This window comes from Pistacia vera, unplaced genomic scaffold (assembly GCF_008641045.1).
Source record: "Pistacia vera cultivar Batoury unplaced genomic scaffold, PisVer_v2 Contig908, whole genome shotgun sequence".
Classification (NCBI taxonomy): Eukaryota; Viridiplantae; Streptophyta; class Magnoliopsida; order Sapindales; family Anacardiaceae; genus Pistacia; species Pistacia vera.
In genome coordinates, this window is record NW_022196788.1 from 122,058 (window position 1) to 247,455 (window position 125,398).

Genomic DNA, 125,398 nt, shown 5'->3' on the forward strand with positions numbered 1-125,398 from the left:
TCTAAATCCAACTTCCATACTTGATCTTATATGCGGATCTTACGGTAGGTTGTTTGCTTTCTTGCATCTGATCGATTCGAACCTAATTTTCTGGGTCTGCATGTGATCGATTCTAGCAACTGCTTCTCTTGTGGCTAGGTTGCTTGCAAATAGAGTACTTATTCATCCTCCGGGGAGCCTCACAGGCTGATGGGATACGTTTAACTCTTTTTCTCCCATTTTCTTTCTTCTTGAATGGCGGATGGATGATAATGTCAAGCAACTCTGACAGCACCACCCACTGCTCTTTTGGAGGAACTAGATATACTGTTTCCGAATAAGCTAGCATGTAATGGTTTGCCATAAAGAGATGGGAGCAAAGTTGCATGTAAATTCTTGAACCAAAATCCGGCTTCCGTTGGTATTTCAGTGTTGCTAGTGCATGAGGATAAGGTAAACATTGAATGTTAAGCACTTTACAGCTACAAGTTTTACTCATAAGGTTAACTAGGGTATCCAGACAATATTTGCGCGCGGTGAACTCTTGAGCATTGAGAGGATAGGCAAATGGTGCCTTTGACAGTTCCATATATTCTCACAATAATTTTTCAACTGACAGAACAATGGTTGTGGTAAAATTATTTGACTCCGTACGACGCTCATGGAACCATCATGACAATGTCCTCTAGATTGCATCAAAAAGGGCAACTATTGGAAATTCTCTTCCTATTAACAACTTCGAATTTATGGACTCGAATATATTCATGGTCATAACATCGAACCTTCTTCCAAGAAAGTAAGCTCTACTCCATCGCTTGAAACCAACATCATGCTCAAGATATTTAGCAATTATATCATCTTTGATTTGGATTTGCTCGAAATGCTCCTCGAACTCATCAATTGGATAAGCTTTTGCTGCCATATAGTATGTTTGAAGAAGGCCAACACACTTAAACTTTTATTTTATGTTATCACCAAGGTGCCTCATACAGAATCTGTGATGTGATTGAGGGTAAATAGTGGCAATCCATTTTTTTATAGAGTTATGCCTATCGGATATTATGCATAACTCGTCACTGCCAGGCACTATCGTAAGTAATTACTGAAAAAACCAAGTCCACAACTTGTCATTCTCACAGTCAACCACACACCATGCAATGGGATATATGTGATTCTTGTTGTCCTGTGCAGTGGCCACCAACAATGTACCTCCATACGTTCCCGTCAAAAAGCAACCATCAATAGCCAACACATTTCTCATGTTTACAAAACCCCTTATAGCAGCATCGTAAGCAACCAAAAAATATTTAAACCTCATATTCTTGTCTAACTTCAAAGTCGTCTTGCTACCTTGGTTTGTTAACTCAAGCATATAATGGTACGCTTCTAATACTGCGTACCTGTGCCCCAGTGTGCCCCTCACAAAATCTTATGCATGTTTTCTCCCTTTCCAGCATTTCTAGTAACTAACAGCGCATCCCAACTCTGTGCACACAAGTCTCTGAATGTCCTTAGGAGAAGAATCTTTCCCTTCAACAAACTGACTTTTGACAAATTGTCCAATAACATCAGTGGGTGCTTGTCGATGCTCACCTGAAATATGTCCCAACCCACATGTGTGCTCACGGGTATATGTGCTAACAATAAATTTTTTAGACTCCGCCAACCTTCTACAATAAACCCGCCACTTGCATTTTCGGTCACGACATGCAACCGTCACTACCGATGAATTAGACTTTTTGGTGATGAACTAAAAATTACCTCTCACAGCAACAAGTTTTAGCTTCCTCATCACTTCTTCTTTGTTGTCAAATAAATACCCTACGCGCAAGTCTGATCCATCAGTAAAAACATGAGTTGATTCACTACTACCCACAATTTCCACCTTTGAACCTGCATAAAGGACTATAGTCTTCTCTTCCTCACAAACTACACCTTCTGCATAATCTGTATTTATAGGAATCTCTACATTTGCGGGAACATGTACGAGGTCCTCCTCGTCAATATTTTCATTCTGCCCCACATGACCAACCTTTTCTACAGTGTCTTCGTTACCACCAAAATCATCGCCTACTCTTGATTTTTCAACTAAAAAATCAATGCCCTCGTAGTTAAATTTAAAATCAGCATTCTCTCTACCAACTTCCTTGTTATCCCCTTCCTTTGGACCAACTTCCTACGGCTCATGTACAAAAGAAACCATTAAAATCGACCTCGAACCGTTATCGCCCATATCAACCATATATAACTTCACACCTTCATCCGACTTTAATATAGTAAGAGGTATCTTATAATGTTTAGGAACTTTGCTTAAAACATACTTCACAACTATATCACTATGTGAGCAACTCAAATCACCTCTTTTAATTATTGCATCAATTAACTCATCAAAACTAACCTCTATGCTCACAGTAATTGGTATAACTTCTTTGCTCTTCCCAATCCACTTCCAGCATATTTCTTCCTCCACCCACTCACCAAAATATTCAACACCCAAAACAACTTGTCCCATGTCTAATAATAGCCAAGTACCTATAATGCCAGAAAAACAAATTATTAACTGATGTATTAAGAGTTGACAAATTTTAAAAAGCATCTGCAGAGTTGCTTAAGGGATCTGGTGTATCGCTTACTAGATCTCTTAAGCGATCCATTATATCGCTTAAGTGATCTAGTATAAATAAGTCTGAAATCTTAAGCGATCTTCTGCCATTTACCTGATTGCTTAAGCGATCTTCTACTATATCCCTGATCGTTTAAGCGATCTGTAATCTGCTGTATTATACCAGACATACTAGATCGCTTAAGCAATACACCAGATTGCTTAAGCGATCCATCATATCCAGAACACATTTTCAGTCATCTCCACCAACAATCAGTGCTACCACCCCCTAAACCCAACTACCCACAATGCAAGAAAATATTCAACAAATTTCACTCCTTTCAACTTGCATTACTTCAAGCACAACCCAATAACCTAAACAACTAAATCAAAATCATAACCCAAACCCAATCCATCATTAAATCGAAATATAAAATGCAAAGAGGAGATACACATACCTGGACGAAATGTCAGGAGGAGGAGGTGGTGGATCTGTGGCGAAGAAGATGTTAATGGCAGAGGAAGAAGAAAGTGTTAATGGCAGAGGAAGAAGAAGATGTAGACGAAGAAGAAGATGCAGACGAAGAAGAAGATGTAGACGAAGCTTAGGAGAAACAGCAACCAGGGGAGGGATGCGTTAATGGCAGGAGGAAGAAGAAGAAGGTGTTTGGGTTTGTTTGCAAGAATTTCGGCTCTTTTGGGACATATTATAATTTTTAAAAGATTGCATAATACTTCATTAATCCTAATTAACCACTAATCATGTCTAATCAACCTTAATCAATAATAAGGCTATTTACTTAACACTTTCAAACTACATAGCTTTTTAATTAAATTTGAACTTGATTTGATCTTTTAATAAAATACCCCGATAAATCCCTTTCGTTGTATGATATATTTTATTAATTCACCACTAATAAAATCCATGGTCACGACCAGCCCGTCCAAAATATGAACGTGGTCAATTAAGATGCCATTTTCAATGATTGATTAGTCCTATATCACTAACACTTGGCTTGACAACCCACCAAAGCCAAGCGATCTTTAACTAGTTAATAGAAAATCATATTGAAGAACTAATCCAAATCAGTTTAGCATAATGAAGTTTTATATAAAAAAGTGAAAACAATAGAGTAGGCAAGGATCACGTGTGACAATGATGTATAGTTTGTTTTTAGTCCGAAAACAATTCAAGATATTTTGCTAAACAAACAATTATGTAATGTACAATTATTTGCAAATCATTTGCTTTCGTTAGCCCTTAATAGTAAGGGTGTTCAAAAGAACCGGTTGGAACTGAAACTGGCGGGTACCCTGAGTTTGGTTTTGGTTCCTACCTAGAACCAATCGTCAATGGGTAGGTTCCGGTTCCAAATTTTTGGAACTGTTACTGTGCGATTCCAATTCTGGTTTTGGTTCCTATAGTTAGGAACCGAAACTAGAAATTAGAACCAGGAACCAGGAACCGAGACTAATATAAAATAAAATTAAAAATTAGGGGGGTTAATAAAAGCTTTTGTAGAAAAAATAATGTGAATACATTTATATTTATATTTCATAACATTTAAAGTAAGTTGGTTTGACTTTTGAGAATCTACCTTTACAAAGTAATGGAGTTTGTAATTTTGAATTTTGAATTTTGAATTTTGAATTTTGAATTTTGAATTTTGAATTTTGAATTTTGAATTTATAATTTGTAATTTTATTTTTGTTAACAAGTGCCAGGTTGGGGGGGTATTTGTAAGTTTTTAAGGGTTTTTTTGTCATTTTAAAAACTTTTAAGGGGTCATTGTAATTTTATAGGGTACCCAGAACCGAAACCGGAACCGTTGTTACAGGTTCTGGTTCTGGGTACCTAGGAACCGGAACCGTCGGTTCTGGTTCTGATTCCGGTTCCAAATTTCAAGAAACCGTCGGTTCCGGTTCCGGTTCCTTCAAAAAGTGCAGAGTACCTGAAACCGAACACCCCTACTTAATAGACTCTACCAGTCAACCAGCATTTTATATTACATATAAGTTGATTAATTAATGAAATAAACAAATGAAGGTTGGTAAAGGGTAAGTGTAACACTTCAAAACATTACACATCTCAAGACACATGACCTTATTAGCCATTGCCTATTTGTCAGACATCCTATTATAATCTTTTATTATATTCTATAGAGTAAAGGACATGTTCCCACTCAAAAGATTAACGAAAACCCAAGTTTCTGCCCTCGATTTCATTTATTTCAGATACCCACCTTTAAATTAATATTGTTAATGATTTTTGGGTTCTGACCTAATATTGAGAATGTTATTATCATGCTGCCCTTACCAATAAATTACTTTTTAACCCAAATAGATTTGGATTTTTTGGGTAGTTGTAAGGGAGGGGAAAATCGGGAGAAAAGGCTCAGATCCAACCAAAATAGAGGCGAACGAGTCTAAGGGATGGATGGGTTTTGTCAGGGATGAGTGGGGGAAGCTAGTGGTCATGACGGTGATGTTAAACGGCGTTGGAATCCGGCTAGATCTAGACTTTTCCAGCAATCGTGAGGGAGGGGAAAATCGAGGATAAAAGGCTTCGATTTGGCCAAAATGGAGGCGGAAGAGGTTGGGGGATGGATGGGTTTTGTCAGGGATGACTAGGGGAAGCTAGTGGTGGTGGCAATGATGTCAAATGACGTTGGAATCCAGTTAGATCTTGATTTTTCCAACAGCCGTGAGGGAGGGGAAAATCGTGGAGAAAAGGCTTAGATCCAGCCAAAATGGAGATGAACGAGATTGGGAGATGGATGGGTTTTGTCAAGGATGAGGAGGGGAAGCTAGTGGTGGTGGCGGTGAAGTCAAATGGCGTTGGAATCAGGCCATATTTGGATTTTTCCGACAGTCGCAAGGGAAGGGAGTGATGAGGGGTGCTTGTGAGAGAAATTTGGGATGTAAAGAGTAATTTTGAAATTTTCATTTTTATTTAAGATTTAATACAATTCAAATGACCATTTTACCCTTTCACCGTTACGTTAAATGATTTTTTGTTAATTTAAAGGTGAGAATGTGGAATAAATGAAACCTGGGGTGGGAACTTGAAATTTTGCCAATCTCTGGTGGGAACTCGGAACATGACGTTTACTCTATTCTATATTATATTGACTTAAAAAGATCTAATGATCTATCATGTAGCCAGTAGCCACTGATCTCAATTGAAAGCATGCTTTGTGTTTGAGGGTTTTTTCCAGTACTGAAGATAACATTACATTGAAGAATCACCATATAAGACTATGATTCATCATAAACAATTAGGGGTTTCAATATTTATTGGCACAGTGATCCAGTGACTTATTATCATTTTTTAGCCTTTTTTTTTCTTTATATATATTGTCCAATTACAAGCGCAATTGGTTACTTACATGGCCAAAAAATGATTTCCCATACTCCACTATATTAATTCTCTTCTATATGTCTTAACACATCAACATCGTCATACAGCATCACCTTCAACACCTAGTAAAAGCAGATTGAGGCTTAAAAGCCGACAATGCAGAACTCGACTTAAATACACAGCTTATACATAGAATTCAATATATCCTCAGTACAATATCTACCGACTTGTTATATAAATTGCAAATTTCATGATACTGTGCTCTAAGGGGGCAATACAAACCTGTCAAGTGACACTAGCAAATAATTGAAAACAGTAAGTTCACCGAAAAACAAACACATAAGAAAGAGCATCATGACGTTATCCAAATTCTAAACTCACCTCCGCCCTTCAGCTACCACCCCCTCAACTAGTATGTAGTATGTACAAAAACATCTAGGGACTAATGCTCATTTCACCAGCGAGTTTAACCATCATAAAGTGTAATAGGCTGTTCTTCCATTAGGCTAAAAAGCACCGACTGAGAGCCCCAAATGCAGATGTAATAGATCATAAAGGTACACTTAATGATACTACCGCTATATGACCAAACTCTAGACACCAATTTGCATTATATTAAAGCATGTGATACATAAAACTAAATATTTAATCAGTAACCAAAATTTCGATATAACATAAACTAACAAAGATCAACGAACAATCCAAACAAGTCCACAGGGTTTGATTGCAGAAAAAGAAAAAAAGAAAACACAGGTCCTAGAATGAGTAATCCAGATAGATATTCTGAGAAAATACTGAAATTGATCTTTAGTCTTCCTCCTCTCCCTCATTCTCGGCAATATTGAAGTACCGCAACTCATACACACTTCGGTCCTTGCTTGATGCAATCACCCGAAGCCAATCTCGCACATTGTGCTTCTTCAAGTACTTCTTAGTCAAGTACTTCAAATACCTGGAAACAGTAAAAAAAGTGGTGCAAAATTGTCAAGCACAAGATAATTAAAATGATATGTTAGGTATACATATGCAATATTAATAAGGCACCACAAGTAATATGTAACTTTTGAAGGATTGGCATGTTGACAATTTCTATAATAGCTTTCTAATAGATTAAGAGCTTAAAGTCACAAGTTCTTCAGAAATTTAAGTTGTTTGGTTGCATCACAAAAGTGATTATAGGATTATAAATAAGCTATTTTATGCCTACAAGGAAAAGCTCAAAATTTGAAAATTATTGTTGAAATTTAAAAAATATACCCCAACTATATAATGAATTCAAGTATTCTTATTTATGTATATCAATTTACGCCAACAAAGCTCTTTTACACTTTTCTAATTAAAGAACTAACAAATTTTCATAAAAGCTTCATTTTGTAAGCTCAACTTCAAAAAGCCATATCAAATGGACCTTAATAGCCTTCTCCTACCTTGAAATATCAAAACTATCATCACAATATCTGCAATGAAAATAATATAGTACAAGCTACTAAGCAAAATCATCTCACTGCTAGCCGGATATCCTTACCACAAAAATTAAGAAAAAATTTCACATGCAGAAGCAAATATCCATATGCAATCAAACAACACCAATAACCACTACATGAACACAAGTGCCCCCAGTAGTATCCATCAAAATCTTGTTTTCTAGGTTCCTACAATACAAAAGTGGTTCATTCTGAATGTGACCTTAATGGAAAGTAAAAGCAATTGCATAACTTAATGTAAAAGGATATGCTTAGCCGCCATATCAAATGCTAATCTAATGAAACGACCACTTAAAAATCTGCTTGCGAGTTTGTTTCAATAAAAGATATGGCTTGCGATTTGATAAATCCCCAACGTGCAACTTTCAAATTTCACTAAAAAGGAGCAAATTGTTCAACAACTATTAAAATCAAAACTAAAAATAAAATCGCTACCAATTAGCAGATCCATTTCTCTAATCAAATCACTAAACAAGACACAAGTAATTAGAAAATGGTAGTGACGCTTCAACATCTTTAAGAAGCATAGTAGATTTAAATAACAAACAACTAAGTACGAAAATACCTTTTAGAGAAGTTGCTGTCGGATATGACAGTGATCTTTGTCTTCTCACGTGTAACGGTCACGGAGTCACCAAGAGCACCAGCCTTGCCACCGACCTTGATCCGCTCCTGGAGGAACTTTTCGAGAGAGGCGATATCCATGATTTTATCCTCCACAGGCTTAGCGCAATCTATCACGAACGTCGCTCCCTTCTTCTTTCCCTTGGCTCCTGCTGCTGCTCCGCGACTCATTTTCGCTTCTCTTCTCGCAACTCTAAATCAACTAACCAACAAGTGCTCTATTGGGCAACTGTGGCTGTGTTAAGAATGAATGAAGATATAAGGCGGGCTACGAAAGAATTGGCTGACTCTCTAGGGTTTCGGGTTTTATATCGACCAAGCGACGTCGTTTAACTTTTTTTTTTTTTTTTTTTTAATCCACTCTAATCTTTTGGCTTTTTTGCTGCGGTTATGAGAAGGGTTAAAATGACGCCGTTTAGACTTTAGAGGTACTTTCCGAAAGCACGTCACCTGGCGGAAGCGTAGAATACTAGAGTATGGTACTTCCCGAATAACACCAGTCTATTACAATCTTACCGAAATTACCCCCACTTGCTTCTTATGTTGTAGCTAGTAAAGTGACTGGAAATGAGATATGGAAGAAGATCTCAGCGACGCCGTTCCATGCTCTTCCCTTACCGTTGATTCCATCCTTCGTGTCGGAACGGTAACGAAAATCAATAGATTATTTCATGATTCTAGTTCAACCTTAGAAGCACCAAACCCTTGCTACTCAAAAATTATTTTGATTCCTTTTTCAGGCTGGTGCAATTTGGGGACTGTGTACAGGTCCACAAGAAGCTCGTAAAAGAAGTAAAATGCGTACAAAATTTTAAGATAAATCAACTAGACTTCTTTTCTTTCTTTAAATTAATACTAATTTCCCGCCATTGCTATAATTTACAGGTCTGACTGGCATTCGAAGAGTTTCCTTTGTGGTATTATTGTTTTTTCTTTTTCTTTTTTTATTCCTTTGAAATTCTAATACATCATTTCTTCTTTGCTCAGTTCCTCATGTAACGTTTGACCTTCAAGATATTGATACATTTTTTTAATCTGATTTGCAGACAAAATCAATTGGTAAAATTGGCTTTCAATGTGGTAAGTAGTCCGGGTTAATCTTAGTTTGCTTGCCATGTTCAATTGTTAATTGCATAATTAGGCATAGTGTTGCCATCGAACTTTACAAGGTAGTGAAAGGAGTGGGATATATGTTATGAAAAAAAAGCAAGCTTCGGTGGTCAATTTTATGCCACATTTTTCATGAAAATACTTTCTGAGCTTTTTAACTCGGGAAAATGGGGAATAATGGTACATAAGCTTTGTGCAATGCTTCAAAATAATGATCGTAAACCATATGGCATGCTTGCCAATGTTTTCTGTTGCCCTCACCATCTTTCACCACTTCTCTTTTTTGATTATTCTATTTTTATTTTAGTTCATCAAGCCTGTTGTCTTATGGTGTTTCTTGAATCACCTTTTTGTTTTTTCTTGATGTAAGAACTTGATCTTATTTGACTTGCTTAGTGACTCAGTAAATTACTCAATTTTTTTATATTTTTATAGGACTTGTTGCTGGTGTCTTTACTAGTACCCGCTGTGGAATTCAGAGATACCGAAGACAGAATGATTGGGTAAGTTGTACATACGATCCATTTAATTTTATGCTTTTAGTAATTTTTTTTCTTTGTTGACACAAATGTAAGCTTGTCAATCCAATACTATGAGGCTATCAGCATCCACAGTTATTTGCCTCAATCCATTTGTTTAATATTGCAAACTTTGGTATAAATTTGTACGGATCGTTAAGTATTTATTGTATTGTATTGAGCACAAAGCCCTGTTGGAGCGTCATGATTTGATTCACATAGTGTTAGGATCCCACATTAGAGGGAGAATGGATGGGCATGTGGTTTATAAGGAGTTGAGCACCCTCCTTTGGCAAGCCGGTTTTCTAAAGAGAGTTCTACCCAAGTCCATAAAAGGACCACTACTCAGCCCAATTCCTATCAAAGGCCCATTGTCTAGCCCAATTCCTATCAATTTGGGAGTGGGATCCTATCACATAACAATATTTTCGCCCTGCTAGTACCAACTTCTGTAGACTGAAAAGAGTTATAGTAACAACTTCTCCATCTCAATCTCAATCTATGGAAGTTTCATGATTGCAGGAAATTGACCTTAAAGTAGTGTCCCCAAAGATGAGTTGGCTATTTTTTTTTAGTGCAGTTTAGATGATAAACCGTATTGCTAATGAGTCTAGATAGCATGATGCATATGCAAGTGAAAGCATCTTCATAACTAGCAAATATTGGGTGCTTGATACACAAACATCTGTGTAGGAAGCCATACCAGAAATCCCATGGAGGGAGGATTATATGATGCAAATTCAAAGAATTTACCTTGTAATTAAAGATGTGCTGGGATGTTTGTTTATCTCCTGGTTTGAGGTATCATTTCATTTTTTTCAAGTGAAGCTTTTGTGCTTGGCAGCCAGCTCTAATGGATTCTTTGAGTTTCATTGGATGACAATTCAAGTACGTAAAATATCTGCATATATGTAATAGTTTGTTGGCTCATCTACCCTTACAATATTGGATAGGACAAGATTGATTTTGGGCTGTTCACTTCTTGTTAAAAGGAGTACATTTTTTATATCAGGAGCAATATGAAGATTCAAAGAACTTGAGCTTTCTGATGCTTGTTCATAACTTTGATTTGTAGATATGAACATGGTGTGATGGCCTACTAATGGACTTTTTCAAGTTTTTGTCTCCTTACAGATAAGTTTTTGTCTCCTTACAGATAAATGCTTTTATTGCGGGTGGTGTGGCCGGAGCATTAGCTGCTGCTGGGACACGGAGCTTGACGCAGGTCATTGGCATGGCTGGCCTGGTCTCTGCCTTCAGCGCTGCTGCTGACTACTCTAGAACAAACTGAATATCTCCTTGCAAAAGTCGGCAGAGGAGTATTGAGGTGATTCTCACCCAGTTGCTTCTTTTTGGATTTATCATTAATCTTCATGCCTCTCTGTTTGGCTCTCTTTTTTCCTGCCGCTGCTTATATTGAAGTTTTCACCTGAGATACTTGATGTTGCCCTTAGCTTTATGGATACAAAACTAGATATATTATCCTGCTAGAAGTTGTGACCAGTATAGACATTTTTTCAATTTTTAATGTAAGAATTGAATTCACATGGTAAATAAAGCTAATGCAAGTTTTACTTTGTCATTTCTGTTGCTGTCCACAAGGAGATACAAGAGTTGAATGTAAATTTCTAAAAATCAGTATAAAGCTGATGGGTAATCTTTGATACGCCTGAGAATTACTCTCTTGTGCTAGATTATGAGCTCGTATTGTCGATCAAGATAAAAGCTTCAGCATTTAGTCATTTTACATATATAACTCACAGTCCGACTTCATGCAAATCTCTTTTCTGGGCTTTCCCTTTGTGGGCTGCCCTTTCAATTGGGACTATTTGTAGCTTTCTCTGGCTTCTATTTTGAGTTACCTTCTAGTCATACTATTTCATACTTCTTAGCACAAAGCCATTCATTAGATCTATGTTACCTATCTCATTGATTTGACAACTTAAGACCATAGACACTGTCATTTTCTGAAAGCCTAAGTGAAATTTCCATTCAGCTTGTGTTCCCTTTTAGCACATAACTGGAATGGTAGACAGATTGCTCTTTAGTTTTTTTCTCTATCTATGCACATAGGTATCATCTTACAAATTAAATTGAAATGATTATTAACCTTAAGTTTCATTTGTGCCTGGACCAGGAGTTAAATTTCGATGCTTCCTTGTTTCTGTCAGCTTGTAAACCAGCTATGAAATGTATGCTATGTGTGTTCTTTTGTAGCTTGGTAAATCAACAATATCATAGTACTTGCTGAATCAATCACACAGGTCAACAATGCATCCACGGAACTAGTAGATTACCAAACACCTTAGATCTCAAGTGATCCATGAAAGCACTGACAAATAAGATTAAAATTGGGGGTTGCAGGGGATGTGGCAGTTGTTGGGACTTCAATCTACTCGGGTATCCGATGTCAGGAGGAAACAAATTTGATATTGTCAAATTAAGAATCAGATTGAAACTTTCTTGTTGAATGAGAATGGCTTTCTGATGTGCCACATCCCTTGTGGATAGGACAAAACACGTTAATAAGTTCTGTTTGTCAAATAACAACTTCCCCGAAAACTTGATATGTAGTTACATGACTTGTAGATGCAAGTTCAGTAATGAAAAACTAATTTAATTTTTATGCAACAGACTATTAAAACAAGTAAACAACCCTTTCCTAGTTCTGACATGTCCTCATCTAGCAGAGTATTTTGACAGACTTGAATTGACCCTTTTAATGCAACTGCATTGTTTTATGTCATTGAAACAGTATTTATTGACCTCTATAGCGTCCACATTGATGGGCATGTTTGGTCGATTATCTACTTTTTTTTTTTTTTTTTTAAATTATAAGCATTTGAAAGAGATTGAAAATGAGACGTTTGTGAGTGCATAATGTTTAATAATTTGGTTTTGAATTATTCACCAATGTCTAGGATGGCAGATGGCTGCCATTTCAGTATCTGTGTGCCCCGTAAACATTTATTGGTCAAAGTTAAGATTTCATTAATAATGATTAAAATTCTTTGTATTTAATATACATTATTATAAGGGTAATTCGATCTAATGTCAATTGAATATCTTCCTGGGAACTATCTCCATTACATTTGAACCCATCACTGAGATTAGATCAGCCTATTGTAACTTCAAGTGTTTCCAACTTTCCATCACCCAGATTCTCCCTCCCTAATCACTCCCGATATCTGAAATTATCGTGGTCGAAAAATTAGTTTGGTTCTGTTGGTCACTTATTGAAACTTTACTTGGAAATGCTAATGTTGTCACCCTCATATGGATCACAATTTCACTTAAGGTAATCAAAGTTTAAAAAATAATAAATGGGTCTGGTAATTGCTAACTTGTCGACTTTCTTTGTTCATGGAAACACGAAGTTGAAAGGATTGCTTAATTATTGATAAAAAAAAAAAAAAATAGATTAGTTTAAAATTAAAATGTTCAAGGTCATTTTTTTCCCTGCTGTGTTTATGAAAATATTTGAAGTGATGCTTAGGCACGAATACGATACGATTAAATGAAGAACCGGACCGGTAGCAGAGTTGACTGCAATGTCCCATCTATCCCATGATATAATTAATGGGCTTGGTTGTTGAAGTTGATGTGGTTTGAATTGCTGTGCTAGTGCAACAACATTGGTTGGCATTTACTCTCCTGCTTCCTCCTACCTCAGTTTTATCAATCACTCCTATATTAGAATCCAATTTCGGAAGCCTGTAGACAAAAAATGATCCTGTTCCTTATATGATGTTGCTGTGTTACTGAGAGCGATGTGGTTGATCATTAAACCATATTCATTGCTCAATACTCATGATGTGACATTTTCCGTGGGATGAATTTCACCACCTACCGTTATCAACAGGGTGACAACATGGGTTTTGGTGAAACGACACTTTCCCATCTGATAAGTTTTAAAACGACACTTTTTCACCCTCTGTTATGTTTCCCTTCTAAAGAAGGGTAGGATAGTCAATTTTTGTCAAGTCTCATAAATCAAAATTTAAAAATTGAAATATGCTTTTTCCTTTCCTTTCCTTCTCTTTTTTTTTTTCCTTATCTTTCCTTCGCCATTAGCTCTTCCTTCTACGTTGGAGGCTAAGACGTCGGCGTAACCTGCAACCGCCAGCAAGGTTGATAGCATCACAACCTTTAGCCACAAGCTGGGTTGGTTGCGATGCTACCAACTCAGCTCGCAGCCAATCAAATCACGGTCGAAGGCAACGTCATAGACACCCAACTTGACCATGACATTGACACCGACACCTCAGCCCTCTTTCTTTTCTTGCTCACAATTTTTCTTTTGAATCTTATGGTCTGTGCGTTTGTGATTTTGGGGTTTATTTTTTGTGGATTTTTAGTGGTTGGAGGATTTGAAGATTCTTTTCTTGAAATTGGTGTTTTGCGTTTGTTGGATGTTGAATTTTGTGTTGTGTGGGTCTGTGAAAAGAGTTTGTATATGAATTTTAATTGTTAAATTTCAGTAGAGATAAAAAAAACTTCAATGGGTTTGCTGGATGTTATGTTATGTTGTTTGGGTTCCTGAAAAAAACCTGTATATGAATTTCAATTGAATAATATCAGTAGAGATTGGAAATTTTAATGGGTTTGATGGAGGAAAGAGAAGAAGAAGATGATATGGGCAGAATACATTTGGTGAAGGAAGGAGAAGAAGATGATGATTTGGGCATAATACATTTGGTGGAGGAAGGAGAAGAAGAAGATGATGAACAGCAGGAAATTAAGGTTGTAGAATGAAAGAAAGATGTTAGAGAAGCCATGTGCGTTTGAGATTTTTGGGTAGTGGGTACTATGGTCCATGCGAATACTAGAAAAATAAAAATTTGATCCTACAAAATGTTGTTGTTGTTCCAGAGAGTGCGTATGGTGTGGGTAGTAAAGAAGTGAAAGGAGAGACAGAAACCAGTCAAAAGAAAAAAAAAAAAAAAATTGATCTGATTTTGTCATGTTTCTGCTTTTTCTCTCTCTGTAGAATTTTCTAAATGTTTATTTTGATACCCGCCCAGCAAACTTTTATTATTGCTCAATTACAAGGTATTGTCATTATTAATGGGAATGTAAATTTACAATTTGTCTCTATAACTTTTTATTAAAAATAATGTTTTACTGGAATTTAAGTAAATTTTATATACAACTTTCAAATTTAAAGAGAGGGTATATTGATAATTGACTTTGTTGCATGACATAAAATAATAATAAAATTATTAAATAGTAAAGGGTATTTTTTGTCTTTATAATCAAATAATAACAGATTTTACTAATGAAGTATGACAGTAGATAGAAAGGTGTGATTTTGAAACTTGACGGATGAGAAAGTCTCCATTCACCAGACGTGGGAAATAGTCAGTTCTCCCTATCAACATGGGCTTTCGCATTAAAAAATGGTGCACGTACCTCGGTGAACACCAACAACATTATATCATTATTTTAGCCATACTGAGGCTTCCGCATTAAAAAATGGTGCACGTACCTCGGTGAACACCAACAACATTATATCATTATTTTAGCCATACTAATTACATTTTGTTATGCATGGGAAAATAGGGTTAATGTGGTGCTCAGTTAAGTACGAAAGGTCAGATCTCAGGAAGAGTTTACTGGTATTCTGACGTAGCTGCATCGTGTTATCATGGTTACACCCACAGCTTACTTCCGTAAGAATAATGGGTGCATGTCAGGCCAGCCAGGAGTTGTGGTGATCCCACGTGTCCAATCCCTATAGTAAATCACGTGAATTACTCTAAAAGAAGGATTTGCACGGATCATCCCATCATCTTACAGATTCAGTGATCATTACCTCAAGGCATCCCATTATAAGTTGAGAGCTCCTCTCTCATTAAGGGGATTCACATATTTACTCTTGACCAATCTCTCTCTCTCTCTAGAATAGACAGCCTTTGATACCTTGTATCGTTAGTGTAAAGTCAGTCGTCTAAAACAACATGACCCTTATCATTAATAAAATCATCAGTGGACGTAGGATTTGTTTCCATAGCATCCGAACCACTTTAAAACTCCTTTCTTACTGCATTTACTGTCATTTTCCTTTCCATTCACATGTGTCTTTTGGGCCAACTCAACATTTCACACGTGAGTTTCGTTGGTGTCAAAATCACGCATCAACAGTTTGGTGCTAGAAGAAGGGCTGATTTAGTGTTCATCATTCATCAGGAGAATCTCCAACCTACCGGTCCTACAGCAACAAATGGCCCGCCAACCAGAACCTGAGCAAACCAACTAGGGCGCTGAGGGGCTCCCCCAAGTTCAGGGAGACACTTCTTCCAAAAAACCTTCAGCCCCGTAAAATGCTGCAGGAGATATCCCGTCTAGTTTACAGCTTGACCCTGTTATTAGAAGCTACCTGGAGAGGTTTGACAATACTCTCTAGACGATCAACCGAAGGCTGGACCGTTTGGACCAAGGCGTGCCATCCAAGTTAGTTGCGGCGGTGCAACCGCCAAAAATGCCTACAGGTCGCCCGAAAGCGCGGCAAAGGGAAATAGCCCGTGCCGCGAGCACTGCAGCGCGTAGATGAAAGGGTAAGCAAGTGGCAAAAAACAAGCCCACGGGCTCCAAAGGGCCAGCAAACTCCGACCGCGTCCCAAGCAGAATACCAGTCTTATTGAGACTCAGTGAAAGGATGCAGCCCAAGCTGTCCCATGCCACGTCGCAAGTGCACACCCATAAAAGTGCTGGATGGGGCGATTCCTATCACCGCCAGCAAAACGATCCTGATCGTCACCGTACGAGAGGGTCTCACACTTCGCGGGGTGGTTCTTACCACCGCGAAGGTCATGAAAATACCCCGCACCTTTCATCGCCATCACACGCCTCTAGCTAGTGTGTGTCAAGAGTGGCCGGAACTGCCGACCGAGGCGAAGAGGAACTCGACCTCCAGACTTTCCTCAATTGTAATCGCGAGGGTCGAACTCGCATGGGTGAAAGCAATCCCCAAGCGGCTCCATTGCCGCAAATTGAGGAGCTGCAGCGAGCTCTAGACAGATTACGAGCTTAGCAAAACGAGCAGGGGCAGGTCGCATCTGCGTCCCCCTTCTCTACCGAAGTGTTAACCGCTCCACTCCCACCAGGATTCAGGATACCCGACATTCGGGCGTTTGATGAGAACTCCGATTCGCAGGATCATTTGTATGAATTTAACGACCTGATGGAGCTTCACCAAGTCTCAGATCTAGCAAAATGTCGTTGTTTGGCAGTGACTTTGACCTCTCATGCCAAACGGTGGTTCAGGTCGCTCCCAGCGAGATCGATCAGTTCGTGGCCTCAGATGAGCGCGACGTTCCTAAGGCTTTTTCAAGCAAATCGGAGGTTCTCGATGCCTTTGAGCTACCTTAGCAATATAAGGCAAGAAAGGGATGAATCCCTCCAGTCCTACATTGACCGTTTCCACAGAGAACTCAACAAGGTGGCTTATACCCCCGAAGAGTCTGTTCGGACTCTCATCATAGCCGGAGTCCGTCCACAGACTGACCTGTGGAAAAAATTACAGGATGAGGACGATGTTTCCCTCACTGGATTCTATAATATTTAGGAGAAGTACCTTCGGATAGAAAATTCATTGGCGGCACTCCGCCGTCGCGACCACGGCACTTCGGGCAGTACACCTGGTCGGAGGGATAGTAAAAGAGCTGATCGCAGAGGGGACGCAGACGATCAGCGAAGAGGGAAGAAACCTCGTTACGAGCCCAAAAAGTCCTATGCTCCCATCCCTCATCGCGATCGTGACAGAAATCAATATACTCCACTGAACGCATCTGTATCAGCTATTCTTGATAAATCCGAGGAGGCCAGCCTGCTCAGAGAGCCCGAGCCCATGAAAACTCCCGCGATAGCCAGAAATAATAAAAAATATTGTCGCTATCATCGAGACAATGGGTACCATACCGATGAATGTCGAGCTCTCAAGCAGGCGATCAAAAACCTTATCAAGCAAGGACATTTGAAGGAGTATATTGATGACTCTGCTCCCTCACAAGAGAAAAATTAGGGGGACCCAAGTAAGAAGCGCCGCGGTCAGAAAGGAGTGTGCACCCTCAACTTAATTTTCGGGGGACCACACTTTGTGGGAAACTCGCGAGGTGCCCAAGAAAAGTATGCTCGCGAGGCACATCACGAGCCCATCAGAGTGATGAGCGTGGCACAACAACCACAGAAGGTTCACCAGGAGGAGGAAATTTCCTTCTCCGAAAAAGATGCGACCCGGCTGCATCATCCTCACGATGATGCCCTTGTGATCACGCCCTTCATAGGGCGCCATAATATCCAGAGAATGTTAGTGGATAACGGAAGTGCTGTGAACATCCTGTTCGCTTCAACTTTCGAAAGAATGAATTTGAACGAGGCAGACCTGAAGCCTGCCTCGTTCCCTTTATATGGCTTCACAGGGGACCATATGCTCCCCAAGGGCATGATCTCACTCCCAGTCACACTGGGTGACTTCGACGAGGTGACCAGAGTAATTGAGTTCTTGGTAGTGGATTGCCCATCCGCCTTTAATGGAATCCTGGGGCGACCTCTACTGAGGCACTTCAAGGCGGTCACTTCAATATACCATTTGAAGATGAAGTTCCCAACCCGACGGGGATTGGGGAAGTTAGCGGGTCTCAGTGCGTAGCTCGGGACTGCTATGTGAAAGCCGTACAGATGGCGTGCAAAGGCAAAGGCAAAGGCAAAGGCACCTCACGCGGCGATCACAACCAGGCAATGGCGATTAGCCGGATCGAGCCACAGCCTGGCCCAGCCGAGGATAATATAGATCCTCGTATTCAGGACTGCCCTTCTAGTGGGCCAGTTGAGGACCTGACTGAAGTACTGGTCGACCAGATCAAACCAAGCAGGGTGCTAAGGATCGGTAAAAATCTCAATCCCCGGCTCGCTACCGAACTGACCAGCTTCCTCAGGGAAAACATCGATGTGTTCGCATGGTCGCAAACAAATATGGTCGGGATCAGCCTGAATATTATTTACCATGCATTAAACATCGACGGTGAAGCCAAGCCAATTCGCCAAAAGAGGAGAGCGATGGACCCGAAGCGATATGTTGCCTTGAAGCTTGAGGTGGATAACCTCCTCCGAAATGGGTCCATCCAAGAAGCACTCTATCCGACCTGGGTTGCCAACCTAGTTCTAGTAAAGAAGCCTAACGGCAAATGGCGGACCTGCGTCGACTTCACCGACCTCAATAAGGCATGTCCGAAAGATAGTTTTCCCCTGCCAAGAATCAACCAGCTCTTGGATGCCACCTCGGGGCACGAGCTGCTAAGTTTTATGGACGCGTACTCGGGATATAATCAAATTCTGATGTACGGGCTAGACCAAGAGCATACATCTTTTATTACAGATCGGGGACTGTACTACTATAAAGTTATGCCCTTCAGCCTCAAGAACGCTGGTGCAACTTACCAGTGACTGGTTAACCGGATGTTCTCCGAACAGATAGACAGATCGATGGAGGTCTACGTAGACAACATGCTGGTGAAGTCGCATGTCGCTTCAGATCATGTAGCACGCACATCTCGCTGAGATGTTCGGCATCCTCCGGCAGTAGCGAATGAAGTTGAACCCCCTTAAATGTTCATTCGGAGTATCCTCGGGAAAATTCCTAGGGTACATGATTAACCAGCGGGGAATTGAGATCAACCCTAAAAAAATCCAAGCTCTCCTCAAAATGGAGAGCCTGACCAACAAAAAACAGGTTATGAGCTTGAACGGGCGTATAGCGGTGCTAAGTCGCTTCATATCGAGGCTAACCGATCGTTGCTTACCATTCTTCAATGTACTCAAGGCCAATAAGAAGTTCGAATGGACTCCCGAGTGCAAACAGGCCTTCCAAAGAATAAAAGAACACCTCGGGAAGCCACTGCTTCTGTCCAAACCTCTCCCACAAGAGATCCTCCTTTTGTACCTGTCCGTCTCATAGTTCGCGATCAGTGCAGCTCTAGTTCGGGAAGAGAACGGAACGCAATGGCCAGTATATTACACGAGCAAGCGTCTGTTGGATGCCGAGATGCTGTATCCGAAAATGGAGCGATTAGCCTATGCCCTGCTGATCGCTTCCCGAAAGTTGCGACCTTACTTCCATGCCCACACAGTTCACGTATTGACTAATTACCCGCTCAGACAGGTCCTCCAAAAATCAGAGGCGTCGGGAAAATTGCTTAAATGGGCCATGGAACTCAGCCAGTTCGATCTCCATTACAAACCAAGAGCAACTATTAAAGGGCAGGCTGTTGCTGACTTCATATCAGAGTTCTCGCATCATCCAGCAAACGAGCCGGAACAGCCCAACGAAGTCATCCAGAAAACTGTTCAAAATCTCTCGACCTGGACCCTCTACGTCGATGGATCATCGAATAGAAAGAGGGCTGGAGCGATCCTTCTCTTGTTGAGTTTCGAAGGGGCCCGTATTCATGGCATTCTCTGGTTCGGTTTCAAAGCAACCAATAATGAGACCGAGTATGAAGCTCTGCTCGCTAGACTCAGGTTGGCCAGGGAAATGGGCACAACCGCGATCAGTGTCCACAGTGACTCCATGCTGGTCGTTAACCAGATTTTAGGAGAGTATCAAGCCAAGGAAGCTAACATGATCAATTATCTGAAGAAAGCTAAGGCCGTACTCGAGCCGTTCAAGCACTTCACGGTCACTCAGATCCCTAGAGAAAACAATTTTGTGGCGGACGCCTTGGCAAGGATAGCCTCATCATTAGACTCGGATGCACCGGAGAACATTCATGTTCGATTCATCAAAATCCCCAATATTAGCCCAATCGAATAGGCCGTGAATGTAACGAGTCCAGGCTCATGGATGACCCCATTACTCGGTATCTCAAGGATGGGATCTTGCCTGATGATAAGGTCAAGGCAAGGGTTCTGCGAACAAGATCTGCTCGCTACACCCTCATCAAAGACCAGCTGTACAGGCGAGGGTTTAGTGCCCCTCTCCTCCGATGTGTAACCAGCGAAGAAGTGGATTACATCATGAGGGAGATACATGAAGGGATCTGCGGTAATCACACCGCCGTGCGATCTCTTGTGAACAAGGTCGTTCGTCAAGGGTACTATTGGCCCCGAATCCAAGATGACGCCTACAACTTTGTCAAAAGGTGTGATAAGTGCCAGCGGTTCGCGAATATACCGCAAGCTCCCTCCCACGAACTGATAACCATGACTAGTCCCTGGCCTTTTTCCGTGTGGGGGATCGATCTCATCAGTCTCATGCCAGTCGGTAAAGGGGGAGTCAAATATGTCGTGGTCGTGGTAGATTACTTCACCAAATGGGTGGAAGCCGAACCGCTAGTCGCGATCACGACCAAAAAGCTCAAAGACTTCGTTTTCAAGAATATTTTGTGCCGCTACGGAATTCCTCATACCTTCATCTCGGATAATGGAAAACAGTTCGACAACGAGGAATTCAAACTGTTTTGCGACGAGCTGGGCATCCATAAAAAATTCGCCTCAGTCGCAAGGCCACAAGCAAATGGCCAAGTTGAAGCTGTCAACAAAACCATCAAGCACACTCTGAAGGCTAAACTTGGCGTAGCCAAAGGGAATTGGGCCGATGACCTCCCCAAAGTCCTATGGGTGTGCAGAACTACTCCAAGAACCTCTACCTTAGAAACACTTTTTTCGCTAGTATACGGATGCGAAGCGATGATCCCTGTAGAGGTGGCAACTGGTTCACTTCGAAGGGACTTGTACAATGAGGCCAACAACGAAGCACTTATGAGAGCAAGTCTAGACCTTGTTGAAGAACATCACAGCAAGGCTTCTCTAAGGATATCAGTCTATCAGTAACGCGCGAAAAGGTTCTTCGATCCAAAGGTCAGGCGAAGAGACTTCCAGGTCGGCGACCTTGTGTTAAAAGAAGTTCTTCTCGTTACCAGGGAACCAAGTGCGGGAGTGTTAGGACCAAACTGGGAAGGTTCATACCGCATCGACAAAGTGATAAGACCGGGGACTTATCATCTCAAAAGGCTAAACGGTTCCAAAGTACCCCGAGCTTGGAATGTTAAGCACCTTAGACCATACTATCAGTAATTCCGAACTCAGTTTTCCTTATAAATTAACTTGCGATTTGTGTAAATAATTTCCTTGTAAAGTGTCATTTTGTGCACTTGTAACAATCTTCGCATGGAATCTTGTTCGTGTGAATGTGTTATGTTATCACACTTGTTCCAGTAAATGTAAGCAATCAGGAAATACTCATGTATAATAAAGCGAACAGAAATTGTAAAAGCAGAAATGTATTTCATTAATGTGGAGTACAACAGGCAAAATGGCATGACTATAAGCCCTAATCCGGCTCCTAGAGGGCCGACCTCATCGTCCTAGGGCTGGTTGGCTGAGGGTTTATTCGAGGCGTGTCCCGAACCTCCTGCTCGAGAGGCCGCCGCTTCATCATCCTCCTGCGCCATGGACATAAGAGTATCTTGCCAATCTTCCAAGAGGTCGGACGTGTCAAGTCACGGATTCTTTGGTTGCAAGACATAAATAGACTCGATCGCCCATTCAGCAGCCTTCTCCTCGACCTCCGCTGCCTGATTCTGCATCTCTTGTGTCAAGGAAGCCACTTTTCCTTGACTTGCCTGAAGTTCAACTTCGAGAGCTTGCCTTCACTTCTCGGAGGCGTCCCTCTCTTGTTTTGTTCGCGAGACCTGCAAAGAGGTCGCTTTAAGCTCCTGGTCCTTCTCCCCGGCCTCCTTGGAGAGTCTGGCTATGGTCCTTTGTAGCTCCTTTATTTCCTCTCCATGCTTCTCGAGCTGCGCTTTTTGGAAGTCCACCGTACGAAGAGCCGCGTCTTTTTCGTTCAGGTACCGATTCACCGACTCAGAAGACAGGTCTCTCTCTGTTTCGGTGGCTTCCAGGCTTCGCTTAAGCGTTGCGTTTTCTTCCTTCAAAGCAATGCCTCCCTTTGCGGCTCCTAGTTGAACCTTCTCCAAGGACATTCGCATAGAAAGAAGAGCATGCAAACAAAGAAAGATAGAGTTAGCTAATCAAAAGAAGCTAAGGGTAGTATTCGCCGAGGACAGTTCGTTCACTTTGCTTAAGTGTTGGACCGATGTGGACATTAGGTCCATGTCGCTAGAATCTACGAACTGCTCAAATGATTCCGAGAGTTAGCATTCCAATAAAGCGTAGACCACCAGATGTAGGTACTCGGGTAGGTTCCCCAGCGAGTCCAACACTGGAGTATCCTTCTTTGCAGCTTCAGCAATGGTCATGTCGTCCATCGGTTCCTTACCCGACCTCTTCACGTCTGGCTGTGACCTCTTTGATTGATCGCCCTCAAATTTGGTCTCTGACTCTTCGACCTGAATCTGTCTCCTCTTCTTTCGTTAGGCCGTTGTCTTCAGCCTTGGGTGAGCAGGCAACGATTGGGAGACCTTCGTGGTTCATATTGGTACGTCCTCTAACGGTTATACCTAAGAAGTTCCGGAAGGTCACGCCGGTGGGCCCGATGTTGCGCCTTCAGTCGAGGGAACGGTCAGAGCAGCATCGGTCGCTTTTGCTTTTCTTGTCCAAGGGAAATTAAGCGACCTTCGTCGCAGCTGCTCTGACTCCTTCGGAGGCATGGTCGCTGCATGCAAAGCATCATTAGCAAAGATATCTCATTTCACGACCAGAAAGCGACCAGTTAGTAGGACTTACTCAATGGGGGCTCTAACGACGCATTTACATTGAAGAAACCGTATTTTCGCAAGTTCACGGTCGTCACGAGTTTCTTCGCGTCGCGCTTGTCCTCTGGCAAGGAGCCGAAATGCACGATCCTACTTCTATCAAAGAGCAGCCCTTAGTCGGTCGTCTTGTTAACTGTCAGAAAGCAATCAGGTTGTTAGGAAAAAAAAAAAGGCCTACTCCGATCCTGGAAGCGGCAATGGTCGTCAAAATGAAAGAAGGAAAACTTCGTTTCATAGGCCCTCGCATTGCTCGGGTAACTGTGTGTCCCCTCGGCGATAGTAGGTCGCATGGACAAGTAGTAAGAGTCCTTGTCCTTGCTCTTTTTCAAAAAATACGACCAGCCAACCTCTATCGCGGTCAGCTCGCCCAGCCCGTTCTCGTGGCATGCGATGTACATTGTAACGACAATGACGTACGCGTTCGGAGTCAGCTGCATCAGCGTGATCCTGAGTGGTCCAAAAGTGACTTGATGAAAAGGTGGAAGGGGATTAGTCCCCTACCCTTGATGATCTCCTCGGAGACCGCGGCCAGACCACTTAGCGGGTATCGCGATGAGTGTGCCACGTCGAGGAAAGCGTCCACCTCGATACCGTACTGTTTTATTACCCTCTCAAGCTCATCCCTGGTAAGTACTGAGAAGACCTCAATAGGGATGCTTGGAGCACCCTGTGGGGACGAACTGGTTCCCTGTTCGGATCTGGTTGTTGAGGGGTCCATTTTGCTGGTCTGCAAAAACGACAAGTAGAAAGGTCATTTAGCCGCCGTACGCTATTTCGTACGATGACATGAGAGGAAACAAACTCCCTAAATCCCAAAGGAAACCCTAACGGCATGATTCTAGCCGCCATTCATGGCTCGAACCTGACCTAAGCATCTCGTCTCCGATAGGCTATCGGAAGACAAACGCCATTCAACCATGGAAAATAATGAAACAAAAACAGGGAGAAGCTCTTACCTCTCGGAGTATGAGAATAGCTTCCGCTTCGAATACTGGAAAAATGCTGTTTTGAAAGGCAGAGGTTCCAGGTTTGCGAAAATCTTTTACTCTCTAAGGAAAAGGCTCTGGTGACATTGCCTAAGAAAGACTTGAGGTTTTTATAGCGTATGAATCGGCATTTGGATTTCTTGGAATCGAAACGGCGTTTGGGCGGCAAAGGTTTCTCACCGTTGATCACGGCCACGTGTCGCGCATCAGCAAGGAAGAGTGAGCATCACGACTGAATAAAGTCAAACCTTCATCTTTCCCGTTGAAAAGCTCAAACGACGGCCATCTCTCTTTCTCAGAGCATTAATTGCGTCTCAAATCTACATTTAATGCTCTGATAAGGGGCATCGTTCCAACGTATAACGCATTTAATGTTCTGATAAGGCGTACTGTGTCAGCGTACAACGCATTTAATGTATCTGGTTGGCACTTATCACACACAAGGCACATCTGTCAGCGTAGAGACTGTTTCATTAAATGCGCCCATATCAAAAGCACAACAGGTGACGTCTGACGAAATCAAGTCGCTCTTCCTCTACAAACAATGATCATGCGAGGTTGTGTTCACAAAAAAGTGCCGTTCTGACCTACTTTCAGATAGGTCGGAATCACCAGAATTTCTAGGAATCATCCAATTGCGGCATGACTTGTAGTTTCCAAGGTTCGATTCTCAAACCTTAAAAACTAGGGGACTTCTGTTATGCCTGGGAAAATACGGCTGACGTGGCGCCCAGTTAAGTGCGAAAGGTGAGACCTCAGGAAGAGTTTACTGGCATTCTGACGCAGGTGCATCGTGTGATCATAGTTACACCCACAACTTGCTTCCGTCAGAATAATGGGTGCACGTCAGGCCAGCCAGGAGTTGTAATGATCCCGCGTGTCCAATCCCTGCAGCAAATCACATGAATTACTCTAAAAGAAGGATTTGCACGGATCATCCCACCAACTTACAGATTCAATGATCATTACCTCAAGACATCCCACTATAAGTTGAGAGCTCCTCTCTCATTAAGGGGATTCGCACATTTACTCTTGACCAATCTCTCTCTCTCTCTATAATAGATAGCCTTTGATACCTTGTATCATCAGTATAAAGTCAGTCGTCTAAAACGTCCTGACCCTTATCATTAATAAAACCATCAGTGGACGTAAGATTTGCTTCCTTAGCATCCGAATCACTTTAAAACTCATTTCTCACTGCATTTATTGTCATTTTCCTTTCCATTCATGTGTATCTTTTAGGCTAACTCAATATTTTACACGTGTATTTTGTTTAGACCTGGCAAAACGGGTCTGGACCCGCGGGTCGGCCCATACCCGGGAAAAAAATATAGGATACGGGTCTAATATAGTAAACCCATTTTTTGGTGACCCGTACCCGTACCCGGTCCAATAAATCACGGGTTATACAGGTGAACCCGCGGGCACCCGTATTTGTTGGTCACTATTCACTGAATCCCTAATTTCTTAACTTTTACGAATTCATTTCAGCCATTCACAATCACGCTCATGCCTCCCTCTCACAATCTCACTCTCATCTCAAATCTCAATATCTAATCTCTGATCTCTTAGTCTCAGATCGCGGCCGCATCGTCACTTCGTCATCAGTCTCTCATCAGTCATCAGTCTTCTTCGATTAATCGTCACTTCGTCAGTTCGTCACTTCTTTTATAAACTGAAATTTTTTCTTCTTTGGTATATTATTGCGATTGATGTACTAATCAATTACTTTAATCCTCTGTCTTTTATTTTGTGAATTTAATATGCTTTGTTTATGATTACAGAATGTGCAGAGTTCTTACGAAGACTAAGGCCATTCTTCATGTCCAAGATGGAATTTGTCGTTTGCTGTAGCCTGTAGCCTATAGGTGCTCATGAACTTGAAGATCTAACAGGTTTATTTTTCTTATCCTTCACCTTTCAATTCTATTGAGAAAGATGATTCTGCCAAATGCAAGAAGAATTTATATTCTGGGTATGTTTGCTGGTAAAGAATTTTTAAATTGCTTGTGAGTTGGTTGCTTGCTTTGATCTCAAAATTGGGTTGAAAGAAAATGTGAGAAAGTGAGAGAAAATTGGAATTTAATTGCTTGTGATTTAAACACTTGTATGTTATCTACTGAATCAGATTTCTTTGGAAATAGGGTTCTAGGATTTGTTGTTGCAGAAAATTGCTTTGTCTATGTACGTATGCTGGATTTTATTCGGGTTGAATATGAAATAGATACGGTCCAGTTGCAATTGCTATAAATTTGTTATATTATGAGAGTAGAGTAATTATAAAAAAATAATGATTATAATGTTATTTTCCTGCATACTGAAGATTGAATGTTTCAGAATTTTAATTTTTTGAGTAGATTGCATATTTTAAAAACTTGAAGATGAAGGGTTGCTGTCTTTTATTCGGCTTCCTATGATTCATTTGTAGTGTATTTGTATTATTTAAACTTGGTTTTGATGTTTGCTAGTTTCAGACGTGTTATATCTGTAGGATTAAATGGTACATATTTATAGGAAATTAGTGACACATATTTGTTTGGATTTCTGAGAATTGAACTTCGAGCTCTAGAGATTCTATTGGTTGCTATCTATTGCTCTAATTGTTGTATTACTTTTATTCAAATTTGAAGTAGGCATCCGATTGTAATTTTCTGAAATGGAAATTTATTTAACCTCTAATTTTCCACCTTTATCAGGGCTTTCTAAGTTGAAGGAGTTACAAATTTCAAACTCATTACAGATTTCAGAATTTCTTATTTAAGAGGTATTTTGCAGTTTGCTTTGTTTAATTATTTTTTAGTTTTATTTTCATCTTTGAATATCATAAGCATTAGTGTTTGTAAGGGTATCATGTATGTATAATGTAATAGATGGGTATTTTGCAGTTTGCTTACTTCTCCTTGTAATCTAAATCCTGAGTGAGGGATGTATCATGTATGTATAATGTAATAGATGGGTATTTTGCAGTTTGCTTACTTCTCCTTGTAATCTAAATCTTGAGCGAGGGATGTATCATGTATGTATAATGTAATAGATGGGTATAAAATATAAATGAGGATTGGGAGTATCATGTATGTTACAGTATGTATAATGAGTATCATGTATGTTACAGTATGTATAATGACTATTTTATTCATGTGTTTGTGTTGGGTTCCCCTGGTGTTATGATTTCAATTTAATTGTCATTGCAGGCTGGCATGGTCTCTGCCTTCAGCGCTGCTGCTGACTACTCTAGACAAACTGAATATCTCCTTGCAAAAGTCGGCAGAGGAGTATTGAGGTGATTCTCACCCAGTTGCTTTTTTTGGATTTATCATAATCTTCATGCCTCTCTGTTTGCTTCTTTTTTCCTGCCGCTGCTTATATTGAAGTTTTCACTGAGATCTTGATGTTGCCTTAGCTTTATGGATACAAAACTAGATATATTACCTGCTAGAAGTTGTGACCAGTATAGACATTTTTTCAATTTTAATGTAGAATTGAATTCACATGGTAATAAAGCTAATGCAAGTTTACCTTTGTCATTCTGTTGCGTCCACAAGGAGATACAAGAGTTGAATGTAAATTTCTAAAAATCAGTATAAAGCTGATGGGTAATCTTTGATACGCCTGAGAATTACTCTCTTGTGCTAGATTATGAGCTCGTTTGTGATCAAGATAAAAGCTTCAGCATTTAGTCATTTTACATATATAACTCACAGTCCGACTTCATGCAAATCTCTTTCTGGGCTTCCTTTGTGGGCTGCCCTTAATTGGGACTATTTGTAGCTTTCTCTGGCTCTATTTTGATTACCTTCTAGTCATAATTTCATACTTCTTAGCACAAAGCCATTCATTAGATCTAGTTACCTATCTCATTGATTTGACAACTTAAGACCATAGACACGTCATTTCTGAAAGCCTAAGTGAAATTTCCATTCAGCTTGTGTCCTTTTAGCACATAACTGGAATGGTAGACAGATTGCTCTTTAGTTTTTTCTCTATCTATGCACATAGTATCATCTTACAATTAAATTGAAATGATTTAACCTTAAGTTTCATTTTGCCTGGAGGCCTGGACAGAAGTAAATTTCATGCTTCCTTGTTTCTGTCAGCTTGTAAACCAGCCATGAAATGTGAGCTATGTGTCTCTTTTGTAGCTTGGTAATCAACAATATCATAGTATGCTGAATCAATCACCAGGTCAACAATGCATCCAGGAACTAGTAGTACAAACACCTTAGATCTCAAGTGATCCATAAACGCACTGACAAATAAGATTAAAATTGGGGTTGCAGGGGTGTGGCAGTTGTTGGGACTTCAATCTACTCGGGTATCCGATGTCAGGAGGAAACAAATTGATATTGTCAATTAAGAATCAGATTGAAACTTTCTTGTTGAATGAGGATGCCTTTCTGATGTGCCACATCCCTTGTGGATAGGACAAAACACGTTAATAAGTTCTGTTTGCCAATAACAACCTCCCCGAAAACTTGATATGGAGTTACATGACTTGTAGATGCAAGTTCAGTAATGAAAAACTAACTTAATTTTATGCAACCGACTATTAAAACAAGTAAACAACCCTTTCTAGTTCTGACATGTCCTCATCTAGCAGGATATTTGACAGATTTGACTGACCCTTTTAATGCAACTGCATTGTTTTATGTATTGAAACTATTTGTGACCTATAGCGTCCACATTGATGGGCATGTTTGGTCGATTATCTACTTTTAAAAAAAAAAAAAAAAAAATTTAATCATTATAATGAAATCTTAAATTTGACACTAAAGTGTACGGGGCCACTTATTGGTCAAATTAAGATTTCATTAATAATGATTAAAATTCTTTGTATTTAATATACATTATTATAAGGGTAATTCGATCTAATGTCAATTGAATATCTCCTGGGAACTATCTCCATTACTTTGAACCCATCACTGAGATTAGATCAGCTATTGAACTTCAAGTGTTTCCAACTTTTCATCACCCAGATTTCTCCCCTAATCACTCCCGATATCTGAAATTATGTGGTGTCGAAAATAAATTTGGTTCTGTTGGTCACTTATTGAAACTTTACTTGGAAATGCTAATGTTGTCACTCTCATATGGATCACAATTTCACTAAGGAATCAAAGTTGATAAAATAAAAATGGGTCTGGTAATTGCTAACTTGTCGACTCTTTGGTCATGGCAACACGAGTTGAAAGGATTGCTTAATATTGATAAAAAAAAAAAAAATAGATTAGTTTAAAATTAGGTCATTTTTTTCCCTGCTGTGCTTATGAAAATATTAAGGGGATGCTTAGGCACGATATGATTGATGAAGAACCGGACCGGTAGCAGAGTTGACTGCAATGTCCCATCTATCCCATGATATATTAATGGGGTTGGTTGTTGAAGTTGATGTGGTTTGAATTGCTGGCGTGCTAGTGCACACATTGGTTGGCATTCTCTCCTGCTTCTCCTACCTCAGTTTTATCAATCAATCCTATATTAAATCCAATTTCGGAAGCCTTAGACAAAAAAGATCTGTCTATATGATGTTGCTGTGTTATGAGAGCGATGTGGTTGATTATTAACCATATTCATTGCTCAATACTATGATGTGACATTTTCCGTGGATGAATTTCACCACCACCGTTATCAACAGGGTGACAACATGGGTTTTGGTGAAAACACTTTCCCTCTGATAGTTTTAAAACGACACTTTTTCACCCTCTGTTATGTCCTTCTAAAGAAGGAGGATAGTCAATTTTTGTCAAGTCTCATAAATCAAAATTTAAAAATTGAAATATGCTTTCCTTTCCTTCCTTCTCTTTTTTTTTTCCTTATCTTTCCTTCGCCATTACTCTCCTTTTACGTTGGAGGCTAACGTCGGCGTAACTGCAACCGCCAGCAGGTTGATAGCATCAACCTTTAGCACAAGCTGGGTTGGTTGCGATGCTACCAACTCAGCTGCAGCCAATCAAATCACGGCGAAGGCACGTCATAGACACCCAACTTGACCATGACATGACACCGACACCTCAGCCCTTTCTTTCTTGCTCACAATTTTTCTTTTGATCTTATGGTCTGTGCGTTTGGGATTTTGGGGTTTATTTTTGTGATTTTTAGTGGTTGGAGGATTTGAAGATTCTTTTCTTGAAATTGGTGTTTTGCGTTTGTTGGATGTTGAATTTTGTGTTGTGTGGGTCTGTGAAAAGGTTTGTATATGAATTTTAATTTTAAATTCAGAGAGATAAAAAACTTCAATGGGTTTGCTGGATGTTATGTTGTTGTTTGGGGTTCCTGAAAAAAACCTGTATATGAATTCAATTGAATAATATCGTAGAGATTGGAAATTTTAATGGGTTTGATGGAGGAAAGAGAGAGAAGATGATATGGGCAGAATACATTTGGTGAAGGAAGGAAGAGATGATTTTGGGCATAATACATTTGGTGGAGGAAGGAGAAGAAGAAGATGATGAACAGCAGAAATTAAGGTTGTAGAATGAAAGAAGGATGTTAGAGAAGCCATGTGCGTTTGAGATTTTGGGTGTGGGTACTAGGTCCATGCGAATACTAGAAAAATAAAAATTTGATCCTACAAAATGTTGTTGTTGTTCCAGAGGTGCGTATGGTGTGGGTAGTAAAGAAGTGAAAGGAGAGAAAGAAACCAGTCAAAAGAAAAAAAAAAAAAAAATTGATTGATTTTGTCATGTTTCTGCTTTTTCTCTCTCTGTAGAATTTTCTAATGTTTATTTTGATACCCGCCCCAGCAAAATTTTATTATTGTCAATTACAAGGTATGTCATTATAATGGGAATGGAAATTTACAATTTGTCTCTCTAACTTTTTATTAAAATAATGTTTTACTGGAATTTAAGTAAATTTTATATACAACTTTCAAATTTAAAGAGAGGTAATTTGATAATTGACTTTGTTGCATGACATAAAATAATAATAAAATATAAATAGTAAAGGGATTTTTGTCTTTATAAAATAATAACAGATTTTACAATGAAGTATGACAGTAGTAGAAAGGTGTGATTTTGAAACTTGACGGATGAGAAAGTCTCCATTCACCAGAGTGGGAAATGCAGTTCTCCCTATCAACATGGGCTTTCGCATTAAAAATGGTGCACGTACCTCGGTGAACACCAACAACATTATTCATTATTTTAGCCATACTGAGGCTTCCGCATTAAAAAATGGTGCAGTACCTCGGTGAACACCAAAACATTATATCATTATTTTAGCCATACTAATTACATTTTGTATGCATGGGAAATAGGGTTAAGTGGTGCTCAGTTAAGTACGAAAGGTCAGATCTCAGGAAGAGTTTACTGGTATTCTGACGTAGCTGCATCGTGTATCATGGTTACACCCACAGCTTACTTCCGTAAGAAAATGGTGCATGTCAGGCCAGCCAGGAGTTGTGGTGATCCCACGTGTCCAACCCTATAGTAAATCACGTGAATTACTCTAAAGAAGGATTTGCACGGATCATCCCATCATCTTACAGATTCAGTGATCATTACCTCAAGGCATCCCATTATAAGTTGAGAGCTCCTCTCTCATTAAGGGATTCACATATTTACTCTTGACCAATCTCTCTCTCTCTCTAGAATAGACAGCCTTTGATACCTTGTATCGTTAGTGTAAAGTCAGTCGTCTAAACAATGACCCTTATCTTAATTAAAATCATCAGTGGACGTAGGATTTGTTTCCATAGCATCCGAACCACTTAAAACTCCTTTTTACTGCATTACTGTCATTTTCCTTTCCATTCACATGTGTCTTTTGGGCCAACTCAACATTTCACACGTGAGTTTCGTTGGTGTCAAAATCACGCATCAACAGTTTGGTGTAGAAGAAGGGCTGATTTAGTGTTCATCATTCATCAGGAGAATCTCCCAACCTACGGTCCTACAGCAACAAATGGCCCCCCAACCGAACCTGAGCAAACCAACTAGGGCGCTGAGGGGCTCCCCCAAGTTCAGGGAGACACTTCTTCCAAAAAACCTTCAGCCCCGTAAAATGCTGGAGGAGATATCCCGTCTAGTTTACAGCTTGACCTGTTATTAGAAGCTACCTGGAGAGGTTGACAATACTCTCTAGACGATAACCGAAGGCTGGACCGTTTGGACCAAGGCGTGCCATCCAAGTTAGTTGCGGCGGTGCAACCGCCAAAAATGCCTACAGGTCGCGAAAGCGCGGCAAAGGGAAATAGCCCGTGCCGCGAGCACTGCAGCGCGTAGATGAAAGGGTAAGCAAGTGGCAAAAAACAAGCCACGGGCTCCAAAGGGCCAGCAAACTCCGACCGCGTCCCAAGCAGATATCCAGTCTTATTGAGACTCAGTGAAAGGATGCAGCCCAAGCTGTCCCATGCCACGTCGCAAGTGCACACCCATAAAAGTGCTGGATGGGGCGATTCCTATCACCGCCAGCAAACGATCCTGATCGTCACCGTACGAGAGGGTCTCACACTTCGCGGGGTGGTTTTACCACCGCGAGGTCATGAAAATACCCCGCACCTTTCATCGCCATCACACGCCTCTAGCTAGTGTGTGTCAAGAGTGGCCGGAACTGCCGACCGAGGCGAAGAGGAACTCGACCTCCAGACTTTCCTCAATTGTAATCGCGAGGGTCGAACTCGCATGGGTGAAAGCAATCCCCAAGCGGCTCCATTGCCGCAAATTGAGGAGCTGCAGCGAGCTCTGACAGATTACGAGCTTAGCAAAACGAGCAGGGCAGGTCGCATCTGCGTCCCCTTCTCTACCGAAGTGTTAACCGCTCCACTCCCACCAGATTCAGGATACGACATTCGGGCGTTTGATGAGAACTCCGATTCGCAGGATCATTTGTATGAATTTAACGACCTGATGGAGCTTCACCAAGTCTCAGATCTAGCAAAATGTCGTTGTTTGGCAGTGACTTTGACCTCTCATGCCAAACGGTGGTTCAGGTCGCTCCCAGCGCGAGATCGATCAGTTCTGTGGCCTCAGATGAGCGCGACGTTCCTAAGGCTTTTTCAAAAATCGGAGGTTCTCGATGCCTTTGAGCTACCTTAGAATATAAGGCAAGAAAGGGATGAATCCCTCCAGTCCTACATTGACCGTTTCCACAGAGAACTCAACAAGGTGGCTTATACCCCCGAGAGTCTGTTCGACTCTCATCATAGCCGGAGTCCGTCCACAGACTGACCTGTGGAAAAATTACAGGATGAGGACGATGTTTCCCTCACTGGATTCTATAATATTTAGAGAAGTACCTTCGGATAGAAAATTCATTGGCGGCACTCCGCCGTCGCGACCACGGCACTTCGGGCAGTACACCTGGTCGGAGGGATAGTAAAGAGACTGATCGCAGAGGGGACGCAGACGATCAGCGAAGAGGGAAGAAACCTCGTTACGAGCCCAAAAAGTCCTATGCTCCCATCCCTCATCGCGATCGTGACAGAAATCAATATACTCCACTGAACGCATCTGTATCAGCTATTCTTGATAAATCCGAGGAGGCCAGCCTGCTCAGAGAGCCCGAGCCCATGAAAACTCCCGCGATAGCCAGAAATAATAAAAAATATTGTCGCTATCATCGAGACAATGGGTACCATACCGATGAATGTCGAGCTCTCAAGCAGGCGATCAAAAACCTTATCAAGCAAGGACATTTGAAGGAGTATATTGATGACTCTGCTCCCTCACAAGAGAAAAATTAGGGGGACCAAGTAAGAAGCGCCGCGGTCAGAAAGGAGTGTGCACCCTCAACTTAATTTTCGGGGGACCACACTTTGTGGGAAACTCGCGAGGTGCCCAAGAAAAGTATGCTCGCGAGGCACATCACGAGCCCATCAGAGTGATGAGCGTGGCACAACACCACAGAAGGTTCACCAGGAGGAGGAAATTTCCTTTCCGAAAAAGATGCGACCCGGCTGCATCATCCTCACGATGATGCCCTTGTGATCACGCCCATAGGGCGCCATAATATCCCGAGAATGTTAGTGGATAACGGAAGTGCTGTGAACATCCTGTTCGCTTCAACTTTCGAAAGAATGAATTTGAACGAGGCAGACCTGAAGCCTGCCTCGTTCCTTTATATGGCTTCACAGGGGACCATATGCTCCCAAGGGCATGATCTCACTCCCAGTCACACTGGGTGACTTCGACGAGGTGACCAGAGTAATTGAGTTCTTGGTAGTGGATTGCCCATCCGCCTTTAATGGAATCCTGGGGCGACCTCTACTGAGGCACTCAAGGCGGTCACCTTCAATATACATTTGAAGATGAAGTTCCCAACCGACGGGGATGGGGAAGTTAGCGGGTTCAGTGCGTAGCTGGGACTGCTATGTGAAAGCCGTACAGATGGCGTGCAAAGGCAAAGGCAAAGGCAAAGGCACCTCACGCGGCGATCACAACCAGGCAATGGCGATTAGCCGGATCGAGCCACAGCCTGGCCCAGCCGAGGATAATATAGATCCTCGTATTCAGGACTGCCTTCTAGTGGGCCAGTTGAGGACCTGACTGAAGTACTGGTCGACCAGATCAAACCAAGCAGGGTGCTAGGATCGGTAAAAATCTCAATCCCGGCTCGCTACCGAACTGACCAGCTTCCTCAGGGAAAACATCGATGTGTTCGCATGGCGCAAACAAATATGGTCGGGATCAGCCTGAATATTATTTACCATGCATTAAACATCGACGGTGAGCAAGCCAATTCGCCAAAAGAGGAGAGCGATGGACCCGAAGCGATATGTTGCCTTGAAGCTTGAGGTGGAACCTCCTCCGAAATGGGTCCATCCAAGAAGCACTCTATCCGACCTGGGTTGCCAACCTAGTTCTAGTAAAGAAGCCTAACGGCAAATGCGGACCTGCGTCGACTTCACCGACCTCAATAAGGCATGTCCGAAAGATAGTTTTCCCTGCCAAGAATCAACCAGCTCTTGGATGCCACCTGGGGCACGAGCTGCTAAGTTTTAGGACCGTACTGGGATATAATCAAATTCTGATGTACGGGCTAGACCAAGAGCATACATCTTTTATTACAGATGGGGACTGTACTACTATAAAGTTATGCCCTTCAGCCTCAGAACGCTGGTGCAACTTACCAGTGACTGGTTAACGGAGTTCTCCGAACAGATAGACAGATCGATGGAGGTCTACGTAGACAACATGCTGGTGAAGTCGCATGTCGCTTCAGATCATGTAGCACGCACATCTCGCTGAGATGTTCGGCATCTCGGCCGGAGTAGCGAATGAAGTTGAACCCCCTTAAATGTTCATTCGGAGTATCCTCGGGAAAATTCCTAGGGTACATGATTAACCAGCGGGAATTGAGATCAACCCTAAAAAATCCAAGCTCTCTCAAAATGGAGAGCCTGACAACAAAACAGGTTATGAGCTTGAACGGGCGTATAGCGGTGCTAAGTCGCTTCATATCGAGGCTAACGATCGTTGCTACCATTCTTCAATGTACTCAAGGCCAATAAGAAGTTCGAATGGACCCCGAGTGCAAACAGCCTTCCAAAGAATAAAAGAACACCTCGGGAAGCCACTGCTTCTGTTCAAACCTTCCCACAAGAGATCCTCCTTTTGTACCTGTCCGTCTCATAGTTCGCGATCAGTGCAGCTCTAGTTCGGGAAGAGAACGGAACGCAATGGCCAGTATATTACACGGCAAGCGTCTGTTGGATGCCGAGATGCTGTATCCGAAAATGGAGCGATTAGCCTATGCCCTGCTGATCGCTTCCCGAAAGGTTGCGACCTTATTCCATGCCCACACAGTTCACGTATTGACTATTACCCGCTCAGACAGGTCCTCCAAAAATCAGAGGCGTCGGGAAAATTGCTTAAAGGGCCATGGAACTCAGCCCGTTCGATCTCCATTACAAACCAAGAGCAACTATTAAAGGGCAGGCTGTTGCTGACTTCATATCAGAGTTCTCGCATCATCCAGCAAACGAGCCGGAACAGCCCAACGAAGTCATCCAGAAAACTGTTCAAAATCTCTCGACTGGACCCTCTACGTCGATGGTCATCGAATAGAAAGAGGGCTGGAGCGATCCTTCTCTTGTTGAGTTTCGAAGGGGCCCGTATTCATGGCATCTGGTTCGGTTTTAAAGCAACCATAATGAGACCGAGTATGAAGCTCTGCTCGCTAGACTCAGGTTGGCCAGGGAAATGGGCACAACCCGATCAGTGTCCACAGTGACTCCATGTGGTCGTTAACCAGATTTTAGGAGAGTATCAAGCCAAGGAAGCTAACATGATCAATATCTGAGAAAGCTAAGGCCGTATCGAGCCGTTCAAGCACTTCACGGTCACTCAGATCCCTAGAGAAAACAATTTTGTGGCGGACGCCTTGGCAAGGATAGCCTCATCATTAGACTCGGATGCACCGGAGAAAATTCATGTTCGATTCATCAAAATCCCCAATATTAGCCCAATCGAATAGGCCGTGATGTAACGAGTCCAGGCTCATGGATGACCCCATTACTCGGTATCCAAGGATGGGATCTTGCCTGATGATAAGGTCAAGGCAAGGGTTCTGCGAACAAATCTGCTCGCTACACCCTCATCAAAGACCAGCTGTACAGGCGAGGGTTTAGTGCCCTCTCCTCCGATGTGTAACCAGCGAAGAAGGGATTACATCATGAGGGAGATACATGAAGGGATCTGCGGTAATCACACCGCCGTGCGATCTCTTGTGAACAAGGTCGTTCGTCAAGGGTACTATTGGCCCCGAATCCAAGATGACGCCTACAACTTTGTCAAAAGGTGTGATAAGTGCCAGCGGTTCGCGAATATACCGCAAGCTCCCTCCACGAATGATAACCATGACTAGTCCCTGGCCTTTTTCCGTGTGGGGGATCGATCTCATCAGTCTCATGCCAGTCGGTAAAGGGGGAGTCAAATATGCGTGGTCGTGGTAGATTACTTCACCAAATGGGTGGAAGCGAACCGCTAGTCGCGATCACGACCAAAAAGCTCAAAGACTTCGTTTTCAAGAATATTTTGTGCCGCTACGGAATTCCTCATACCTTCATCTCGGATAATGGAAAACAGTTCGACAACGAGGAATCAAACTGTTTTGCGACGAGCTGGGCATCCATAAAAAATTCGCCTCAGTCGCAAGGCCACAAGCAATGGCCAAGTTGAAGCTGTCAACAAAACCATCAAGCACACTCTGAAGGCTAAACTTGGCGTAGCCAAAGGGAATTGGGCGATGACTCCCCCAAAGTCCTATGGGTGTGCAGAACTACTCCAAGACCTCTACCTGAAAACATTTTTTCGCTAGTATACGGATGCGAGCGATGATCCCTGTAGAGGTGGCAACTGGTTCACTTCGAAGGGATGTACAATGAGGCCAACAACGAAGCACTTATGAGAGCAAGTCTGACCTTGTTGAAGAACATCACAGCAAGGCTTCTCTAAGGATATCAGTCTATCAGTAACGCGCGAAAAGGTTCTTCGATCCAAAGGTCAGGCGAGAGACTTCCAGGTCGGCGACCTTGTGTTAAAAGAAGTTCTTTGTTACCAGGGAACCAAGTGCGGGAGTGTTAGGACCAAACTGGGAAGGTTCATACCGCATCGACAAAGTGATAAGACGGGGACTTATCATCTCAAAGGCTAAACGGTTCAAAGTACCCCGAGCTTGGAATGTTAAGCACTTAGACCATACTATCAGTAATTCCGAACTCAGTTTTCCTTATAAATTAACTTGCGATTTGTGTAAAAATTTCCTTGTAAAGTGTCATTTTGTGCACTTGTAACACATTCGCATGGAATCTTGTTCGTGTGAATGTGTTATGTTATCACACTTGTTCCAGTAAATGTAAGCAATCAGAAATACTCATGTATAATAAAGCGACAGAAATTGTAAAGCAGAAGTATTTCATTAATGTGGAGTACAACAGGCAAAATGGCATGACTATAAGCATATCGGCTCCTAGAGGGCCGACCTCATCGTCCTGGGCTGGTTGGCTGAGGGTTTATTCGGGCGTGTCCCGAACCTCCTGCTCGAGAGGCCGCCGCTTCATCATCCTCCTGCGCCATGGACATAAGAGATCTTGCCAATCTTCCAAGAGGTCGGACGGGTCAAGTCAAGGATTCTTTGGTTGCAAGACATAAAAGACTCTACGCCCATTCAGCAGCCTTCTCCTCGACCTCCGCTGCTGATTCTGCATCCTTGTGTCAAGGAAGCCACTTTTTCCTTGACTTGCCTGAAGTTCAACTTGAGAGTTGCCTTCACTTCTGGAGGCGTCCCTCTCTTGTTTTGTTCGGAGACCTGCAAAGAGGTCGCTTTAAGCTCCGGTCCTTCTCCCCGGCCTCCTTGGAGAGTGGCTATGTGTTGTAGCTCCTTTATTTCCTCTCCATGCTTCTCGAGCTGCGCTTTTGGAAGTCCACCGTACGAAGAGCCGCGTCTTTTTCGTTCAGGTACGATTCACCGACTCAGAAGACAGGTCTCTCTCTGTTTCGGTGGCTTCCAGGCTTCGCTTAAGCGTTGCGTTTTCTTCCTTCAAAGCAATGCCTCCCTTTGCGGCTCCTAGTTGAACCTTCTCCAAGGACATTCGCATAGAAAGAAGAGCATGCAAACAAAGAAAGATAGAGTTAGCTAATCAAAAGAAGCTAAGTGGTAGTATTCGCGAGGACAGTTCGTTCACTTTGCTAAGTGTGGACCGTGTGGACATTAGGTCCATGTCGCTAGAATCTACGAACTGTCAAATGATTCCGAGAGTTAGCATTCCAATAAAGCGTAGACCACCAGATGTAGGTACTCGGTAGGTTCCCCAGCGAGTCAACACTGGAGTATCCTTCTTTGCAGCTTCAGCAATGGTCAGTCGTCCATCGGTTCCTTACCCGACCTCTTCACGTCTGGCTGTGATCTTTGATTGATCGCCCTCAAATTTGGTCTCTGACTCTTCGACCTGAACTGTCTCCTCTTCTTTCGTTAGGCCGTTGTCTTCAGCCTTGGGTGAGCAGGCAACGATTGGGAGACCTTCGTGGTCTATTGGTACGTCCTCTAACGGTATACCTAAGAAGTTCCGGAAGGTCACGCCGGTGGGCCCATGTGCGCCTTCAGTCGAGGGAACGGTCAGAGCAGCATCGGCTTTTGCTCTTGTCCAAGGGAAATTAAGCGACCTTCGTGAGTGCTTGACTCCTTCGGAGGCATGGTCGCTGCATGCAAAGCATCATTAGCAAAGATATCTCATTTCACGACCAGAAAGCGACCAGTTAGTAGGACTACTCAATGGGGGCTCTAACGACGCATTTACATTGAAGAAAACCGTATTTTCGCAAGTTCACGGTCGTCACGAGTTTCTTCCGCGTCGCGCTTGTCCTCTGGCAAGGAGCCGAAATGCACGATCCTACTTCTATCAAAGAGCAGCCCTTAGTCGGTGTCTTGTTAACTGTCGAAAGCAATCAGGTTGTTAGAAAAAAAAAAAAGGCCTATCCGACTGGAAGCGGCAATGGTCGTCAAAATGAAAGAAGGAAAACTTCGTTTCATAGGCCCTCGCATGCTCGGGTAACTGTGTGTCCCCCCGGCGATAGTAGGTCGCATGGACAAGTAGTAAAGAGTCCTTGTCCTTGCTTTTTCAAAAAATAAGACCAGCCAACCTCTATCCGGGTCAGCTCGCCCAGCCCGTTCTCGTGGCATGCGATGTACATTGTAACGACAATGACGTACGCGTTCGGAGTCAGCTGCATCAGGTGATCCTGAGTGGTCCAAAAGGACTTGATGAAAAGGTGGAAGGGTTAGTCCCTACCTGATGATCTCTCGGAGACGCGGCCAGACCACTTAGCGGGTATCGCGATGAGTGTGCCACGTCGAGGAAAGCGTCCACCTCGATACCGTACTGTTTTATTACCCTCTCAAGCTCATCCTGGTAAGTACTGAGAAGACCTAAAGGGATGCTGGAGCACCCTGTGGGGACGAACTGGTTCCCTGTTCGGATGGTGTGTGAGGGGTCCATTTTGTGGTCTGCAAAAAAGACAAGTAGAAAGGTCATTTAGCGCCGTACGCTATTTGTACGAGACATGAGAGGAAACAAACTCCCTAAATCCCAAAGGAAACCCTAACGGCATGATTCTAGCCGCATTCATGGCTCGAACCTGACCTAAGCATCTCGTTCCGATAGGTATCGGAAGACAAACGCCATTCAACCATGGAAATAATGAAACAAAAACAGGGAGAAGCTCTTACCTCTCGGAGTATGAGAATAGCTTCGCCTCGAATACTGGAAAATGTGTTTTGAAAGGCAGAGGTTCCAGGTTTGCGAAAATCTTTTACTCTCTAAGGAAAAGGCTTGGTGACATTGCCTAAGAAAGACTTGAGGTTTTTATAGCGTTGAATCGGCATTTGGATTTCTTGGAATCGAAACGGCGTTTGGGCGGCAAAGGTTTCTCACCGTTGATCACGGCCAACGTGTCGCGCATCAGCAAGGAAGAGTGAGCATCACGACTGAATAAAGTCAAACCTTCATCTTTCCCGTTGAAAGCTCAAACGACGGCCATCTCTCTTTCTCAGAGCATTAATTGTCTCCAAATCTACATTTAATGCTCTGATAAGGGCATCGTTCCAACGTATAACGCATTTAATGTTTGATAAGGCGTACTGTGTCAGGTACAACGCATTTAATGTATCTGGTTGGCACTTATCACACACAAGGCACACTGTCAGCGTAGAGACTGTTTCATTAAATGCGCCCATATCAAAAGCACAACAGGTGACGTCTGACGAAATCAAGTCGCTCTTCCTTACAAACAAGATCATGCGAGGTTGTGTTCACAAAAAGTGCCGTTCTGACCTACTTTCAGATAGGTCGGAATCACCAGAATTTCTAGGAATCATCCAATTGCGGCATGACTTGTAGTTTCAAGGTTCGATTCTCAAACCTTAAAAACTAGGGGACTTCGTTATATCTTTTGGCTTTTTTGCTGCGGTTATGAGAAGGGTTAAAATGACGCCGTTTAGACTTTAGAGGTACTTTCCGAAAGCACGTCACCTGGCGGAAGCGTAGAATACTAGAGTATGGTACTTCCCGAATAACACCAGTCTATTACAATCTTACCGAAATTACCCCCACTTGCTTCTTATGTTGTAGCTAGTAAAGTGACTGGACATGAGATATGGAAGAAGATCTCAGCGACGCCGTTCCATGCTCTTCCCTTACCGTTGATTCCATCCTTCGTGTCGGAACGGTAACGAAAATCAATAGATTATTTCATGATTCTAGTTCAACCTTAGAAGCACCAAACCCTTGCTACTCAAAAATTATTTTGATTCCTTTTTCAGGCTGGTGCAATTTGGGGACTGTGTACAGGTCCACAAGAAGCTCGTAAAAGAAGTAAAATGCGTACAAAATTTTAAGATAAATCAACTAGACTTCTTTTCTTTCTTTAAATTAATACTAATTTCCCGCCATTGCTATAATTTACAGGTCTGACTGGCATTCGAAGAGTTTCCTTTGTGGTATTATTGTTTTTTCTTTTTCTTTTTTTATTCCTTTGAAATTCTAATACATCATTTCTTCTTTGCTCAGTTCCTCATGTAACGTTTGACCTTCAAGATATTGATACATTTTTTTAATCTGATTTGCAGACAAAATCAATTGGTAAAATTGGCTTTCAATGTGGTAAGTAGTCCGGGTTAATCTTAGTTTGCTTGCCATGTTCAATTGTTAATTGCATAATTAGGCATAGTGTTGCCATCGAACTTTACAAGGTAGTGAAAGGAGTGGGATATATGTTATGAAAAAAAAGCAAGCTTCGGTGGTCAATTTTATGCCACATTTTTCATGAAAATACTTTCTGAGCTTTTTAACTCGGGAAAATGGGGAATAATGGTACATAAGCTTTGTGCAATGCTTCAAAATAATGATCGTAAACCATATGGCATGCTTGCCAATGTTTTCTGTTGCCCTCACCATCTTTCACCACTTCTCTTTTTTGATTATTCTATTTTTATTTTAGTTCATCAAGCCTGTTGTCTTATGGTGTTTCTTGAATCACCTTTTTGTTTTTTCTTGATGTAAGAACTTGATCTTATTTGACTTGCTTAGTGACTCAGTAAATTACTCAATTTTTTTATATTTTTATAGGACTTGTTGCTGGTGTCTTTACTAGTACCCGCTGTGGAATTCAGAGATACCGAAGACAGAATGATTGGGTAAGTTGTACATACGATCCATTTAATTTTATGCTTTTAGTAATTTTTTTTCTTTGTTGACACAAATGTAAGCTTGTCAATCCAATACTATGAGGCTATCAGCATCCACAGTTATTTGCCTCAATCCATTTGTTTAATATTGCAAACTTTGGTATAAATTTGTACGGATCGTTAAGTATTTATTGTATTGTATTGAGCACAAAGCCCTGTTGGAGCGTCATGATTTGATTCACATAGTGTTAGGATCCCACATTAGAGGGAGAATGGATGGGCATGTGGTTTATAAGGAGTTGAGCACCCTCCTTTGGCAAGCCGGTTTTCTAAAGAGAGTTCTACCCAAGTCCATAAAAGGACCACTACTCAGCCCAATTCCTATCAAAGGCCCATTGTCTAGCCCAATTCCTATCAATTTGGGAGTGGGATCCTATCACATAACAATATTTTCGCCCTGCTAGTACCAACTTCTGTAGACTGAAAAGAGTTATAGTAACAACTTCTCCATCTCAATCTCAATCTATGGAAGTTTCATGATTGCAGGAAATTGACCTTAAAGTAGTGTCCCCAAAGATGAGTTGGCTATTTTTTTTTAGTGCAGTTTAGATGATAAACCGTATTGCTAATGAGTCTAGATAGCATGATGCATATGCAAGTGAAAGCATCTTCATAACTAGCAAATATTGGGTGCTTGATACACAAACATCTGTGTAGGAAGCCATACCAGAAATCCCATGGAGGGAGGATTATATGATGCAAATTCAAAGAATTTACCTTGTAATTAAAGATGTGCTGGGATGTTTGTTTATCTCCTGGTTTGAGGTATCATTTCATTTTTTTCAAGTGAAGCTTTTGTGCTTGGCAGCCAGCTCTAATGGATTCTTTGAGTTTCATTGGATGACAATTCAAGTACGTAAAATATCTGCATATATGTAATAGTTTGTTGGCTCATCTACCCTTACAATATTGGATAGGACAAGATTGATTTTGGGCTGTTCACTTCTTGTTAAAAGGAGTACATTTTTTATATCAGGAGCAATATGAAGATTCAAAGAACTTGAGCTTTCTGATGCTTGTTCATAACTTTGATTTGTAGATATGAACATGGTGTGATGGCCTACTAATGGACTTTTTCAAGTTTTTGTCTCCTTACAGATAAGTTTTTGTCTCCTTACAGATAAATGCTTTTATTGCGGGTGGTGTGGCCGGAGCATTAGCTGCTGCTGGGACACGGAGCTTGACGCAGGTCATTGGCATGGCTGGCCTGGTCTCTGCCTTCAGCGCTGCTGCTGACTACTCTAGAACAAACTGAATATCTCCTTGCAAAAGTCGGCAGAGGAGTATTGAGGTGATTCTCACCCAGTTGCTTCTTTTTGGATTTATCATTAATCTTCATGCCTCTCTGTTTGGCTCTCTTTTTTCCTGCCGCTGCTTATATTGAAGTTTTCACCTGAGATACTTGATGTTGCCCTTAGCTTTATGGATACAAAACTAGATATATTATCCTGCTAGAAGTTGTGACCAGTATAGACATTTTTTCAATTTTTAATGTAAGAATTGAATTCACATGGTAAATAAAGCTAATGCAAGTTTTACTTTGTCATTTCTGTTGCTGTCCACAAGGAGATACAAGAGTTGAATGTAAATTTCTAAAAATCAGTATAAAGCTGATGGGTAATCTTTGATACGCCTGAGAATTACTCTCTTGTGCTAGATTATGAGCTCGTATTGTCGATCAAGATAAAAGCTTCAGCATTTAGTCATTTTACATATATAACTCACAGTCCGACTTCATGCAAATCTCTTTTCTGGGCTTTCCCTTTGTGGGCTGCCCTTTCAATTGGGACTATTTGTAGCTTTCTCTGGCTTCTATTTTGAGTTACCTTCTAGTCATACTATTTCATACTTCTTAGCACAAAGCCATTCATTAGATCTATGTTACCTATCTCATTGATTTGACAACTTAAGACCATAGACACTGTCATTTTCTGAAAGCCTAAGTGAAATTTCCATTCAGCTTGTGTTCCCTTTTAGCACATAACTGGAATGGTAGACAGATTGCTCTTTAGTTTTTTTCTCTATCTATGCACATAGGTATCATCTTACAAATTAAATTGAAATGATTATTAACCTTAAGTTTCATTTGTGCCTGGACCAGGAGTTAAATTTCGATGCTTCCTTGTTTCTGTCAGCTTGTAAACCAGCTATGAAATGTATGCTATGTGTGTTCTTTTGTAGCTTGGTAAATCAACAATATCATAGTACTTGCTGAATCAATCACACAGGTCAACAATGCATCCACGGAACTAGTAGATTACCAAACACCTTAGATCTCAAGTGATCCATGAAAGCACTGACAAATAAGATTAAAATTGGGGGTTGCAGGGGATGTGGCAGTTGTTGGGACTTCAATCTACTCGGGTATCCGATGTCAGGAGGAAACAAATTTGATATTGTCAAATTAAGAATCAGATTGAAACTTTCTTGTTGAATGAGAATGGCTTTCTGATGTGCCACATCCCTTGTGGATAGGACAAAACACGTTAATAAGTTCTGTTTGTCAAATAACAACTTCCCCGAAAACTTGATATGTAGTTACATGACTTGTAGATGCAAGTTCAGTAATGAAAAACTAATTTAATTTTTATGCAACAGACTATTAAAACAAGTAAACAACCCTTTCCTAGTTCTGACATGTCCTCATCTAGCAGAGTATTTTGACAGACTTGAATTGACCCTTTTAATGCAACTGCATTGTTTTATGTCATTGAAACAGTATTTATTGACCTCTATAGCGTCCACATTGATGGGCATGTTTGGTCGATTATCTACTTTTTTTTTTTTTTTTTTAAATTATAAGCATTTGAAAGAGATTGAAAATGAGACGTTTGTGAGTGCATAATGTTTAATAATTTGGTTTTGAATTATTCACCAATGTCTAGGATGGCAGATGGCTGCCATTTCAGTATCTGTGTGCCCCGTAAACATTTATTGGTCAAAGTTAAGATTTCATTAATAATGATTAAAATTCTTTGTATTTAATATACATTATTATAAGGGTAATTCGATCTAATGTCAATTGAATATCTTCCTGGGAACTATCTCCATTACATTTGAACCCATCACTGAGATTAGATCAGCCTATTGTAACTTCAAGTGTTTCCAACTTTCCATCACCCAGATTCTCCCTCCCTAATCACTCCCGATATCTGAAATTATCGTGGTCGAAAAATTAGTTTGGTTCTGTTGGTCACTTATTGAAACTTTACTTGGAAATGCTAATGTTGTCACCCTCATATGGATCACAATTTCACTTAAGGTAATCAAAGTTTAAAAAATAATAAATGGGTCTGGTAATTGCTAACTTGTCGACTTTCTTTGTTCATGGAAACACGAAGTTGAAAGGATTGCTTAATTATTTATAAAAAAAAAAAAAAATAGATTAGTTTAAAATTAAAATGTTCAAGGTCATTTTTTTCCCTGCTGTGTTTATGAAAATATTTGAAGTGATGCTTAGGCACGAATACGATACGATTAAATGAAGAACCGGACCGGTAGCAGAGTTGACTGCAATGTCCCATCTATCCCATGATATGATTAATGGGGTTGGTTGTTGAAGGTGATGTGGTTTGAATTGCTGTGCTGGTGCAAGAACATTGGTTGGCATTTCGTCTCCTGCTTCCTCCTACCTCAGTTTTATCAATCACTCCTATAATAAAATCCAATTTCGGAAGCCTCTAGACAAAGAATGAATGTTGCTGTGTTATTGAGACCGATGTAGTTGATCATTACACCATATTCATTACTCAATACTCATGATGTGACATTTTCCGTGGGATGAATTTCACCACCAACCGTTATCAACATGGGAGAACGACCTTTTCCCACCTAAGGTTTTGGTGAAACAACACTTTTCCACCCGTTAAGTTTCAAAACGATATTTTTTCACCCCTCTCGTTCTGAAGAAGGGCAGGATAGTTAATTTACGTGATGTCTCATAAATCAAAATTTAAAAATTGAAATATGCTTTTTCCTTCTCTTTTTTTTTTCTTTTTTTTTTTTTCTTGTCTTTTCTTGGCCATTATCTCTTCCTTCTACGCTGGAGGCTGCGAAACTGGCATAACCTGCAACCGCCAGCTCGGTTGGCAGCGTTGCAACCTTTAGCTACGAGCTGGGTTGGCTGCGATGCTACTAACTCAGCTCGCAACCAACCAAATCATGGCCGAAGGCAGCGTCATAAACACACAACTTGACCGTGACACTGACGTCGACACCTCAGCCCCCTTTCTTTTCTGGCTCACAATTTTTCTTTTGGATCTTATGGTTTGTGGGTTTGTGATTTGGGGGTTTATTTTTAGTGGTTGGAGGATTTGAAGATTCTTTTCTTGAAATGGGTGTTTTGTGTTTGTTGGATGTTGAATTTTGCGTTGTGTGGGTTTGTGAAAAGAGTTTGTATATGAATTTTAATTGTTAAATCAGTAGAGATAAAAAAACTTCAATGGGTTTGCTGGATGTTATGTTGTGTTGTTTGGGTGCCTGAAAAAAACATGTATATGAATTTCAGTTAAATAATATCAGTAGAGATTGGAAATTTTGATGGGTTTGATGGAGGAAAGAGAAGAAGAAGATGATGTGGGCAGAATACATTTGGTGAAAGAAGGAAAATAAGATGATGATTTGTGCATAATACATTTGGTGGAGGAAGGAGAAGAAGAAGATGATGAACAACGGGAAATTAAGGTTGGAGAATGAAAGAGAGATGTTAGAGAAGCCATGTGCGTTTGAGGTTTTTGGGTAGTGGGTACTATGGTCTATGCGAATACTAGAAAAGTAAAAATTTGATCTTGCAAAATGTTGTTGTTGTTCCAGAGAGTGTGTATGGTGTGGGCAGTAAAGAAGTGAAAGGAGAGACAAGAACCAGTCAAAAGAAAAAAAAAAAAAAAAAAAAAATTGATTTGATTTTGTCATGTTTCTGCTTCTTCTCTCTCTGTAGAATTTTCTCAATGTTTATTTTGATACCCGCCCAACAAACTTTCATTACTGCTCAATTACAGGGTATTGTCATTGTTAATGGGAATGTAAATTTAAAATTTGTCTCTCTAACTTTTTATTAAAAATAATGTTTTACTGAAATTTAAGTAAAATTTATATACAACTTTCAAATTTAAAGAGAGAGTATATTGGTAATTGACTTTGTTGCATGACATAAAATAATAAAAAAAATTATTAAATCAAATAATAAAAGATACTTTCGTTTTTATAATCAAGTGATAATAGATTTTATTAACGGCATATAACAATGGGTGGGAAAGTGTCATTTTGAAACTTGACGATGGGAAAGTCTTGATTCACCAAACCTCGGGTGGGAAATAGTCGTTCTCCTTGTCAACATCGGCTTTCGCATTAAAAAATGGTGCACGTACCTCGGTGAACACCAACAACATTATATCATTATTTTAGGGCCGACTTACACCTATCCAAGGTTTGTCGTAATGACAAATTGGTACCCAAAAGACAAAAGGTTTGAAAACGATAAACTGGTACTTTTCGTCATGTGTTGTTACTGATTTTCGTTTGCAAAAGGATAATACAGTAATTTCATGTACAATCACCAAACTTTATTTGAGAAATATTAGTCTATTTTTTTAATTATTTTTAGACCCGCTAAGTTTATTAATTTCATAAATACCCCCAGAAAAAAGTTTAAAAATTAACAAAAACACCCCCATCCACCCATATTTGCCAGATTTCGGCAACCACCGTCAGTGGTAGCTGGAATCTGTCACAACGGTCTACATCACCACAGGAAATGACCGATAATTCACCGATCTGGCTGGAAAATGTCAGATCTGGTCATCGCAGACAACGACGACCAAAGATGAAGTTTTGCGGCTGTCGACGGCTAGATCTGGCCAAAAAAGGCTATAGGGACGCCATACCGATCAGATTCGATCGGTATATGTCGTTACGCAATTTTTTGGTCAGATTCTGGCTGTGATGGCCAAAATATGGCACTGCTGGTAGTAGGGATGTTTTTGTTATTTTATAAAATTTCTATATATTGATGTGTTTAGTTAAATTAGCAAAACCTATGAGGTTTTTTAAAATTTTTAAATTTATAAAAAACTAAAATATCAAACTTTTAAGAACATTCTAATTTTTTTACCATTAGCTAATAAAAATCACTAACAGCATATAACAAAAGATACATATTTATTATTTTCATACTTTTTAGATACTAATCTATTATTACGAAAAATCTTGAGTAGGTGTAAGTCGTTTCCTCTTATTTTAGCCATACTGATTACATTTTGTCTTAAAACTCATAAAATTTTAGCTGATTAAATGTTTCTAAAAAAACGGACGTTTGACGATAAGCCGATGGCCAACGTATTTTTCAAAATACAGAATAGAAGTATCTGAAGTGGGGTCAGAAAGTTATACGGGGAATTGGGGAAATGTGATCAGGATTGGGTTGAGACTCTCAAGTCTCAATCAGAATGGAGTACAGTCTGATGCAGCAATAGCATCTATAGAAGTTCCCTGGTTTACGGTATGGGCACGTGTCATCTCATCAATATTCGAACTTATCGACGAGCTTATATAATTGCAACCGTGTCGTTTCCGACTATTCTATTTATTTATCTTTCTACCTCCTCAACTTTCCACCTTTTCTTCGCTATCTTTTGTGTTGTAAAAGCAAAAATTTCTCTCCTTTGACCCTGCACCACCCTTCATCGCATTACTATTTGTCGCAGATCTACCTATCATTCTGAATATCATACATAAATATAGATCCAGAATATAGAGAGGGAATGTTCGAGTTGATTGTAATTGGATAACGAGTGTGTTCTTTGATTTTACAAGAAGATGGAAGTTGAAATTTACCCAAATGACAAGATGGTAGTAAAGTATCAGGAGGTAAGTATGCTTTTAATTATCATTTTTTCTTTTGTTAGGAAATGATTCTATGGATTATTTTGGTTGATGGGATTTTGGTGTTGAATGATATTAGGAGTATATAAGAAATGCAAGAGGAGTTCAGCTTTTTACTTGCAAATGGCTGCCTTTCTCTTCTGCAAAAGCTGTTGTTTTCCTTTGCCATGGTAGCTCCCTCTCTTACCACTCTGAACCTTCTCTCTCTGTCTGTTTGTTGGTTGGTTGTGATAATTTAATTCATTAATGGGATTTGCAGGTTATGGCATGGAATGCAGCGGTTTCATGAGAGGTAATAAATACTATTAAATGACCTTTCGTTTCTTCTGTTTCTGTTTTCCAGTACACATGTGATCATCTTTATTAATAGGTTTTCTTACCCAATTTCAAAAGTAATTATAACTTTCTCCGGATTTTTCTTGCCTACATAAGAAAACTCAACCAAATCCAACGGTTACTCTAAATATTCTTAATTACAAAGTTTCTTCCAACCAGGAGTTAGCTGAAAAATTATAACCACTAAACAACATGGGTTATTCTCTCGATTCTTCTTGAAAATGAAATCCTTCCTGAAGATAAGCCATAACCATAAGGCATCTTTTTCCTCTGTTTGTTCATGTCTTCATTAGTGATAATGATTTCTAAATTTGTATCTCCCATACTCAATTATTAGAAGATGAAGCCATTAGCCATTTGTAGAATATTCCCCTATTCTCAGTCACACCTGTCGTCTCATCCTCATGCGGTGACTTCATCAGATAATATGAGGAGGCCACTAGTGAGCTGTAACCAACCGTACGTTGTTTATCTTTATCACATTATCTTTCTTTCTTTTCATCAATTATGTGCTTTTAAATCTTATGATCCATGACTTTTCGTCGTTTATACTATTTTCTTTTCTTTTTTCTCTTCTCTTAGTGATGATTCATGAGATTCTCCCCATCTATTATTAATACCTATATGTAACTAACACTAATATTTTATTTCCATTTAATTAAAGTCCTTATAAAATACAATAACATTATAACCGAACTTATGTTTGACTGATTATTTAATCACGATATATAAAACTTTTTTACTCCTGAAAATGATGTTTCTGTAGTTACACCACAAATATTTATTTTATTAAATATTATTGCTACAGGACGCCAACTTTCCCTAAATATATAAACAATTTGTATGGATATGTAGGTCAGGTGTTGGATTATGACCTGAAATTGAGTATGTTGGTCAGCTAACCTGGTTTGGTAGGCTAACAATCAATTGTTGGGTTCAACTAGACCCACTGCTTCAACTAAACATAACTAACGTAAGAGAACCAAGGGGTGCTACATTTGTCCCAACTAATTAATTACCATGAATAATATGGGTCCCCATATATAAATCTATGAAATATTGATTGGATTAAGAAGGGACATCCTCTATGTCAATGTCATTGAATCTGTTTACCTAACCTACCTATACCTTTGCCTTAGTGGGAAACGGGTGAAATTAAGATGAACGTGAAGTATTGTTGAATGATTTGATTTTGTTGAACAAAACTTGGTCATGTATAATAGATAAGTGTGAATTAATCAAAGAAAGAAAATTGAAGGCCCAATTTTAATGTGATTTCATGATTTGAATAGAATGTGGAACCAGGCTAGCAAGTGCAGGATATGCTGTATTTGGCATTGACTATGAAGGACATGGGCGATCCATGGGTGCTCGTTGTTACATCAAGAAGTTTGAAAACATCATTAATGACTGTTACGACTTTTTCAAGTCTGTTTGTGGTATGCACTCTGCAACAAATATCTTGTACGACACTCCACTGAAATGTAATGGCAAAGAATATTTCATTTTCTATATGTGGTTTAATTTCCAGCGCAGGAAGAGTTCAGAGACAAGGGAAGGTTCTTGTATGGTGAATCAATGGGAGGAGCTGTGGCTCTTCTACTTCACAAAAAAGACCCTCCTTTCTGGAATGGTGCTGTTCTTGTTGCACCAATGTGCAAGGTACCAATTTTAATTAACGATTGCTATAAAGCTTGAAGTTTAATGAAATATAATTGAGATGGCTATTGCCTTTTGACAATAAATGTATAGATTTCAGAGAAGGTGAAGCCACATCCTGTAGTTATCAACATATTGACTAGAGTGGAAGAGATCATACCTAAATGGAAGATTGTACCCACAAAAGATGTCATTGACTCTGCTTTCAAGGACCCTATTAAGCGAGAAGAGGTGGGGACCTTTAATTTATTTTTGATAAAGTGAACAAGTTAAATTAAAGATTCAAATGTCACTTTCGCAGGTCAGAAGCAATAAGTTGATATACCAAGATAAGCCCAGGCTGAAGACAGCACTGGAAATGCTCAGAACTAGCATGAGCCTCGAAGACAGTTTAAACCAGGTTAATATATGCCCCTTCTTGTTGTGTTATTATAACCTGATTTCTTTATAAATTAATAACGAGTTAGTGTTTGGCAGGTGACACTACCATTCTTTGTATTACACGGGGAAGCAGACACAGTGACAGACCCAGAAGTGAGCAAGGCATTATACGGGCGGGCCACTAGCAAAGACAAGACCATAAAATTGTACCCAGGAATGTGGCATGCTTTAACATCTGGAGAACCGGATGAAAACGTAGATATTGTATTTGGTGATATCATAGCTTGGCTTGATAAGCGCTCAAGTGATGCCATTATAGTCACACCCATTCAACCTCCGTTTGGCAATGGCATTCAGAAACTCACTGATATCGACTCACCTACATCAATACAACAACAACAACGTAGCTATTTATGTGGGTTGAAAGGACGTCGCATGTTCCATCACTCAGCAATGTAGCTCTAGTTCAAATTCCAAATCTCTTGTGTTGTGTGTGTGTAGCCAAACTTCTATTTAGTGGGTTCTTAGCCCTTTCAAATGCAAAGGGTTCACTTTTAATTGGAAATAAAATAAGGTTTGGTATTCATGCTTTATTTTATAGACCACTGCATTCCTGTAATAAAATTTGCTCAATCTTTGTCATGGATAAGTATTCCACCATTAATTTGAGAAAGGGGATGTTAAGTTAAGTAGACTTTTGATTCAAGATGTATATATAGTTTTTAATTATTAATAAATTCGATGATAAATTAACTTTTAATTAAAATTATGTATAAAAATGAATTTTTTATTTAAGTTAACAAATTAAATTATGTTATTTAAATTAAAATCGTATAGAGGGGAAAACTGAATTTTGAATTTTGAAATGGCGAGCCCGGTCCACAGATGATCCTACCTTAACGGCCCGCATAAGAGACCAATGTGGACTGCAACAATCGTCCTGTGAGACATAATAGAATCAAATTTTATGCATAACATCAGTTTTCATTTTCCAGCTCTCAGAGAATCTCTAAGTCGTAGATCAAAAGTATCTTAATCTACTGCAGTGACTTCACTCTTAACATAAACTCTAATTTCTTAGCTTTCTGTTTCATGCTGATTTTGACGGAACAGAAACTATAACTCCTTTTCATTTATATATTTGTTTTGCAGGTTCGGTTTTCTTTGTGAGAATTGCTCAAGTCAACATGAGGGTATCCTCGAGTATTCTGTTTAATTTTCGATTATTTAGAGTCTTTACATGATATAGTAATTAGGACTTCCTTTATCTAGCTTTAGAAATATTTCTTCTCTATTTTTTACATTACATAAATGGTGTACCTATGTATAGACGTGGTCATTTTTGTATGAAATCATGTCCATGACTGTGAGTTCACAAAATTTATGCATACCCCTAATCATTGGATACATAGGAGGTAAATTAACGAGCAGGATTTTCCGAACTTGAAGTTAAACTGGGAAACTGGACTGAAGAGTTAGTTGAGTAAAATAAAATCAAAATTACGATGGTATTTGGCAGTCTATGAGATCTTTGGAACTTTAATCGAGTGGAACTGAAAACTCAAGTACCTGTTTTAAATTTTTAAGTACAGTTGATCTGTTTGCATTGTAGCTATCGTAATATGTTTGTATGGCCCACATATGCCAACTAAGTTCTTATACGAATTTCTGACTGAAATGAGAGAATTAACTTCCATGGAGATTTTTAATTATGCCCATAGATTTTAATTTTGTTACAGTGATCCATCTCTGTTGTGCAGTTTCTATTGGCAATAGTGTGTCATATACACACATGGAAAAGTACATTCAAGGCTCTTATAGTTGTCAATTATTTACAGTTATCAAAAATCTCTTAAAGTGAGAACAGATGAGTACATGGTGATCAAATTATTATGCTGCTTTCTTACTAATGTATAGCCGTCAGTCAAAAGATTTTCTATACTATATTCGTTTGGGTCACTTGGTAAATTTTGTTATGATAAGCATATCTAGAATACGCCAACATTTTTTTTTAATTTTTCTTATTATTATTCTTTTGCAGTAGACCAACGGATGAGGATGTCAATGTAAGTTTTCTTACTCTTTTATTTTATATAGTGCTCGCAACTCCATTAGGCTTGCTTATGATGCTTTCATTTGTGTACTTTCTTCTTTTATTGTCTTGTTTATTATTTATTGATCTTGGAAAGGTTGTCTTATGCCATCATCTTTTCTGTTTTATATTATCTTCAGATATTCATTGTGTTAACTGTATGTTTTTTGGAACATGTGATCAAGTTCAGTTTTCTAATCATCCAACTTCTTTTGTCATTCCAAAATTTGATCTATTTCGTAATTAATATGTTTTAAGTTATTAGCTACAAAATGGTTTAAATGTGCATTATTTCCTGTACTGCAGCTTTTGTATTTTGATTAAACCCTTGTCTTTTACTTTTAATGAGTTTACTTCAGTTGTTTATAGATGGGGCTATACTTTTGCATTAGCATTTTTATCTACCTTCTATTTCTGGATATTGCCTAACAATTATTCTGTTAAACTAAAGCTTGTAGCCCTTATTCATACTTATTGTTGCAGGGTGGCAACAACGAGGGAGAGGAATTTAACACTGGGCCACTTTCTGTTTTGACGACGAGTGTTAAAATAACACACAGGTAAGATACAGTAGTAGTAACCTAGAATAGGAACAAAAAGTTAAGTAAATTTCCTGATGTGGTGAGAAGAAGCGTTTTAAATTTTTAAGAGTGCTCAAAAGAAACAATAGGGCAGTTTGCTGTTGGAAACACCAAACCAGTTATCTGGGATGGTCCAATTGGATTGAATCTTTTAAGGTGAGTTCTAAAGTATAACAGAATTGTTTGATAGGCATGAAGGTGTATCTTCTAATTAAATATTCTGTTGGTTTTCACCAGAACTTGTGGCATTGTACATGTTGGACCAACACATGTTTCAATTTTCAAAACTTCCAAAGAGCCCTTGTGCTTAATCTGCTTTTGGGCCATGGAACTCCTTGTACTGACTTGGGAAATCTGTGAGTGAAATAGTTTTATGGATATGGCTTCCTCTGCTATTAAAAGTTTAGTCTTGCTGTTAATTAACATCTTCATTATGCCTGTCCATTCTGGTGCTAATTAACTGTCGAAACAATAAGAAGCTTCTTGGCCGTGTGAGGGCATTTGATCGACACTGCAACATGGTTTTTGAAAATGTTAGGGAGATGTGGACTGAGGTTGGTTCATTTGCACTGATCTTTTTTTTTTTTCTTTTTTCTCTTTGTAATGCTAATTGTCTAGTGAACAAATGCTTCATTTAAGTAAATGGGCTTACTTGTGGTACAGTTACCAAAAAACAGAAAAGGGTAGAAGCAAGCTCTTCCAGTCAACAAAGATAGATTCATCAGTATGTTGTACCGCCGAGGGGACTCTGGTATCATTGTCCTTAGGAATCTAAAGTGATATAGCTAGTTCCTTGTGATCCTTAATACTTGAACAAGTATTCTTGATATTTCCTTGTGATCCTTAATAGTTAATACTCAAACAAGTACTCTTGATATTTGTGGTTTGCTGCATAAGTCCTCCTTTAATGGTGTATGACTTAGCCATTTGCCTAACTTGTATGCACTCAGAAAGGTTGTTATCATTCACAATCTATAACTATGCTAATGGTTCACGTCAACAGTGGATACCTATGATGTTAACCCTGCTAGCGTTTTGAGTTCTAATTAGAGTTCACTTCAAAAGTCGAACGAAGGTAGGGGTATAGGCTGTCTTCTATCTCATTTTCAACTGCGCCTTGGGCTATAAATCAAAAAAATTGGGTGGCGTTTACAGCCCGTAGACCTGAGTCCTGATTGACTGTTTTTTAACCGATTTTTACCTAATTGTTGAACTCCAGTAGTTCGTGTTTCATAAATGCCACGTCCCACGATGAAAGCTAGGGCACCATACAACTCGTGCTAAAAAAGAGGTAATGAAGTTAAACAAACCCAACACAGAATGAGTGAAACAGGTAATCTATTGCTACTGCCGCTACCAGGCCAAGATGCATGAAAAAAGAATAGGATATAATGTTATTTTTGTAGTTTCAAATCTCGCGGTCTATTAAGTTTAGAAGGGGGAGAAATATAAAAATTACAAAGACGAGTGGAACATACGCCAATCAAGATAACTTCGAACCTATATCAAAGGAAACAAGAGGCCTCATCTGCTACTACTGCTGCTGTTGATGTTGCTAACATATTGTTCAAGAGAATGAAAATAAGGGAATCGTATGGCATCAAACATTTCCCTGTCACTCTTGATGTATACACGCCAACTTAGGATGATGACGTCTTGGTGGAGGTGGTGGCCGTGGTGGCACCACTTTCCTTATGGTCACCAAAGACTCGTTGCCGGAAATCTTTGACCATTAGAGGAAGACCCTTCCTCAGGGATACCTTGGGTTCCCAACCAAGGAGCTCTTTAGCCCTAGAGATATCAGGCTTCCTCTTGTGTGGGTCATCTTCAGTGTTGGCCCTGAACTCTATCTTAGCATTGGGGTCAATTGTCTCCTGGACCACCTGCACCAATGAAATGACTGCTCAGATTTCTGAGGAAACACCAATACAGGTAGAAGACATACAATTAAAACAAGATATGTCAGAAATTCAACAGTAACCATTTGTTAAAACAGGAGTCATTCTAAATCTCAAATTGATGACTTGAGTGCCCCCTCCATGTAACTGGAGGATGGAGACCATACTAATCATAATCATGTATTTCAATAGAGTTTACTGTAACTTCCACAAATAAAGACACCGATTATTTTAGAGATCAGCTTAGAGGAAATTCTAACTTCTGTTAAGTGTTCTGCTATTCCATTTTTTTATTACAGTATCTTTCTGACCAGAACAATGAAAGGAACAAATATGAAAGCAACAATACCAGAAAGCAAATAAACATGACAGATTAATTCAGTGATGGCTTACCTGAGCAAGTTCAAGCATGGTGAATTCACCAGGGTTTCCAAGATTAAAAGGTCCCACATGCTCTCCTTCCATCAAGCGCATTAGACCCTCCACCTATTGTGACAAACATTCAACAAACCATCTTAATCATACTGAACAGCAGTGACCAAGCTGAATTTTCAAAATATTGTAAGGAGGAAAGAGTAAAGTTACCCAAGAAGCCTAACTAAAACAATTAAAATACTCCTACACTGTAGCATTCAATGTAACCTCACTCAGAAATCGCCTACCCCAGCACCACCTACCAAGCTCTGAAGACAAATAATTCATTTCCTTCTCTAAAATGTTTGCCAATACAATTTAAGGAGCATTTACTTTTAAACCTAATATATAATACATAGAAATTGTAATTTAACTGCAGAGAGATTAGAGGGACCAGAGAATCCTGCTATGACACTGTCTTGTCACATATTATGCAATGTAACTTCTTTTAGAGCAAAAATTGACTATGCTAACAAAATCGTGCCCAATATATATGTATGGAGAAATTAAGATAGCTGTCCCACTGGGGACTTGATTGGGCTCTAGTCACATGGTATATGCCTCTTTCAAATTATAAATTCCCACAAAACATTTTAGACCCTCAATTGCCATTTTTGGCACTAGTGAAATCATTTACTATACTGAAACGTCAGAAATAAAATTACCCTCATACCCATCTCATCTCCACAAGCGTACATGGAAGAGAGAGAAAGAGAAAAAAGACTTTTTTTTAACAGTTTTGCAGCAGGTACCACATGCAGAAACCAGTTTCCCTTATACGTGCTAACCCCACATGGAAAAAGTTATCTTAATTTGTATTTTATCACATTTGTGATGCCAAGTGGCTAATATTCTATTACTCCAGCAGAAAACGGCCGCATTTCCAAAATAACATCCGAAAAAAATTACAATCTCTAAATGTCAAACTCGTATACTTTATTAAGAAGCAAATCGGAGTGAACAAGCAATTACTAATCCTAGAGCTACTAGGGAAAAAAAAAAACGATTAAATAAGCAAGAACTCCAATATGGTATCATCAGACACAGAAAATAATAATAATAATAATAGTAAGTAATAGAAAAAAAAAATATCTTACCAAATCAGAAACAAATTGAAAACTTCTTGTCTGCTTTCCATCACCATAGACAGTCAAAGGCTCCTTCCTTAAAGCCTGCATCATTGCAGCTAATTATCATTAATTAATTATAAACATTATCAACCCACTAGCCGTCTAGCCCACCACCATTAACTTTTGAAAATATATAAAAATAACAAGCAAGCACCTGGGCAACAAAATTGCTAACAACACGTCCATCATCAATACACATACGAGGCCCATAAGTGTTGAAAATCCTAGCAATTCTAACCTGAAAAACAAGAAAAAAACAAATACAACGTCCAAAATTTCATCTATAATATATTATAGTATAATATAATAAAAAGTTTATGATTAAATTCTAACTACCTCAACGCCAGCTCCTCGGTGATAGTCCATGGTCAACGTTTCAGCTGTTCGCTTTCCCTCGTCGTAACAACTTCGGACACCTGTCAAACATTCGGAAACTTTCTGTCAGATTTAATTAACTCAAGAAAACAGTATTTGTCAGATCTACCATGCACTAGAATTCATATTAATAGGATGACCAATCTACCCTCAACATTTCCATTGTTTTACTGTTTTACCATTTCTACCCTATGCGATAGCGACAACAAACACCTCAAATATCCAAAATATCAAAAAGAAGGTTCAAATTTTTTAGAGGATTGTGAACCCTGTGACACCGCCAATCACGGCCATCAAAAAATCAGATCTGAAGTCATGAGTGCAAGTGCAACGTGTGTGGTTTCCATGTAAAAGAAGAAGAACAAATGAAACGAGACAGATTTTACTCTGACGGAAGCAAAAACGCGTGCGCCACAAACAGTCAATACCATAATTAAAAAAAAAAAACAACAAACAATATTTAGGGAAAAATACTGACCGATGGGATTGACGTTGCCCCAGTAAGTCTCCTTCTGTGGATGCTGAAGAGGATCACCGTACACCTCACTTGTGCTGGTTAACAGAAACCTCGCTCCCACTCGCTTTGCCAATCCAAGCATATTCAATGTTCCCACCACATTCGTCTTGTAAACTTTACAGTTAAGGAAAAAACCTTTTTATTATTATTATTAGTAAAATCAAATGCTCAAACAGAAAAATTAATTAAAAAACTTTGAAAAAAAGAAAAGGATATGATAGTCTTGACGGGGTTGAACTTGTAATGAACAGGTGATGCGGGACAAGCGAGATGGTAGATCTGGTCAACCTCCAGCAAGAGAGGCTCGACGACGTCGTGTCTGATGAGCTCGAAATTTGGGTTCCCAAAGTGGTGCATCACGTTTTCCTTCCGTCCCGTGAAGAAGTTATCAACCACGATAACACTGTCACCTCTGGCGATCAAACGGTCCACAAGATGCGAACCAACAAACCCGGCCCCACCCGTAACAACAATTCTAAGACCCTTACGCTTTAGCCCCAAGGGCACCTTCCCGCCCGAATTAAACGACCCGAACCCGATGCGCGGGTTGTAAATTCTCTCATGCGTCGCTGGGTAGTAAGACAACGAATCAGAGATCGCGAGGTGGTTGTGAGCGTCAGGGTTACGAGACGACGGGATGACACTGAAAAACAGAGTGGCTAAAGCAATGCCGACCAGTACAAACACCAGACGCTGCTCCCGGAGCATGTACCGAATGGGTCGGGTCACGGCGAACCATGGTTTGATTCGTTTAGGTTGATACGAATCTGTAACAGGCTGACTCTCATGGCCTCTATATATAAGCTCGGAACCCATTTTTGAAAAAGAAAAGTACAATATCGTCTAAAATTGAAAAAGCAGAGCCAAATGTTGAGATCAAGAGATAAAGATCATGTAAAAGAGAGGAGGTAGGGTGAGTTAGAAATGGGTTGACGACGCCGGGAAAATGGGTTTCACCGGCTTGTGCTGTGGAGTTATTGCGTTTTTCGTTTTGAAGGTTGTGTGGGTTTTGGTTTGGTATATAAGGTGTGTGGAGGAAGGAAAGAAGGACTAGGTTTTGAGAAAATAACGGAAGTGCCATTATGGTTTTGTTTTGAAAAGTAAATGCGCTTTGATTAAGTGGAATTGGTGTTTGCTAATTTGGGTTGATTTGCACTTAATTATTCTTTAATTAAGTTGCCATTTGACACCTCTATTCAATCCAAAAATCATTTAAATATAAATCTCAAATTTGGAAGATCAAATGTAAATATCATATTAGATATTTCTCTTGATTTTTTATCGGTAAAGAGACTCGAATTTGATAACCCATATTAAATTATTCTCCACTCTTCTATCATTGGATCACCAAATAGTGATTAAATTATTTGATTCATTATTATTATATATTCAATCCAAAAATCATGTAAAACTTGTTTACCCATGTGTATTCTTATCTTATCATTGCCCACTTCACTCCAACTAAATTTCACCAAATATGTATAATTGAATGTTCTCAACAAATTAAAAAATTAAAGTGGTTGTAATAATCTAAATAAAAGCTAAAAATCAAATTACTTAAATAACTCGATGTTATTTGATTGAACGATTTTATAATTTGTAATATGGATGGGTCAACAATTCGTTACCGACAAATCTCTGATATCAATTAATTGGAGGTTTGAATTTTATTAAATTGAAAAAATAAAAACAATTTTTTTACTTTACATGAGTCATACAATGATTGGGGGAAATATTATAATCTATAAAAATATATAGTTAAACAAAGTGGGAAAATCCATACCATCCCCACATTTATTAAAAGAAGATGATAGAGTTATCGAAAGTTATATAATAAATTCGTATATTGAATGAAGTGATAGAATCATAATCATTACTTAATATTAATTTATAATGAATCAACGGTCAAGATTTTACTATATTATTCGATGCATAAATTTAGCGCACAACTGTAGCATTACTCTTTATTAAATGTGATAGCTTTAAGGAGAAGTTAATTTAGAGAGGAGATTTAATGTGATTTTGTTTTAGAGGTCCATAAAGCCCTAAAATGTTAACTCATTAAAAAGCAATTTGGTGGAAATATTGAGTGATTTAGACGCTCATTTTTTTCCCACTAAATTAACCTAACTTGTCCTAATGCAATCCATGAGCGGTGTCCACTCTCACTCCATAAAATTTAATTATTTGCAACTAAAAATTTATTCTTTTTAAGCTAACATCACTTTACGTAACCAGGAATTGGTCACCACCTTTGGTGAATTATTAATTTAATGGTAGCTTAAAGAGTTAGATAAAAAAAAAAAAAAATTACAAAGATGGTAGCTTAAAGAGTTGGATAAAAAATAAAATAAAATTCCTGAATATTTCTGATTGTTGCACATGGTATGTCAAAGAATTGGCACTTATAAAATTGTGTTAAAATTTGTTATAGATGGTGGGTTAATTTGTGAAACGTATTATAGCACATACAACAAAACAGTGGGGACAGCTTGTAGACTTTGAAAATTCCAAATTCATGATTTTAGATTCAACTTTGTTTGATACCGACATGGCTGCTGTGCTGCCTTTTTTCAAGTCCAACGCCACTTTTGAATACTATATTATACCATATATTTTTCAGGAATAGAAATAAAATCTGAAGATATCACAAATATCATAAAATAGTTAATAATTAACTTATAATAATTTATAAGAAGTTTGACGGTTCACCTAAAACTCTTAAGTGTATTATTCAATTAGTCATAAACTTAAATCTTTATGACTATTAATAAGGGTTACAACTGAAAACTTGTCTAATTATTAATTTTAAGATTCTAAATGATTAATTAAAGTGTGTATAAATTAACTTGAACATCCTTAAATACTAAAATAATAATAGTTATCACATTATTTTTAAGTTGAATAAAAATGATGGTCGACATTGCACATAGCCTTGTATTAATAAGGTAAAAAGTAAAACATCCAAAAATGTCCAACATATAACCAAATTAAGACAAGAAATACGTAAAAGATGTTGATTTAAAAAAATGGGACTTGAAATGCACGTCGAGGGAGGATTCGTTATTCTGAAGCGACGTTGACTCTCCTCCTTACACGTGGGTAGTATGACGATTTGGCACGTTTGTCTGCTTTTGTATTATGTTTCCTTGTTTGTTTAGTTAGCAATAGCATTAGCAGCCACTATTTGTGGCATGATGAGAGTTGAGAGCATATCCCACGAACATCAACCACATTAATATCACTTTTCTTTCAACTCTACTTTTTCCCTTTTAATTAACCATCATTTTACTCTTTTTCTTTTTCAAACCCACCATTTGATTTTGATTGTTTTTATTGCTATGTCACTCTTCTCGCCGCAACATATTTGCCATTTTGTTGACCTCTGATTTTGGATACTAACGATTCATATATGTAAAGCATTAAGAGGGTCTTAAAAATTACATATGATGAATCTATAAGATTTAAATATGGAGTTGAGATTATATATGTTACAGAAAACATAAATAATAGGCTAACAAGAGAGGTTTTTATAGTGGTTCGGATGCTCAAACAAGCGACTCCTACATCCACTGTTATTTTATTGATCTCTGATTATTTCTATAATATTGTTCATAAGACATACAAATATGAAGAAATACAGTGTTTACAGAGAGAAAGAATTGAGCTCAAATCTATGCTTAGCTCTCATATGCCCAACCCACTTTTTCGGGAAGATAAGTGTCAATTTATACACCTTTGTACTCAATGTAATGAGTGTTTTGCAAGTTCCATTGACACATGGAAGGCTCTCGTCCATTCATCTCTTGAAATGAGATAGGGTTGGTATGAATATCTTTGAGGAGATATGGGCTTAGTAACTAGTACAAAAATACATTTATTAGGCTTACATAAGCGTGACTTTTTAGGCATAACAGAAGTCCCCCAGTTTTTGGAGTGCGTAATCGTGCTTCAGAAACTAAGGTATTTGATTTGAATGGTTGTTGCACTATAGGCTGCAGTCTCGAACTGAAAAGTTCGAACTATTCCTGGCGCGATCGAGTGCAGAGAGTTAGGAGCTGATTTCGATCTGATAGGAGCTCGACCTGAGAGCATAACGAGCTCTACCTGAGAGCATAACGAGCCCTACCTCATAGCATAAAGAGCTCAACCTGAGAGCAAGAGATCAGCGATCTGAAGCCGAAGATCAGGACGACCTGAGCATGCGATCTGGCCACATGATTGGAGAATTTTGACGCGTGCGATCTGGCCATGTGATCGAAGAACTCTCACGCGTGCGATCTGCGATATGGCCACGCGATTGGAGAATTCTAACGCTTGTGATCTGTGATCTAGCCACATGATTAGAGAATTCTAGCGCGTGCAATCTGCGATCTAGCCAAGCGATCGGAGAACTCTGACACGTGCCATTTGCAATCTGGCCACGCGATTGGAGAATTCTAACGCGGGTTTGAGATCTGACCACACCATCAGGGAACTTGGACGCAGGTTTGAGACCTGCATGGGCAACCAAACTGTTGACGCATGATTTTGGACGCCAACGACTCGCACGTGCAAAGTGCAAAGTGCTAAGAGGGTCTTAGAAATTACACGTGATGGATCTATAAGATTTGAATATGGAGCTGAGATTATATATGTTGCAGAAAACGTAAATAATAGGCTAACAAGAGAGGTTTTTATAGTGGTTCGGATGCTCAAACAAGCAACTCCTACATCCACTGTTATTTTATTGATCTCTGACTATTTCTATGATATTGCCCGTAAGGCATACAAAGATGAAGAAATACAGTATTTACAGAGAAAAAGAATTGAACTCAAATCTATGTTTAGCTCTCATATGCCCAGTCCCCTTTTTCGGGAAGAAAAGTGTCAATTTATACACCTTTGTCCTCAATATAATTAGTATTTTATAAGTTACTTTGATACATGGAAGGCTCTCGTTTATTCATCTCTTAAAATGAGATAGGATTGATATGAATATTTTTTAGTAAATATGAGCTTAATAGCTAGTACAAAATGACATTTATTTACTAATAACCATAAGTTTTTAGGCATCACACATTTATTTCAATAATAATGAAATCCGTGTTGAATAGGTTTGACACATGACAAGTAAGATATTCAAAATTCTGTATAATTCAACTGCCACAATTAATTTATGAGTCTCTATAAATTCTCAAAAGCTACCAACAGTCCAACAGTTTGCCATTGCCCCAGCTGAGGTTCGGTCCCCACAAACACCGACCGGATTTGTCACGATGCATACGCCCCCTACCTAAATAAAAGACTTCCGCTTCGTACGCATAGGCCAGGCCATCGTCTATTATTATTTCTCCATCGTGATATTTAATTTTTACTAGAATCCGCCACAAGAATTGCCTGGTTTCATAACATGTTCCAATTAAATCACCTTCGCAAATTCATTATCTGATTTGCAGCGGCCAAATTGAGTGACAATTGTCAATCCATTAGCCGATTGTTTCAGTACTACCCTTTTGACTTGTCTCGATTAATATGGATTCCGACTTGTTTGAAAATTAAACTCCGAAAGTGCCAAACTCTTTCCAAATGATACTGACATAAAGGAGGTCTTTATCCCAAAATTTAATCTATTCCCATTTAAAAGCCCTTTGATGGCATAGAGGAATTGGAAGAATCAACATGTGAATGTGATTATTGATGATAATACAAAAAAACTACCGTTTCCAATGAATCCTATTAATCCTATGAATATAAAGATCTTCTCCACCAAACTATTGCTAAGAAGAAATATAAATATATTCTTCCACCAACTGTCTATACATTTAATGTTTTAATAATAAGTTGAATATTACAAGTGAAAAAGACGTGACGGGAAGGCCGGGGATCATTGGAGGCTGCACGGGGTTAACCTGGACCAGTTGATACTTAAGGCTCTTCAATTGATTTAGGTTTGATGGCACGTCAATTGATGGTTCCTTGATTATGTTGAACAAGAATTTATCCAAGTCAACAAAACGGCCTAACTTTACAGTTATTACCCACTCCTTCACACTTTCAAATCACGCCTTGTGGCTAATACCGATAGGCTCAAATGGGCTAGCCATCCGTACTCGTGTCAAGAAATGAAACTTGTTCAGAATGGAAAAAATGGTTCAGCCGTTTAACATAAAATATCATTTGCATTATTTTAAATTTCAACGCAGGGGCTTTACAAAGGGAGATTAAAAATAAAATCAAGCTCATTGAAACAACATATAGGTTTTTATTATTTCATTCCAGACTTAGCATCACGTGATCTGCATAAACCACTTTAAGATAGAAGATATACAGTCACTTCTTCTATATATCTCCTATGGATCGTTTAGGCTTTCGAAACCAGAGGTTGAAAGTTTACCAACAAGATCCAGGGCGTTACTAGTGAAATAAGTCGAATTTAAAACTCGAGTTTTAAGCTGATTAACTTGGCGTCCACTTTGGCCTTGAAAACCGTCCAAACAAGTGTTTTCATCAGTGAGTGCAGCACTCATAAATGTAGTAAGGTCATCCATTTGTCTCACAAAATTTCTTGCACTTAGCTTCCTTAGTATGCCCAGTGATTTGTGGAGCTCATCGATTGTATCTTGAAAGACTTCGATGCAATCTAAAAGGGCCAATCTGTTTCTCCCTTTCATACAATTTAGTTTATTCAGATTGTTCAAGTATTGATTAGCACTCTTGACCTCAACGATTGTCACCGAAACCCCCAATCGTGCCCACTTGATAGGACTTGTCTTAGCAGTGCTGGAAAATGGTGCTAGTGAGCGAATACAAAGGTCACGATATGTGGTGACGCTACATGCATTTCGCACATAATTCTGCCCGTTTACCCATGCTGATGCGCCATAATTTGTGAGCCGAACAAGGAGTATGACCGCCATGATTATGAACATGCTGTGACGAGCCATTCTCTTAATAACGATTACTTGAAAAGGGTGAGAAAGAAATGCACAAAAGAAAAAGAAACACTCTGATACAATGCTACTACCGCACAGATGGTAAGTAGAAAACAGGAGAAGACTAGGGAAGAGTCATTTGTATGATATTTTTGTAGGAAGTAAGTGATTTACAGGTAAGATTTATAAAGGGTTTAGATGGATAGAGTGACTTGGAAAGTGCAGGGGCTTTTGTAGTTGCGATAAAAGCAAGAGGCTGGTGAGTCACAATAAAGAAACGGTGAAATGAGTGGGGTGGTCAGCTGAAACAGAGAAATTATATAACAAAGTGTAGAACATGTGAATTGGCAGGTGAGTTCATGAAGGATAAGACTTTCTTTCCACTCGAATACAGAGATTTGTTTGGTTTATTTACATCTTCACTCAAATTAATACATTATACTATTACTCCAAATCATGTTATGTAATTTGACATTGTGTAAGCACTTTAAACCGAACCTCTCCCATAATGCTGTAATATTTAATTGAGTAACAACTGCTTGCTCACAATCACGATCACATTCAATATCAAATCATACGGTAAAGCTGTACAAATTAATGAACTTTTTGTAGGTTCCTATTATCACGATGACTTTGGTTTGTCAAGAATAGGAGGATGAGACAATAAAGATGATGAAATTAATTTCCTTGTACGATTGTAATTATAAGAACAAGTACTATACTGTTACTTAAGAAGCCTTTATCAAAGTTTACTTGAGGAAGCTGTGGAGTATCTTCATTAGCTCAACTAACCAGATTTCGATCTGTAAAATCAGTGATGCAATTCACATGATGATAATAACAACGCTACACCTAACTTCACAGGGATCCTTTTCTTTTTGTCGTATTATGAACACTCGAGACTAAATTTAAGGTGTTTCTATTCCAACCTAGCACTACCTACAGTAGTTGTACAACATTCACATTCTTTTTTGGAACCATTAATTCATTGGCTTCTTTATAGGACAATTATGATGAACCTTTGAAAGATTTTTCAATTTGATTATCACTCAAAATTCAAGGATCTCCATATATCTATAATGCTTACCCTTGTTAATAAGAACATTTATATTGGATCTCCATATATCATTATATCATATGTTTGCTTGAAATTTTATATTCTTTTTATAAGGAAAATAAAGTAAAATGCTGTTTTTTTATTATGTTATATTATTATTACAGTTGATGAAAGTTTAACATGTGATAATGCTTCTATGCCAAATAATTGGCCTATGAGTTGAGTGTCTGTAGTAACTCATTGTTTTCTTAATTAAAGCAGAAGAAGAAGGGATTTGTGAAGAAGCAGCAACCAAATGTGGATCATATCACCGGTGATAAAGATCCTAAATGTGTTTTGTGATTAATTTGATATTGCTACTCACTACCAGTTATGTCCCGATTATATTTGTCTTCCAAACCGAAAATCACTTCATTATCAACTGACCAGCTATTTGGAATTTATTTTTTCTTAATAAGAATATTGTCTGGTCTAAATAATACATTTCTTTTATTCAATTCAATGCCATGAAATGGCTTGATTATGAGAAATTTACTATAAATGGTGGGTCTTGATCACCTCTAGGTCTGATTCACGTGTATATCTTGCTCATCTATATTAGTTTATTTCAGTGCTTCTCAACGTATATTAGGAGGGAAGCGATATTATATATTTATGAAAAGAATGCTCTAAACAGGTAATGGAGTTTCTGTTCTCTTGCTATATATTTGCCATTTTGAATACAATTCAGGCAGATTGTTCTTTCTGGTTTTGGAGCTGGAGATCATCATTTAAAGCTCACAACTCTTATGTTTTAGAATATCTTTCCGGCAATTGATATTAACACTGTGACTACTTAAACTCTATAATTTAAGCCAAAATCATCTAGACCTTTCTCCTATGGTTATTGTTATTTTATTTGTGGTCAGGTCAAGCTTTCTACTTGCCAGAGAATTGTTTTATCAGACTACAGCATGTAGATGTTTCCGGTAGACTTAAAATTTTTGTTCAGAATCATCAAGTCCCTAATCTCAGGTGTCTCCAAGACATGAGTGATTTTGTTATTACGTATATCTGCTATCCAATAATATGTGCATTGGTGGGCATAAAGGTGAATAATTTGATTACCACCATAAAAATTGATTATGATCTTTTCATATTCTAGTTCCATTATAAATCCACTTGAAATAATATTTCTAGCATCATTTTTCTGGCTGACTTATGCAGTATCTTGTATTTTTTTCGACTTGTATGTTAATTATTCTTTGGCAGTCCTCCTGAAACTGACAGAACAAATAGATGAGAAGGTTTTCTCCACATTATTTGTATACTGAATGACGAAATTCCTTCATTTCTATTGAGCATTTTAATGAGATGTTACTCTTTTCCAGACATCATCGAAGGGCTGGTTTCGGGACAGAAAGTGAAGCTGATGATGCAGCAACAACAGTGACTCTGATGAATGATCTTGGTAGAGTTATAAAAGTGCTGTCAAGCTTCAGGAGATAGGACCTAGAATGACTTTACAACTCATCAAAGGTTTGAGGTAGGATTATGTTCTGGTGGAGTTTTATTCAGTGAATATGGTATGTCTAAATTTCGTACCTATAATTTGTTTTCATTGGTATATCAACATAGAATAAAAGTAACATATTGAGTAGAAATTGCGTATGACCATCCACTCTCTTGTTTCCTTTAAAATTATTCTTCTAATTTCCTCTACTTTTTGCTCTCTCCAGGACCTCTTGGTGACAAGAAAAAGCAGGAGAACGAAGAAGAAGCTCAAGGAAGTGCGGATGTAGAAGACTAATATTGATCTAGATTGGGGTTTAATATTATTTCTGGTAAACGAAGTCACTTCTGATGGTCATCTCGGAATTGGGTGCTTCAGAAGATGAAGGGGGCCCTATGAATAGGCTTACTTATCAGAGGATTTGGCAGCAGTAGCTCATATTATTATTATCCCATATATACATTATTTTATCTTAGGTTTTTAGAATTGTTGTAAAGGATAAACATACTTAATTTGATGAAATAGATTCTGCTTTAAAACTGTATGAATGTTTATTTGCCTACCTTGGCCGCAAGGAAAGATACATATAATTGACGGCAAAGATAGATGTAGTAGTTAAAAAGCACCAAAAAGAAATGCATAATTATTGATATTCATTCATGATCAATTGTTAGAGCCAATAACACGAACTAAACGAAGAGAAAGAAGCAGAAGCTGAAGCACATGACTAACTTTCACCAGTTATCCAGACTTTCGAAGAAGCTCTTCAGAAGGGATCTCAAGCGTTGCTCCAGCATGCTCTTTACCAGGCTTCACTTCTGCATCAACGATGATTGGCATTAAAAATTAAGGGCTAAATTAATTTTTCTTGCAAGGTCAAAATATTAAATGCCCACTTACAGACAATTTAACGAACACATAACAGAGATTAAGGAGAGGAAAAGAATTTCTCTTGCCAGGTCAAAATATTAAATGCCCTCTCACAGACAATTTAACGAACACATAACAGAGATTAAGGAAAGGTAAGGAAAGGAAAAGAATAGGAATAACATACCGAAGCCACCACGCTCATTGAGTTTAGCTTGGACAATCATAGTTGAGATGAAATGAGAGGCTGTACGTGCCTCTTCAAGGAGTTTCTGGATCTCGGTATCAGAGGTAACATGGCGATTCTCATTGAATTTCTTACGTATTTCTTTGGCAGATTCTCTAAGCATCAAGTTGTCTCCGGCGAATGATTTCCTTGTGGCTCTTATCAAATCTCTGTACGCTCTCAATACCTCGCCTCTCACCATCTTCTCTCTACTCTCTTAAAAACCGGACAGTCAACAACTCTGCTCGATTCATCACAAAAAAACCATCACACTCAAACATGAAACACCGAATTGTTACGACGCCGTTTCCGCTTTCTTTTTAATACCGTATATACATTTACTTGAATTAGTGGGGATCGACTTCTTAAAATAAACATTTTTTTTATACAAGACACAAACTGACATGGGAGCCGAGTTTATGCATTCAAATTGATATAGATAACTATCAATATTTAATATTTTAATAAAAGAAATTTCGTCCAAAGAAAAAAGAAAGTGATAAATTAATAATATAAATAAAAAGTTATTAGTTTAGTCTTTTATAATTGTCTGAGAAAGTGAGAATTGGTTGTCAATTATTCTGTTTATTATAAAAAAATATTCGGTACACAGGAGATATATTTTGAATAATTAAAAAATTACCATAAGCAGCTAATTGTCGGTCAAGAACTCAACTAGAAAATTACAGCTCTTCAGTCATTAACATAACATAGGAAAATACAGTTTTCTATTCAAACATTTTACAATTCATGATGGCTTCAGGATAGAACTGCTAATCTTACAAAATGTAGAAAAGAATAAGACAACACAGGGTCGCAAAGATGATTTATATTGTGAATATTTGCTGAAAAGATTGATTACTTCAGCAAATCAACCATTCTACAGTCATGTTTCTTACGGCGACATCTGAGATGCGATTTTTTATCAGAGAATGTGTTCTCCCCAACCATCTCCATTTTTGAATCTGTACATGTTGCATGAAAACAGCATATCAGTGAATTGAACCAAATCTCAGATTGTCATGTTTGCATAAATAGGCAGAGAAGAGACGTAAGTAATCTTAGGTACAAATAAAGAATCTTTGATATGCTATCAATCTTTCTTTTCCTTCCTTCTTTCTTTCTTTCATACACATTGCCAATCACTATACAATCAATTTCGCAAAGAAGATGAGTAAAATAAAAACTTCTTCGGATGATATCTATACAGACATACAAGCAGTATATAAACGAGAAATCTAAACTAAATAATTTAAAACATGCAGTGACTATTACATTTAAACTTTTCCCTTTTCAGTTGTTTTACTTTGAGCTAGTATGGAACAAAGACAAAGACATGAATTTTTGGTACCATCATCAAACAAGGTACATAATAATTAATATAGCAACATCCAGAATTCGAACAAAATGAAAAGAAATGAACTCCGGAGACCAAGAGAATACTGATTCTACACAGGTGAATGGAGTAAAACAACAGTTACTAATTAAAAAATGCCCATTGCTGCTTCTATTATTAATTTTTTTTAACACAAATTTTACCAATGGAAGAAAGAAAGCAGGTTTACAAGAGTGAACTGGAGGTCCACAAAATAGACAACCAGATCTTCTGTGTGGTATAAAAGATCCACACAATATCAAACCAAAAAGCCCTTATACCATTCTATATCCATGTAGGTTAAATCATCCACAAAAATCAGTGAAAAAATAAGAAAGTAAACCCTAAATATAAAAACTGAACCCACAAATATGTAAAAAACCCATTGCTGCTTTCATTAAATATTGTCTGCCATGGCTAGGATTTCTTAGATCTATCACTACAATAATACCGTAAGCTCAATTGCAAGATCCTGATCATAAAAAATTAGCATCCAGTGATTACAAAACCAAGAGCATTGATCAAAATGAGTTCTCTTATGTCTTCAACAATGCCCTTTAAATCTCCTATAAAGTATTTTACCAGTTTTTGTCTCTAAATATGTAGGGCAGTGCTGTTAAACTTCCATGCAACATTCTAACTTTTAAGCCAGATATATATCAAACGGTAAAACATAGGCCATAAGATTTAAGATTTAAGACAAAAATGCACACTTCAAAACAAACAGAAAAAAGGTTATTCCCACAGCATTGAAACATCTAAAGCCATCAGGGATTTAAATATCAGTAAGTCACAAAGTGAAAAAGCATCTCCTACAGACCCACACCCTCTACTTCATCAACTCATGAACAAATTAAAAAATTAAAATTAAAAATTAAAAAAAAACCCCAAACTAGCGTAATTTCCTGAAACCCGCAGCATTGATCAATCTTTGATATTTTCAGTACCAATACATAATAGAAAAGATGAAGCTTATGTTGGTTATTCTATATAGCATAACGTCCTCTGCATAAAAAGATCCTAACTTTTCCAGGCCAATTACATTCAACAGGTAGAGAGGCTTCCCTGACACAAAAGACGTGATGCTTGAGAAGCTTTGATGCGTAGCAAAATGCAGCAAAGAAAAGTACTTTATTCTACATGCAGTTTTTGTGATTCCAGCAACTAAGTTATAGTCATTCATGATTAGAGTTCAAATGTTCCAGGATAACTAGTCATTAGATTGTATTACTTTGATCCAACTACATTTACAACCTAAATACATGCCTACTGCTCACAATTTTCCACAAGAAATCATACTTCAGCCCCTTCAGGTTACTGACACCAGTTGTGACAGAACCAAGTTTGAACTATCCTTTTCACATTATTGGCACCATTGGTACTAAAACCACTCACAAGTGAGCTATGCAAGCAGCATTGCTGTAAATATTTCAAATAAACACACTTCCCAAATAATAACCGGTTTCTACATTTGGTAAGTTAATTGTCAAGAGGAAGATTGAGCACCCACTAATCTTATAAAAATTAGACATAGCATATTATTACAGTTAAAAGAGGATAAAAACAGAATAAATAACTTAATTAATAAAAAAAACATAGACTATTCAATACCTCCCAAATGCTCTCCCCAAAATAACAACCTGCCCTCATCCTCTTCCTCATCAAACTCATCGCCATATCCGAACTCCGCATCCCCACGATAACCGGGTTCACTCCCATACCCGGATTCATTTCCCGGAGCATCTAAACCCCCAAATTGACCAAAACCAACTCCCAAATTCTCCTTCTCTCCACTTCCATGATCTCTATCCCTCCTTGAATTCTTGGCTTCACTTACATCCGACGCCCAATTTGCCTCCCCGTTCACAAAAAGTTCGCCGCTTGAATCCGTGCCCACGGCAACAGGAAAATCCGAGCACGTACCGTAGGCCGCAGAGGCTCCCACAGAGCAGCATCGGCGAGTCCCGCTACGGTCGCTACTCCTACCAGAGACAGACCTGGAGCCGCGGCGGCGTCTTTTTCTGTGGACTAATCGAAGAGTGGGTCTCTTGTAAGGTGCAGCGGTGATAGGTTTATCGTCATCGATGAGGGAGAGTTTGGACATGTCAATGGCGTCGATGATGGAGAAGGAGGTGGCACGATCGGAGAGACAAGGACGTTTACTGTAGACGCCATTGGAGGAAGAGTAGGGTTTAGAAGAATCGGAGTCAAGAGTGTTAGTGTTGTGGAGATGAAAGGGTCTCCAGTTGTGGAGCTGAAAGGTGCAGGAACCAATAGAGTGGCGTGAATCTAGATGTTTGTGTGACTGTGACATCATCGATCTCTCTCTTTGTCTCTAACTCTAGGTTTTCATTATCAACAACAACCATTAAGTAGATTTTTTTGAATTTCCTGTTTTGCAGCAGAGCGGAGATACAATCATACAAATACAATTATGCAATTACTTATACTGTTAACTCTACTTGTTATGGATATGGAGTTGGACTTCAGCTGATTTCTGCTTGTTAAGTGCTAATGGATGGACCTATATAGGCCAAACGATTTGCGCAAACTCAAGGTTTGCGCAAACTCAAGGTTTGAGCAAAAGACAAGTTGATATCTAAAAAGACAAGTTGATATCTAAAAGGTTTTAAAATCGATTGTGCTGTTAGTGATTTCTGTTTGTTCATAGTGAAAAGATTAAAATGCTCTTAAAGTTTGATATTTTAGTTTTTTTATAAATTTTTAAAAAACTCAATAGGTTTGCTAATTTAACTAAACACCCCCACATATAAAAAGTTTGTTAAAGGATAAAAACACCCCCACACCCACAGTGCCAGATTCCGGCAGTGCCTTTAAAGTTTGATATTTTAGTTTTTTATAAATTTTTAAAAAACCCCCTAAATTTGCTAATTTAACTAAACACCCCCATATATAAAAAGTTTGTTAAAGGATAAAAACACCCCCACACCCGCAGTGCCAGATTCCGACCACCACTGTCGGAATCTGGCGGGAAATTGCGTTACGACACAGGCCCCGTCGGATCTGTGCTGTAAACGCATCGATCTGGCCTTTTCCGGCCAGATCAATGGCTGATTTGGCCAGAAAAGGCCAGATCTACGGCCAATCTAGCCGTCGACGCCGCAGATGGAGTTTTGCGACCACGATGGCCGGATCTAGCCGTAGATCTGGCCCAAGATCAGCACGGATCTAGTCGGAAAAGGCCAAATTGACACGTTACGACACAGATCCGACGAGTCTGTGTCGTAACACAATTTTTTGGCCAGATTCCGACGGTAGTGGCCGGAATCTGGCACTGCGGGTGTGGGGGTATTTTTGCCATTTAACAAACTTTTTATATATGGGGGTGTTTAGTTAAATTAGCAAATCTTGGGGGTTTTTTAGAAATTTTTAAATTTATAAAAAACTAAAATATCAAACTTTTAAGGGCATTTTAGTTTTTTCACTATGAACAAACAGAAATCACTAACAGCACATGACGGAAGGTACCTGTTTGTCGTTTTAAAACCTTTTGGGTATCAACTTATCGTTTCGGTAAACCTTGGGTATGCGTAAGTCGTTCGTGTTCAAGTTAAGATTTTGTATTGATACGGTTGGTTTTTGTTACATACGTAAATAAAAAAAACATACAATCAAATCTTTTGCATATTAATTACTAATTCAAGAACGGAAATTACAAACTGTTATGCCTCAAAAGTCACATTTATGTCAGCCTAATAAATGTCTTTTTGTACTTACTGTCAAGCCTATATCTCATCAAAGATATTCATACAAACTCTATCTCTTTTCAATAAATGAATGGATGAGAGTCTTCCATGTGTTAAAACAACTTGCAAAACACTCATTACATTGAGTGTTTAGGTGTATAAATTGGCACTTCTCTTTCCGAAGAGGGGGGTTGGGCATATGAGAGCTAAAACATAGATTCAAGCTCAATTCTTTCTCTCTGTAAATACTGTATTTCTTCATCTTTGTATGCCTTACGGACAATATCATAGAAATAGTCAGAGATCAATAAAATAACAGTGGATGTAGGAGTCGCTTGTTTGAGCATTCGAACCACTATAAAAATCTCTATTGTTAGCCTATTATTTATGTTTTCTGCAACATATATAATCTCAGCTCCATATTCAAATCTCATTGATCCATCACGTGTAATTTCTAAGACCCTCTTAGCACTTTGCACGTGCGAGTCGTTGGCGTCCAAAATCAAGCGTCAACAGTTTGGTGGCCCATGTAGGTCCAATTCTCAAACATGCGTCCAAGTTCCCTGATGGCGTGCTCAAATCTCAAACCTGCGTCAGAATTCTCCAATCGCGTGGCCAGATCACACATGTTAGAATTCTCCAATCGCGTGGCCAGATCGTACACGTAAGAGTTCTCCAATCGCGTGGCTAGATACCAGATCGCACGCGTCAGAATTCTCCAATCGCTTGGCCAGATCGCACGCGTCAGAGTTCTCCGATCGCATGGCCATATCGCAGATCGCACGCACATGTGGTCTTGATCCTCGACTTCAGATCGCTGATCTTTAGCTTTAAATCGCGCGTTCAGATCGCTGATCACACGCTGAGATCGTTGATCTCTTATGCTCTTAGGTCGAGCTTGTTATGACCTCTCAAGTCGAGCTCGTTATGACCTTTTCAGGTCGAGCTCGTTATGACCTTTCAGGTCGAGCTCGTTATGCTTTGAGGTCGAGCTCGTTTTGCTCAGATTGAGCTCGTTTTACTCTTAAGTTGAGCCCGTTTTGCTTAAGTTGAGATCGTTTTGCTCAGATTGAGCTCGTTTTGCTCTCAAGTTGAGCTCGTTTTGCTCTCAAGTTAAGCTCGTTTTGTTCAGATTAAGTTCGTTATGATCTCAGATTGAGCTCGTTTTGCTCTCAATTTGAGCTCGTTATGATCTCAGATTGAGCTTGTTTTGCTCAGATTGAGCTTGTCGTGCTCTCAAGTTGAGCTCGTTTTGCTCTCAAGTTGAGCTCAATTTGCTCAGATTGAGCTCGTTTTGCTTTCAGGTCGAGCTTGTTATGATTTCAGGTCTAGCTCCTAACAGATTTCAGGTCGAGCTCCTAACAAATCGTGATCAGCTCCTAGCTCTCAGCACTCGATCACGCCAAGAATAGTTCAAGCTCTTTAGTTCGAGACTGCAGCCATTCAGATCAAAGACCTTAGTTTCTGAAGCGCGATTACGCACTCCAAAAACTGGGGGGCTTCTGTTATGCCTCAAAAGTCACGCTTATGTCAGCCTAATAAATGTCTTTTTGTACTTGCTGTCAAGCCTATATCTCATCAAAGATATTCATACCAACTCTATCTCTTTTCAATAAATGAATGGATGAGAGTCTTCCATGTGTCAAGACAACTTGCAAAACACTCATTACATTGAGTGTTTAGGTGTAAAAATTGGCACTTCTCTTTCCGAAGAGGGGGGTTGGGCATATGAGAGCTAAAACATATATTCAAGCTCAATTCTTTCTCTCTGTAAATACTGTATTTCTTCATCTTTGTATGCCTTACGGACAATATCATAGAAATAGTCAAAGATCAATAAAATAACAGTGGATGTAGGAGTCGCTTGTTTGAGCATCCTAACCATTATAAAAACCTCTCTTGTTAGCCTATTATTTATGTTTTCTGCAACATATATAATCTCAGTTCCATATTCAAATCTCATGGATCTATCACGTGTAATTTCTAAGATCCTCTTCGCACTTTGCACGTGCGAGTCGTTGGCATCCAAAATCAAGCGTCAACACAAACATATCTCACTTAATATATTTTTCAAAACACAAGATAATTTATGTTAATTAAATCTTTATATATAAGAAAAAAAATGACAACAATTAACGAGGCAGAGCTGCACTTTCGTCGTTTGAAGGCTGACAATGAATTGGAAGGTGAACGGCAGTGGAAAGGTGATGAAGTTCGAAGATTGGAGACTAAAGTTCGTGAATGGCTTGGAAAGGGTCAAAGGGGTATTGGTTTAGGGAAATATTTGGAGATACACATACATAAGTTAGGGAGCTCGTGATCGTTCGCCAGCTCAATGAAAGCTCGTGTATTTGGGTAAGTTATGTAACTTACCCAAATACGTAAAGCTTCATCAAGCTAGCAAACAATCGAAAGCTCCCTAAGCTCGTCAATTGCTTGTGAGCATCTCAAAGTTTGCAAGCAAGGTTTTGAAAACTAGATCAAACATTGACCCGATCAAGGGCCCAATTCCTGGGATGATCGATCCAATCGGTCGATTAGACCGATGATGTCAACAAAAAAAAATATATAAAAAAATGTAAATTAATTCCTAAAATTTAAATATTTAATTTAGTCCCTAGAATTTTAAGATATTGCAAAAATGACCAAAAAAACTAGATTAGTCTCTAAAGTTTTGAAATATTAAAAAATACCTTTAAAAAAGTACGAATGAGTCCCTATAGGTTTGAAATCTAGCCAAAAATCCCCTAAAACCAGAACCAAACCTAAGAGGCCGAGTGAGTATACCCATACTTGAACTCCGGCTCGAAACAATAAACAAGCCCAACGTCAAACTCCAACTCAGTCTTGACTCGTTATTTAACGAGTCAAGTCTGAGCTCATCACGAGCGAAGCTACTTGCTACAGCCCTAGTTTTGTAAGATAAAATCTTGATATAAAACTATATATGGCAAACACATGATGTAATATATTAATTTATTTTAAATTTTGATTTTATTAAAGACGTCATATAAAGTTATATACATTCTGCTTCTAAACTAAGAGGGGTATTTCTATCAAGGAAACCTGAAAACAAAACAAAACAAAACATTGCTTCCTGGTCAGAAAAGCCCCTCTAAAAGACTGAAACTACTAAATGCATACAGATATTAACTATAAAACCACACATAGAAGCCATGAAAATCACTCTCCATGAAGGCATTTGTCAAGTAACGAAGCATAGTCGCCAAACTGAATGTCAGTAGGAGGGTGCAGGTCAAAGACGTAGGAGATGGGCCTTGAAACCAACATTGTCCTCTTTGTACTGACAGAATCCGCCAACTCCCCAAAACTCATCTCATCAAACGGAAATGACTCCGTCAGGAAGAAGAAGCTGTCTCTTCCCAACTTTTCCACCTGTAACCACAAACACAAAATTCAAATTTCAACTTCTCATCATCATGTAAACCACCAATGTTTATAGGCTACACCATCTGAACATAGCTTTCCATCATTCAATCAGAACTGCTCATGTTACTTATTTGTTACACAGGTAAAAAAACAAAAAAAAAAAAAAAATTCAATTGCATGACCATCATCTTATACCAGTAAATCAAATTAGCCATTCTGGAAGTTGCAAGAGTAAAACAATTTTAAACAATTACCTGCAGTTGAGAAAATTTGATATTGTTCATGGTAAGGATAACTTGAACTTCATACAAGGCATGGGCCAATATTCTGATTGCTAAGTACTCAAAAAAGTTCTGCACCAGAATTCTCTGTCTTTCCAAATTTTCACAATAGCCATCAAGACTTGGAAACCATAGCACACACTTAACTTCACTCCACGGGATCAGATTTTCCCCTGATTTGGAAATGATGTTCTCATATGGATGATTGAGGCCCCACATAATTCTAACACCTGCCATTGCAGGGTTGCATATAGAGGTGTCCGACAAACATGTTGTAGAGATTATTTTAAGTGGATCATAAAGGGAAGCAAAATTTGAGCTGAAATGCAAATCTGTGTCATCCAACAAAAGAATGCATCCATCTGAAGAGGTAGGAAACAATCGCAGAAGGGATGCAGCATTAGCAACCCCATCTTCTTGAAGGCAAGCGGTTGAACTGACAGATGAAGCAGATTGACCCAGATCATGAGAAAAGCCACATGAATCTCCATTACGACAACCCTGCAGGTCCCCTTTCACAATCAGAACATACAAACTAAAGTACAAAGACAACATCAGATTAGTAAGTAACAAATGAAGTTTCTTAAGAAAAATTATATCCAACAGCCTCCTGAGCAGGCTTAGGTTGGATTCCGAAATGGGATAGTGTTCAAAGGGTCTAGATTTAGGTTTTGAGTGACCCACAAAGTTCGGTAACTGATGAGACCTCCCAATAGTAAAATCTATCAATATAAAGGGCATAAGGGCCGTAGGGTGCTGGGTATGTGAGTGGACATGTTTGCTAGTGGGAGTTGGTTAGCAAATATTCATGTGATGGGGAATCAAGTTGTTAGTGGGAGGAATATTTTAGTAGGAATATTTTAGTTAAGGGATTAGTATATAAAGGGAGGGGAGTTTAGGGAAGGACAGACATATTTTCAAAGGGTCATTAAGGGAGGTCCCCAGCTCCTCGAACTGCTGGGAATTATCTATTCTTTTGGCTTGTTGCTGTTTCCATTTTGTTCTGTTAAAATCTCATTTCTATTCAATCAACACATTACAGTTTTAATTCTAGAATTGGATTGCCATTTTTGCGTTTTGGATTGTTTTGTGGTTGGGTTTGTTTTAAATTGACAGAGGTTTTCATCAAATTGGTATCAGAGCCAAGGTTGGGGAATGCTAAAAACGAAAATGGAGAAAGAAATTGGATCGATGAAGGAAGATTTGGGAACGATCAAAGAGTGCTTAAGGAAAATGCTAGCCTGGATGAGGCGTAACGATGAAGAAGAAGCAAGAAGGGGTGAGGGTAATGGATTGACAGAAATCCCAGGAAATCAAGGACCAAACCAAGAAGATGTTAATGGAGAAATGATGAACACTGAGAGACCACGACAAGAAATTGGCAACAGAAAATTGGAGATGCCGCTCTTCACAGGGGAAGATCCTTATGGGTGGCTGTTTAGGATTGAGCGTTATTTCAATGTGTACAGAATCGCCGAGAATGAGAGGTTGGTCACGATGGCCGTTTGCATGGAGGGTGACGCGATCAATTGGTTCCAGTGGAGACGATATGGGCCGCCTTTAAACTTGCCTTGCTTCATTGGTTCAATGGCTCATAGGAAGAAGGATCGTATGATGCACTGATGGGAATCCGACAAACTGGTACAGTGGAAGAATATCGCCGGAAGTTTGAAGCTCTATCTGCTCCATTGCGTGAAGAGAAAGAAGACATTGTGGGCTGCCTTCTTAAACGGGCTTAGACCAGAGATAAAAGCTGAAGTCAAATTGGGCCAGCCCAATTCATTAATTCAATTAATTGAGTTAGCCCAGAAAATAGAGGAGAACAATTGGGCTTTAAAAGAAATGAAGTTTGGGCTTAATAGCGCTGTAAAACCAGTTGGGCTGTATGGGTTTAATAGAGGAATTATTTCAGTTGGGCTGGGTAAACAGGGAATAACAAATACAATTGAATGTGGGCTTGAGCAATTTGATAATGGACTAGGCAAAGGTTTAAATGCAGCTGGGTTTGGGCCGGGTAGAGAAACTGGGTCAATGGAAAACGGGTCAAGGGTTAAATCAGATCGCAAATAACCCCAGGCCATTTCCCTTCATCGATCAGCCGAGATATTCCGACAACTCCTCGCTAGCGCGCCGAACTTGGGAAGAGGCACCATCTGGTGCCGCGACAGCCTCTAGTTATCAAAGCCCGAGTACCACACGAAATCCACCGGTCAATCACAACTTCTATCCACGGCGAACAACTCCTTTCCGGCGAATGACAGAAGATAAGGAAGAGTTGAGTAAGGAAGAAGAGGGCGGTAAAGGAGTGGAGGAGCGGTGTGGTGTCGGGTGAAAATCTTCCATCTTCCCACCTCGAGGACAAGGTGGTTCTTCAAGGGGGGGGTAATGATGAGACCTCCCAATAGTAAAATCTATCAATATAAAAGGCATAAGGGCCGTAGGGTGCTGGGTGTGTGAGTGGGCATGTTTGCTAGTGGGAGTTGGTTGGCAAATATTCACGTGATGGGGAATCAAGTTGTTAATGGGAGGAATATTTTAGTTAAGGGACTAGTATATAAAGGGAGGGGAGTTTAGGGAAGGACAGGCATATTTTCAAAGGGTCATTAAGGGAGGTCCCCAGCTCCTCGAACTGCTGGAACAACTTGGAGGAATATTTTAGTTAAGGGATTAGTATATAAAGGGAGGGGAGTTTAGGGAAGGACAGGCATACTTTCAAAGGGTCATTAAGGGAGGTCCCAGCTCCTCGAACTGCTGGGAATTATCTGTTCTTTTGGCTTGTTGCTGTTTCCATTTTGTTCTGTTAGAATCTCATTTCTATTTAATCAATACATTACAGTTTTAATTCTAGAATTGGATTGCCATTTTTGCGTTTTGGACTGTTTTGTGGCTGGGTTTGTTTTAAATTGACAAAGGTTCCCATCAGTAACATAACCATGCACCAATATCCAAAAAAAGGAAAGAGTTATATAAGCACTTAGAGAACTTATTCAAGTAAAGTAAGATACCTGTAAAGAGAAAAAGAATTTGCATGTAGGTTTTTTTGCTTGAAGTGAATGCGAAAAAGCGCATTGACTACCTCTGCTGCAAGAACCTCTGGCAAAATAAACACATAAAGGAGCTTCCCCCAGGACATGAGAACCATTAGCATCTCTAAGCTGATTATGGGACATGTCTTCCATATACTGAACTCTTATCTGTCAAACATTACAAGGAAAGATCAATAATATGTCAACATCGCTGCAAACTAGCCGCACAAAAACTATACCTCTTTGATAACATTTGCCAGCTTTTCAGCCACATTATTGGATTGAAATTGATTGGGAGCAACAAATGGTACAGCAACACATTTCCTTGTTTCACAAGCTGCCTCAAGGGGCTCATTATCTGCAGCAAGTGCGTCTACATCTTCATGTTGCTGACACTTGAGAAGGCATTTATGATCATATTCATAAGGATCATAGTAGGTTGGCAGTCCATTAGAAATACCAAGGAATTTGGGCCGAAACCTGTGCAATGAATTCAGTATATCTTCATCTGAAAAAAAAATATATTCAAACTTGTAAACATACAGGAAGAGAGAATTAAAAAAAGAAAAAGAGAAGGAATGCAAATGCAATTATTCATCAACAAGATGCTGTAAAACTGCACAAGATTGTTTCAACCCAAAAAAGGGGCAAAATTACAATAAAGTTATAGATTCATACACAATTCAGAGACATGATGTATTGATGATTGCACAAGATTATGGAAGAAACACCATTCTTCTTCAATCTTGGGCAGCAATAACGTTGTAGCCTTCATTTCATCAAACTTTAGAAGTTGTTTCAAGTGGTCAAGACGTTGTTTATCCTTCACAGAAAGAGAATGGGTTTTACTTAAGAAATTTAAAATCAATTAAAAAATCAATCTCTGAAAATCCAAGCAAAAAGATGCTACATTACCTTAAAAACGCGTTGCCAAAACTGTAACGCACATAAGTTTCCCATTAGTAGCACCTCCTTTCGACCAGTTAGGACTTTGTTATTGCCATCTCCACCAAAGTAACAGCTTGTGTATTCTGTAAACTGAAGTAAAACACTAGTTTAACAAAGAGGGACAGTTTTTCCAACAACTATGTGCATCCAGAAACTGTAGAGTTCATTTACTAAATTGACAATACCAAATTGTCATCTCCAAAAGGATGAAGAATAGGTAGAGGCTGTGTATCCATCAATATACCAAGCAGAATGCCCTCACGAAGCATGCCAATTTCCCCAAACTTGAGCACAAGCACAGAAGCATCAAAGGATAACGAAAAGCTGGCAAGTAACCTACCATAAAATGTAGGCTCATACCGGCCCCTTGGAGATGTTTTCTCCAAAGTGTGCATTTGAACAAGCAAATTCAATGCATCTCCAACAACTTCAGCACTTGGTGGATCCAGAGCCTTCTGCAACAAGCCTAACATCAAAGTTCCATCAGTCAATGCCCCTTTAATTTTCATCAGAGTGCAATTGCAATGGCTCATTACATACAAGATCCTGATTAGCAATAATAATGGCATACAGTATTCTGATTTTATGTTTCTTCTAGACTTCTAGTAAAAGTTAAATTTGCATCCTTAAACTCTCACTAGACAATATTAACACTTTGTGTATCTTGACTTTCATTAAGCCTCTATACAATATGTATTAGAAACAACTGGAATCATTCACATTAACTGCACGTGAAGAAGTTAAGAAGCCAAAAGGGTATTAAATGAGTGATGAAGCACTAACATGGTAGGGTTTAAAATAATGAAGTAAATTAAAAAAATTATGAATAATTAGATTAGTAAGTAGTACTTGCTTGTGCTTGAGTCATTAGAGAAAGACAGTAATCTATAAATCTATAATTTTTGCTAAGATGAGATATCAAACAAGTACAGACAACTCAAAGTGCAAGGCATCTTACTTCTTTTAAAAAAAAAATTAATGTTTGCAGTTTCAAATTGACAGGCCTAATTGTACTGCAGGTTATGTAAGCATCAGATTTGCAAATTCATTACCCTAGAATCATTAATCCATTTTCAGGGTGCCCAGTTTGGCCAAGACTTTAGCTCAGACTCAACTCAACATTAAGCAAAGATTAGATTTCAACCCAAGCAAATTCCAATGTATTATTCAACTGAGGTGAAACTTAGATATCCAGAGGTTCCACCCATTGAAGAAATGGAAGAAACTTGGCAGTTCCCTTTCCGATTAGGAAATCTATCAAAGGAATCTATAACTGAAGGGAAAAACGTCCATTATATATGCAGCAACATATGCAACACAAATTTCTAAAACCAGAGTCTTAACCTTATACCTTTGGGATCACTGATTGCTTTAGATTCAGAACAGCAAATAAGAAGTACTTGTAGCCTCAATGATAGCCTCAGTATAGCTGGACACTCATGATCCTCAAACTTACTGAAAAATGATTTTGTAACTAACCGATAAACCTGGCCATCGCAAGTTCTACCAGTTCTTCCCTTACGCTGCTCTGCCTACAGCATTATTGAATTTAAGTACCTAAATTTGGAAAGAAAAGCAATCAAAGGCAAACAGTAATAACTTCCTGAATACCTGAGATTTAGAAACCCAAACAAGCTCTGCAGCGTCTGTTTTCCTATTACCGTCCCAAAAGACTTGTAAGGATCGGCATGAATCAATGACATATGCCACTTTGGGTATTGTCACAGATGATTCAGCAATATTTGTGGCCAGTATTACCTGTGTAAAATTATACAAACAATGAGATGAGTAATTAAAGTCTATATCCACTGAGAGAATCCACGCAAGGTGTTAAGACATTGGAAATAGAAGACAATTATAGAAGTCAGACTTAGTTCACATTCTATTCCTAACCTTTGCTCTAAACTGAATAAGAAATTACAGAGTCAACCATGTCATGTGGAGCAGCATAAGAACTTAACCAGCTAATCTTTTCAACAAAAAAAGCATATCAAATTACGACAATACCACCAAAAAATAAAAAATAAAATAAAATACATGTACAAATATATCAACTTTCCTTCCCCCCCTCCCTCCTCTTCTCTCTCTCTCTCTCTCTCTCTCTCTCTCTCTCTCTCTCTCTCAACCACAACTTACATTCATATGCAGTTTAAAGAGGCATAACTAGTTAAAGGTCTACCTTACGATGAGATTTCCAGATTTTCATAGCCATGAGAGCTTGCTCGGTGTCAATGCTACTATGCAAAATGTGAACCTTAAAAGAGGAACTGAGTGGCTCCAGAAAGTACCATTGTTGCTCCAGGGCATAGTAAGTTGGAAGGAAAATCAAAATGCTCTTTTCAATATCTGTCTCATTTTCATGTATGTGCAGCACCAAATCATGAATAAGTTTGTGCACTTCAGGCTTAATTTCAGCATTGGCCATAGACGGACTTGGACCAGAACAATATCTTAAAGATAATTCTGAATGTATTCCAGGATCCATGCCAAGCAATTCAGCTACCTGGGCAAAAGTAGTAACATCAGCATCAGATATTTGAGAAAGGAATTTCTTTGAAATTAAAAGGTCATGTGCTATTAAAGGATGTATAACAACCTCTTTGACATAATTTTTATATAAATTCACTTCTCACATGCCTGAATGAGCATATACAATCTCCTAAAGTTTAAAAAAAAGAAAAAAAAAAAAATTTGCAGCAATCTAGATTGGACAGGAGTAACTGCCAACATAAAGTTGAATATGTAAAGTGATTGCCTGATCAAGATAAGAAACTCTTCGATGAAAAATTGTTCTCTGGTTAGAACTGGGGATTGCGAGCACTTCGACTCTTTCACCCCTTGCAAGGTCCTTGAAGTAATCTTTGTATCTTCCGATATCAGCAGTTGCAGACATCAAAACCAACCTGGAAAAAATATGAAGTCATAAACCCTTATGCAATCATGCTCCTACCAAGTTTAATTAGGAAGTGTTTAATACAATTACAAGAGATGAGAGTTCTATTTTTCTAATAAATAAATCACAAATAGAGTACAATCACCAGATATGCCAAACTTTAAGAAGTAAACTTAATGAAACCTTAATTACAGCTAAACATAAGGCCACAATGTTGGCAAATGCTAAAATAAAAGAGGATGCCAACCTCAGGTCATTCTTCTTCATTAGGAACTGCTTCACACAGACTAGAACTAGATCAGACTCAACAGATCTTTCATGCACTTCATCAAGAATTATAACCTTGTACTTGAGTGCATTCAACCCCTTGTCACGCATTTCATCCAACAAAACTCCAGCAGTCTTGAAAACAATCTTTGATCTGCAATGCCATATGAAAAAGGTAACTAAAAATTGCCAAGTATACATTTTGCAGAAAATGATAACAAAAATGTAATTAACGCAAATTGACAGTATCAAGCACTAATTTATCCGTCAATTTCTTTTAACCATGAACAAAAATGAAAATAAAGAAGCTAAAAGTGAAACAGGGCAAGGAGAGAGATAATAGTAGCCAGTAAATATAAAAGACATCAAGTAATTAATTTAAAAGTATAAAAATTAAGGTTGATTGTAAGAATTCTCAACACTTATAATCAAATGTTAACAAAATTCAATCAAAAGCTCCTAAAAATGTGGATAGGCCTAATAGTAACTGCCAAAGTAATAGTGCAAGGCTAATAACAAGAAAGTAAAATGACCTTTTTCAACTCATTTACAAAAAGAAGTTCCTCTCATCCATCTGAAAGTTGAGTGTTCTTTAAAGCCATTTAGGCATCAAAACGGAAAACCGAAGTGTCCAAAAGTACATCCCATTTCTCTCCACCCACAGTAAGATCACAGTTCTAAAACCAGAAGGATAGTGAAGAAAAGAGAGAAGAAGAACCAAAAAAAAAAAAAAAAAAAAAAAAAAAAAAAAAAAAAAAGAGTAGAACGGGGGACACAATCACACAACCACAAACGGCATACAAAAATTTGAAGTTCTAAAAGATAAATCAACTAATAGGAAACATATCACAAAGTACCTTTCAGACAAGCGCTTTGAATGCCCTATGTGATATCCAACTTCTTCACCCAATTCACAATTACGACTTTTGGCAACCATTTTAGCAACAGCTACAACAGCAAATCTCCTTGGCTGTGTACACAAAATGGGTTCCATGTTTTCCTCCAAAAGAAATTGTGGAACTTGAGAACTCTTACCTTGATTATCAATGGAACAAACAAACACATCAAAAAGAGGAGGGAAGTTAATTCAATCAGTTTTTTTTTTTTTTTTTTCAATAAGAACTATGAAAGTTGTATTAACAGAAAAGAAGAAGAAGAAGAAGAAGAAACTATACAGAAGTCAACAAACATCCACTGAATAAGGACAGGCTTGAGAAATCACAAATAAAGTAATACCAGTTTCGGCATTCAAAGCCATGAACACACATGCAATAATCAAATAGCCAAATTGCAAAGAGGACGTGTGAGCGAAGCGCCAAAATTTAACAGCCGAAAATTAACCCATTAAACCAATTTTAAAAAAAAAACGAAGAAGAAGAAAAAAGAAAAGAAGACTCAAGACGGTAAATGTTACCAAATGAAACACTATTTCGACAAAAATTAGAGATTAAAGCACAAAGCACAATTAAAGTAGAAAGTAAATAGAAATGAAGGAAGTACCACAGCCAGTTTCACCGACAATGAGAGTAACGCGATTTTGTAGGACTTTCTCGACAATTTTCTCTCTGAGAGACAACACGGGAAGAGACGAAAATTCCGAGGAGGAAAACGGTAACATGTACGAAGAACTACAAGAGGACGTCGGAGATGATGATCCCATTGTGAAAACTCTCCCCCTCACTTATTCTTTCTCCTCGATGTTATTGTTAAGTTCCGTTTGCTTAAGCAAGAAGGATGCAAAGAGTCTTGGTTGCCTTTGCAAAGTCAGTCTCCCTCGCGCCTCCGATTTTATAGTTGTTTCCTGGAGCAGTGATTGAGTAAGATAGAGAATACGTGAGCTTGGGGAGGAGTCGTCGGGAGTCAGCGTCCTGTTCAGTTTGTTTGACTATTTTTTTGCTGGGCTAATGGTGGTGCTAGTTATGTGGAAGGTAAAGTGTGAAGTCCGATTCTTCTTTCGCAAGTTAGTCGACGGAATGGGTCCCGCAAGGAATCCACTTTGTGATGTTAACGTACAGCTGATGACCGATTGGCAAAGGAAGGATGAAGTATTTTTAAATTTATAAATTAAACTCTATGCACGAACGACGAAAAAATCACTTGTATTGAAATTAATAACAATTTCGTCCCTGAGGTTTGATATAAATAATTTAGTCTTGTAATTTTTTTTAGTAACATTTTAAATCCTAGAAGTACAATTGGTCCCTATAAATTACTAATAACAAAGACAAAAACATTACTACAAAATTTTATAAGTCTAAAGTGTTACTTAAATAAAACTTTAGAGATAAAATTGTTACTTTTCCTTTTTATTTAGGTGCTTCTCTCACTTGGATATGCATTAATTTAGAGATATATTAATATTGTATTATTTTAATTCTATTTTCATCTCATTGTTTTAAGATTAAAGTTTATACTTTATAGTTTATGGCTATAATTCATTTATCAAATGCAAAAAAGTTACAAACAGATTATTCTATATAGTATAATTTTTTATTAATGACGTGTTAATATTAAACTGTACAATTTTAATTTTAATTTATTTTTAAAAATATGTCTCTTGTCATTAAAAGGAAAATGACTAACTCACTCTTTACCTTCATATGTTTCCAATTTTGCAAAACAGGAAAAGGCAAAAGTTATATAAATAATAATATTCTTGATAATTCCTATAACTTCTGATAGTTTCTCAAACAAGGGGTAGAGTTACTTTCACGAAAGGTAGGGTAGGAATATGTTATTTAACTTTTATTTTTCTTCTAATAAAATGTCTAAACAAGCTAATGAGATGGGTTAGGTTGATTGGCCCAATGGACTCCAACAGGTACAAATGTCAAATGGACTATAGTCCATGACCTTAATATACCTTTTGGATCAGGCCTCTGTTTTTATTATTATTATTATTATTGTTTTTTTTGTTTTTTTTTTTTCAACCGGGTAGTTGCTACGGGGAAGCTGTGTCTAACAAACTGCAGGGCAGCCATCGAAAGCATCGGTTAAGCAGTATCGGCAGAGACCAACAGAGAAATGGCATCTGGATGGGGAATCACTGGGAACAAAGGGAGGTGCTACGATTTCTGGGTGGACTTCAGCGAATGCATGTCCCGTTGCAGGGAGCCCAAAGACTGTTCTCTCCTCCGTGAGGACTACCTCGAGTGCCTCCACCACGCCAAAGAGGTCACCATCTCTCTCTAACATCTTAATTTTTCTTTCAATTTTTTATAGATTTCAAGATTACCGAATGTTATACGTTATTAGTGATGCTTCAAAACCCTAAATTCATTTCTGCATTTTACATCATCACTAGATTTGATATTGAATTCTTAATTAGTTGGATAGAATTATTGTTTGTTACCGTGTTCAACGTCGCTTTAAAATATTAAATCTATATTGATTTCTAGCTCTTTAGTCTGCATTTGTTCGCTGGTCGGTAATTCTTATCTTTGTTTTAAAGACTAAGATTTATTCTGTAATGATTTAATGATTAGATTTGGATGTGAGAATGACATTCGTGAGGCTTATTTGATTTAAAATGAAGGAGAAAAATGGCATTCTAGTTTACGTTGAAATTTACAATGGTATGTTTGAGAAATACAATGGTTGAGGAGTGCATACCATTTGAAGCTACTACTGAGTAACTGATTGATAAATGTAAATTTGTGAGTTTTGGGAGCTTCATCATTCTTAAATTAACTATTTAGCAGCACATGTGGTCAAGAGTTCTTCATGAGAATGGCAACATTTATGGGGTTGTTGACATTGCTTACATATTCATTTTACATTCACATGGGAGTAGACATCTTTATCATTATGGAAACTAAGGATTGTTTTCATCTAAAGGTAATTTATTTCAGACAAGGAGAAAGAGAAAACAATAAGATAGTTCTCTCTACTTCTTACTTTTTGCTATTGCCAGTGCAATGTTTGGTCATTCAAAATTTCCAGTAGACATAATGTCGAATATTCCAATAGTCATTTTATGTTGATTTTCAGTCCTCTCTTTTATCACTGGGATCCTTGAACTGCCTGTAACTGTTTTCTACTCAATTAGGGCCATCATTGTCAAAAATGGTGCACAATAGAGTTGTCAGTGCTTTTTCTATGTTTAGCTTGTCTGGTATTGTTGCTTCTGTCCGATCTATAATAGAAAAAAGAAAAAGAGTCATTATCCTGGTGTTTGGCTCCTCGTTACAGGGTTGTGGGAGGGATATTTTCGTCGTTTTTTATATAGTCTATCCTTTACCATGACATTCTTTCCCATAGGCTGCTCAGTCCAAGAATTGTCATGAGCTTATTTTGTCTTTTGAGGTTGAAGCTTAAAATCTTATGTGCATTTAACTGATGGTCATTACTAGTTTCTTTTATTTTATTCATTTAGATTTTTTCTCTTTTTGGACGGGAGTCTTAACTTTAGGAATGAATGATAATCTCTTTGAGTTATCCTCAGCCACTAATTCAGCTTTTTAGGGAACCCTGTTTTATTAGTTTCTACCAATCTGAAGATATCAAATATTAAGATTGACTAATTTTTTTCCTTCTGTGTTGGCCTCATCCTGTAAGGCTAGGTTTATAGGGAGATCTGTGTTGATTTTTGATTTGGGGTTCTTGAACTGTACAATTGGATCATGATCTCAATAAGAATGCCATGCACCTCACACTATTGGGCTTATGAGCATTATACAGCTGTTAATAATTGGTGAGGTAACCAGACTAATTTTTTAGGATTGGTCAAATTTGATTCAAAAAGTATCTTTGTGAAAGTTTTGTGAAGTCCAAGAATCTGTAATCATGATATGGAAAACGTATACATATTTCCATTACTTTTCTTCTTCTTCATAATCTGTTAGATCTAAGGTTTAGTCCAGAGCATAAATTGACTTGCTTAAGAATTGGTTAATCTTTCTTGAAGTTCTATGACAAAATTTTGATGACTATATGTTACCATGTTCGAGAAGTTATCATCTAACTTGGTTCTTCAGAAATTATTGAATACAATAGCACTGTATCAATGCATGTCTCATGGCATCTCACTGTTTTTAATTTATAGCTTTTGGTTCAGTAGATTATCTCAATCTGCTGAAGGACTGACATTTTAAAATGCAACTAGCTGTTTGAATGCAACCACTTATCATCTTCTGGTTTTCAATGTGTATGTTGACTCCTTTTATGGTTTTTGTAAATGCTTATTTCAGTTCCAACGAAGAAATCGAATTTACAAGGAAGAGCAGCGAAAACTAAGAGCTGCTGCACGAAAGAAGAAGGAGGGTGGGGATGGTGTTGATAGTCATCACACCTAGCCATAGTTGAATTTCAAGAATAAATAATTTGGAGATGTTGTATTTTTGTCAGGACTGGTATTCTAACTTGTTTCAAGTTGCTGGTTTTCTTTTTTTGCCTGAAATAGACCTTTGCTTTTCTTTCTGGTGTGTGCAATAAGGCCAATAGTTTTACCTTCATATGCCATCAGGTTGATGTGATTGATAAACCAAGTAACATGCTCTGGAATGCCTACAAACACTACATTTTAATGTGAAGATTTTTTAAACCTTGTTCTTCCTTTTGTGATTCCCATGAATCAGTTTGACTAACACCCTGCTTCTCCCTCTTCTTTTCTACTTTTTAATTATTTATTTTTTATTTCTATAGTTTGGTAATAATTCAGTTTAAGGTGTTTATTTTGAAACTACCCCAAAAAAGACCGAGAAGAAAGATTGCCATCATCAAACAACTCAAACTGGATTAACCAATGTCATATTGCAATTATTGTTATGGGTTCCATTGGAAAATTTTATAGGAATAAATTTTAAAAGTAAAACCACACATTTCAATTAATTTTGAATATTTTTTAAGTTCTGTATTATTTGAACGTTATGATATATCTAAATTTAAAGTTTCTTTTCTGGTTATGTTGTCATTGGACCGCCTAAAGGAATTGTTTGTTATCGTATAATTATTTTTCTTAGCTATATAGTTGGTTCTTAATCTTTAAATCTGAATTTGTGTATAAGTGGAAATTCCAATTGTAATTCGGGGTATAAGCGGAAATTGAAAAAATGGATCTGTTCCAGTCTACGGGATGTAGCCTGTCAACGGCACATTTGGGCCAATGATTGGCACTACTTATTAAACGACCTTTTCCCGCCCAATGTCTGCCTTAACGATCCTCCTAACTCAAAAGGTTTCAAAATACAACTTTAATATCCAAAGTTTATATTTCATTATTATCTAAAATATACTTTCCTTAGGGTTTACTATTTGATGACAAATAGAACACAAGTTATTGGGGCTTTTGATTAAGGGAGGTCGATAAGTCTTTTGATCGTGACAGGTTAGATTTTAGTGGTAAGGATTTGTCGTAATTTGACTTGAGATGGGCGATTACGTGTTTCACAAATTGCTCTATTTATGACGATTAGCAAGGTCGGCGAGAACAAGGTTTGAGGAGTTTTGGTGAGTGATAATTAGGAAAGAAAATACTGGTGGTGTGGGGCGCTCTGATGTTGGAATCACCAATCGTTGGCCGATTTCGATATCATTACAACCTTATACCACCACTATTATTTTGCCCGTTCATCACTTACCAAAACTCCTCAAACCTTGCTCTCATCGACCCCATCAATTGTCAGCAATTGAGCGATTTGTGGAATGCATAGTCGCCTCTTCCAAGTCAGATTTCAACTAATCTCGACCACCAAAGCCCAACCTGCCACCATCAAAAGACTAACTGGCATCCGCTCTTCAAAAGCTCAAATAACTTGGACCGAGTTGCTCTCCGTTTGCCACTAAATCAGAAACTCTAAAGGAAGTATATTTTGAAACTTTTTAGGTGGGAAAGTGTCATTAAAGCAAACCTTGGGTGGGAAGAAGTCGTTTACTCCTACAGGTGTGTTTGGTTCAATGAATGTTGGATTATTAGAATCTTATATTACCTTGAAGATTATTGAGAATTTTTAGAAAAATGTGTTTGATTAGTTGAAATAAATGGGTGGGTATGCTATATTAATATGTTTGGTTATAAGAAATAAATGGGTGGGTATGTTATATTAATATGTTTGGTTATAAGAAAAAAATTGGTGGGTATGTTATTTAAATTACTAAATTGCCATCTTTTTAAATATTAATATAATATTTTTTTATTATTAATTTTTAAATAACTTCTTTTAACCCCTCATATTTCAAATTTAGCTAAAACACCTCTGCTTAAATAAAACGTTAATTTATAACAAAATCCCCACCACCACCCTGTCGTTGCTGTTAGAGTCATGAAAGTGACTCTATTTTGGTGATAAAAATACCCCATTTGTGATTAAATTGAAGTATATTGAGACAATTAAAGAATTTATGATTTATTCACGAAAATCGCTTCCTAATATTTTTTCTTATGAATCTAATGTGTTTGGAATGATTTTGGAAAATATATGAGTTGATATTAGGTTGTGGTTTATGGATCCAGGGTGATTTTGTCTCATTTATGCTGTTTAGGGGGTAAAATGTCATGTTTTAAGGGGCNGCGTCCATTCGTAATGGACGCCAGTCCAAACGCAAGGGACGGCCGTCCCAAAGTTTTTATTTTTATTTTTTTTATATTTTGGTTAAGGACGGGCGTCCCTTATTTGCGGACGCCCGTCCAAAACAAAGGGACGACCGTCCATAATGGATGAACGGCCGTCCCTAATGTTTATAAATTTTTTTTATTGTATTTTAATGAGGGACGGGCGTCATTTAAATGGGGACGCCCGTCCCTTGTATATGGACGCCCGTCCATGTGAGTGAACGGCCGTCCAAATTTGATGGACGACCGTTCACTAGAAAAAAATTATAAAAAAATTCAGAGGCGAGTTACACGTAGGCCGGTACACATTTTCGGTGCAGATTTATCGGTGTCCGTAGCTTTGTTGCAATTTTAATACCCAAAGCTTATATTTCATTATTATTCAAAATATATTTCCCTTAGGGTTTACTATTCGATGGCAAACAGAATGCAAGTTGTTGGGGCTTTTGAATAAGGAAGGTCAATGAGTCTTTTGATCGTGACAGGTTAGATTTTAGTGGTAAAGATTGGTCGTAATTTGACTTGAGAGAGGCGATTATGCGTTTCACAAATCACTCTATTTATGACAATTAGTAAGGTCGACGAGAGCAAGTTTTGAGAGATTTTGGAGAGTGATGATTGGGAAATAAAATGTTGATGGTGTGGGGCACTCTAATGTCGGAATCGTCAATCGTTGGCCGATTTTAATATCATTACAACCCTATATCACCACTATTATCTTCCATGTTCATCACTTACTAAAACCCCTCAAACCTTGCTCTTGCCAACCCCGTCAACCCCGTCAATTGTCAGTAATTGAACGATTTGCGGAATGCGTAGCCGCCTTTTCTAAGTCAAATTCTGACTAATCTCGACCACCAAAGTCCAACCTGCCACCACCAAAAGACTAACTGGCCTCCGCTCTTCAAAAGCTCAAATAGCTTGGACCGAGTTGCTCTCCGTTTGCCACTAAATCAGAAACTCTAAAGGAAGTATATTTTGAAACTTTTTGGGTGGGAAAGTGTCATTAAAGCAAACCTTAGGCGAGAAGAAGTCGTTTACTCCTATGGGTGCGTTTGGTTCAGGGAATGTTGGATTACTAGGAATGGTGGATTACTGGAATCTTATATTACCTTGAAGATTACTGAGAGTCTTTAGAAAAATGTGTTTGGTTAGTTGGAATTAGAGGTTGGTAGGGACCAGTCCCTTGCGGGCCTAGGCCTGAGCCCGTTTGGGACTGGTCCTAAATGGGACCAGTCACTCATGGGCTTGGGACCGGTCCCAGGCCCATGAGAAAAACCAGGACCCGGACCAGGCCCTAGGCCTGGTCGGGACTGGTCCCATGGGCTCAGGACCGGTCCATAGGGCTTGGATAATTTTATTTTCCCTCCTCAATTTTTATTTTATATTTTGGGGGTAAAACAAAATTTTATAGGGGGTTTTTAGTATTTTTTAGGGGTAAAATTTATAAATTTTTTAAATTTTTTAGACCTGGAAGATTTTTTTTTTTTATATAAATTTTGTAAAATTTCATTTTAGCCCTCGTAATTTATATTTATTTTCAAATTAACAAGGGGTTTTATGTAATTTGGCAGGGGACTATATTGAAAAAATACAAAAAATTTTGGTCCCAGGCCCGAGCCTTGGAAGAGGGCCCGGGCCCTCCTCCTTAGGCCTGGTCCCACTCAAGGACCGGTTTTTGGAGCTGGGCTTTTGGGCCCGATCCCAAATGCCCAACTCTAGTTGGAATAAATGGGTGGGTATGCTATATTAATATGTTTGATTATAAGAAATATATTGGTGGGTATGTTATTTAAATTACTAAATTGCCCTCTTTTTAAATATTAATATAATTTTTTTTTATTATTAATTTTTAAATAACTTTTTTTAACCCCTAATATTTCAAATTTAGCTAAAACACCCATACTTATATAAAACTTTAATTTATAATAAAATCCCTCCCACCACCCTGCCGTCGCCTGTTGCCACCACAAACCACCGTTGGAAGTCGTCAGAAATCGCTTGGAGTCGCTATGAGTAGGCCACCATGATCGGGAGGCCCCGATATGGCCGTTTCTGACCATATTGATGGCCAAATCGATGGATCTGGTCGTTAACGGCCAGATCCATGGCCATTAACAGACATATCTCATTTAGATATGGTCGATAAAGGCCAAAGGTCTAGCCATTAACAATATGCCCAGAAATGGCCATAATAGATCTGGCCAGATCTGCTCCCGATATGGCCTTTTCGGCCATCAATATGGCCAGAAATGACAATACCAGAGCCTCCTGGTGATGGTGGGCTATTCCCAACAACTTCCGTGGACCTCCCGCGACAGCCAACTGTGGTTTGGCCGGCGACAAGTGGGTGGAGGTGGTGGTTGGGTAAGTTGAAATTTGTTTTGATTTCAAGGGTAATTTTGTCCAAAAAATTAATTAATTGAGGTAAAATGTAAAAGCAAGATTAATGTAAATAAATTTAAAAATAAGGGTATTATTGTCATAAAATTTTATTAATAAGAGATATAATTGTAACAAAAAAAAAAAAAAGATTACCTTGGTAATTTTATAATACCTAAAAAAATAGAAGTAATCAGTTCACCTCAAATATCATCGATAATAACTACTATTGATATTTAAGTAATAAAATAATATAAGATAACATAACTCCTGACCAAATGCCTTTTATAGATCATGGAGTCAATTGTCGATAGCCATTAGATTGGTACTATGGAAGTGTAGAGGACATAACATATATCGCGAAACATATTATCTCTACCCTTCTTACATTATAGTTAACTTTAACTCTCGCCCAATTTCAGAACCCTATTCTTCGAAGCTCTCTGGCACTATCGTTTCACAGGTATGCTCTCTTGTTGTTTAAACCTCAAACCCTATATCTCTTTTTTTAGTACTTTTTTTTTTATGAAAGCATCAAATTTATTTTTCAGTCGGGACTGATTCGGGGGAAACCAACTCCAAATTTATATGTTTCTTACTCTCATCCTTGAGAAAACCCTAATTCTCTGAAAAACGTTCTCTCTTCAATCAAGAAACTAAACTTTAACTTAATTTCAAAGAAACTAAACTTTAACCTAATTTCAAGAAATAAAGCACTAAAAGATCGTTTCCTCCGAACGGTTATTCTCCACCATACAAACAAGATCAAGAATACCAAAATTTTAATAATTCGGCATTCTATCTGAAAACCTTTTTTTTAGTTATTAAGACATATGTCTGTACGGCCGCAATGTGCAATTTAAGGGATCACTAAAGGTACAGTTTTTTAATTTTAGTTTTAATTTCAATTTCAATGACTGGGTGACATACATATTGGAGTGGAGGTGCATCCACTATATTTTCATACTGAAATTACGTTCATACAATCAAAAACATTCAAATTTTCAACCAAATTTAAAAAAAAGAAAAAAAAAGAAAAGGAAAGTGAGACCAATTTATTAAAAGTTTTCTTTTTCTCAAATTATGTTACGAAATGATTTCAGGGCTTGTAATTGTAAAATTCAATTTTTAATTTTCATGTTTAGCAATTTTCTTCTTTGAACAATTTCAGAAAACATTACTGGATTTCCCAGAGTGAACATTTAAATCGAGCGAAAGAAAAGAAATCTAGTTTTTTATTCCTTGTATTCATGTGTGATAAAAGTCTGACTTTCATTTGTTCTTTTATTTTCTCTCATCCTTCTTGTTTTGATTTTGTGGTAATTTTTTTATATAATATGTCTGATTTCAAGGTTTATGATTTTGAATGGTTTCTCAGGAAAAATGAGCAGCCGTGCGAGCAGAACTCTTTATGTCGGAAATCTCCCGGGTGATATCCGTGAGAGAGAAGTTGAAGATTTATTTTACAAGGTAATGCTTTTGTTTATTATTTCAATCTTTTAGAACATGGACTTATTTTTCCAATATATAAAATAAATAAATAGATAAATAGAACGTGAAGGTTGTGAAACTTGTTTGATATTATTATGCTCTTAATTTTAGCTTGTGTATTTTTTGAGTTGGAATGCTGTCATAATTCAGATTGTGTACTTGATATTTAATTGGTTTGATAATATTCATCTTCTTATAATTAGTTTTAATTTTATTTTATCACAGTATGGACCTATAGCCCATATTGATCTGAAGATCCCACCAAGGCCTCCTGGCTATGCATTTATTGAGGTGGGTTTACAGACATTTACCCTTGGCTTTTTCTTTTTAATTTCTTTTTAACATTTATTGATCTTGTTTTGAAAACAATGTTTATCATAGTTTGAAGAGGCTCGAGATGCCGAGGATGCGATTCGTGGTCGGGATGGCTATGACTTTGATGGGCACCGATTACGGGTTAGTTATTCTGTAATGTCCGTGTATATATCATGTTTTGATTAGTTGTTACTTCTGTAAATCTTCTACCATGTGCACCTTTCAGGTGGAACTTGCGCATGGTGGGCGAGGACGTTCATCATCTGATCGTCATAGTAGTTACAGCAGTGGTCGTGGACGTGGAGTATCCAGGCGCTCTGAATATCGCGGTGCGTCATCCATTTTATGCACCTTTTGTTGTATGTTGAGATGTATATGATATGACTGAAATTTTTTATCATGTAGTGTTAGTCACTGGATTACCCTCTTCTGCTTCGTGGCAAGACCTTAAGGTGAGCTTTCTTTTTTTCTCTCTGGTTTAAATGAAAATTATTCGTTTTTGTACTTGGTAATTTTTTTTTGTTACATTTATTCTCCCTTCTTCTGCCCCTTGAGTATGTATCCTTCTTGAATGTGTCTCGTTACGCCTTTGCATGTTTATGTGTGACCATAGAAGTGCTTGCTTTTTTCTGATCCAGTCCTGACATCATGATGGCAGGATCACATGCGTCGAGCAGGAGATGTCTGTTTCTCCCAAGTTTTTCGTGATGGTAGTGGTAAGATATTTAGGGACATGCTTGTCTTGTACTTTCCTTTGTATGTTGTGATAGGTGTCATAACTGGGAATGGCTTTTTCAGTCTTCTCTTCCCTTTATCTTGCTTATGCTCCTTATGACTTTGTTCGAGAAACCTATTTGTTATTACTAAAATTCTCATGGGTAGCAACTTTTTAACTATTGAAGCCAGTGATTGCTGGGTTATTATTTAGTTTTTCGTGCATTATATTTCTTATAACTTTTGTAAAGATGTCTAGGTGTTTTTCTATTTATGGTGATTGTTTTGCAGGCACAACTGGAATTGTGGATTACACAAACTATGATGACATGAAGCATGCAGTAAGTTATCTTTCTCCGATTATGCAGTAAATGACAGTGAATGTCATCCATGGCCTTTGATTTCATTGATGCATAAACATTTTTCTGGTCTGTTTCCAGATCAAAAAACTTAATGACTCAGAGTTTCGGAATGCATTTTCTCGGTCCTATGTTCGTGTAAGTTCTGTATCTAATATTTGGAAATCTGAGTTTATTGTATTTTTTGTTTTGCATTTTGCTTACCATCTTCTTGGCAACTAGGTAAGGGAGTATGATTCTAGGCGAGACCACTCGCAAAGCCCTGGTCGAGGCCGATCTTTTTCAAAAGACAGGAGTGAAAGCCGCAGCCGTAGTCGTAGTCGTGCTCGAAGTTACAGTCGGAGCAGGAGCAGGAGGTTTGTTCATGTTATTTAATTTAAGAGTATTTGATATATGTGCTTGGACTTTTTGTTAACATTTTGGACTCAATTCAGTAAGTCTCCTAAAGTAAACCATTAAGATAATGCAGCATAGTTAACATTTGATATAAGATTATCAATTTGGTATGCACTTAGGGTTGTTTGTTAACCATTAAGATAATGCAGCAAATCTCCCAAAGCCAAATCTTCGCGTCGCTCTCCTGCTAGATCTAGATCGAGGTCTGTTTCTTCTCGCTCTCGCTCTGGATCAAAACCACGATCTTTGTCAAGGTATGCTTATTGTTATCTTTCATTTATGAGCGTTGGTCACTTTGGGGTTTGTTCTTGGTTCTGAGGAGGATACTTTATTGTAATCAGTTGCTATCTGAGACAGTTCTCTAATATACAAACTGTCCTGTTGATTTTTTTCTGCCTTAGTGCAGTTGCATAATCCTTTTGGAATAGAGGGTTTTGTAGACATAACAAATTTGTATTGTTATGTCATGAAAGCTAATTTCTATTTAAAATTTTAAAACAAATGGAAGAAAAAAATGGTTCAATGACATGGAAGACCGGTTCAACAAGCTTACTCAATGGATAATTTGGTTGTGTCTTGCATTATCATGCTATACTGAAATTCTCTAGTTTTTAATTAAAAAAAAGTATAAAATACATTCTCGCATTTCCTTCCATACTGATTTCTTTTTGTTTCTTAAATTGGAAGATACATTGGCTGTTATTTCACTGCACAACATTCACATTATCATGCTAATGTGAATTTTTTTTTTTTTTTCTGTAATTTATTAAATTAATTAACTGGGGTCTAGGCTGCTAAGTTCTATATTCTAGATCAACAGATAGCTTAATGTTTATATTGATATAAATTTGCATAATTTGTGGGATTGCAAATAATGGCTTTTCTGTCCTTTTAATAGCTTCTATTTTTCGCTAAAATTGTTTGACTTCACATTGATAACTATCTTCAAATTTGAACTGGTAGTTTTAGCTTACCATCTCTTTGGAGAAATGTTTTGCTCATATCAATAGAAGTATACCAACATTTCCTGAAGTGCACTATATAATCTATTTACCTCTAGGTTACATGAAGTCTTATTTTTGGTTATAAGGATTTTGGTGGAAAAGAATTCTTTGATTTATTAGTGTATTTTTTGGGATATCACTGGTTTTTTAATATCAACTTGTAGTTCTCATGTGTGGAATACCATTTTTGGCTTTCATGCTTTGTTCTTCGGTAGATGGGGCAATTGAGAAAGAAAATCCAGTGTCAAACTATCTTCAATTTGTCTCTTTATTGTATGAAAGTTGGCTTTTTTTTTTCTTCTTGTTTTAGATAATGGATATATGCTGCGAAATGGGGATTGGATATTAGGACTTGATGGAATATGGTTCAATTGCCTGCAATCTTTTGGTTGTGGAGGTATGCTTTTTTCAGATAGGAAACTTTGGAAACCTTCATGGTGTCTCTGTTCTAATACGATTAGCATCACAAATGTCCATGGGTGCTAGATTGGGAACAAAGGAGAGAATGGATTGCAATAATAGAGCTGGATTTCAGCGAATTAAGTGCCACTGGGATCTGGAAGTCACCATCAGTGAGCGGTAGAAACAAATTCATTGTGATTTTCTGCTCCAACAAAATTGCCAAGCTAATAGGATGTGCTATCTGGATTCTCTTGGATTTTTTGTGGTACTATAGGGTGTAAGGGTGAAGCATGCCCCTCTGCCACGGGTGTCTTGAAAATGCAATATAATTCATAATTAAGATTTTTTTTTCTTGTTAATTTAGGTGTTATGTGTGGGTGGGATTTTATTATTACAGTCTGATATTTTCTTTTTTTGTGACTTGCTTTTTCGTTATCCTTTTTGATATGGTAAATTTTGTTGTGGAAGAGGCCCAAGGTTCTTGGATGACAATTCTTAAAAGGAACGTGTGGATTTTAAATTTGGGTTGTTTCTGGAACTTTTGCAGATCTCAATCAAGATCAAGATCTCCATTGCCTCCTGTAAGTGACTTGTTGACAGTTTTTAACCTTTCATTATTGGACCTTTGATCAAATTTCTTGTGGCTGCTTTTACTGGGACTGTTACACTGTATTAACACATTCGTTTCACAATTTTACCGATTTCCAACTGCTTTGAATGTGCCATGGATAGAATTTGAAGTTTTAAATTGATTTGACTTGTTATTTCTCTCCTTTTCTTTTCCTTTTTGTTTATTCTGTAGGGAGTTAAGATTTGGCTTTTTGCTTGAATGGACTCATTTTTTTGGTTGTGATTGCTTTTATTGTTCTTATTATGATTCATGTATCTGTATTGGTACTGTAACGCACAGAAACGAACGAGTAAAAGCCCAAAAAAGCACAGTGTTAGCAGGAGCCCCAGTGGAAGCAGAAGCAGGAGCAGAAGCAAGAGTTTATCCCGGTCCATTCTTCAGCACCATTTTTCTTTTATTTAACACATGTCCGTTTCATTCTGAGGATTAATATAATCCTCTATTCCCATTCTTAGTTATTGATATGCTAATATTCTCTTTCCATTTGTTTATTGCAGGTGAGAATGGTGTTTGGTGATCTGTGGATGCTATGGATGTGGGAGAAGTTTCATTTTGCCTTAGTTGTTGTATGAATGGTAATTTGGAATCCTTATTTGAAGCAGACTTGTCTCTCTTATTCTGGATCATTGACGGATTTGAAACGGTCTTTGATGTTATTTTGACTGTTAGATTCTTGAGCTTTTTCTTACTTTGAGGTGTGTTGGAATACTTGAATTGAGGTAAATTCTCGCACATATTCCTTGTGGTGGTTTGGTGTGTTGTTGATTGTTGATGTATGTCTTTTGGGGATTTTAGGTATAGAGTTGCTATGGTAATGATACAGGATAAGGCTTTAAAGTTGGTCCGACTGGGAGTGACCAGTTTCTTATGGACGTATTTATGTTGATAATACAGAGCTCTTAAATTTTCAAGAAGGCTGATGAATTATTTGTTTTGCGGATGAGCTTAACCAGCAGTAGCTGTTTAGTGGCACTATCGGTTAAGTTTCATGTAAAATAAGATCTAGTTTTCACCTTCTTCTCTTATTTTACGTGGCTTGTAGTTGGGAGTTGCGGCGTATGTTTTCTCGCAACCAGTCATCTAGATGGAAATAATGTCCTTATCTTTTCGTGACAAGACTGATAAATGTGACATGAAATGCTGCACACAAGGCGATGTGTAAGTTGAATGATCTGGTCCCAGTTCTCAAGTGGTAGTGTCTGTTTGTGGCCCTAGTTTGCCTTTGTCATTCATCAATTCGGTTGCGCACCCACCATCGCCCATAAATGAAAAAGACTGTAATTCTATCTAATTATCTGAAATCAATCCAAGGAAGAGAGGAACCACTAGACTTAAAAGGTGTATTAAAAAATAAATAAAGGAAATTGAACGATTAAGATCCATAATACAACTCGTAATCAAACGATTATGGAAAAGTCTTAACTCGGCTCGCCACTGCAATAGACTAGCATGAAATCTCGACAAGTTGCGTCAGCCTGTCTGTGAGCAGGAACAGAAAGTTTTTCGACCACACATGGCGACAAATTGAGTATTCATACGTTACTCATCCAAAAGCGTATACGTTACTAAACCTCCAACTAAACAACAAAATATAAGGCCACAGACTCTCGTCAGTTCAATAAAATTTTAACCAACCTGAACTTCAACCAAACAAACCCAAACCAAAAATAATGTCGGAGACTGTATTCTCAAAACTCTCCGACGATGTCATCCTCAACATATTCTTCAAACTGGAGGACGACCCAAGAAACTGGGCCCGCCTGGCCTCTGTCTGCACTAAATTTTCTTCTCTTATTCGTAATATTTGCTGGAAGAACAAGTGCTCTAGGAGCATGCCCGGCGTTGTCGCCGATCTCCTTTCCACTGATTCGGCCGCTCCACTGGACCTGTGGTCGTCCCTCAATAAGCTTTCCGTCTGCTGCCCAGGCCTCCTTCACTCTGGCGTTTTGTTAGAGAACTCAGATTTCGGCCTCGAGCGTGAGCTGGGCCCTGATGCAAATTATCAAAGTTCTACTAGGATCCAATCAGCCACTCCGTCAACCGACACTGGCTCCAGCAATCTAGAATCTGGGACTCTTCCTGCTGATTGTTCCTGGTCACTTTTTGACGATCTTTATTTTGACACTGTTTATAATAATTCTGAGGCTCAAGATGATTGTGGGTTTGTTGTTGATGACGTTGCAAATTGTGTGGCTGAAGTGGGTCTCGACGTTTCTTCTGGTAAAAAGAGGAAATTTTGTAGCAGATCGGTTAAGTCGCATTTGGCATCTGGGGTTTGGAATTTGAGTCGTGAGCAAGGCAATAAACTTCTTGCCAGTAGATTTCGAGGGGATTGTTTGTACATTTCTGACTGGCCAGGTTGTGTTCACACCGAAGAGAAGCGAAATTACATGCTTTTTAGAGGCATTTTCAAGAACTTTAAGCGCTCTCGTGTTTGGAGAACCATAAACGATGGCAATCGGAGCAAAATTGATATCAGTTGCGCATTTTGTCCGTGTAAAGAGACCTGGGACTTGCATTCTGCATTTTGTTTGAGAAGGGTTTTTGGGTACCATGACGATGGTGAACCTGTTGTTAGAGCTTATGTGTGTGAAAATGGCCATGTTTCTGGGGCCTGGACAGAGTTGCCATTGTACACTTGATGCTGTTTTTCACTTGCTTGGTATTGTTATAGTTTCTCTCAGTATTTGTATTTCTTTGCTTCTGGTTTTATTATGTTATTACAATTGCAATGTTTTATTTGTTAAATTTGCTTTGAATTCTAATAAAGAAATGTGTGCTTTTAGCGTTGGTCAATGTGTTATAGGTTTTCTTTTTCTTTTCTTTTTATGAATTGTTGATGAACTCTGTGGGAAACACTCTTCGAGATTATGATGATGGGTAATTAAATTTTTTAACCGGTTTGCAGCGTTAGTAATATTCCATACTATCATAAGATTTTTCTATTTATATCAATGGAAGAATTTTGATGTTATGAAATGTTATAACTTATCATCATATTACATCTCTGTATATAGATCTCTTTTTGGTCTCCATCTGCTTGACTTTAATATTAGTTCAGTTGTAATATGCTGGTCAGAACTTATGGTAGTTGAACAAGGCCTTAATGTTGTTCTATTTGTTTTACTATGATAATGCAGGACTGGCCATCTTGTGAAGTAATATGCATTTTATTAAGATATTGATTATCTGTTACTGCATTTTTTAGGTTTCAATGATAAATTTCTAGTAAAAGATGGAGTAGCAAAAATATGCAGGCCTGAAGGTTTTGGAAGCTAAACAGTTTATTTTATACCCGTAAGGCAGTATTACTAGTGCATTATCCTCAATGAAAATGCTGATGAATGCATCTTTGTTCCATTTTTATGTTTGTCATTTGTGCATTTCACTTATAAGTACTCAACTTCAGATATCAAAATTCAGTTTTTTGTCAATTTGCCATAGCCTCATTAATGTGGTTGTGCACGCCTAATGTTGTGGATTCAATAATGTGATATCTCTGGTTGATAAGATTTCCATTTGTCGTGTGCACAAAAGTTATGATAGAATGAAGATAGGAAAATAATACCTGGTAATTGGATTGGGGTGGGGTGTAGTAAATTCTTTCTAGATACACTGTAACTCCAGGTTACCGACTGTTTTTGGTCTAGTCAAACTAGTGAAATTTTCGACTGCAGAACATTGTCTTTATTTCTTGTTTTTGTATGCTCCGTATAGGATATGATTGTTGGAATTCTGTTCTTTGTTTGTTGCCTGTAAAATTAGTTGTAGTACAGGGAGGAGAGATAATAAGTTGATGGAGAATGATGAAGGAATGATTTGAATAGATATCACTTCATCAGTACGAATGTAAGGAGTTTGAACTTGAATGTAGTCTCGAGTCCTATTCTGTATTTACTGCTACATCTCTTGATTGTTGGGAAACTATCTCATGCTATATGACCAATGGCTCAGGATTATTATGAATGATATCAACTTGTGATGCCTTAGATTCTGACTATAGGAGTCCGCTAAATAGGTTCTTATGCTATAGAGACATTTCTGCTTCCAAGTCAGAAGCTCATCATGTATGTTCTGTCAATTGCCTTGTGTTATTGATCGGAATCCCAGTACCGTGTATATAATTCGTGTTCAGGCGAGAACTGTAAACGTGCACGATAGCTTGCTCATCTTGACCACCTTATCTTATCTTATGATACCGTAAATAGGTTGAGTGTCTCACAATTTGCTTTTCTTATTTTTTTATCTCAATTGTCAAGTTTCTAATTAAGAGCAGGAAAACGAACCAGACATTTGACGTTGAAGCATAGGTGAAAAATGTTGAATCTATGTATGTGAAAAGGAAAAGGAAAAGGACAAGAGTCAGTGAGTTACAGATAGATGCTTGTGTTTGTTACAGATGGCGCTTTTCTTGGAATCTGTACCACTTAATAGGTATGCATTGTCATGGCTGCACAGAAGCAAAGCTGCCAAGAATGTTATTTGCCTCACTCCCTTTCAACCGTTGGATCCGTTATGCATCAGATCAAACATGTCGTGTTGCTATTACACATTAAAAAAATAATGCCCAAAAATAATGGTTGGTTGTTGAGATTTCTACACAAGTTATTGCTCAATCCCATTGCACAACATGGGAGGGCAAGCTCTGTGAATTGAAGACAAGAAAAAATAGAAGAAAACAATTCATTCTTATTTTTATAATTATTAATGATGAGGAAGTTTAGTTCTGATATGTTAAATGTTGAGCTGCAATTGTCAATGAGGGGACCCTTTTTCGATATCAGTTACGGGCTCTATTTTTTTTTTTTTCAACTAATAGAGTGTTCGAGTTAAATTACATACATCTCAATTAATCTTTTAAGACTTTGAAACTATCAGTTGGATAAAAGATGTAATAGTTATCTCAATTAACCACCATAGGGCACGGGGATCTCATTTTCTTTTACCTTCTTTGTTCCCATCACTGTTAAGGACGATAATTTAAGCATCTAATTATCACTTTGTCATGATAAAAAAACAAGAGAAAAATAAAATAGAGAGTGAAACCTAGCCTTTTCTCCAGATATACATATACATAAATCATAACGACTACGTGCAGATTTTTTATTGTTGAACAAATACGTCAAAAAACAGAAGACAGGCCCCCATCAGTCTTCTGGTCCCATTCCTAAAGTGGTCATGGACGAATTTGCACTTGGACGGTAACAGATTTGTCTGTGTACTAATTAATTCCCATAAAGAAGCAGCACCAAGTGTTTTGGATACGTCTAACTCTGGCCTCTGCCTCTGCCTATTCAAAGCCATTTACTTTGCTCGTAAAATATCAGCACGAAGCATTGATTCCTCTGATTGCATCACAGTGAAAAAATGTTTAGACTTTCTTTCTTGCTAATTATTCTGCTTCATTTAGCAGTAACAGGGCTTAGCGCTGATGAATTCAGTAGACATGACTTCCCACCTAGCTTCATTTTTGGCTCTGGCACCTCAGCTTATCAGGTCACTCACTTTTACTTCATATATTTAGCTATTTATTTTATTTTTAAGTTTATACATAGTAAAATAGGCAAAATGTTTACTAGAAAGTTCATTACTTTAATCATAAAATTTATTTTAGAAAAATAAAATATAAAAATCATACAATAGGTGGAGGGAGCAGCAAACGAAGATGGGCGGACTCCAAGCATTTGGGATACCTTTGCACACGAGGGTATGTTTTCTTAACTTTTTGGATTAAAAACTCTACTGAAATTGAATATGCCAATACATAATGTGTAACATACTTGAGTTTTGTTGATTTATGTTAAATTAATCACCTTTAGATACAAGATTTGCATTTTATTTGGGGGATTAGACAAATTTCAAACGAGTTTCTGGAACACTATTGAGGTCTGTTTAACCTGCTACTCATCCTTATTATTTCACAGAATCATCACTCCTCATTATGGTCATTCAATATCTCCCAGTGTAAATATTCTAGGGTGTGGTTAAAATTTAAAAGAGAATAGATAAGTAATTTATGGATCACTATAGTCGAAAGTTAGCTTGAAGCCAGAGGAGACATAGCATGTATGTTCTTCAATCAAAAGTATGTTTCCGATACTTGATTTTCCACCTCTCAAAATTCAGGGAAGGCACAGGGAGCCACAGGAGATGTAGCATGTGATGAGTATCACAAATACAAGGTGTATACATGGTGCCTTATATATGCCGATTCTTTCTATATAACTAAGTCACAAATTCAAATTTCGTTTATCCTTTTTTTGTTTTAGATGCTGTAGCTTGATGGTCTGTATGTAACTAGTTATTCATGTACTTTTGCAGGAAGATGTGCAACTCATGGCGGACACAGGCTTAGATGCCTATAGATTTTCCATCTCGTGGTCAAGACTAATCCCAAGTACAATTTTGAATTGAGACTCTTAACGACCAAATAAGTACTAACCAATATTTGATTAATCTCACATATTTATCCTCGTGTTATTTCTCTCAGATGGAAAAGGACCTGTGAATCCAAAGGGTTTACAGTATTACAACAACCTCATAAATGAACTAACCACCCATGGTGAGACCCAACTTTTCATCAATAATGTCTTAACATCAACTTTTTTCTCTTCACAAATGATAACAGATAGTGTCTTGGAAATATCTTTGTTTTGATCACGCAGGAATTGAACCGCATGTTACGTTATTCAATTATGATCTTCCCCAGGCTCTTGAAGATGAGTATGGAGGATGGATCAATCAAAGAATTGTGTATAATTCTAAACCGTTTGTGATTGGTAAATTGCCTAGCACCAAAAAAGTTGATTGACACTACTTGAATCATCTCTATGCGAATGCAGGAAAGACTTCACTGCTTATGCAGAAGTATGCTTTAGAGAGTTTGGCAACAGGATTTCATATTGGACAACCGTAAATGAGCCCAATGTATTCGTGCTTGGCGGTTATGATCAAGGATATGTGCCACCTCAGCGGTGTTCTTTTCCATTTGGATTCAATTGCTCCAGAGGCAACTCCACCTCTGAGCCATACATGGCACTTCATCATATTTTGTTAGCGCATGCATCAGCTACAAGACTCTATAGGAACAAGTATCAGGTAATATCCAAAAAAAATTATATCATGTGCTTTTCCATCTTTTTTATGACTCAAACAATCATATGATCCAACAAAAAGAATATGCCCTTTCATTTGCATCAAATCCTAAAATAAAATTGTCTTTGCATTAAACTTAAATGTTGTGCCTACACACATTTAATTTTTAGATGTCAGTTTAGGCCATGTCTATGCAAAATAGATTTTAATTGCAACACACAGTGGTGCAGGGCAAGCAGCATGGTTATATAGGTATCAGCATCTACGCATTTGGGGTAGTCCCTCTAACAAACTCAACAGAGGACGTAATTGCTACTCAAAGAGCCAGTGATTTCCTAATTGGTTGGTAAGTTAAGTATCCTGCATAACATAAGAAGGGTTTCTATATATTGCTTTTGGTGGTATTTATGTAACCTGGGTTCTATCTCACATTTGTTTGGATTCTATGATAATGTCACTTCCACTTTGCCCTTAGTTGTTCTAACTTTTCTCGGATTTTTTTTTTTTTTTTTCCCTTTTTAAAGGCCTTAAGTCTTTGTCTGCTCATAATTCTTATAGACTAGCATGTTCTTTCATTTTGTACCCTTTATTTAATTAGTTTGTGTGCGGCATTGCAGGGTTGCACATCCATTGATGTTCGGAGATTATCCCGAAATAATGAAGAAAAATGTGGGCTCCAGACTTCCAGTCTTCACCGATCATGAGTCCAAGCAGGTTAAGGGTTCTGCTGATTTCCTGGGATTGATACACTACAGCTCAGTTTACATCAAAGATAATTCCAACAGTCTGAAGCAGGAAGTCAGAGACTTTAACGCAGACATGGCAATACAGTTAGTTAACAGTATGTTCTTTACATATTAGTTCTTCACTAAACTGAATGATGGCTGCATTCACTTAGTACTCAAGTTGATTTTCCGTTGAATGAAGTTACCAACCAAAGCTCAGGCTTAGCTATTGATTAATTTCATCCAAGATTTCTACTTGTCGGTTATGATCACCACTCATTTTACATAGCATATAACTCATTGGAATATCTTCTGGCTACTTTAGAAACTATAGTAATTGATTGATTGTGTTTGTGGCAGCACTGCCGGATAATACATCTGCATATGAGGTGGGATTTGAAATACATAATTTAATTATTGGCTTAGTTTAGGTGAGTTAGCTCACTGTATTTCTAATTGGGATTGTTTTATTCAGTTCCCTGTACAGCCCTGGGGTTTGAGAGGAGTGCTGGAGTACTTTAAACAAGTTTATGGCAATCCTCCTATTTACATTTATGAAAATGGTCTGTCTCTAAATAAATAGCTCTGCCTGGAATAGATTTATGCATCAATTTGATCAAACACTTGTAAATCATTCTCTTTTCGTCAATAGGTCAACGGAGTCTGCGCAATTCAACATTGGAAGATATGTCAAGGGTGAAATACATACATGCTTACATTGGGAGTGTGCTTGATGCTGTGAGGTATGCAAATCTTTTACTTTTATCAAACACCTTTTTTTTTTTTTTTTAATTACATTACAGTATAACCTAACTCCCTTTTTTGTTATCTGTTTGAATCCGTAAGAAATGGATCAAATACAAGAGGGTACTTTACATGGTCGTTCCTAGATGTATTCGAATTGCTGGATGGGTATGGATCCAGCTTCGGGCTGTACTATGTGGATTTGAATGATCCTGGTTTAAAGAGATATCCCAAGCTATCTGCCCATTGGTACTCCCACTTTTTGAAGGGAAACATGATCAATTCAGATTATGTTTTCAAACTCAACAATAATTTATCTACTCTTTGTCATACCCACTGCTTTCAGTAGCTCTAGATACATACATCTATGTAATCCTAGAGTTACTCTTCTTAGTTGTTATGCTGCTTCTCAATAAACCAAATTCTACGATAACAGTATTCCTGTCAATAATCAGTTTGCAATATTTCTCTGTTTACAGTTATTAATTGATTCATTAAACTGTATGCATTAACAATGCCACGTATTTCTGCAGAAACGAATTATTGTTGGCGTTATTTTTTAGTATTATTTTTTTTCATCACTGAAGGTTACAGGATGTGCAGATTGTTGATTCCTCATTCTTGTAAGAGTAAACGACATTTTCCCACCCAGGGTTTGGCGAATCCTGGTTTCATAAATTGTAGATTCCACTCTTAAATTAACAGAAAATTGTTTAATCTAACAGTTAAAAATGTAAAATGTTCATTTCAAAGATAAAAATTTTAAAACAACCCTTCACTTCTGAAATTCACCCCACTGAAAAATTTCAAAATAACATTTCACTTCTCAAATTCACCCCACCGATGATTTCAGGCCATTCCAGCCTGTTTTCGGCACAATCGACCGCTCCCGATATCACTATTACAATTCCCTCAACCCCTACATCAAAACCCCTAACCTCTCCGTCTGATTGAACCCCCTAATCGTCAGCCGTCGCTTTTAATGTCAATTGGCGTTTCATCCAAATTTCAGCAGGTCACGGCACCGAAAACCACCCCCAAGACCAATAATAGCATCACCGGCTTCCCCCCACCAAAACCCCCAACATCGGCAACTGCAATTGTCCGTTGATTGTCGCCACCTTTCTCTTAGGTTTTCGCATTTTATCGCCCATTTCCAACCAAATTTCAACACCTCGCCGAGATGCAATCAGGTGAAAAATTTAGGGGTTTTGGTGAGGAGGATAAGGGGATGCTGATGGTGGTGTCGGGGAGGTCTAATGGTGTCGAAATCAGGTCGGATTTTTGGCTTGGCCGAGATCTCCTCTAGGGGTTATTTGAGAGAAATTTGAGATGTCAGAGTTATTTTGAGAGAAAAGTAATGGTGTTAATTTAAGGGTGGGAATCTGCGATTTATGAAACCAGAGGTGAGAACTTGCAGATTCGCCAAACCTTGGGTGGAAAAATGTCGTTTACTCTTCTTGTAATAAAGTTCTGTAAGATCCCATAAAATTACCAGAGATCTTATATTCAGCCCTCATTTAAACCATGGTTACACAAATTTTGATGAACGAATTTAACAGAACCATGGTCTTTTAATTGAAGTTCTAAAAAAGAGAATTTTCTCTCCCACGTAGAATAGACATAGTATTCCACGTGATGTGAATGCGATGATTTAAAGAACTTATCAAATCATTTATTGTTTATAGAATACAAAGTTTAAAAAAGTGATAATAATAATTAAAGTAACAAATAACGTAACAGTGCTATATTAAATTCACATTGATCATCCAAAACTTGAAATACAATTGGGAATATGAATATCAATGTACAGAGTTAAAGGCTTAACCCTTTAATTTGTGTTTAATCATTAATGAAACATCCGCCCGCGAAATGGCGAGCCTAATGCAATGGCGGTTGCCCTCTCACTCCAACTTCAACTTTGAAGATGGATCGTATCAACAGATTAAACTGAAGACCCGCAGGAAAATATCTGAAAAGTGGAAACAAGTACAAATTGCATTTGCACCAATACTTTAACTGCCAAAACGTTGAGTTTCGGGGGCCACAGGATAAGGCAACTTTCCCAGGATTTACAAAAATGGACAACAGTTTCAGGGCAATTATGCCCAAAATTTACAAAAGAAGAGTTTCACAGTTCACATATATAACCTTTTAAGTTCCAGTCATCAAGTTCGGATGCGTGCAATTCACGCAATTTTCTGACAGGCAGGATAAATGTTCAAAGGTTTTTGATCCCATCCTCTTAAGAGGAGTGCCTATGCCAAAAGCTTCCTGACCTGTTCCCCGAGTCTGAGGCCCCACTATTCTGATGAAACGAACCCCAATTTGAGTCTCTTATTACACCAGGGAAACGAGATAACCTCTCTCTTTCCCATACATGAAAATGATTCAAAAACGGACTTTCTGCTTCTTGTAGGTTCTGCCCCGATGAACTTGGCGGAAAGATATAGAAATTACCATTCTGATCATGTTGGGGGGGTGCTGGCACTACTGCAGGCAAGCTCCTCGGACCATCAAATCTCCTCAAACCTGGCACTACAGGTGTGGGCAACCCTGCTGAAATGCTCGACTGCTGCTGAGGAAGGAAGGAATGAGAAGCGTTTAGAGCAGTGCTGCCAGGATGACGAGGAACGACTGAGGAAACAAAAGAGCTCCCAGCTCTAGGACCAGACCTGAGGAAGTACAGGCATGCATGATTAGCATTCCAGTGATCAACAGGCATAAAGGAAAAAGGTGGGGTCTTTTTGTGCCTCTTGTAAGTAATATATGTCCTGTTGGATACGGTGAAGACATCATACTATTCCGAAATATGTGAAACATAATAATAGTAAACACAAAGGTTGCAGGTTGTTAGAGGTTATAATCAAAGATTGATAAATGCATCTCACTATTTATATCATTCAAGATATGTCACCTCCAAAAACATATATCTACAGACTGGCAAGAAAAAACATCTATTGATAGAGAAGAAGAAGGGAAAGAAAGAAAAAAGAAAAATAATTAAAATCAACCTTACCCAAACACTGGCAGGAAAATAAGAAAAAAGACAGTCAAGCTCAACCTAGCCAACAGCTTACCCATGATCAAAGGCAAATGGATGTGGAAAAGATCTGGACATTGTTACAGCATCAGATTCACCATGAGAAGATCTAAGCGTGGCAGGTGGAAGAGAAGCCGGATCAGCACCGTTTATATGGCTACTGGATATGGCGAAAGGGGGGGAATGACGACCCCAACTATGGTACTGGATGGCAGGAAATGCATGGGGAGGAAAAATCTCATTGTGTCCTGATGGACCATTCCAGTGATAATTTAAAAGGGGATCATCAACATTATTGCTAGATCTCGAGGTTGTAGGCGGAATTGGTCCGACATACGCAACGTATGAATGAGCCATAGATGCTGCTTCTTGTTCAGCGAATAAGGGATGGTGTCCCCGTAGGTCATGATCTATATGGATAAGATATTTCATTTCATGTGTAACAAAGTTGGCTAGGAAAATTTTATCAGGAAAGTAATTCAAAAGTAAATATCTTACATGTAGTTGATGGAGGTTCCACCTCCCTGAAAGATATAAAGCATAAATATGTCAGAAATAGTTCAACAGATGTCACTATGAGAGGAACTGTTAAATGGTTTCAGAAAAAAGTAGACGGGGAATGCTTTTGAGACAAGCATAACAAGTTCTCTTTGTTTCTACAGTTTCAATAAACAATTTCAACATAGAATTGTAAAAATCCAACACAAGAAAGCAAGATAAGTAGCACCAAACAAAAGTAAAATAAAACACAAGATTGAGGTAAAAACAATCTAAATGAACAATCAACCCAAAGAGAATCTGCCATGAATACATGAAAACTGATGGCCAAATCCCCACCTAAAATCTACAAATTTACCATTCAACAGTACACATTTTCCCTACTACAGTAATATTACTCTGATTGTACTTCTTTTCCTTGAAGGTGATGAAGTTATAGAAAACAACAGTATATGCAACTCAAAAATGGTAGCAACAGAATATCAAATGTAAAGGAAATTGCATGAAGGGAGGCGTTGCTTACTCAAATGATGATCCAACTCGTGCCAATTCACCAAATGGGCACCAGTGAACTCTAAAGGGCTGCCACAACAAATTAGATGAGTAAGATGATCTCAATCACAAATATCATGAGCAAATTTGCACTTTTTTTAACTGTCAGCCAATAACTTCCAGAAATAGCACAAAAGAATGCACCCAAAGAATCAATGTAATATTACATTTACATCCTCCTAGTGAAGGAAACAAGATATAGCCTTAAGAGCCTCTAGTCTCAAAAAAAAAATGAAAAAAAACGAAAGAAAGAAAGAAACAGTTACTGATATACCAAGAATAATTTAAATCACCATTAAAATCAAGTAAAACTGTGAACTTGTTAACTCTTGGAACATACTAACCTCAAAAGATATTGTTTTCAATAATATGAATGGAAGAAACCGTCTAATGCCAACTAGAGCAGGTAAATCTAACCTGACTCAGATGTCAGTGAATATAAAAACATAAATTTAAAAATGGAACTATGAAGACAGAAACAAACATAGAAGCAAATGATAAATAAAGGAGCTGCCAAAGTCCATGGTGCAAAAAACAATCTGTAAAGTTTTTGGACCAGAAGGCAAACCTCAATGCCTGGCCCAATGTTATACATTGCATTGGCATTAGGAGTTCTATTAGGAGTCTTTTGCCATATCTCACTGAAACTAGAAACTTCTAAACCAGAAAACTCATAACATCATGTGTTTGAAAATAAATACATTTAAAAATTTTACATTCTTTATAGAAATTCCAAAGCCAAAAGTCAGGACTTAAAGAAACTGAACATGTAGAGATAAATTGGCCTGAGACACAAATGGCGTTAACCAAAAGACAATTCAGAATATATAATCAGCCAGTACAAAATGCACAAACAGAATTTTATGTCTTATATAGAGAACAGAACACTCCTAGAGATAAGACAATCCACTTAATTGTGTTCACCGTTTCAAAATAGAGAACAGAACACCACTTGAAACAAGACAATATGCTTAATTGTGCTTACCATTTCAGAATAACTTAGATCGTAGAAGTCTTCATCGGGTATCCAGTCTTCCATGCTAAACTCAGGAAGTGAACGAGCAGAACCATTGGCATACAACCACTGACCTTTTTCAACCTTCCGACAATTTGGGCATTGCATAGCTCCCTTCATATTAAATGCTGAACCAATGCAATCTGCAAAATAGAGGACAATTTACAGCTACAATTATGCATCACAAAAGACCAATTGTAATACATGCGAAATACTAGTCAGATAAGTGGAATAAATCTAAATGCATGGATGCGTTGAGCAAGCATCATAAATACAATCTCCACCTAAACTCTTTCTATGTCCTTTAAAAGAAACAAGGCCGGTCAACAATTGCGCAGTTCACAGTCAGGAAACAAATTAAAAATAATAGCTTCATATGAACGCAGTGTAGAATTTAAAATCTCAATGTTAAGTATAACTTTAAACTAAAAGTACCACTGAGATCGGTGTTGTATCTGCATACAATATGAGTGGGACACAAAGCTTATCCAGATTAAAATAATTTTCATATCTCAAATTAAAAGCAGCAAGAAGATAGAAACAAAATCTATATTTCTAATGTTCCATTATGAAAAAAAAAAAAAGCACCCCCTTGATTCTCACAAAAGATTGCCATATTGACATTACCATACACCATGAGTTTTAACCAAATAAAACAAAGTAGTCATGTCAATAAAATTAAATAAAGCCTCACTGAGTTTTCAAAAGTGTCACAGGGATCAATTTTCACCAATGATGACATCTCTATGTCCCTAAATTAAGAGCATTTTGATTTTATGGCCTTCAACATTATCTCCATAACCCTTAAACCCAAGCCTAATCACATTCCCCATCATGTTCTTCGCAAATGGAAACATTCAACTCTGATATATTTTCTCTTTGGCCTTTGCAGTCTGATCGCATAACACCACAGAATCTGAAATCTAACACCAATTCGTTGTGACTTATTCAAATTATTGGGACTGAAAAAACGCAAATCCTTTACAGTATAAAAAAGTCACAAGTTTTCTCCACCCATCAATTCGCACCATTTATAGGCATTAGCAAACCTTTAAACACTTATACGAGATCTCACTAAGACCTATTGATAATCTTCAGACAATCCCAGTTATAATCACATTTTCATCCCGTTTATTTTCTCCAACACCAGAAAGTTTTAAATACTCACCCAATTTCCAAAAATTGAAAAATTAATGATCGACAGTTAACAGCAACTACATTAAACGGGAACAGAATTGACATGCAAAAATCATTAATTGCTGCACAAAATAAATATAATGGTCAACATGCATGTTAAAATCAGAATACCCAAAATTGAAAATAAAAAGCTGACCGAGATGGAATTGATGGCCACAATGGAGCTTAGCGGTGGATCTGGTACCATTATCAGAGACAGAGTCAAGACAAATCGAGCAGGAAACCAAAGAAGAAGGGGGCTCAATAGCTTGATCATCATCATCATCATCACCAGCAGCAGCGTCCATGGGAGGACGACGATGAGTGGTCGTGGCTATAGAGCCCACCATGTTGTCGTTCGTCCACCAATTGAGACNAAAATAATGATCGACAGTTAACAGCAACTACATTAAACGGGAACAGAATTGACATGCAAAAATCATTAATTGCTGCACAAAATAAATATAATGGTCAACATGCATGTTAAAATCAGAATACCCAAAATTGAAAATAAAAAGCTGACCGAGATGGAATTGATGGCCACAATGGAGCTTAGCGGTGGATCTGGTACCATTATCAGAGACAGAGTCAAGACAAATCGAGCAGGAAACCAAAGAAGAAGGGGGCTCAATAGCTTGATCATCATCATCATCATCACCAGCAGCAGCGTCCATGGGAGGACGACGATGAGTGGTCGTGGCTATAGAGCCCACCATGTTGTCGTTCGTCCACCAATTGAAACCCAAAAATTACAATCCTAAGCGACAAATCTGAAAACTTTTATGCTCTTTTTTTTTTATCTCTATCCCTATATCTATCTCTGTCTGTGAACCCGAAATCTATCTGTGTTTCTCTTTCCGACCTGTCAGATTACGTGGTTAAGACCTTACATGGACTGCCTTTGAATTTAATATCATCAATTCATCATCATCAAAATGGACGGTCTCCTTTTTTTGTTTCATTCTCTTTTTTTACATTCTAAATAAAATACTTTTGACTATACGTTAAGTATGTCCTGAGTTAAGCGACTCCGTTTTAACCGCGAAGCTTCTATGTTCTATCACAATTTTACAACTCTTTTTTTTTTTTTTTTTTTTAAATTTTGATAAATATTCTATTAAGGCTTCATATATTATGAATAATTTAATTTCTTTTCTATTTTAATTTATTTATCATATCTTTTATCTTATTTTAGGAAGATTATTATTAGCTTTAGGTTATTTTAGGAAATACTATTATTAGTTTCATTCCTAATTAGGGCTTCATATATTTTCCTTATTATATTATATTTTGATTTATTTTTCCTAATTTTTAGGAAGATTGTTATTAGTTTTAATCAAACTAAGATTGAATTGAAAAACTCTCCTTAAAGATAATATTATAATTGGATATTGTCATTTTATATATTTTGATAAATAAAATTCATTAGTTTTTAACATATGGCCTAGACATTATCATTCCTTTGTGATTTCGTGGTCAAATTTATAACAACAAATCAAGTCATAAACGAGGGATTATAATGATAATGACAAACAAAATAAATCCCGAATTTCACACTATAATAGAGATCATTGATAACTTTGATTTTCATAGATAAATTTAAATTCTCTAAGTCATAGTTTTTTTTTTTTTTTTTTTTTTAGCAATCGAAGTATTCAAGTCAGCTTACATGAATCTCAACTAATCTCTAGAATTCATTAAATACCTTACAAACCTAAAGGACTAGATAAACCACAATATTATTGTGGTAAGTAACCTCAAGGTTTGAATCGAAAAACTGAAGAAAGAGAGTAAATTTTTTTGACCGTCAAGCCAACCCCTCAACTTTAAAGCCTAGAGTTGATATAATTCAATCCCTAGTGAAACTCCGTATTATTGGTATCCTTAGGCCATCCTTATGGAAGTTAGGGTATAAGATATAAAATGTTATTATTATAAGTGGAGTGGTTGGAATTAAATTAAAGGGTTGATTTGCTTCCATCTTCAGGCAGGCTGAAGTAGTGGTAGTGGTGGTGTGCATGTGAAACTTGTCATGTTTATGAATTCTCAATTTAGAGTTTCATTGAGCATCATATATTTCTCCAAGCCAATAACATGTTCTATTACAATTTCGATAAATCAAAAAGTTGGCTATCAAATTATTCTGCCCATGTGTAACCAAGCATCACTGAAAGTGTTACTTGTTCATTCATCCAACACGAAAACAAGGCAAAGTGGTGAACACCAAGGAATTCTAAAACGAGTATAGTAGCCACACCCAGATTCATAACTAATACTTTATCAAGCTGATGACACTGAAGAGAAACAAAGCAATATCTTCATGCTATAATCAGCAAACTAACCGTCCACACATCTCTGTTTATAGCATAAGAAATAACATCAATGACTTAGGAAATATCTGTATAAATTGTTTGAGGGACGTTAACTCTAACCAAACATTTCACAGTTTATACAAAGATGAGTTGAAATTATTATATATATATTACATACCAAACTGCAAAAGCAGTGGCAAAATAAATTACTCAATCAATACACATCATATCATATATAAATATAGTCAATTTTAAAGGTTGCATACTTATTCAAGCACTACAAGACAAGGGCAGCCGGCTTCTGGGTTCGCTAATTTAGCTGCTGGTAAAGTGTCTTAGTGTTTGATTTTAGGCTTCTTCACAATTGTCACAGTGCAGTGAGCATGATGAGCACAGTAATCACTTACGCTGCCCAGAACCGCCCTACAAAATCATTTAAATCTTGGTCAGAACTCATGAAATTAAGAATTAATCAGAACAAATTAGGCTGATCGGCTATCACAGAAATCCCTACTTCTATTGGAAATATATGCAAAGAATCCTTATTTTCCAGTAAAAGGACCCATGGAAGAAACAGTGATCAATCTCTTCCAACATTTCAAAAATACATTTGATCTCATGGATTAAAGGGTTTATACAATATATTACTGCAAACACGAAATTAACTAAAAATAGTTCACAACTTCGTAAAAATTAAGCAACAGTAATTGAACTCCAATCAGACAATCAGAAATAATGTTGAGGGAATTAAGCAATGGATGATACTTACCTTTTGATAGCTCCATAGCCATGACTACCCACAACCAGAATAGAGGCATGGTGTTTTTCTACAGCCTCACACAGCACATTCCTAGGATCTCCTTCTATAGCTTCCAATACTACCTCACTCACCTGTACACGCGTACGGACCGCATCCATCAGTAATTAAATCAACGATCATAAACAACATAAACCACAAATAAACATGTATCTTACCAGTTTGCTGATGCAGAATTCCTTAGCCTTTTCCAAAACCCTGGCAGCGATTTTCTTCAAATCCGACTCGACATATGGCAAAACCTCGGCAGCTCCTGCAACAATTATCTTACTATCAACATATTTCTAAATGAAAAATAAAACTAGCGAAGAAAGTAAACATTTTTTCAAGAGAAACAAATTATTAGAAAGGTAAACTAGTTCAAAATCACAACTATAGATTCACAACCCACAATCATCAAGAACAAAAACAAACTATTTCCTAAGAACCAAAAACAAAATACCACGGAATCCATTTGTAATTACCGGTCAATACATAGAAAATTATCAAGGAATAGTTAATTTATTTTGAAAAAAATATAATTACCAGGTCCAGCGAGACCGACAACAGAAGAAGGAAGAGGTTTGGCGTGAACAACGACGAGCTTAAAAGGAGGATTTGTAGGGAAATTTGTGAAGAAGTGATCCAGAGTCCACTCCAGCGCGTAAAAACTGTGCGCGCTATCGTCGATTCCAACCACCATCGTTTGTTTCTCAGAGGTCGCCATTGAAAATCCAGTCAAAGTTACAGAGTTTGCTACGATGAATGATCAAACAAACTGAGTGGTCAAATTTTCTGAATTTATAGAGGCCGGAGCTGAACAGAGCAAGTGAACCACAATTTGTGATTGGTTATTATCTAAAGAAATAAAGAAGCCATGTGCTAAAGCATGTGCAATCATTGGCCTTCTCGGCGGAAGTAAAACGCGGTCGTTTAAGTGAATTAAGTAAAATATGACTCCATGGGATTTTGTCGGGATTTGAAGAGTTGTAATGTTGAAGTTGAACACGTATTGATGATAGCAATCAACCTGATGTAATTATAACATTTTTAAATAAATAAAAACTAAAATTTCACATTCCAAGGCATAGCCGAAGTAAAAACAAGAAGAAGATTGCTAATTATTGGGCTATTTGTTTCCTTTGCAATATTTTGGTAATTACTGAATACTCCATTACAGAAACCCCAGGAGATGGTTTTGTTTTTGAAATTCTTCTCGGAGTTAAATCCAAAGATGCTTTCAGGATTTGATATTCTTTAGTTACCTAAGGAATGAAAAAGCAGCTTTATTCATAAGCAGTAATAAGAGCTAAATTTAAGCTAAAAATCAGGATTTGATATTCTTTAGTACCTAAGGAATGAAAAAGCCGCTTTATTCATAAGCAGTAATAAGAGTTAAATTTAGCTAAGAACTGATTTTCGAAACTTCCCACCCAATCCCATCCACAACCAAACTTTTATACCGCCTAAAATACGCTGTGGCATAAATGGACTGCTAAATGTTCTGTTTCCAAATTTGTCTGTCCGTGTTGTAATGTGCTGGATTCCCAAGTAAAAGCAACACTGAGCACTGAGAGGGTGTTACTTGATCATTCATCCAACAAAAACAAAAGGAATAACTGTTATCATCAAGTGGTGAACAAATGAATTTATCCTGATAATAGCAGCGACAGCAAGATGCACGAGTAATATTTTATATTACCCACGGCAATATCTTTAAATTCGAATCTTTAGACTTTGCCAGCACATGCTCGTAAGCAGCAAGCCAACTGTCCACACATATCTCTAGTTCGCACAACAATAACATAACTAAAAAATCAACTCATGGAACTAGTTTTGACATATGGCTACAAATTTTATGGAAGTACATCAAATTTAGTGAAACATTGAAACGTTCACACAAAGCGAAGCTGAATAATACATACTACATTTCGGAGAAATGGTATGATATATATGGGGCTCAAACAATACATGTTATCAATTTTGAAGGTTGCATACTTATTAAAGTAATAATATTGCAACCATTTTATGGGTGGTTCTTAATTTAGAAGCTGGTAAAGTGGCTCAGTGTTTGATTTTCGGCTTCTTTACAATCGTCACGGTGCAGTGTGCATGATGAACACAGTAATCACTTACACTGCCCAGAACCGCCCTACAAAAACATTAAACTTCTAGTTAGAAATGATGAGAAATTGAGAATCCATATCAGGAAAGAATGAGGCTGCAGATCAGCATTATAATTTATAAAAGATCCCTACTAACAAGTACTTTTATTTTCTAGTAAAAACATCCATCAAGGTCGTTCCAGCATTTAATTGAATACTTTTGATCACATGGTTCCAAGATTTGTATAATATATAACAGAAATATGAAATAAAGTAAAAGGTACAGGTCACATCTATTAGTAATTTTATGAACAATAAAAAATAATGTTAGCTTGGATTACCTTTTGATAGCTCCATAGCCATGACTACCCAAAACCAGCATGGAGGCATGGTATTTTTCTACGGCCTCGCAGAGGACATTCCTAGGATCTCCTTCCATCACTTCAAATTGTACGTCGTGCACCTGAACAGGTACACCCCACATCCATCAATCAGTAAACAGCAATGAAATTAACAATATAAACTACAGATAGATATGTATCTTACCGATTTGCTGCTGCACATTTGCTTGGCCGCTTCCACAACCCTGGCCGCAGTTTTCTTCAAATCTGCATCCACAATTGGCACAATATCCACTGCTCCTGCAACAATAATCCATCATCATACCAAATAATAACGCACCGATGCTTTATGTATTTTCTACAGTTTATCAAAATCAAAATACAAAGGAATCAAACAATTATCAAGGATTAATTAAATTAACTTTTTTGTTTTTTAAAAAAAAAAAAGTAAGAAACTTGAATTACCAGGCCCGGCGAGGCCGACAACAGAAGAAGGAAGAGCTTTGGCGTGAAGGACAACAAGCTTAAAAGGAGGATTTGAAGGAAAATTTGTGAAGAAGTGATCCAGTGTCCACTCAAGTGCGTACAAGCTGTGGTGGCTATCGTCGATTCCTACCAGCATCGTTGGTTTCTCTGTGGTCGCCATTGAAACTATGTAGAAAATCGCAGAGTTTGTTTGAAGGAATGATCAAGGAGACTGACAATGAAATGTACAGAGTATCTCAACACATTGTCTTGTATTTATAGAGGCAGAAGGTGAACACAGATTGGCCAGTTTCTAGAGAAGTTGAGAAGAAACGGTTAAGGCAAATGATTGGCCTTGGTTTGGTTGTTCGTCTAAGATTAAGCAAAACACAGTCGTTTAGGCGACTTAAATAAAGCGATGTTCAAAATCCTAAACATCCATCCCTGTTTTTTTAGCCATAATTCTATTTATAAAAACACTTTTGAAAATTTCCATATTTATTACAAATATAAGTATTAATATAAGGTTGATGCTTATAAAGATAATATATGTTTATGGTATGACAACATTATAAAAAAAAAAATTGATTCATCTTTGTCTCTTTGGGGACTGTCTGCAATTAGGCATTGTATACCAATGAGTCCTCTACCTCCCACGCCAGTACGTCATCTGTAGATCCTGAAAATCAGGCACATTTTATGCTCAACTTCTAGTAGAATTTTATTGTCTCATTAAGTTGTAAAATGGAAATTTGACTTGTTTTTATAAACTTCTAAGTGGTTTATTAATACACCTAAAAAACGTAGTCTATAATAATTAGCATTTTTAAAGTAAGCAATTAAAGTGAAAAAACGTAATCTAAGTAGTTGTATATTTTTCTCGTAATAATTCTATTTTATTAAATTAAAAAGATAACAGCTACCAGAAGCGAAAAAAAAAATTCTATTTATAATTTTAAAAATATATAAATTATTTTAGATCAAAATAACAATTTATTTGATTTGAGATGAATTTAATTCTTTGACATCAACACATATGTCAATTCTTGATGTTTGAACTTTGAAATGTATTACACAAATGAAAAAGTAAAAAAAAAATAACGAATTATAATTTCCAATATTAATTAATAAGTGTTTCCCACACTCTTCCAGTAACAAAACACATTAATTAAATTGATGTGTACCTAACATATATTTATAATTTTAGATTAAGGCATAACTACATGAAAAATACAAACTGGTGATACAGAATTCTGCATTAACCAGCGTGATTCGATCGACCTTGTTGGGATCGTAATCGATGTGTGTATGATTAGTGAAAATCAATAATGAATATGAATGAAATGAATTAAAAACAAAGAGATTTTTAAAGTGGTTTGGCAAAATTAATAGTCTACGTCCATTGTGTTTTTGTATTTGCTGTGAGAGCTTATAATGCAATTCTTATTTGAAAATCGTAACCCGTTCCTCATCGTTTGAGGGGGTTTTTATACAAGATTTGTACAAAAAAAATAGCGAAATTAAGGGGATTACAATTGATCTGAATCGCAATTCCGATATTCTTATGTTTGGGCGCAGTGATCGCTGTTGATCGAGCCATTCTCGTAATCTCTGGATAATCTGGAGATTTATTGAATGATTCATTGAATTATTCGTGACTAGCTTATACTGAGTCGAACTATATCTCGACGAGTTTATGCTAGGTTAATCAATCATAGTCGTTAAGCTCATTCCAGGTCAAGCTTTATCTTTGAGTTGGCCCGAGTTTGGCGGAAAAATCACACACATCACACACAACACAAACAAAGACAATATATGACCACTGTCATGGTAAAATGGATCGCTCAAACAGTACACCATATATATGTTACAAAATTTGGAAGTATGGTAAAATGGCTCAATGTTTGGTTTTAGGTTTCTTCACAATGGTGACGGTGCAGTGAGAATGATGAGAACAGTAGTCACGCTTCCAAGAACAACCCTACAAAATCATTAAAACTTGTAGAAATTAAGAATTCGTAGTTTTCGAAACGATGAGAGATAATTACTAATTTAATTCTACGTCATGTACCTGAACATGAACACGTTCACAAAATATCCATTACTAATTTAATTCAACAATCAAAAACTATATAAATTACAATTACAATTATGCATCTATCACATTTCCTTGGCCGTTTCTACAACTCTTCAAATCCTCCTCCACAATTGACAAAACATCCACACAGCCTGTCAATTTGAAATTGATTTCATAGTAAAATTCCTCAATATCAAAATAAATTGGAATCAATGTCTTATTTATTTATTTATTCTTTTTAAGGTCAAAACTATAAAGAAAAGAAAAAGTTAAACCTGGTCCAATGAGGCCCATAAGGCCATAACAGAAGAAGGAGAAGGTTTGGCGTGAGTGAACAAGACAAGCTTAAAAGGGTTTGAAGGGCCAGCCGTGAAGAAACGATCCAGGGTCCATTCCAATGCGTAGAAGGTGTGCTGGCTATCGTCGATTCCCACCACAACCGTTTGAACTCTTATAACATTAGAAGATATATCAATTGTTGAGGCCGGGCTAGATACACTCTGGCATGGAGATGGGGGTGATATACTTTTATTTTTATATAATGAATTATAAGGATTTGATTAACTTAGAGAGCATCTCCAAATTATTCTTTATATGACTCAAACTCTTTATTATAAAGAGTTTATCTATAAAAATAAGAGTTCAACAGACTTTGTATCTTTAAAATATAAATTAGAGAGTGAGTTTGACTCTCTACTCGCCATATTTAGAGAGTCAAATTTCACTCTCTATCCTAATTTTAATTAATAAACTATTTGTTCTTATATATTTTATTTATTAATTCTCTCTTCCATTAAATCTCTTTCTTAAAAATAAAGAGTATCTTCATTAAATTTAAAGAGTCTATTGAATTTGAATAAAAATTATGTTATTTGTATTTTAAAATTAATGAAGATGCTCTTCAAAATAAAGAACACCACTGAAGGTGCTCTTAAGAGCATCTCTAAAGGACTCTTTATATGATCCAAACTCTTTATTATAAAGAGTTTATCTATAAAAACAAGAGTCCAACAGACTCTTTATCTTTAAAATATAAATTAGAGAGTGAGTTTGACTCTCTACATTTAGAGAGTCAAATTTCACTCTCTATCTTAATTTTAATTAATAAACTACAAGTTCCTATGCATTTTATTTATTAATTCTCTCTCCAATTAATTCTATTTCTTAAAAATAAAGAGCATCTTCATAAAATTTAAAGAGTCTACTAGATTTGAATAAAAATTGTGTTATTTATATTTTAAAATTAATGAAGATGTTTTTTATTTATACGAAAGATGTTCTTCAAAATAAAGAGCACCATTGAAGATGCTCTTAACACATTTAATTTTAAATAATTAATGCCACTCTGTTGTGCTCAATACTTATCTAAATATTATTAAGACGCAATTAGAGGGCATATATAAAGTATTTAATTTAAATTAATTTATGATTATGTAAAGGTTGTTATATTGAAAAGCTATGGTGTTATATAAAATATAAATCTTATAAACTAATAACTTAAAGTAAATCTCGCCTAACTATAACATTGAATCGGGATGTCGTTGATCCTTATCATTGAGGCAGAGTAGAGAAATTAAAGACGAAAAGAAAACGGTAAGCACATCCTAAAACTATCGCCACGTGGTATCCATGAGTGATGTTGGTTGGTGAAAGACGCACTTTTTGTTGTGGGTCAGGTTCCATGGATATAATATATAGACCAGGCTTGGGCTGCCAGATAGACAGAAGAGAATGTTGTTGAGATTTTCCTTTTTAGAAATGGCACGGTAACCAACCCTGTTAAAGTCAAAGGTATTAATGGAAAACTTTTATATTAACTAGTGCCGCTGCCGCTGCCGCCCATTGTTTTCCAACTCTCCACTCACACCATCTGTAGATATTCCTCCATTCGCGATTGGTTTGGCAGCTTATCTTGACATATGCCTTACGTTTGTGCAATGGTCTAGTTTT

The 125,398-nt window shown here is 37.9% G+C and overlaps 16 protein-coding genes and 1 long non-coding RNA gene across 26 annotated transcripts; 8 read left to right on the forward strand and 9 right to left on the reverse strand.

Annotated features, from left to right (window-relative positions):
* Positions 1-6,525: 6,525 nt before the first annotated feature.
* LOC116119854 (60S ribosomal protein L22-2) lies at positions 6,526-8,333 on the reverse strand. The gene is made up of 2 exons (XM_031405790.1): positions 7,992-8,333; positions 6,526-6,894 (listed from the first exon to the last, which is right to left on the reverse strand). Exons 1-2 carry the CDS (start codon positions 8,219-8,221, stop codon positions 6,750-6,752), a joined length of 375 nt encoding a protein of 124 aa, XP_031261650.1. The 5' UTR covers positions 8,222-8,333; the 3' UTR covers positions 6,526-6,749.
* Positions 8,334-8,501: 168 nt separating this feature from the next.
* LOC116119853 (outer envelope pore protein 16-4, chloroplastic-like) lies at positions 8,502-11,260 on the forward strand. Its single transcript, XM_031405789.1, has 6 exons — positions 8,502-8,696; positions 8,791-8,842; positions 8,936-8,967; positions 9,097-9,130; positions 9,596-9,663; positions 10,835-11,260. Exons 1-6 carry the CDS (start codon positions 8,625-8,627, stop codon positions 10,967-10,969), a joined length of 393 nt encoding a protein of 130 aa, XP_031261649.1. The 5' UTR covers positions 8,502-8,624; the 3' UTR covers positions 10,970-11,260.
* Positions 11,261-41,465: 30,205 nt separating this feature from the next.
* On the forward strand, positions 41,466-44,102 carry LOC116119841 (outer envelope pore protein 16-4, chloroplastic-like). Its single transcript, XM_031405771.1, has 6 exons — positions 41,466-41,538; positions 41,633-41,684; positions 41,778-41,809; positions 41,939-41,972; positions 42,438-42,505; positions 43,677-44,102. Exons 1-6 carry the CDS (start codon positions 41,467-41,469, stop codon positions 43,809-43,811), a joined length of 393 nt encoding a protein of 130 aa, XP_031261631.1. The 5' UTR covers position 41,466; the 3' UTR covers positions 43,812-44,102.
* A 5,031-nt stretch (positions 44,103-49,133) lies between these two features.
* LOC116119840 (caffeoylshikimate esterase) lies at positions 49,134-52,404 on the forward strand. 2 transcript variants are annotated; one of them, XM_031405770.1, is made up of 8 exons: positions 49,134-49,420; positions 49,515-49,605; positions 49,695-49,727; positions 51,077-51,210; positions 51,303-51,433; positions 51,524-51,661; positions 51,732-51,830; positions 51,908-52,404. In XM_031405770.1, exons 2-8 carry the CDS (start codon positions 49,559-49,561, stop codon positions 52,268-52,270), a joined length of 945 nt encoding a protein of 314 aa, XP_031261630.1. In that variant the 5' UTR covers positions 49,134-49,420; positions 49,515-49,558; the 3' UTR covers positions 52,271-52,404. The 2 variants fall into 2 exon arrangements, with proteins under 2 accessions (XP_031261630.1, XP_031261629.1); XM_031405769.1 differs by having other exon boundaries at positions 49,135-49,420; positions 51,064-51,210.
* A 1,568-nt stretch (positions 52,405-53,972) lies between these two features.
* Positions 53,973-55,298, forward strand: LOC116119835. The gene is made up of 4 exons (XR_004126455.1): positions 53,973-54,640; positions 54,722-54,840; positions 54,964-55,038; positions 55,148-55,298. It is a non-coding gene; the product is annotated as an uncharacterized LOC116119835 (long non-coding RNA).
* Positions 55,299-55,807: 509 nt separating this feature from the next.
* On the reverse strand, positions 55,808-59,822 carry LOC116119834 (UDP-glucuronic acid decarboxylase 2). Its single transcript, XM_031405759.1, has 7 exons — positions 59,035-59,822; positions 58,780-58,927; positions 58,263-58,342; positions 58,081-58,164; positions 57,894-57,968; positions 56,776-56,868; positions 55,808-56,367 (listed from the first exon to the last, which is right to left on the reverse strand). Exons 1-7 carry the CDS (start codon positions 59,632-59,634, stop codon positions 56,125-56,127), a joined length of 1,323 nt encoding a protein of 440 aa, XP_031261619.1. The 5' UTR covers positions 59,635-59,822; the 3' UTR covers positions 55,808-56,124.
* A 5,260-nt stretch (positions 59,823-65,082) lies between these two features.
* Positions 65,083-65,935, reverse strand: LOC116119849 (pectinesterase inhibitor 6). The gene has a single exon (XM_031405783.1). The coding sequence runs from the start codon at positions 65,742-65,744 to the stop codon at positions 65,151-65,153; it is 594 nt and encodes a 197-aa protein (XP_031261643.1). The 5' UTR covers positions 65,745-65,935; the 3' UTR covers positions 65,083-65,150.
* A 2,958-nt stretch (positions 65,936-68,893) lies between these two features.
* On the reverse strand, positions 68,894-69,722 carry LOC116119850 (mitochondrial zinc maintenance protein 1, mitochondrial). Its single transcript, XM_031405784.1, has 2 exons — positions 69,336-69,722; positions 68,894-69,099 (listed from the first exon to the last, which is right to left on the reverse strand). Exons 1-2 carry the CDS (start codon positions 69,574-69,576, stop codon positions 69,023-69,025), a joined length of 318 nt encoding a protein of 105 aa, XP_031261644.1. The 5' UTR covers positions 69,577-69,722; the 3' UTR covers positions 68,894-69,022.
* Positions 69,723-69,995: 273 nt separating this feature from the next.
* On the reverse strand, positions 69,996-73,298 carry LOC116119848. The gene is made up of 2 exons (XM_031405781.1): positions 72,361-73,298; positions 69,996-70,339 (listed from the first exon to the last, which is right to left on the reverse strand). Exons 1-2 carry the CDS (start codon positions 73,064-73,066, stop codon positions 70,233-70,235), a joined length of 813 nt encoding a protein of 270 aa, XP_031261641.1. The 5' UTR covers positions 73,067-73,298; the 3' UTR covers positions 69,996-70,232.
* Positions 73,299-77,431: 4,133 nt separating this feature from the next.
* On the reverse strand, positions 77,432-87,152 carry LOC116119843 (DExH-box ATP-dependent RNA helicase DExH8). The gene is made up of 14 exons (XM_031405773.1): positions 86,762-87,152; positions 86,119-86,296; positions 85,242-85,415; positions 84,857-85,004; positions 84,281-84,604; positions 83,713-83,859; positions 83,453-83,633; positions 82,287-82,567; positions 82,069-82,191; positions 81,832-81,976; positions 81,393-81,661; positions 81,133-81,321; positions 78,101-78,628; positions 77,432-77,852 (listed from the first exon to the last, which is right to left on the reverse strand). Exons 1-14 carry the CDS (start codon positions 86,919-86,921, stop codon positions 77,640-77,642), a joined length of 3,060 nt encoding a protein of 1,019 aa, XP_031261633.1. The 5' UTR covers positions 86,922-87,152; the 3' UTR covers positions 77,432-77,639.
* Positions 87,153-88,183: 1,031 nt separating this feature from the next.
* On the forward strand, positions 88,184-90,846 carry LOC116119830 (NADH dehydrogenase [ubiquinone] iron-sulfur protein 5-B). The gene is made up of 2 exons (XM_031405755.1): positions 88,184-88,435; positions 90,451-90,846. The coding sequence occupies exons 1-2, from the start codon at positions 88,286-88,288 to the stop codon at positions 90,553-90,555; spliced, it is 255 nt and encodes an 84-aa protein (XP_031261615.1). The 5' UTR covers positions 88,184-88,285; the 3' UTR covers positions 90,556-90,846.
* Positions 90,847-95,550: 4,704 nt separating this feature from the next.
* LOC116119829 (serine/arginine-rich-splicing factor SR34-like) lies at positions 95,551-101,349 on the forward strand. Of its 6 annotated transcripts, XR_004126453.1 has the most exons (16): positions 95,551-95,655; positions 96,571-96,662; positions 96,909-96,974; positions 97,065-97,139; positions 97,225-97,327; positions 97,404-97,450; positions 97,657-97,714; positions 98,004-98,053; positions 98,153-98,209; positions 98,294-98,427; positions 98,617-98,721; positions 99,782-99,868; positions 99,958-100,138; positions 100,342-100,454; positions 100,784-100,872; positions 101,002-101,349. XR_004126453.1 is itself a non-coding variant. In XM_031405751.1 (14 exons), the coding sequence occupies exons 2-14, from the start codon at positions 96,576-96,578 to the stop codon at positions 101,003-101,005; spliced, it is 909 nt and encodes a 302-aa protein (XP_031261611.1). In that variant the 5' UTR covers positions 95,551-95,655; positions 96,571-96,575; the 3' UTR covers positions 101,006-101,349. The 6 variants fall into 6 exon arrangements, 2 of the variants coding, with proteins under 2 accessions (XP_031261611.1, XP_031261612.1); XR_004126452.1 differs by having other exon boundaries at positions 99,782-100,138; XR_004126451.1 differs by lacking the exons at positions 99,782-99,868; positions 99,958-100,138.
* A 726-nt stretch (positions 101,350-102,075) lies between these two features.
* LOC116119839 (phytochrome A-associated F-box protein) lies at positions 102,076-104,861 on the forward strand. 2 transcript variants are annotated; one of them, XR_004126459.1, is made up of 3 exons: positions 102,076-103,166; positions 103,713-103,801; positions 104,764-104,861. XR_004126459.1 is itself a non-coding variant. In XM_031405768.1 (2 exons), the coding sequence occupies exon 1, from the start codon at positions 102,175-102,177 to the stop codon at positions 103,144-103,146; it is 972 nt and encodes a 323-aa protein (XP_031261628.1). In that variant the 5' UTR covers positions 102,076-102,174; the 3' UTR covers positions 103,147-103,166; positions 103,713-104,084. The 2 variants fall into 2 exon arrangements, 1 of the variants encoding a protein (XP_031261628.1); XM_031405768.1 differs by lacking the exon at positions 104,764-104,861 and having other exon boundaries at positions 103,713-104,084.
* Positions 104,862-105,770: 909 nt separating this feature from the next.
* LOC116119844 (beta-glucosidase 11-like) lies at positions 105,771-109,432 on the forward strand. The gene is made up of 13 exons (XM_031405775.1): positions 105,771-106,000; positions 106,148-106,211; positions 106,631-106,686; positions 106,826-106,901; positions 106,995-107,066; positions 107,170-107,257; positions 107,347-107,602; positions 107,830-107,945; positions 108,217-108,440; positions 108,685-108,713; positions 108,800-108,887; positions 108,977-109,067; positions 109,171-109,432. The coding sequence occupies exons 1-13, from the start codon at positions 105,872-105,874 to the stop codon at positions 109,415-109,417; spliced, it is 1,536 nt and encodes a 511-aa protein (XP_031261635.1). The 5' UTR covers positions 105,771-105,871; the 3' UTR covers positions 109,418-109,432.
* A 1,795-nt stretch (positions 109,433-111,227) lies between these two features.
* Positions 111,228-116,226, reverse strand: LOC116119845 (E3 ubiquitin-protein ligase RFI2). 2 transcript variants are annotated; one of them, XM_031405776.1, is made up of 7 exons: positions 116,095-116,214; positions 115,510-115,728; positions 114,147-114,319; positions 113,133-113,191; positions 112,610-112,635; positions 112,149-112,521; positions 111,237-111,743 (listed from the first exon to the last, which is right to left on the reverse strand). In XM_031405776.1, exons 2-7 carry the CDS (start codon positions 115,700-115,702, stop codon positions 111,314-111,316), a joined length of 1,254 nt encoding a protein of 417 aa, XP_031261636.1. In that variant the 5' UTR covers positions 115,703-115,728; positions 116,095-116,214; the 3' UTR covers positions 111,237-111,313. The 2 variants fall into 2 exon arrangements, with proteins under 2 accessions (XP_031261637.1, XP_031261636.1); XM_031405777.1 differs by lacking the exon at positions 115,510-115,728 and having other exon boundaries at positions 111,228-111,743; positions 115,876-116,226.
* A 1,554-nt stretch (positions 116,227-117,780) lies between these two features.
* LOC116119846 (universal stress protein PHOS34-like) lies at positions 117,781-119,324 on the reverse strand. Its single transcript, XM_031405778.1, has 4 exons — positions 119,007-119,324; positions 118,640-118,734; positions 118,434-118,555; positions 117,781-118,087 (listed from the first exon to the last, which is right to left on the reverse strand). The coding sequence occupies exons 1-4, from the start codon at positions 119,185-119,187 to the stop codon at positions 118,000-118,002; spliced, it is 486 nt and encodes a 161-aa protein (XP_031261638.1). The 5' UTR covers positions 119,188-119,324; the 3' UTR covers positions 117,781-117,999.
* Positions 119,325-120,261: 937 nt separating this feature from the next.
* Positions 120,262-121,678, reverse strand: LOC116119847 (universal stress protein PHOS34-like). Of its 2 annotated transcripts, none has more exons than XM_031405780.1 (4): positions 121,372-121,678; positions 121,112-121,200; positions 120,907-121,028; positions 120,262-120,612 (listed from the first exon to the last, which is right to left on the reverse strand). In XM_031405780.1, exons 1-4 carry the CDS (start codon positions 121,550-121,552, stop codon positions 120,525-120,527), a joined length of 480 nt encoding a protein of 159 aa, XP_031261640.1. In that variant the 5' UTR covers positions 121,553-121,678; the 3' UTR covers positions 120,262-120,524. The 2 variants fall into 2 exon arrangements, with proteins under 2 accessions (XP_031261640.1, XP_031261639.1); XM_031405779.1 differs by having other exon boundaries at positions 121,112-121,206; positions 121,372-121,673.
* Between the last annotated feature and the right edge of the window lie 3,720 nt (positions 121,679-125,398).

Excerpts from the sequence above, each read along its gene's own strand:
- LOC116119854 (XM_031405790.1), bottom strand. The coding sequence starts at position 8,221 with ATGAGTCGCGGAGCAGCAGCAGGAGCCAAGGGAAAGAAGAAGGGAGCG. Across the intron at positions 6,895-7,991 it reads GACAGCAACTTCTCTAAAAG|GTATTTGAAGTACTTGACTA; the intron begins GTATTTTCGTAC and ends TACTGTTTCCAG.
- LOC116119853 (XM_031405789.1), top strand. The coding sequence starts at position 8,625 with ATGGAAGAAGATCTCAGCGACGCCGTTCCATGCTCTTCCCTTACCGTT. Across the intron at positions 8,968-9,096 it reads TTCGAAGAGTTTCCTTTGTG|ACAAAATCAATTGGTAAAAT; the intron begins GTATTATTGTTT and ends TCTGATTTGCAG. Across the intron at positions 9,664-10,834 it reads ACCGAAGACAGAATGATTGG|ATAAATGCTTTTATTGCGGG; the intron begins GTAAGTTGTACA and ends GTCTCCTTACAG.
- LOC116119841 (XM_031405771.1), top strand. The coding sequence starts at position 41,467 with ATGGAAGAAGATCTCAGCGACGCCGTTCCATGCTCTTCCCTTACCGTT. Across the intron at positions 41,810-41,938 it reads TTCGAAGAGTTTCCTTTGTG|ACAAAATCAATTGGTAAAAT; the intron begins GTATTATTGTTT and ends TCTGATTTGCAG. Across the intron at positions 42,506-43,676 it reads ACCGAAGACAGAATGATTGG|ATAAATGCTTTTATTGCGGG; the intron begins GTAAGTTGTACA and ends GTCTCCTTACAG.
- LOC116119840 (XM_031405769.1), top strand. The coding sequence starts at position 49,370 with ATGGAAGTTGAAATTTACCCAAATGACAAGATGGTAGTAAAGTATCAG. Across the intron at positions 51,662-51,731 it reads ACCCTATTAAGCGAGAAGAG|GTCAGAAGCAATAAGTTGAT; the intron begins GTGGGGACCTTT and ends TCACTTTCGCAG. Across the intron at positions 51,831-51,907 it reads TCGAAGACAGTTTAAACCAG|GTGACACTACCATTCTTTGT; the intron begins GTTAATATATGC and ends AGTGTTTGGCAG.
- LOC116119834 (XM_031405759.1), bottom strand. The coding sequence starts at position 59,634 with ATGGGTTCCGAGCTTATATATAGAGGCCATGAGAGTCAGCCTGTTACA. Across the intron at positions 58,165-58,262 it reads ACCGAGGAGCTGGCGTTGAG|GTTAGAATTGCTAGGATTTT; the intron begins GTAGTTAGAATT and ends CTTGTTTTTCAG. Across the intron at positions 56,869-57,893 it reads TTCAATTTGTTTCTGATTTG|GTGGAGGGTCTAATGCGCTT; the intron begins GTAAGATATTTT and ends TTGTCACAATAG.
- LOC116119849 (XM_031405783.1), bottom strand. The coding sequence starts at position 65,744 with ATGGCTCGTCACAGCATGTTCATAATCATGGCGGTCATACTCCTTGTT.
- LOC116119850 (XM_031405784.1), bottom strand. The coding sequence starts at position 69,576 with ATGGTGAGAGGCGAGGTATTGAGAGCGTACAGAGATTTGATAAGAGCC. Across the intron at positions 69,100-69,335 it reads CAATGAGCGTGGTGGCTTCG|AAGTGAAGCCTGGTAAAGAG; the intron begins GTATGTTATTCC and ends TCGTTGATGCAG.
- LOC116119848 (XM_031405781.1), bottom strand. The coding sequence starts at position 73,066 with ATGATGTCACAGTCACACAAACATCTAGATTCACGCCACTCTATTGGT. Across the intron at positions 70,340-72,360 it reads TTGGGGAGAGCATTTGGGAG|ATTCAAAAATGGAGATGGTT; the intron begins GTATTGAATAGT and ends CAACATGTACAG.
- LOC116119843 (XM_031405773.1), bottom strand. The coding sequence starts at position 86,921 with ATGGGATCATCATCTCCGACGTCCTCTTGTAGTTCTTCGTACATGTTA. Across the intron at positions 81,322-81,392 it reads TGGCAAATGTTATCAAAGAG|ATAAGAGTTCAGTATATGGA; the intron begins GTATAGTTTTTG and ends AATGTTTGACAG. Across the intron at positions 78,629-81,132 it reads AATTCTTTTTCTCTTTACAG|GGTTGTCGTAATGGAGATTC; the intron begins GTATCTTACTTT and ends GGGGACCTGCAG.
- LOC116119830 (XM_031405755.1), top strand. The coding sequence starts at position 88,286 with ATGGCATCTGGATGGGGAATCACTGGGAACAAAGGGAGGTGCTACGAT. Across the intron at positions 88,436-90,450 it reads GCCTCCACCACGCCAAAGAG|TTCCAACGAAGAAATCGAAT; the intron begins GTCACCATCTCT and ends TGCTTATTTCAG.
- LOC116119829 (XM_031405751.1), top strand. The coding sequence starts at position 96,576 with ATGAGCAGCCGTGCGAGCAGAACTCTTTATGTCGGAAATCTCCCGGGT. Across the intron at positions 97,328-97,403 it reads CAGGCGCTCTGAATATCGCG|TGTTAGTCACTGGATTACCC; the intron begins GTGCGTCATCCA and ends TTTATCATGTAG. Across the intron at positions 98,428-98,616 it reads AGTCGGAGCAGGAGCAGGAG|CAAATCTCCCAAAGCCAAAT; the intron begins GTTTGTTCATGT and ends AAGATAATGCAG.
- LOC116119839 (XM_031405768.1), top strand. The coding sequence starts at position 102,175 with ATGTCGGAGACTGTATTCTCAAAACTCTCCGACGATGTCATCCTCAAC.
- LOC116119844 (XM_031405775.1), top strand. The coding sequence starts at position 105,872 with ATGTTTAGACTTTCTTTCTTGCTAATTATTCTGCTTCATTTAGCAGTA. Across the intron at positions 107,603-107,829 it reads TCTATAGGAACAAGTATCAG|GGCAAGCAGCATGGTTATAT; the intron begins GTAATATCCAAA and ends ACAGTGGTGCAG. Across the intron at positions 107,946-108,216 it reads AGTGATTTCCTAATTGGTTG|GGTTGCACATCCATTGATGT; the intron begins GTAAGTTAAGTA and ends GCGGCATTGCAG.
- LOC116119845 (XM_031405777.1), bottom strand. The coding sequence starts at position 116,068 with ATGGTGGGCTCTATAGCCACGACCACTCATCGTCGTCCTCCCATGGAC. Across the intron at positions 113,192-114,146 it reads ATCTAAGTTATTCTGAAATG|CCCTTTAGAGTTCACTGGTG; the intron begins GTAAGCACAATT and ends TTGTTGTGGCAG. Across the intron at positions 112,636-113,132 it reads CGAGTTGGATCATCATTTGA|GGAGGTGGAACCTCCATCAA; the intron begins GTAAGCAACGCC and ends TATATCTTTCAG.
- LOC116119846 (XM_031405778.1), bottom strand. The coding sequence starts at position 119,187 with ATGGCGACCTCTGAGAAACAAACGATGGTGGTTGGAATCGACGATAGC. Across the intron at positions 118,556-118,639 it reads AATTCTGCATCAGCAAACTG|GTGAGTGAGGTAGTATTGGA; the intron begins GTAAGATACATG and ends ACGCGTGTACAG. Across the intron at positions 118,088-118,433 it reads GGCTATGGAGCTATCAAAAG|GGCGGTTCTGGGCAGCGTAA; the intron begins GTAAGTATCATC and ends ATGATTTTGTAG.
- LOC116119847 (XM_031405779.1), bottom strand. The coding sequence starts at position 121,552 with ATGGCGACCACAGAGAAACCAACGATGCTGGTAGGAATCGACGATAGC. Across the intron at positions 121,029-121,111 it reads AAATGTGCAGCAGCAAATCG|GTGCACGACGTACAATTTGA; the intron begins GTAAGATACATA and ends GTACCTGTTCAG. Across the intron at positions 120,613-120,906 it reads GGCTATGGAGCTATCAAAAG|GGCGGTTCTGGGCAGTGTAA; the intron begins GTAATCCAAGCT and ends ATGTTTTTGTAG.